The sequence below is a fragment of the Oncorhynchus clarkii genome, chromosome 13, assembly GCF_045791955.1.
Source record: "Oncorhynchus clarkii lewisi isolate Uvic-CL-2024 chromosome 13, UVic_Ocla_1.0, whole genome shotgun sequence".
NCBI lineage: Eukaryota > Metazoa > Chordata > Actinopteri > Salmoniformes > Salmonidae > Oncorhynchus > Oncorhynchus clarkii.
The window spans coordinates 49358321-49502499 of record NC_092159.1 but is presented as its reverse complement, the minus strand read 5'-3'; the positions used below and the strand labels follow the sequence as shown (position 1 = coordinate 49502499).

The window sequence follows — 144179 nt, the reverse complement described above, 5'->3', positions numbered from 1 at the left end:
TTGAACATCCCACAAAGAACCATTAAATACATTATAAAAAAAAAAGAATATGGCACCACAACATCCCACAAAGCACCATTAAATACATTATAAAAAAAAGAAAGAATATGGCACCACAACAAACCTGCCAAGAGAGGGCCGCCCACCAAAACTCATGGACCAGGTAAGGAGGGCATTAATCAGAGAGGCAACAAAGAGACCAAAGATTACCCTGAAGGAGCTCCACAGCGAAGATTGGAGTATCTGTCCATAGGACCACTTTAAGCCGTACCCTCCACAGAGCTGGGCTTTACGGAAGAGTGGCCAGAATTTTTTTTTTAAATAAGCCAAAACAATTGGTGTTCACCAAATGGCATGTTGGAGACTCCCCAAACATAGGGAAGAAGGTACTCTGGTCAGATGAGACTAAAATTTAGCTTTTTGGCCATCAAGGAAAATGCTATGTCTGGCACAAACTCAGCACCTCTCATCACCCCGAGAACAGCATCCCCACAGTGAAGCATGGTGGTGGCAGCATCATGCTTTGGGGATGTTTTTCATTGACAGGGACTGGGAAACTGGTCAGAATTGAAGGAATGATGGATGGTGCTAAATACAGGGAAATTCTTGAGGGAAACCTGTTTCAGTCTTCCAGACATTTGAGACTTGGACGGAGGTTCACCTTCCTGTAGGACAATGTGCCTAAGCATACTGCAAAAGCAACACTCAAGTGGTTTAAGGGGAAACATTTAAATGTCTTGGAATGGCCTAGTCAAAGCCCAGACCTCAATCCAATTGAGAATCTGTGGTATAATTTAAAGATTGCTGTACACCAGCGGAACCATCCAACTTGAAGAAGCTGGAGCAGTTTTGCCTTGAAGAATAGGCAACAATCCCAGTGGCTGGATGTGCCAAGCTTATAGAGACATACCCCAAGAGACCTGCAGCTTTAATTGCTGCAAAAGGTGTCTCTACAAAGTATTGACTTTGGGGGATGAATAGTTATGCACACTCAGTTTTCAGTTTTTTTGTCTTATTTCTTCTTTGTTTCACCCCAAAAATATTTTGCATCTTTAAAGTGTTAGACATGTTGTGTAAGTCAGATGATACAACCCCCCAAAAATCTATTTTAATTCCAGGTTGCAAGGCAACAAAATAGGAAAAATGCCAAGGGGGGTGAATACATTCGCAAGCCACTGTACTTTTACGAACTGTCTCTGTCCCTCTCGTCGTTGGGTTGTGTAGGCCTACATTCCTCTCTCATGTGGTCTATGCGGTCTGTATGTATCTAACCTAATGTGCAGGCATAAAAGTGTAGGCCTATCCGTCCGGTGATCTGTATACAATGATGAGATACTCATGTCTATGCTTTAACACTGTTAGTCGTTGCCCAAAAGGCGGGAAGGCAGGCTTTGTGCACAGAGACGCGTACAAAGCTCTACCTCGCCCTCCATTTGGTAAATCTGACCACAACTCTATCCTCCTGATTCCTGCTTACAAGCAAAAATTAAAGCAGGAAGTACCAGTGACTCGGTCTATAAAAAAATGGTCAGATGAAGCAGATGCTAAACTACAGGTCTGCTTTGCTATCACAGACTGGAACATGTTCCGGGATTCTTCCGATGACATTGAGGAATACACCACATCAGTGACTGGCTTCATCAATAAGTGCATTGAGGACGTCGTCCCCACAGTGACTGTACGTACATAACCCAACCAGAAGCCATGGATTACAGGCAACATTCGCACTAAGCTAAAGGGTAGAGCTGCCGTTTCAAGGTGCGGGAAGCTTACAAGAAATCCCGCTATGCCCTGCGACAAACCATCAAACAGGCAGTCAATACAGGGCTAAGATTGAATCATACTACACCAGCTCCAATGCTTGTCGGATGTGGCAGGGCTTGCAAACTATTACAGACTACAAAGGGAAGCTCAGCCGCAAGCTGCCCAGTGACACGAGCCTACCAGACGAGCTAAATCACTTCTATGCTCGCTTCGAGGCAAGCAACACTGAGGCATGCATGAGAGCATCAGCTGTTCCGGACGACTGTGACTGTGTGATCACTCTCTCCGTAGCCGACGTGAGTCGGGTCAACATACACAAGGCTGCGGGGCCAGACGGATTACAAGGATATGTGCTCCGAGCATGTGCTGACCAACTGGCAGGTGTCTTCACTGACATTTTCAACATGTCCCAGATTGAGTCTGTAATACCAACATGCTTCAAGCAGACCACCATAGTCCCTGTGCCCAATAACACAAAGGCAACCTGCCGAAATGACTACAGACCCGTAGCACTCATGTCCGTAGCCATAAAGTGCTTTGAAAGGCTGGTCATGGCTCATATCAACACCATTATCCCAGAAACCCTAGACCCACTCCAATTTGCATACTGCCCAAACAGATCCACAGATGATGCAATCTCTATTGCACTCCACACTGCCCTTTCCCAACTGGACAAAAGGAACACCTATGTGAGAAGGCTGTTCATTGACTAAAGCTCAGTGTTCAACACCATAGTACCCTCAAAGCTCATCACTAAGCTAAGGATCCTGGGACTGAACACCTCCCTCTGCAACTGGATCCTGGACTTCCTGACAGGCCGCCCCCATTTGGTAAGGGTAGGTAACAACACATCTGCCACGCTGATCCTCAACACTGGAGCCCCCCAGGGGTGCGTGCTCAGTCCCCTCCTGTACTCCTTGTTCACCTACGACTGCATGGCCAGGCACGACTCCAACACCATCATTAAGTTTGCTGACGACACAACAATGGTAGGCCTGATCACAGACAACGACGAGACAGCCTATGGGGAGGAGGTCAGAGACCTGGCCGGGTGGTACACACACACACACACACACACACACACACACACACACACACACACACACACACACACACACACACACACACACACACACCTTTTTTTTCTCGCACCATTGGTTAGAGCATTTCACTGTAAGGTCTACCTACACCTGTTGTATTCGGCGCACTTGACAAATAAACTTTGATTTGACATGATTAGGTCCAAAATAAGCCCATAGAAATGCATTGGGTTTATTTTGTACCGATTTTGGTAACAGTGAAACGTCTCGCTTCGCTTTATCGTCTCTGAGCTGGAAAAAAAATGGCACAATGGATTATGGTCATTGTAGTTAATTACCACGTTTCTGCACTGAACTAGGTTGAATATTCAGCCCAGTGTCCCACATAGTTCTTGACTTGATTTCTCTCATGAATTATTCAATTTCTCTCTATATAAACGGCATGTTGGGCGCACAAAAAAAAACTAAGTGGAATTCAAGTAATTGAAAGACCATCGAATTGAAATGTTGGTTCATCGCTCAGCAGTACCACATGAAAATAGCCTCCCAGCTAGCACATTTGGTTCCTTGGAAGTTGGGGGAACATACATTTCTGATTTCCCATTAGTTCCAGGAACGAAGCCATACGTTTCCTGACACGTAAAATTGAACGTTTTTTAATTTGCAGTGAGATTCTGAGAATGTTTTACTATGGTTCCCAAAAAAGTTTTCCTGGGAGGTTTAATTAACATTCTGAGAATGGACATTATAAGTCATTTGAAGGTAATAAAATAACATTCTGAGAACATGTTTCAGCAAGACTTTTAATAACACTACTAGCTTAGTTTGGGTTAACTGTTAAATGTTTTGAACTCCAAGCACAGATAGAACACATGCAAATGAATTTGCTTAGGCATTAATCATGCAAACACATTTCTTTTTTATTGTGGCACAGCGTCAGTGATATTGAAACCAATGATCTTCTGTTCTATTTCCATGGAATTAGTCCACTGTGCCACCAGGATGGCACTAGCATACCATGTTTTCTTAACTCACACAAAGCTGTTCATTTTAGTCTATTCAAACAGACCCTATTTCAAAGGAAACAATCACTCATTAAGATCTGGCCAGTTAGTGGGCACAGCCAACACACCTGAACATAGCAAGATAGAGGATAGAGAGTTTTGTTGATGCTGAGAACAGATTGTATATGATTTTAAATAACATTCTTAGAAGGTTCTCCACAGAAGCACGCTATTTCTTAACGTTCTCAGAACAATGTGAGAACATGATTTTAAATAGAACCATGAGGAAACCTGTAGGAAGTACTGGAATTCCCAAAGAAGAACATGGGGCTTAAAAAAAGAAGACAGAAGACATGTCAGATATAGAGTTGTAAATGTATTCATGTTTTGAGTTTGCATCCCAAAATTACACTTTATATATATCACAGAAGACTGAAATACCATTTGACATAGAAATGTCAGATTTTCAGTGGTTAAAAAAAAAATACTGTTTATTAATTATTCAATTATGATTGTTTTTTAATAACATTCCACCAATGAGGCCGCTAGGTCATTTGACTGTAGGAAAGGGCTACCTATTTGAGAACATTCCCAATGTCAAACCAGTTGGAGAATGTTCCTAGAACATTAACTAAGTTTAAATGAAATGTAACCATGTTTGAACTTTTAGGAAACGTTCTGCTCAAGTAATGAAATACCAAGAAAATAATGTTTTTTTGTCAAGCTCCTTAAATGTGCTGAGTATGTTCCAAAGCCAAGCAACTATCCTGCACCATTCCCACCAAGCTCTAAGAAACATAGGGTTCTCAGAACGTTATGTACTATCTGAGCTACCACCAACTGGCACTCTCCCAAGGTGCACTGAACAAGTGTGGACCCTGGACAGGACAGCAGCAGAGGACCCTGGGAGAGAGAATGCTGAGGCGGCCACTGTGGTGCCTGCAACTGATTAACTCCATTTCAGGAGTCATTAACATTCCTGCCGGATCATCACACGCACACTTGTTGATGAAAATCACTACTGACAAGTCTATAATTATGGGACACTTTGGAATTGGCCTGGCCGACCACCTCCTTTCAGACTCGGGCCGAGAAAGAGAAAACCAGTGGCTCAACAAAGAGAGAACAAAAATGACATTACAGACGTGGGCCAATTTGCATTGATTGCTTGTCAACACATAATCTCAATGTGATATTGGAAGAGGAAGGTCATACGTCTGTGAGGGCCCGCAGGGAAATCTCAGAAATGTAGGTAGCGTAGGCGACCACCACAGAAACGTAATGACGGAGGGAACACAGCCTTTTTCTCTCCTCTCTTCCTGGTCCTTACTCCAGTGCCCTTGTCTTCGCCTCTTTTCCCTCAGCCTTTCAGCATGGCCCACTTTCACAGTGGGCAAGATTTACCCGTTTTTAAATGAGGAGAGAGCACTCTCACTGAGATGAAGGCTATTTATTTCCCCCCTTCAGTGCGTGGCAGATTGAGAGCTTGATATACAGGTTATCAGTGGTGTATCTAGGTTTCCTCCGCTGAGGCTCACAGCCGCATACTGTACTTTAGCCCAGTTCTATCCGGGGGTTGCACTGCCTGGCTACACGCCACCATACACGTGACTTGTAAAGTTCTCTCTCTCTCTCTCTTTCTCTCTCTCATTTGTAGAGATAAAAAACACAAGTTGAGTGGCTGCATGTGAGGCAAGGGAAGAGTACAACACAATGTCAGTCTAGGAAATGTCCCACTGGGCACAGATGTTAATTCAACATCTGTTCAACGTAATTTCATTGAAATGATATGGACACAACGTTGATTCAACCAGTGTGTGCCCAGTGGGATTTGTCTGAGTATGACTGGAGTATGTGAAGAAGCTATTCCAGTCAGCTACATATAGTCTCATTGGAATTACCATTCATGTCAAGTGGGAAAGAGATACCTTTCATTTGGGAAACCTTGACTAACAGATGTCCACTCTGACTCCCTCCAACCTACAGCTAACAGCCACTGTTGGAGTCAACCATTGGATAAGGCTGTTTGAATTCGAATCTACATAACCCTGACGCAACTTGACAAAATATCAATCCTTTCTGCCCGTGAGAGATAATAGCAACTCTTAACTGAGATTTGGCTTGAGGTTTCTTTGTATTCAGAGCAGTGACTGTTTCTGCTTTAGCTCATCCAAGCTCTCCGTGAGTGAGCTGGCATCACCCAGAGAACACAAGGCCAGACACCAATCAGCAGAAAGCGCCATAACAATATCCACTACAGACACTTACAAAGCTCAAAGGAGGGGAAAAACACTTCATTTGGAGTGTGATCCAGGCAGTGTCATGAGAAAACCTAGCTGTGACTGAGAATTAAGATTCATTTTCAAACAAATGGATTACAGACATACCAGCGTTTCTGGATATATTCTTAGAGGCATTATAGATATAGGAAGACAGATATGTTCTAGTCTTCTGAATAGTGTGATTTGTAACTGATAATAAAGACTGTTGGGAGGTCTATAGTACCTGGCAACAGAGAGGACAGATTTATAAGAGGAAGTCAATCTTTGTGATGATGGAGAACTCAGTTGTGGGTGGCTGGAGTGGAAGCCTGTATTTTGCCTGGATCTACACAGTGTGGCAAGACAGAAATATGAATGGCATCAGTGGTTGTGTGGTGTATCGCATTAATGCAGCACCTTAATGCATCACTCTGTGGCCCTCTGGGCTGGACCGCTGCCCAGAACAAAGTGATTGAAAGTCATTTGGATCCAGGGTGCGAAGCAGAACTTATATGAAATGAATACTGGCAACTACACCATCCATGAATACTAATGAGGAAGGCCCAGACGTGCTGTTGAAGGTGGGGAGAAGATGCACAGAGTCGTTCTTTTGGAACTGCAGCTGTGATTGGGTGTCGATGCATTCTGTCTCTTTCTGTGATGTGTGTGTCCGGTACAGTGCACCTGTAATAACAATATAGAGACAGACTACTGTACTGTACTGTATGTGTCAGATTTGTTAACAGTGTGAAACGGACCAGAGACACTGCACACAGTGGGCTTTTATCTCTCTCTTACTCTTGGTGTGTTTGGCAAACTAACAAATGTTTCTGTGCTAATTGAATGTTGCCCTCTGATAGATGTCTAAAATAATGAGGCCTATTTTACTCTCATTTTCTCCCTGTGGAAGGATCCTCTCTTCCACTTTGGTCCACATCAAAGCACCTTATCGGCATGGAATCTGGGTCTGAGGCAATTATTGATCACACTGAGTGCCCAGGCCTCCATTTTTTCCAGCCCTGCACTGTGTGACATTATGATGATGTGGACAAAAGTGACTGGACCACAGAGATAGTCTCATCTAAGCTAATTCAAGGTACCATCGGGGATCTATTACATCACAAGAGTCATAATAGTCCGTGCAAAGAGTGTAAATAGACTCTGGTAGAGACTGGTAGTCTCTGTTTGTGACACTTGTTTTTTTAATCAACAGTGAAAGGAGCAGAAATTCAAAGTTAGTTTGAATAAGCTCTTGACAATAAGGCTAATAACAGTTGACCTTATGCTTGTAGCAGGCAGCCTGTCTTGAGAATGATCAGCACTCTACAATGACTTTGCTTTACGGCACATGGCTTTCTTCGAGATTTGCAATACTACTTTTTAAAGGTTACTATACGTCATTGCTTGATTCTGTTTAATATTTTAGCTAATTTGTTCATATTTACAGACTGCTGTTACCAAACATTGTTGCAAGGACAAATAGCTGGTGAGGGAGAGTAGAGAGCAGGTCACCACTCATGTTCCTGGTAGATCTGGAGCCTCAGCCTCATCTGTTGGTGTCTGTTAGCTCAGGCAGGGAGGGAGGGATGCCAAAGATTGCAAACTCTGGGGTAATGACCTATTTAGTGTGACTCACCTAAAACCCCATAATGAGACTGATGGATGATTTACTGGGGCCACAACTATGATCTTCTGATGTAATTTATGTGCATGGGGTATTACTCTCTGAAATAGATGTAAATAGTAATTGAGCAGGCCCTTGACATACGGAGTTATGGAAATGTAATTGTTTTTAGATGATGAGCTACCTGGAAGCAGATCTCTGGCTGGGTGATGCAGAAAGTAGTCAACTAAATGGGATGGGGATTCTCCAAATAGGTTTATATATGTTGATAGTGTTAGCACTACAGGATCAATAATGAGACACAATAACACATCGGGTAAAAGTGTCTGCTAGTAAATTCCCAACATGAAAAGCTAGTCAAAATTACGTCATTACAACCTGTTTACAATCTTGTCATTAGAAACGTTTTGCCGGTTGGGTTTTGGCTGGCTAAATAGCCATATCATCATCATAGTGAAGTCGAAGAACAAACAATAAAAAAGCCAAATGCTAGCAGACAGAGATCATGGTAGAGGGCACAGAGATTGACAAAATAGGACAACACAGGCTGGAAAGAGCAAGAGACTAATTACGGCCATGCAGAATAGGCCTATAAATAGCTCTGAAGTCAAAACCAGTATGACGCAGGTAGACATGAAGGAGGCACAATGGAATGCATTAATGAATGAGTAAGTGGAGGTTCTGAGCACCCAATCATACAGGCTTTGAGAAGGCTGTATCTCCATCTCCTATATTCCAACCCATTTCACCATAATCCAAGCCATCCCGAATGGCACAGCGGTCTAAGGCACTGCATCTCAGTGCTAGAGGAGTCACTACAGACCCTGGTTTGATTCCAGGCTGTATCACAACCGGCTGTGATTGGGAGTCCCATAGGGCGGCGCACAATTGGCCCAGCATTGTTTGGCCGGGGTAGTCCGTCATTGTAAATAAGAATTTGTTCTGAACTGACTTGCCAAGTTAAATAATTAAAAAATATATATTTTGGCCCAAATCCCTCACTGTGTTTGGCTATAGCTGGCTGTAGAGCCCCTTCATCCTGTGGACTATGTAGGGAAGGATATCCACATCGATGGAACAGTAGTGGAGAGGGTAGCAAGTTTTAAGTTCCTCGGCATACACATCACAGACAAACTGAATTGGTCCACTCACACAGACAGCATCGTGAAGAAGGCGCAGCAGCGCCTCTTCAACCTCAGGAGGCTGAAGAAATTCGGCTTGTCACCAAAAGCACTCACAAACTTCTACAGATGCACAATCGAGAGCATCCTGGCGGGCTGTATCACCGCCTGGTATGGCAACTGCACCGCCCTCAACCGTAAGGCTCTCCAGAGGGTAGTGAGGTCTGCACAACACATCACCGGGGGCAAACTACCTGCCCTCCAGGACACCTACACCACCCGATGTCACAGGAAGGCCATAAAGATCATCAAGGACATCAACCACCCGAGCCACTGCCTGTTCACCCCGCTATCATCCAGAAGGCGAGGTCAGTACAGGTGCATCAAAGCTGGGACCGAGAGACTGAAAAACAGCTTCTATCTCAAGGCCATCAGACTGTTAAACAGCCACCACTAACACTGAGTGGCTGCTGCCAACACACTGACACTGACTCAACTCCAGCCACTTTAATAATGGGAATTGATGGGAAATGATGTAAATATATCACTAGCCACTTTAAACAATGCTACCTTATATAATGTTACTTACCCTACATTATTCATCTCATATGCATACGTATATACTGTACTCTATATCATCGACTGTATCCTTATGTAATACATGTATCACTAGCCACTTTAAACTATGCCACTTTGTTTACATACTCATCTCATTTGTACATACTGTACTCGATACCATCTACTGTATCTTGCCTATGCTGCTCTGTACCATCACTCATTCATATATCCTTATGTACATATTCTTTATCCCCTTACACTGTGTACAAGACAGTAGTTTTGGAATTGTTAGTTAGATTACTTGTTATTACTGCATTGTCGGAACTAGAAGCACAAGCATTTCGCTACACTCGCATTAACATCTGCTAACCATGTGTATGTGACAAATAAAATTTGATTTGATTTGATTTGATTTGGATAAGGAGTGTTTTTTGGACGTCAGTAGAAAACCGCAGCTAATCAATGCGGTCCATTTGGAGCAGAATGTCAACCACTGCTCTGCCGTCTCCCAATACTCTGTCTAAGTGTATTGATGTACACTCAGGACACAAGAGACTTACACCATGACAAATAACCCTTGTGCATTTGCCTTAAAACTTGAGAAATGTACCTGTCAGAACCCAGGGCACTGAGTGGCTCACATCAAAGAGTACATTTACCAAAATGCACAATGAAATGTGTGACGTTTTAGAGCAGGAGTAAATATCTTAGTATGCTGATCCATTAGTTATATTTAGCTGTGTTCTGTTGTCTTACCCAATCCCAAAACATTTGCTTTGGTCAGCACCAACGCCTCGTCCTTTCAGTCTTATTCAGTCATACTCAGGGACAGCATCTTTCATGTGCTTTTGTGTGATTGTTGATTACCCTTTCCCTCTCACTGAGATAACTCTCGCACTGCAGAGAACAGAAGCTGTTATTGAAGGGAAATGGAAGTCAGCCACTAGAGAGAGAAAAGTATAGAAAATCAAGTACATGTCTGCAAACATGCCACTGAACTTTTTAAAAGTAATTCATTCAGCAGACAGGAGCTGAACAAGATTGATGTTCATATTTCACCCATCAATGGTTTTCATAATTCAGTACACTGGTGCATTGGGCACAGTCAGAACTTGTCATCAACTATACCAAGCAGTTTGAATAGCTGGCTTATTGACAACCAGATGATACAAATAAACATGCCTAGTGGCATCAGCTCAAGATCAAGATAAAACCTCTGGCCTGGTGGACATGGGGCCTTGGATCAGTGTCTAAAAAGGGAATGATGTGATATCCACGCTAGCTGACAATGCTAGACAATGCTTTCTCCACTATCATGTATAATGTACATCTCAACACTGCTTACATATAGTAATAACACAGTCGCCAAACCTCTCTAGACAGACTTCTTACTGCATTCAGGCCTTACTGCATACAGGCCTCTGCTATCCACAGATACAGGCCAGGGATACAGGCCTCTGCTACCCAAAGATACAGGCCTGGGATACAGGCCTCTGCTACCCACAGATACAGGCCAGGGATACAGGCCTCTGCTACCCACAGATACAGGCCAGGGATACAGGCCTCTGCTACCCACAGATACAGGCCTGGGATACAGGCCTCTGCTACCCACAGATACAGGCCATTGAGCTCCTTCTGTCAGTGGAGGTAGAGCATGAACTGCTATCCACTGATACAGGGTGATTCTCACGTCAAGAGGTAGAGCACCACCGTCATCCAAGCTTATCATCCAGCTTTTCACAATCTCTGCTTGCAGGTCAATTGTTCAGGTAATGATGAATTCCAAAACTATGGAAATGAGTTCTGCTTTTTGATATGCATTTATTTGAAATGTACTTATTGGCACACGGTAGACTGTTTGTACTAACCACCTACAGTGCATCTCCCAGAAATAAATATATAAATAATAATCATTAAAATGCAAGGGAGCTCTGGACAGTCAGTTAATATTTAATGAGCAATACGCAGCCTCGCACAGAAGAAAATTGAATTATTGATGGAATTATTTTCTCTCTCTTAATATTTTACGGAATGACAAAGAGGACATGGTGTGCAGGAGTCTCTCCTAAACAAAACCTTAATGTTTTAAATATGAGAACTTTCTCGGAAGTTGTACTTTCAAGAATGACTCAGAAATGTCAAAGGTCAGCAGCAAAGCGAGTCCTCAGTGTTTTGGCATTGTCCCAAAGCCTGTCTGGAGAATGTGTCACATGCTTTCCAGCCTGTTTTTGCAGTTGTCTCCTTTTGTAGAGACCAGCAGGGTTCTGTCTGACTGGGGGATTCTGGAATAACTTGTGTCATCTCTTTGTCTCTCTTTTCAAACATTATTTTCATCTTGTGGACAATTAATTGCCTAAACCAATGTCAGGTATTTTTTTATCATAAAAAGCCTTCACACATCAAATATGCAAATGAGGAGTTATGCCACAATGTTTGTTTTTTTCCAGTTATGTTCAGGCCTGTCAACTCCTCTCTATTCAACCCTGAGATGCCATTACCTGTGGATGGTTCAGGCGATTTATCACTTTCCACAAGTTCCAGTTGTTCAAACCTCTTAATGGTTTTGTTGAATGGATGTGCGTATAAGACAAATGATAACAAATTACTGGCACCAAAACTGAAGATCTATATTCTTGGCAACTACTTCCACTTCTGTGGAACTCATACCAATACATTTAGCTTAATTGTCTCTGACATAATTTCACCTCCTTTCGGAGATAAATGACAGTATACGTTCACGTCTTGCCAGTCATAGTATTCGGCAGTGACAAGACTTGGACCTGCTGTCTCTATTTAGATATATACTTCTGTTACACCCCAAATGGTCCACTGCTGATTTGCTTACCAGTAAATCTCTCCATGCCGTCAATCTTACTGCAAGTTTGTTTTTTATATATATTTTATCCTAGGCAACCATCGTCATTACGATACATATCTAATTCACTTCATCTTCTCAGTGCCTAGATAACAATCTGGAGAAAGTATCCTTAGGTAGACAACTTATGAGTATCCAAGATTGTAAAATTATACCAGACCGTGGAAAGAAACCAAACTCTTTCCTAATGAGGAGAAAAGGCCACTCAGGGCAGAGCTTCAGTGTGAAACCCAGGGAGGGAGGAGAGGAACTACTGGTGCATGCAGCAGCACGGTGGTCTAGTGTCTCCAGGGCCGTGCAGTCTGCGTGCCTCCTATCCCAGGATTACTGGATGCAGCTCTGTGGGGCCCATCTGTATCTGCTGTAAATAATTAGACGTTGCAGATCATGATATACTGTAGAGCCGCTTTCACATCTGTGAGACTGTCATGAACTTTAAAAGGGAGTAGTGTACATTTCCAACTGGCAAGGTATCACTACTATGTAACAGGATGTCAATACTGTCCTGTTATATCCCTTTCATACACAGACCAAAATCCCACAAATGTATCACGCCTGCTTTTTTATACCAGATTTTTTCATACAGTATATCATAAGGGGTAGGTAAAAAAGTTAATCAATTAAAACATGCCTTAGGGAGACTGTTGTGGTGGAGTACTGAGTAGGCAGACAAGATGCTGCTAGTGCAATGCCCAGGATGAGGGTGAAGGAGAAGCTGACTGTACACTATACATATCACAGGAGGTTGGTAACACCTTAATTGGAGAGGATGAGCTTGTGGTAATGATTGGAGCAGAATCAGTAGAATGGTATCAACTACATCAAACACATGGTTTCCATGTGTTTGATGCCATTCCATTTGCTCCAATTTTATGAGCCGTTCTCCCCTCAGCAGCCTCCTGTGGAACATACAGTCATGTCCATAAATATTTGGACATTGACCAAGTTGTTATTATTTTAGCTGTTTACAACAGCATATTGTAGTTGAAATTAAATAATGAATATGAGCTGAAAGACTTTGCAGACTTTCATCTTTAATTTGAGGGTATTGTGGCAAAGAAGGGGGTCGGGTGATAAATGGCAGATATGTGAGAGCAGAACTAATAAACGGGCTCTGCCCTATTACTAAAATGGCCACCCCTATCAGAACTACAGACCACAAAATGGCCGACCGCCAAAACTACAAGTCCCAGAAGCAAGGGGAACCCTCAGAAGGTGGAGCCGACCCACAGATAAAGGGTCAAGAAAAACCAGGAAGAGGGAGAGAGAGTGCTGGAAGGATCTATGAACAATAGAGAAAGAGACAAAAGAGATTGGCTGGATTTACCTGTTGGCGTTTGGACCTGGACCTACCGAGAACCCGATTTGTGTACCGAACACTGCTATCCTTGACCTTGCCTATGGCCTGGGTGGACCAGGAATGAGAAACAAACACACATGTTTGAAATAACTCTCATTCTTGGGTGATTTGGTGACAGTTTACCACTTAATTTGTGACAAACGCTCCTAACCTTGAAGAGGTTTGCCACAGTATTTACATCCAAATTGGATGAACGGTGTAGGAATTACAGCACTTTTTAAAATGTGATTTCCCCCCTTTTTAAGGGACCAAAAGTAATTGGACATTTGGCTGCTCAGCTGTTCCATGGCCAGGTGTGTGTTATTCCCTCATTAGTTCATTGACAAGTAAGCAGATAAAAGGTCTATAGTTGATTTCAAGTGTTGCATTTGGATTTTTTAAATTAGATTTATTTCACCTTTATTTAACCAGGTAAGCTAGTTGAGAACAAGTTGTTATTTGCAACTGCGACCTGGCCAAGATAAAGCATAGCAGTTCGACACACTACACAGTTACACATGGAATGAACAAAACATACAGTCATTAATACAGTAGAAAAAAAGTCTATATACAGTGAGTGCAAATAATGCAGTAAATAGGCCATGGTGGCGAAGTAATTACAATATGGCAATTAAACACTGGAATGGTAGATGTGCAAAAGATGGATGTGCAAGTAGAGATAATGGGGTGCAAAAGGAGCTAAATAAATAAATACAGTATGGGAATGAGGTAGATAGATGGGCTGTATACAGATGGGCTATGAACAGGTGCAGTGATCTGTGAGCTGCTCTGACAGCTGGTTCTTAAAGCTAGTGAAGGAGATGGGAATCTCCAGCTTCAGTGATTTTTGCAGTTTGTTCCAGTCAGTGGCAGCAGAGAACTGGAAGGAAAGGCGACCAAAGGAGGAATTGGCTTTGGGGGTGACCAGTGAGATGTACCTGCTGGAGCGTGTGCTACGAGTGGGTGCTGCTATGGTGACCAGCGAGCAGAGATAGGGCGGGGCTTTACCTAGCAGAGACTTGTAGATAACCTGGAGCCAGTGGGTTTGGCGACGAGTATGAAGCGAAGGCCAGCCAATGAGAGAGTACAGGTCGCAGTGGTGTGTTGTATATGGGGCTTTGGTGACAAAACGGATGGCACTGTGATACACTACATCCAGTTTGCTGAGTAGAGTGTTGGAGGCTATTTTATAGATGACATCGCCGAAGTCAAGGATCGGTAGGATGATCAGTTTTATGAGGGTATGTTTGGCAGCATGAGTGAAGGAAGCTTTGTTTTGCGAAATAGGAAGCCGATTCTAGATTTAATTTTTGATTGAGGATGCTTAATGTGAGTCTGGAAGGAGAGTTTACAGTCTAGCCAGACACCTAGGTATTTGTAGTTATCCTCGTATTCTAAGTCAGAGCCGTCCAGAGTAGTGATGCTGGATGGGCGGGCAGGTGCGGGCAATGATCGGTTGAATAGCATGCATTTAGTTGTATTTGCGTTTAAGAGCCGCTGGAGGCCACGGAAGGAGAGTTGTATGGCATTGAAGCTCGTCTGGAGGTTAGTTAAATCAAATCAAATCACATTTATTTATATAGCCCTTCGTACATCAGCTGATATCTCAAAGTGCTGTACAGAAGCTCAGCCTAAAACCCCAAATAGCAAGCAATGCACGTGTAGAAGCACGGTGGCTAGGAAAAACTCCCTAGAAAGGCCAAAACCTAGGAAGAAACCTAGAGAGGAACCAGGCTATGTGGGGTGGCCAGTCCTCTTCTGGCTGTGCCGGGTGGAGATTATAACAGAACATGGCCAAGATGTTCAAATGTTCATAAATGACCAGCATGGTCGAATAATAATAAGGCAGAACAGTTGAAACTGGAGCAGCAGCACGGCCAGGTGGACTGGGGACAGCAAGGAGTCATCATGTCAGGTAGTCCTAGGGCATGGTCCTAGGGCTCAGGTCCTCCGAGAGAGAGAAAGAAAGAGAGAAAGAGAGAATTAGAGAGAGCACACTTAAATTCACACAGGACACCGAATAGGACAGGAAAAGTACTCCAGATATAACAAACTGACCCTAGCCCCCCGACACATAAACTACTGCAGCATAAATACTGGAGGCTGAGACAGGAGGGGTCAGGAGACACTGTGGCCCCATCTGAGGACACCCCCGGACAGGGCCAAACAGGAAGGATATAACCCCACCCACTTTGCCAAAGCACAGCCCCCACACCACTAGAGGGATATCTTCAACCACCAACTTACCATCCAGAGACAAGGCTGAGTATAGCCCACAAAGATCTCCGCCACGGCACAACCCAAGGGGGGGCGCCAACCCAGACAGGATGACCACATCAGTGAATCAACCCACTCAGGTGAAGTCTATATACAGTGAGTGCAAATAATGCAGACGGTATGAGAGAGCCCCAGTAAGCCAGTGACTCAGCCCCTGTAATAGTGTTAGAGGCAGAGAATCCCAGTGGAAAGAGGGGAACCGGCCAGGCAGAGACAGCAAGGGCGGTTCGTTGCTCCAGAGCATTTCCGTTCACCTTCCCACTCCTGGGCTAGACTACACTCAATCATATGACCCACTGAAGAGATGAGTCTTCAGTAAAGACTTAAAGGTTGAGACCGAGTTTGCGTCTCTGACATGGGTAGGCAGACCGTTCCATAAAAATGTAGCTCTATAGGAGAAAGCCCTGCCTCCAGCTGTTTGCTTAGAAATTCTAGGGACAATTAGGAGGCCTGCGTCTTGTGACCGTAGCGTACGTGTAGGTATGTACGGCAGGACCAAATCAGAGAGATAGGTAGGAGCAAGCCCATGTAATGCTTTGTAGGTTAGCAGTAAAACCTTGAAATCAGCCCTTGCTTTGACAGGAAGCCAGTGTAGGGAGGCTAGCACTGGAGTAATATGATCAATTTTTTTGGTTCTAGTCAGGATTGTAGCAGCCGTATTTAGCACTAACTGAAGTTTATTTAGTGCTTTATCCGGGTAGCCGGAAAGTAGAGCATTGCAGTAGTCTAACCTAGAAGTGACAAAAGCATGGATTAATTTTTCTGCATCATTTTTGGACAGAAAGTTTCTGATTTTTGCAATGTTACGTAGATGGAAAAAAGCTGTCCTTGAAATGGTCTTTCTTCAAAAGAGAGATCAGGGCCCAGAGTAACACCGAGGTCCTTCACAGTTTTATTTGAGACGACTGTACAACCATTAAGATTAATTGTCAGATTCAACAGAAGATCTCTTTGTTTCTTGGGACCTAGAACAAGCATCTCTGTTTTGTCCGAGTCTTACTTCTACCCCCTCCTTTTTTGAAAATTCTGTTAAAAATCGCGCAACTTTTCAGCGTCCTGCTACTCATGCCAGGAATATAGTATATGCATATGATTAGTATGTGTGGATAGAAAACACTCTGAAGTTTATAAAACTGGTTAAATCACGGCTGTGACTATAACAGATCGTGTGTTTCATTGAAAAACGCAAGAAAAACTGCTCTCTGAAAGCAAAAAATAATTTCCATAAGTCACTTCCACCAGTTGTTAAAAGAGAACAGAATTTAATGGGAATCTGCCTGCAATTCATACAAATTCCGCACGATGGCGCCATTGTACTAATTTTCAATTGAATTAATTGTTGGAAAATACATCTATCTGACCTCCATTTTCCCAGTCTTCACCCGGATGCAGTTGAGGGAGAGATCAGATGGCATTGTTTTTGAAGTGAGGACCTATTGAAGAGACATCGCCCTGTAATCATTTTGATAGATTATAAACGTTTACTAATACCTAAAGTTGGATTACAAAAGGATTTCGAAGTGTTTTGTGAAAGTTTATCGTCAACTTTTTTAATTTTAAAAAATTACGCAGCGTTTAAAAACGTTGATTTTTTCTGAATGACACAGCTTCCATACAAAGCTATTTTGGGTATATATGGACCGATTTAAACGAAAAAAAGACCCAATAGTGATGTTTATGGGGCATATAGGAGTGCCAAGAAAGAAGCTCGTCTAAGGTAATGAATGTTTTATATTTTATTTCTGCGTTTTGGGTAGCGCCGGCTATCGCAAAATCTGTTGTTTACGTGTCGAGCTGGCATTTTGGGGGGTGCATGCTATCAGATAATAGCTTCTGATGCTTTCGCCGAAAAGCATTTTAAAAATCTGACTTGCTGGCTAGGTTCACAACGAGTGTAGCTTTAATTCAATACCCTGCTTGTGAATTTTGATCAAAGATTGAGTTGTAACGAGTACATTTAGCATTTAGCGTAGCGCATTTGCATTTCCAGGGGCATACTTGAGACGTCTGCGTCTCAAGTATGGTCAAGAAGTTAAAAGTAGAAAGTTTGCAGCCATCCACTTCCTTATGTCTGAAACACATGCTTCTAGCGAGGGTAATTTTGGGGCTTCACCATGTTTCAGTCAAATGTACAGCTGTGTGTCATCCGCATAGCAGTGAAAGTTAACATTATGTTTTTGAATGACATCCCCAAGAGGTAAAATATATAGTGAAAACAATAGTGGTCCTAAAACGGAACCTTGAGGAACACCGACATTTACAGTTGATTTGTCAGAGGACAAACCATTCACAGAGACAAACTGATATCTTTCCGACAGATAAGATCTAAACCAGGCCAGTTAACACAGTGCCCAAAGAAGGGCCAGAAGTATACAGAATGGTGTCGTCTGCGTAGAGGTGGATCAGAGAATCACCAGCAGCAAGAATCTGTTGCTGTTAACCCTCAGTATTAAGTCCAAAGAGCTGGCACTACCAGTGAAGCAAGCCATCCTTACAGGCTGACTACACCGCTTGCGTTGCGTGTGCGAGCGTTGCAAAATAAATTTAGAAATCTATGTTATTCAATTATTGCACCTACACTGCTCGGGCGTGCCAACGAGCGTCTGCTTTGCCAAGTGCTAAAATAGAAGTTAGTTCTATCTGCCTCTGCCATCTCTTCATTGGTTTATAGAAGCAGGTACCCACGTGCCATCTCCTTATTGGTTATAACCACGTGGGTGACTGAAAGACGAACAAAGTCAGTGGCGGTAATGCACCTAATTTATGAAAGTTGCCAATCGCAATATAAAGTCAAGAGAAGAAAAAGCCTGGAAGGAGGAGAGATGACTAGAAACGATTCGGTTGACCGTTTTATGTGTGGATTTATTGGCGGAGTAGAAGACCTTCTGCATTTCAGGTAAATAACAACTCAATGTTTATATCCCAGGACAAATTAGCTAGCAAGTGCAAGCTATCTAGCTAAATTTCCATAAATGTTTAAGGCTTTTCGACCTGTCCCCAAATTAATATAATGGCTCAGAGTTTGTTTTGATATTTTAACCAGCGTGTCGTGATCACGTTTGGTGTGGGGGACAAAATGCATTTATTCACGATGGCGCACGATGCAGCCATTTTGGGTTCCGTGTAAGGCTGAAAAATCTAAACAAACCCATCAGAGAGAAAGCAAAAACATTAGGTGTGGCCAAATCAACTATTTGGTACATTCTTAAAAAGAAAGAACACACTGGTCAGCTCAGGAACACCAAAATCCTCGGAAGACCATGGAAAACAACTGTGGTGGATGACAGAATAATTATTATAATCCCTGGTGAAGAAAAACCACCTCGCAACAGTTGTCCAGATCAAGAACAACCTCCAGGAGGTAGGCATATCTGTGTCAAAGTCAACTATCAAGAGAAGACTTCATGAGAGTAAGTACAGAGGGTTTACTACATGATGTAAACCATTGGCAAGCCTCAAAAACAGGAAGACCAGATTAGAGTTTGCCAAAAAAAACATCTTAAAAAGCCTGTACAGTTCTGGAACAAGATTATATGGACAGATGAGACAAACTTGTACCAGAACGATGGAAAGTGAAGAGTATGGAGAAGGGAAGGAACTGCTCATGATCCGAAGCATACCACCTCATCTGTGAAGCATGGATAGAGGTAGTGTTATGACGTGGGCATGTATGGATGCCAATGGAACTGGTTCCCTTGTATTTATTGATGGTGTGACTGCTGACAAAAGCAGCAGGATGAATTCTGAAGTGTTTAGGGCTATATTATCTGCTCAGATTCAGCCAAATGCTTCAAAACTCATTTGACGGCGCTTCACAGTGCAGATGGACAATGACCCGAAGCATACTGCGAAAGCAACCCAATACTTTTTTAATGCAAAGAAGTGGAATGTTCTGCAATGGCCAAGTCCATCACCTGAACTGAATCCAATTGAGCATGCATTTCACTTGCTGAAGGCATAACTGAAGGCAAAACGCACCAAGAACAAGCAGGAACTGAAGACAGCTGCAGTAAAGGCCTGGCAGAGCATCACCAGGGAAGAAACCCAGCATCTGGGGCTGTCTATGGGTTCCAGACTTCAGGCAGTAATTGACTGCAAAGGATTTGCAACCAAGGATTAAAACTCACAATTTAATGTATGATTATGTTAGTTTGTCCAATTACTAATGTGCCTCTAAAATTGGGGGGCTATATATAAAAATGGTTGTAATTCCTACACGGTTCATACAATAATTTTGACAAAACCCTTAAATTAAAGATGCAAGTCTACAATTAAAGTACATCTTGATTGTTTTATTTAAAATCCATTGTGGTCGCATACAGAGCCAAAATGATGCAAATTGTGTCACTGTCCAAATACTTATGGACCTGACTGTATTTACAAAACAAAAATAACAAACATTGCATAGATTAAGACAGGAACGAAACTGGAATAGAGAATAACTGAAAGTAGGCCTAAATCCAATAATAAGTTGGGCTCAAAATAGCCAGGTCTCAATCATGGCTGTAACTGGCAGCACGCCAACCTTACCCTGACTCCCCAAGGCCTCAATTTAAAAATACCAATATTAACCAATCATTAATTAACAAGCTCAAATAAGGCATGAAAGTACAAATAACATTCAGGCAATTATCAGAAATATTCACATTTTCAATAACAGTGCTAAACCCTGCTTTAAGCAGTAAGTCAACCAGGGAACACATTTATCTCCTTCTTCGGATTAAGCAACATTGCATTAACCACACAGGATAGTTGGTGTTCCTGAACACAGCTCTGTTCGACCCCCACCCCCCACCCCCCCACCCCCCTCACCCCACCCATTCATTCCTTTTGGCTTGTCAACACATACTGAACAGTTCAAGTTATAAACAGAAGCATGCTACATGGCAGGCCAATCCAAACTCATCTACTGACATGTCCAGCCCATACATTATCTCAGCCAATGGCTAGTGGGAAAGTTCCTGCCTTTTTCCATGGCTAAACCAACTAGGCTTGTAATTTAACAATTGTATTTGTATTTATGTATGGACTATATGTTTGTTATTAAGGCACATGAAGGTTCACATGTTCAAGAAGGAATTTCAGCCCAAAAACAAATGTTGATAAAAAAACAAATGTTTACATTCAAATGCTGCTCCTGTGAAATACTGTAGTGACATGTGACATACTGCATTCCTAGTTTCCTGAAACAAGTCACATTTGAGGTTTTTCAAGCATGAACTGCTCGTTTCAAGTCCTGCTGCAACATCTCAATTGAGTTTGGTCTGGACTGCTTTTAAACCATTTTCATGTAGACTTTATTGTGTGTTTTGGATCATTGTCTTGCTGCATGACTCTGCTGTGCTTCAGCTTCAGCTCCAGCTCACAGCTGGATGACCTGACATTCTCCTGTAGAATTCTCTGATACAGAGCAGAATTCATGATTCCTTCTATTAAGTCGTCCAGGTCCTGAGGCAACAAAGCATCCCAAAACCATCACACTACCACCACCATGCTTGACCGTTGGTATAAGATTCTTACTGTAGAATGCAGTGTTTGGTTTTCGCCAGGCATAATGGAACCAATGTCATGCATGAATACTATGCGAATGCACTGTATATACCATATATATAAAGTACCAGTCAAAAGTTTGGACACACCTACTCATTCCAGGGTTTTTCTTTATTTTGACTATTTTAAACATTGTAGAATAATAGTGAAGACTTAAAAACTATGAAATAACACATATGGAATCATGTAGTAACCCAAAAATTCTTAAACAAATCAAACTATATATTTTATAGTTGAGATTCTTCAAAGTAGCCACCCTTTGCCTTGATAACAGCTTAGCACACTCTTGGCATTCTCTCAACCAGCTTCATGAGGTAGTCACCCGGAATCCTTTTCCAACAGTCTTGAATTCCCATAAATGCTTAGCACTTCTTGGCTGCTTTTCCTTCACTCTGTGGTCCAACTCATCCCAAACCATCTCAATATAAAACATTAGGAACTGCTGCTCTTTCCATGACATAGACTGACCAGTTGAATCTAGGTGAAAGGTAAAATCCATTATTGATGTAATTTGTTAAATCCACTTCAATCAGTGTAGATGAAGGGGAGGAGAAAGGTTAATAAAGAATGACGTTTAAGCCTTGAGACAATTGAGACATGGATTGTGTATGTGTACCATTCAGAGGGTGAATGGGCAAGACAGAAGATTTAAGTGCCTTTGAATGGGGTATGGCAGTAGGTGCCAGGCACACCGGTTTGTGTCAAGAACTACAACACTGGCTTTTCACGCCAAACTGTTTCCCGTTTGTATTAAGAATGGTCCACCACCCAAAAGACATCCAGCCAATTTGACAGAGGTGTGGGAAGCATTGGAATCAACATGGGCCAGCATCCCCGTGGAATGCTTTCAGCACCTTGTAGAGTCCATTCCCTGAAGATTTGAGGCTGTTCTGAGGGGAAAAGGGGGTGTAACTCACCATTTATGTTTTGTACACTCAGTATATAAATATAAAGGATTGCAACAGTGTATGCACTTACTCTAGAGTGTAGGCCTACTGTATACCAAGCAACTGTAGGCAATGATGAAATAATTATTTGAAATAATTGCAATACATTTACACTGAATCAAATCAAATACAAGTTTATTGGTCGCGTACACACACTTTTGCAGATGTTATCTCAGGTGCAACGGAATGCTTATTTTTCTAAGTCCAACAATGCAGCAATATCTAGAAATACAATAACAAAACACACATAATCCAAAAAGTTTAAAAAATAATATATATAATTTTTGACAAAACAGAATGAGCAATAGCAGAAGGAGCAATTACAGAGTACGGAAACTAAATATACATGCATGTGAATGGTGTGTTTTGACAGAATGGACAGTATGTGAATAGAAAAGGTGTGTACAGCAGTAGTTATATAGGATGAGCCATGACTAGATTACAGTATATACATATTAAGTGCTATATAAACATTAAAGTTACCAGTGTTCAATGACTCTAAGTACAAGGTTCATGGTAGGGTACTGGGCGGAAGCCAGCTATTGCTGGCCTGGAGATGATCAGTCTCTCTGTCCCAGCACAGATGCACCTGTACTGTCTCCGTCTTGTAGATGGTAGCGGGGTGAACAGGCCGTGGCTCAGCTGACTGAGGTCCTTGATGAGCGTCTTGGCCTTTCTATGACACTCTGTGCTGTAGATGTTGTGAGAACAAAATTGCAAGATTAGGGTATTATAATGTTGTTATTGTATTAAATTGTTATTTTATGCAACAGAATAAGGGGTTGTTAGAACACTCATCTATGTGTGTTCTACTAAGAATGGGCCTCTGGAAGATTTACGATGTCTTTGGGTGATAGCGCATTCCAGAGCATGAGTTAATGTTTCTGTACTCGGGTACCAGGGGGAGATGACTCCAGTATAGAGTTGGGTGTCTCCACACAATGAGGACAGTTTTTACAGCAGATCCTTGTGACCCATTCCATACATCTGATGTTTGTCATGTAGACTGAAGGAGGATTGACTTTGCTATAAAATGCTGTGGCTCAAACCAGCTTGTTGAGTTCTCAGTGATCACCTACAGGGGTGATTACCGACCAGCTCCATTACTGCACTAATTAAATAATAAAGTTTGATTGTTTCGAAAAAATCTAAAAGTCTCTTCTTTTGATTATAATAATTACAGCACAATGTCCTGGAGGGCAGGTAGTGTGCTTCCGGTGATGCGTTGGGCTGACCGCACCACCCTCTGGAGAGCCCTACGGATGTGAGCCTTGCAGTTGTCGTACCAGACGCTGATACAGCCCGGTAGAATGCTCTCGATGGTCTCTAAAAGACACGTGTATGCAGTCACTCGATCTTTCAAGTAGTGACAGAAATCCTGTAATGCTTGTGGGACCTACTGCAGGTAATGCTTCATAGTTACAGTATAATGATTACGACTTCCTGTACAGGTTAGCCTGTAAAGAATAGACATTTTTTTAGCCCTGATTATTCAGCCCATGCTTTTCACGCTCCTAATTAAACTGCATATCTTTATAAGTTCCACTGCATTGTCTTCCACTACTTTTACATTCATGGTTTTTCTTTCTTTCTGATTCAATACTAGTTTAATTGACAGTTTCGTGAAGACAGCAGCAATTTAGGATTTATTTTTAACAAGAGAGAGAATGTGAAATAGAAAGGGTCAAAGCTAAATGAGTAATTCGCTATGAAGTGTTGCTCATCATGAAAGGATCAGTCTTCCTGTGTCCTCTGGATGTGTGGTGTCATGAAGTACTCAAAGGAAAACCCCATTGTTAATATAGTATTTGGCGCTGGAGGATTCCCCTTTATTTCTGTATACTTAAACATTTATCTCTCTGTCTTTGTGTCTGCTCCAAGCTGGATAGACTTTGCCCAGCATCGCAACTGGCGTGATAACAGTCTAGCTCTACACATGAATGTAAAACTGGAATAGAGGTAAATCCCAAGTTTCTGCTGCCTTCAAGAAACGGTCAATCAAACTAGTCTTAAATCAGAAAGGAAGAAAAACCATGATTTTAAAAGTAATGGAAGACAATGGGAAACAATGCAATGGAACTTATAGAGATATGCACTTTAATTAGGAGCATGAAAAGCATGGGCTGAATAAGCAGGGCTAATACAATGGCTATTCTTTGCAGGCTAACCTGTACAGGAAGAATTAATCATTATACTGTAACTATTAAGCATTAACTGAACAAGCAAGACAGCATTACTGTCATACTTGTTAGATCGAGTGGTTGTATAAATCAAATCAAAATGGTCACATACACATGGTATGGGGCGGCAGGGTAGCCTAGTGGCTAGAGCGTTGGACTAGCAACCGGAAGGTTGCAGGTTCAAATCTCCGAGCTGACAAGGTACAAATCTGTCGTTCTGCCCCTGAACAGGCAGTTAACCCACTGTTCCTAGGCCGCCATTGAAAAGAAGAATGTGTTCTTAACTGACTTGCCTAGTTAAATAAAGGTAAAATAAAAAAAATGGTTAGCAGATGTTAATGCGAGTGTAGCGAAATGCTTGTGCTTCTAGTTGTGACAGTAATATCTAACAAGTAATCTAACACATTCACAACAACTACGTTATACACACAAATGTAAAGGGATGGAATAAGAATATGTACATATAAATATATGGATGAGCGATGGCCGTGCGGCATAGGCAAGATGCAATAGATGGTATGAAATACAATATATTTACACATATGAGATGAGTAATGTAGGATATGTAAACATTATTAAAGTGGCATTATTTAAAGTGACTAGCGATACCTTTATTAAATCCATTCATTATGTATACATGTGTCCTTCAGTGTAAATGTACTGCAATTATTTTTTAGCCACTATTTCATCCTTGTCTACAGTTGGTTGATGTAGAGTATGTGCATACAGGGTTACATTCCTTATAGATTTATACAGTATCTCACATTTGTAAATGTATCGAATGCTCCCTTAGCTCTGTTCCACCATTTATGAGTTCAGTCTATGGGAAGTTGCCCTTCAAAGTTCTCCTGGGGTAAAGCTGAGAATGTGTATGCAGTTGATAAAGACAGTGGGCCTATTGCACTTGTCCTCCACACCATCACAGCCGTGCTTCTTGTTGCAGAGATAAGGAGGCGGTTGCCTTGTGGGATCAGACGCCGTCAAATCACAGATCAGGAAGAGGCTGTCGAGCAGGAAGAGGAAGACAGGGCAGGGAGTGTGTGTGTGTGTGTCTGTGTGTGTGTGAGTGTTCACTCTGGTAATCATGAAGAGACACACCTATTGATAAGCTGCTGTCCTTGTCCACTGACACTGAACATCTGGCCTGACCTAGTATCCCCCAGCTAAGTGAACAGGGCTGAATGATAATCATGTTTTACCAGCCTCCCCACCCACATTAACCTTTATGAACAGGTGTTTGTACAGACCTCTGTTTGTTTGTCTACCCTTCTGCATTGTCGCTAACATTGTTCTACGAGGTCTAACTGCTGCCTGGGGGCATTTTTTTGTACGTACTGTGACTATTAAACTCTCTTACTTAGTGAGGATGAATGGAATTGTAGTACTTAAATAGGATTATACAAGTAAAGAGGAAATAGCTGTAAAATATGATCTTGCCTGTTGTTTTTCATAGTGCAGCATGTTGACAGAATGGGCCAGAACAGGAGCACCTGTAACAGGAGCACCTGTAACTTGGCAGCCGTGGAGGAGAGGTTTAAAAGAGGATGGTCTGGATGTGCCTGTCCTGGTTCTGCCATCCTAACAGTGACGAACAGCTACATTAATCAACCCTGTCCAGCAGACAAGGGGTGAGTCCAAAATGAACACTTCACCAAATTTAGCCGCTACTGAAAGGTTGCTTCCGCCTCCCCAGGAATACCCTGACCCACTTCTCCCTCTCCCTCCATATGTTTCCCCCTGCAATCTCCCTCCATTCTCTACCCCTGTTTCTTTATTCAAGAGAATCTTCCCTTTGTTGATATTAAGGTTCACTTCCCTGAACAGTTACTATGGGAAAATATGAAGTTGGTTTTGGCAGACTGAAGCACTATATGGTATTGTTATGCTGATGACTTTGTGGTTGGATTGATTACACAATCTAGGCTACTTTCCATTGCTGCTTGTCATATCAAAATAATAGAGACTACATTGTCAGGGTCAAAATACTTAACCTGTAAACAAGTGTATAGAAGAAGAGGTTCTGATGCACCAATAGGATGCCATTTAGGGTGTAAACACATTGGGTAGGTTTGGTGCTGCAGAGCCTGGCTCCAGAGTGATGGGCCTGATTGTTCTGGGGAGATAAGACTCAGGCCTCTCTGATGTAGACAGCTTCCTTTCACACAAAGACACAAAGAAGTGGACTGCATTGATTTAGTATCGATTCAAGGACCCAGACTTTGGAGATCTCTCCAGTTAGTTCTCGTCTAGCTGGGAGTGTGTTGAAGGAAGCAGATAATATTGTGAGAGAGTGAGACAGCCAGATAACACAGTTAGAAAGCAATAGAGAAGATTAATATTATTGTGGAGCTATGATTTTCTCGCCCATCTAAAGGCTCCTGGTAGCGTCCCAATGGCCAATGAGATGTAATTTTGTCACGGTAGAATGAGCACCTGTCTTTTGAGCCTACAGGCTGCTGGTGGCCCGTTAGTTATGTTGAGAGAGAGTATGGCCATTTATCAGCTTGGGCGATTTCTTAAATGAGCACATATTGGGGCAGGTGACAGAGCAGCACGAGAGGAGATTAGGCCTGTAAATCGTCTGTAGCCAGAGAGCCGAAGTGACAGCAGGCATCTCCCCTGGATCTAATAGGAGCTAGGCTGTCTGTCTGTGGGCTCCTACTGCACAGGGTCTGTTCTACTATTCACAGTCAATTCCGGGGGCAATGGATAGCAAGGTGCTGGTATCACGTTTTGAGGTATGACCCAGGTGCAGACAGTGTTGAAGAAACAAAAGCTTATTCTTTAAACTGGGGCAGGCAAATGACAGGTCAAGGCAGGCAGGGGTCAATAATCCAGAAAGGGTGTAAGGCACCGGAACAGTAGGCAGGCTCAGGGTCAGGTCAGGCAGAGGTCAGTAATCCAGAGTAGTGGGGCAAAGGTACAGGACGACAGGCAGGCTCAGGGTCAGGGCAGGCTGAACCGAGAAAATAAAAAAACAGGAACAAGTACAGGTGGGAGCAGGGAAACAAATCCTGGTAGATTCTACAAACTAAAACGAATTGGCAACAGACAAACAGAGAACACACGTATAAATAAACAGGGGATAATGGGGAAGATGGGCGACATCTGGAGGGGGGGGAGACGAGCACAAAGACAGGTGAGACAGATCAGGGCGTGAGAGCTGGAGTACCTACGGTATCCACGATAGGGAAAACTGGGGACAGAAGGAAGGGAGTTGTCGCTGTTGTAATAATGGCATGCATGAAGGGGCCCTGGCAGAATTTTTGTCATGGTTTCTAATGCTAAATCAGAACAAGGGAAACAGACAGTCCATCATGACAATGACCCAAATGTAGAGACTTTAATTCTGCACAAATGTGAACTTGGAATTCAAAGAACTGTGTATCCCTAAAAACAAATGCAAAAACAGGAACCTCATTGTACAATGGATGTTTTCATATTGCCAGATTTGTGACTGTGTCTGTTTACAGATGATAAATCCCACACTTGTATTTTGAGTATGACTGCAGTCAGCCTGTTATTAATTGACGTAGGTTTTGCTAAATGGGGTTACTTGAAGAACAGCACAGCCTTGGCCATGCAGAGCATGAGAGATGTGACAAGGCCACTGATGAATTTAAAACAATAGAGTCGAGCAAGGAAAGAGGATCATATATTAAGTCATACAGACAAGATAAGTATGGGGGATCAATTATATTTGCCGCAGATACAAAGGTTGATGGATTATGGCTGTTCCCAAACAGTAAATTAAAATGCAGTATATTTACCTCTCCAAGTGCCTCTTCTGCAAAAACATGTGATTGGGGCAGTCAGCAGGATGGAATTATAAGTGTCTTTGGCGGTTGGTTAAGACTCATTAAAGAGTTCTATAGTTGGGATCCTACTGAGTCTGTGTGCTTCTGAATAGCCCAGAAAATAAATATTGTGTTTCACCCATAATTTTTTCTCTCCTAGGGATTTATATTAAAGAGAAAGTGGGAGTGCGGCAATCAGCTAATGGCTAGGCTGGTCGCAAGCTGAAGGCTATTAGCTGTGGTGTTGCACGGCAATTAGCTTGTGATTGCAAGAGACAGCTGAGACACGGCTGGTTTTCTCTGTGGACGATCTACTGTAGCGTTCCACTTAATGGGATGCTACTTAAAATGTTGTCCTTTATTTTTACGAGTAAAACTTTCCCAAACGTCATAACATGGACAAAATGTGTATTCCTTCACAGCTCAAAGGGACATTTGCAGATCTCTTTCACAAAACAGCTATGAATTGGCAGGAATCATTTAGAACTGAAAAAACATTCCCTGATAATAGTATGCTGTTGACCTCCACTGGATCATCATGACTCTGTCATCCATATGGGTCCTTCATGTTCACTACTCTCCATTCTCCCCCTGCTCTCTCCTTCTCTATGCCTCTGAACATAACATGTTCTCTGCCATCGAGCTGTCACCACTCAACTGTAACCATGAAACATTGCAATTTCTGCCTTTTAGAAACATGTGCAAGCTGTTAAAAATGTAAAAATGTATATGTATGTGTATATGTATGTATTTATATGTGTATGTATGTATATGTGTGTATGAATGTATGTGTGTCTTTTATACTGATAACAAGTTCAAACAGGTTCAAACAAGTTCAAACAGGTAGGAGCAAGAAGTTAATACAGGTAATGAGTGGAGGACAGAGGAACCTCTTAAAGAAGAAGTTACAGGTCTGTGAGAGCCAGAAATCTTGCTTGTTTGTAGGTGACCAAATACTTATTTTCCACCATAATTTGCAAATAAACTCATTCAAAATCCTACAATGTGATTTTCTGGATTTTATTTCTTTCTCATTTTGTCTGTCATAGTTGAAGTGTACCTATGATGAAAATTACAGGCCTCTCTCATCTTTTTAAGTGGGAGAACTTGCACAATTGATGGCTGACTAAATACTTTTTTGCCCCACTGTAATTGTATGCAATCTTCCGACTTCAACAGTACATACAGACACAAACATATATATACATACAGTACCAGTCAAAAGTTTGGACACACCTACTCATTCAAGTTTTTGTGTGTGTGTGTGTGTGTGTGTGTGTGTGTGTGTGTGTTTTTTAATATTTAAAAATAATAATTAAATGTCAGGAATTGTGAAAAACTGAGTTCAAATGTATTTGGCTAGGTTGTATGTCAACTTCTGACTTCAACTGTATATATATTTGCAAAAAAAGATATTGGGGATTGGAAGTGACGCAGACATTGATGGAAGCTACAATCTATCTGCAATATTAAAGCTGATCTACCCCCTTAAAAAAAAAAAAAAAAAACATGCAAGCTGTTAGACTCTTTCAGGGAACCATTTTTTCTATGCGCAACACCAGTGTGTGTGTGTGTGCTTGTGTGTCTTTGTGCGTGTGTGTCTGTGTGTGCGTTCGTGCGCATGTGTCTGTGTGTGCATGTGTGTGTTTGATTGCTTTATTTCTTCTTTCTCCTGTAACAGTTATACAATATGAAAGGCACAGCACAGATGTAGAGGAAGAGGGTGATAGTCGTGCTGATTTTTGTCTGGTGCATGTTGTCAGGAAGGAGGACAAGGGGGACAGCTCCAATGTACCAACATAACTGTAGTGGAGGGACCAGGGCTCTGATGTACCAACAGTACTGTAGTAGAGGGACCAGGGCTCTGATGTACCAACAGTACTGTAGTAGAGGGACCACGGCTCTGATGTACCAACAGTACTGTAGTGGAGGGACCAGGGCTCTGATGTACCAACAGTACTGTAGTAGAGGGACCAGGGCTCTGATGGACCAACATAACTGTAGTGGAGGGACCAGGGCTCTGATGGACCAACAGTACTGTAGTGGAGGGACCAGGGCTCTGATGTACCAACAGTACTGTAGTGGAGGGACCAGGGCTCTGATGTACCAACAGTACTGTAGTAGAGGGACCAGGGCTCTGATGTACCAACAGTACTGTAGTGGAGGGACCAGGGCTCTGATGTACCAACAGTACTGTAGTAGAGGGACCAGGGCTCTGATGGACCAACAGTACTGTAGTGGAGGGACCAGGGCTCTGAGGTACCAACAGTACTGTAGTGGAGGGACCAGGGCTCTGATGGACCAACAGTACTGTAGTGGAGGGACCAGGGCTCTGATGTACCAACAGTACTGTAGTAGAGGGACCAGGGCTCTGATGGACCAACAGTACTGTAGTGGAGGGACCAGGGCTCTGATGTACCAACAGTACTGTAGTGGAGGGACCAGGGCTCTGATGGACCAACAGTACTGTAGTGGAGGGACCAGGGCTCTGATGGACCAACAGTACCGTAGTGGAGGGACCAGGGCTCTGATGTACCAACAGTACTGTAGTGAAAGTACAAGGGCTCTGATGTACCAACAGTACTGTAGTGGAGGGACCAGGGCTCTGATGGACCAACATAACTGTAGTGAAGGGACCAGGGCTCTGATGGACCAACAGTACCGTAGTGGAGGGACCAGGGCTCTGATGTACCAACAGTACTGTAGTAGAGGGACCAGGGCTCTGATGGACCAACAGTACTGTAGTGGAGGGACCAGGGCTCTGATGTACCAACAGTACTGTAGTGGAGGGACCAGGGCTCTGATGGACCAACAGTACTGTAGTGGAGGGACCAGGGCTCTGATGGACCAACAGTACCGTAGTGGAGGGACCAGGGCTCTGATGTACCAACAGTACTGTAGTGAAAGTACAAGGGCTCTGATGTACCAACAGTACTGTAGTGGAGGGACCAGGGCTCTGATGGACCAACATAACTGTAGTGAAGGGACCAGGGCTCTGATGGACCAACAGTACCGTAGTGGAGGGACCAGGGCTCTGATGTACCAACAGTACTGTAGTGGAGGGACCAGGGCTCTGATGGACCAACATAACTGTAGTGAAGGGACCATGGCACTGATGTACCAACAGTACTGTAGTGGAGGGACCAGGGCTCTGATGGACCAACATAACATGAAGGGACCACTAATGTACCAACATAACTGTAGAAGGGACCAGGGCTCTGATGTACCAACAGTACTGTAGTGGAGGGACCAGGGCTCTGATGTACTAACAGTACTGTAGTGGAGGGACCAGGGCTCTGATGTACCAACAGTACTGTAGTGGAGGGACCAGGGCTCTGATGTACTAACAGTACTGTAGTGGAGGGACCAGGGCTCTGATGGACCAACAGTACTGTAGTGGAGGGACCATGGCACTGATGTACCAACAGTACTGTAGTGAAGGGACAAGGGCTCTAATGTACCAACATAACTGTAGTAGAGGGACCAGGGCTCTGATGGACCAACAGTACTGTAGTGAAGGGACCAGGGCTCTGATGGACCAACAGAACTGTAGTAGAGGGACCAGGGCTCTGATGTACCAACAGAACTGTAGTGGAGGGACCAGGGCTCTGATGTACCAACATAACTGTAGTGGAGGGACCAGGGCTCTGATGGACCAACAGTACTGTAGTGAAAGTACCAGGGCTCTGATGGACCAACAGTACTGTAGTGGAGGGACCAGGGCTCTGATGGACCAACAGTACTGTAGTGGAGGGACCAGGGCTCTGATGTACCAACAGTACTGTAGTGAAGGGACCAGGGCTCTGATGGACCAACAGTACTGTAGTGAAAGTACCAGGGCTCTGATGTACCAACAGTACTGTAGTGGAGGGACCAGGGCTCTGATGGACCAACAGTACTGTAGTGGAGGGACCAGGGCTCTGATGTACCAACATAACTGTAGTAGAGGGACCAGGGCTCTGATGTACCAACAGTACTGTAGTAGAGGGACCAGGGCTCTGATGGACCAACAGTACTGTAGTGAAGGGACCAGGGAATACAAGTCTTCCTGTTTTATCTCCAACAACTAACTTGGCTTCAAAGATAATCTTGAGCTGAATGCAAAGAGACCAAATTAATACTCTTCTTGAAGCTATTGTATAAAGCCCTCAAAGCATTACGTCATGGTTTGATTAAGTCATTTAGATATTAGAAGTACATGAGATTTTGTCTTGATGATAATCCGTGGTCTCTGTGTAAATGTATTTTTCTTGTTAAAAAAGTTCAACTCTTTCCAGTGACTAGAAAATGACCACCTCTACCTGAACTTTCTCTTAATCTATATTCCAATTTCACAGTGACTGGTGATACCTCAATACTGTATTATAAATCATGCTATGTAGGCTTAATCTTTTATGGGTACCAAACATTCACTAACTCAAGCACAAATATATAAGTGTGTGTACTGTAGCTCATTATTCATTTAACTGCCTAGTTACATCTTTCCCCTCACGGCTGCTCCATGCCATTCTGTTCTTAATGGAACCGAAAAGGTACACTTAAAGAAAAGGCTGTCCCCTTAGGAGAACCCTTTTTGGTTCCATGGAGAACCCTATATGGTTACACATAAACCCTTTGGGGCTCCATTTAGAACCCTCTGTGGAAAGGGTCCTACATGGAACCCAAAATGGTTCTTCAAAGGGTTCTCCTACAGGGACAGCCGCAGAATAATTTTAGGCTCTGGATAGCATATTTTTTTCCAAGAATGTACAAGCCCTTTGATGTTACATGGTCTGATTGATTGAGTCATGTAGGCTGCGTTTAGACAGGCAGCCCAATTTTGCTCTTTTTTTCACTAATTGGTCTTTTGACCAATCCGGTCAGCTCTGAAAAAGATGTTAAAATATTTGATGTGATTTATGAAAAGACCAGTTGGTGGAAACAAGATCAGAATTGGGCTGCCTGTCTAAACGCAGCCGTATAGACCGGTTTCTTTATCTGCATTGTCTTCTCAGTACATATTGTAGTTGTAGTAAGTAGAAGAAACCCACAGTGTCTTTACTCTAAATGCGAATCATCAGTGAGAGCCATCCATCTGGGGCTTCTCAGTGACAGAGGTAGGGGTGTGAGTGACTTTCTTCAATAGGATCCACAAGATTCCTGTCTCTGATGATTCCTGGGGATGTTCCTGGGGAACTTACCCACGATGCAGCCCTTATCCTTGGGCCAATTCCTAGAACAGCGGAGGAGCCTAGTGAAGAAACCCAGATATTGTGTTTATATATACTTTTTTTGTATACATTCTTTTTCGTCCCTCCCTCTTCTTCCAGTGTGCCATGTTGAGGTGCCTGGGAGAGCAGCTCCATTGCCATCAGCTTCATTGTGTACCTTGAAAAGAATGTACATGAAAAGAGAGTGAGATGCCTCCCCTGCGGTGGATTAATGATTTATTGCACAGCCTTCTTGCTCTTCTCATCTCACTTGTAAGGGGGGGAAGAGAGAGTTTAACAAGCACACTTGTTTTCACCCAGCCCTCAGATAGTTCCCATTTAGAGCAATGAGAAATGTGCCATGGTGCCACTCTGTGCAGCTGTGACCCAGTTCATAGACTCTCACCAGCACAGTGTCAGTGGGGAGGACACCAGATCCAGAGTGGGCACACACATTTGATTTGCTGGGGCATACACACCATCCCCCTACACTGGCACTGCCACAGCTTTCTATAGTGCCAACCTTCTAATGACAGACAAAGGCAAAAACGGCATTTGTTGACTTCAAATGTGGCCATCATATCTTATAAAAAAAATTGTGAACTTAGTTTGTTTTAATTTCTTAGCTTGTCAAGAGACTTGCTGTATTTAACAGCAGTTAATTCTGTATAAGACTAGTCATGGCATCCATTTTGGCAGAGGACCTACAACCTGGCAGAAGAACACTGCACTTTAGAGAAAGACTTTATTCATGGTATCTGTGCCCAGGTACTCCAAGTCGGAGAAAGGAAGCGACTGCACCTGATGAAACTGAAAACCCCATTGGGATTCTCATTAGCTGACAAGATTTAGCACTTAGAATACTGCATATTGATTTCATACAAAGTCTAAGGGATTAGGGCAACCCAATTTCACATTTTGAAAGGAACATCAAATAAAATGAGCTTATTAAATAGAAAAAATACTTTAAAAGAAAGTTTTAAATAGATTTTAACAGTAAGAGAGATGAACAGGGCAATATAGCACCTTGCTGCTATGTCTGTGAATGCATATCTACCTTGTTAAAATGTTAACAATTAAGTCCATATTTTCCCTTTGAAAGAGATCTTGAAGTTGAATACAGTCTTGACCATTCACTCTGTTTTATCTTGTCTCATTCTGTCCTCAACTTAAACTATTCTGAATAATAGTTGCTAGTGAAATATTGAAAATTATTTCCTTACCAGCATCTGATAACCATCCATTCTAATCCTTTAGTGTGATTAGACCCAAATTCAATCAGTTTCAAATGAACCCCCCCTCTCTTCCTTCTTACTTTTCTGGCTAATTATCTTTCATTCATTGTGGGAACATCATATATTTCATCAGTAGTTTAGAGAGTATCCATTATTAGAGCCTTAGAAACAGCTGGCCATGGGGTTGGTTTACTATGGGCCTTCTGCATTTAAACTGGGGGATAACTTTACTGACTCTGGCACAGGTTGATTCTGTGTCAATACACAATTACACTTGCGTGGATGTACTCAGTCACAACCGTGTTGGAGCCAAAACCTTCCAGCATTTTATAGTTTAACCAATGACGCAATACAGTGCTCTCTAAATGCCAAATTAATTCCTAGATCTATTTTTAGCTTCTTAAAAAAATCCTTTCCTACAGTAGCAATACAGTGATCTCCCTCATCTCTATATGAACTATGACCACACCATTCAACAAATTCAACAGTGCATTGGATATAGGAACAGCTTGTGTGTAGAGCTCAGTCATCCATGGGGATAGAGTTGTTGATGCACCTGTAAGTTCTGTGTCCTGTGCCTGGAGCTGTCTGAGTGGAGATACCTGCCCTTATTAAGACTCATGTACAATCACTGCGTCTGGCTGTTGGGCCTGTGTGTTTTGATGTCATTTCTCAATTCCATACAACACAGGACTCCCCCTTGATGATCTTTTTCATATGACATTGATTTATAAGGAGGTTATTACAACTGACAATGATGTATAATGCTCCTGTATTTATGATAATTATATTGAGATTGAACATGTTTCAGATATTTCAAAAGTCAAAAACGATTAAAAAGTAAAAGAAGTGAAAGAAAGACCTGTTGCTATGGTTCCTTGATCATTAATTTATTTGAAAGTAAACATTTGAAGAATGTGAGGTTTACTCTCAGGATATTTCCTCTTTATCCAGACACCATTTTCTTCTATTTTGTCTTGCCTGTAGGTGACAGCCTTCCAACAACTTCCATATAGCATAGACAGCAAAACCTATCCAACAACATATCGTTTGTAAACACATTGCAATTACATGAAAATGACTCCTTAGTTTGCCTTACCTGTCATGTGAAAACACAGTTTGTCACGCAGTTCAAGTTTCGCAATCAGAAAATATCTAGCTCTCGAAAGGTTTCAAACAGGCTGTGTGATTGAAGTCTGTCAGAGCTTCAATTACTAGTGCAGATAAATGTAGAAAGCAGTGACATGGGAGCAAAGAAAAGACTGAAGTGGACTAGCCAAGACAGGCTTCAGTGAGCCTGTCAATGAACCACATACTTCAAGAGAAAGCTTGAAAGTTTCCCGGGCTGAGAAACCTTCCCCTAGAATGGCATGGTCTTAGTGCCTAATTGGGCTGATTAAAGGAACTCCTAAGCCAGCACTTTTGATTAAGTGGAGTGATGGGGGTGATAAAGCCTGCCTGTCAGGTGGGCCAGGCCTATTAGATGGACAGAATGAAGGGGAGTTCACATTTTCCTCCATCACCACATCACAGGGAGAGAAAGAAATGAACACATCAATCGTTATGAAATCATTATGGGCTGTAGCCATCAAATATAAAGTTACATCTACAGTATCTCCACCTACAAATATAAAGTTACATCTACAGTATATACACCTACAAATATAAGTCACATCTACAGTATCTACACCTACAAATATAAAGTTACATCTACAGTATCTCCACCTACAAATATAAAGTTACATCTACAGTATATACACCTACAAATATAAGTCACATCTACAGTATCTACACCTACAAATATAAAGTTACATCTACAGTATATAAACCTACAAATATAAGTCACATCTACAGTATCTTCATCTACAAATATAAAGTTGCATCTACATCTACAAATATAAAGTCACATCTACAGTATCTACATCTACAAATATAAAGTCACATCACAGTATCTTCATCTACAAATATAAAGTCACTTCTACATTATCTACATCTACAAATATAAACTTACATCTACATCTACAAATATAAAGTCACATCTACAGTATCTACATCTACAAATATAAAGTTGCATCTACATCTACAAATATAAAATCACATCTACAGTATCTACACCTCCAAATATAAAGTCACTTCTACAGTATCTACATCTACAAATATAAAGTCACTTCTACATTATCTACATCTACAAATATAAACTTACATCTACATCTACAAATATAAAGTCACATCTACAGTATCTACATCTACAAATATAAAGTCACTTCTACATGATCTACATCTACAAATATAAAGTCACATCTACATCTACAAATATAAAGTCACATCTACAGTATCTACATCTACAAATATAAAGTCACTTCTACATGATCTACATCTACAAATATAAAGTCACATCTACATCTACAAATATAAAGTCACATCTACAGTATCTACATCTACAAATATAAAGTCACATCTACAGTATCTACATCTTCAAATATAAACTTACATATTCAGTATCTACATCTACAAATATAAAGTCACATCTACATCTGCAAATATTAAGTTACATCTACAGTATCTACATCTACAAATATAAAGTCACTTCTACAGTATCTACATCTAGAAATATAAAGTCACATCTACAAATATAGAGTCACATCTACATCTACAAATATAAAATCACATCTAAAGTATCTACATCTACAAATATAAAGTCACTTCTACATGATCTACATCTACAAATATAAAGTCACTTCTACATGATCTACATCTACAAATATAAAGTCACATCTACATCTACAAATATAAAATCACATCTACAGTATCTACATCTGCAAATATAAAGTTACATCTACAGTATATACACCTACAAATATAAGTCACATCTACAGTATCTACACCTACAAATATAAAGTTACATCTACAGTATCTCCACCTACAAATATAAGTCACATCTACAGTATATACACCTACAAATATAAGTCACATCTACAGTATCTACACCTACAAATATAAAGTTACATCTACAGTATATACACCTACAAATATAAGTCACATCTACAGTATCTTCATCTACAAATATAAAGTTGCATCTACATCTACAAATATAAAGTCACATCTACAGTATCTACATCTACAAATATAAAGTCACATCTACAGTATCTACATCTACAAATATAAAGTCACATCACAGTATCTACATCTCCAAATATAAAGTCACTTCTACAGTATCTACATCTACAAATATAAAGTCACTTCTACATTATCTACATCTACAAATATAAACTTACATCTACATCTACAAATATAAAGTCACATCTACAGTATCTACATCTACAAATATAAAGTCACTTCTACATGATCTACATCTACAAATATAAAGTCACATCTACATCTACAAATATAAAGTCACATCTACAGTATCTACATCTACAAATATAAAGTCACATCTACAGTATCTACATCTTCAAATATAAACTTACATATTCAGTATCTACATCTACAAATATAAAGTCACATCTACATCTGCAAATATTAAGTTACATCTACAGTATCTACATCTACAAATATAAAGTCACTTCTAAAGTATCTACATCTAGAAATATAAAGTCACATCTACAAATATAGAGTCACATCTACATCTACAAATATAAAATCACATCTAAAGTATCTACATCTACAAATATAAAGTCACTTCTACATGATCTACATCTACAAATATAAAGTCACTTCTACATGATCTACATCTACAAATATAAAGTCACATCTACATCTACAAATATAAAATCACATCTACAGTATCTACATCTGCAAATATAAAGTTACATCTACAGTATATACACCTACAAATATAAGTCACATCTACAGTATCTACACCTACAAATATAAAGTTACATCTACAGTATCTCCACCTACAAATATAAGTCACATCTACAGTATATACACCTACAAATATAAGTCACATCTACAGTATCTACACCTACAAATATAAAGTTACATCTACAGTATATACACCTACAAATATAAGTCACATCTACAGTATCTTCATCTACAAATATAAAGTTGCATCTACATCTACAAATATAAAGTCACATCTACAGTATCTACATCTACAAATATAAAGTCACATCTACAGTATCTACATCTACAAATATAAAGTCACATCACAGTATCTACATCTCCAAATATAAAGTCACTTCTACAGTATCTACATCTACAAATATAAAGTCACTTCTACATTATCTACATCTACAAATATAAACTTACATCTACATCTACAAATATAAAGTCACATCTACAGTATCTACATCTACAAATATAAAGTCACTTCTACATGATCTACATCTACAAATATAAAGTCACATCTACATCTACAAATATAAAGTCACATCTACAGTATCTACATCTACAAATATAAAGTCACATCTACAGTATCTACATCTTCAAATATAAACTTACATATTCAGTATCTACATCTACAAATATAAAGTCACATCTACATCTGCAAATATTAAGTTACATCTACAGTATCTACATCTACAAATATAAAGTCACTTCTACAGTATCTACATCTAGAAATATAAAGTCACATCTACAAATATAGAGTCACATCTACATCTACAAATATAAAATCACATCTAAAGTATCTACATCTACAAATATAAAGTCACTTCTACATGATCTACATCTACAAATATAAAGTCACTTCTACATGATCTACATCTACAAATATAAAGTCACATCTACATCTACAAATATAAAATCACATCTACAGTATCTACATCTGCAAATATAAAGTCACATCTACAGTATCTACATCTACAAATATGAAGTCACATCTACAGTATCTACATCTACAAATATAAAGTCACATCTACATCTACAAATATAAAATCACATCTACAGTATCTACATCTGCAAATATTAAGTTGCATCTACAGTACAGTATGTAGCCTGCTGTATCTGTTTCTCCAAGAGCTTCTAGGAACTGACAAACCACATTTAATTCCTGAGCTGATGCTAGAAGGTATCATTCATATAATATGCATAATCTAACAGCTCTCTAGTACATCTTGTTTTGGTCAACTCTTCACTATTCGCCATAGTTTTCTCAAGTCTTATGATTTGAGAATAATCTTCTTTAATCCAACGTTTTTCACGGCACAATACAGCACTTGTAGTTGGCAGATAGCATGCCATTTTCTTTGAAAGATATTGGAACAAAAATATGATTCAATTTAAGAAACAATAACAAGAAAATGAGAGGAGAGGCTTCTATGAGATCCTGAGGGCATGTGCCATAATTAAATTTGGATGCCACAAAAACAGTTTGTTACTTGGCTCTATTCCAATGACTTACTGTATGTGTGCTGTGTACTCTGCGACTTTGTCAGTGTGCCCCTGCACCCCTGCTGGGTCCGCCTGGTCCCTGTAGGCCAGAGCCTGCATGATCTTCTGGCCATCTTGATAGGACAGTCTACGTTGCCAACACACAGCAGGGCACACACAGACACACACACACTAAACACAAGGGGCAGGTTTCTCTTGAAGGGCCGGGATGAAACTGAGCCTCTCAGTATAATTTAGGAACAGCAGTCTCTGAAAGACATTGGGTAGTTGGAAACTTGGCATTGACAGGTTGGGGTGGGATGAAGATTTGACATGTGTGGAGAGAGTCACATTGAGGCTTTGGGTTTAAGGTATCTCTCACACCTGGTTTAATTGGTCATTTCAGATCAGATTTACCCTGAAAAATGTGCCTGCTAGTTTTTACACATTTTGTAGTGTGGAGCTAATGCAGGTAAGTTGGGTAAAAATATCTTGACCTCTGATCTGATCAGGACTTCAAATCAAATCAAATCAAACTCAGCAAACGGTATGTGTGAAAGCCACATTAGACCAGAGAGGATGTGCTCTCTCTCTCTCCTTCCCTACTATTCATCTCATCCACTGTCTGTCTTAAGTAGCACTTTGAAAACTCCGCCAGATGCATTTTGCAGGAGCTACTTAATAATGCCTTGTGATCTGAGGGAGAGGGAGAGAAAGAGTTAGAGGAAGAGAGAGAGAGACTGGGGTATAAGAATAGCTGGTAGTTCAGGATTAACAGATAACTACTCTTTCATATGAACCATGTCATGACAAGATGCCCATTACATGAATCATTGAAGTTTCAAAGATCTGTTTTGCTACTGCCGCAGACATTGAACAAACTAAGTTAAAAATTCAGTCCAAGAACAATCTTTTGAGAAGACATGAGAGGGTATGGCCACTATGGAAACAGGCCTATTCCTAGTCATACTACTGGAGCTGCTTGGTTAAAGCTGTACAACCCTCTAAACTATCCTACTTCAACACCTCCTTACAATAACCATTGGCATTTCCCTCAGTTAACTTCCTTTTCTTCAATTCATTGACAATCGCATATCTTATGAAATTCCTTTTGGCCCTATTTTTTTATAAAAACATTTATTTGAAGAAGAAAAAAGCTTTACATTCCTGGTTGCCTATAGCCTCACTCGTCACTTATCACTACACCATTAATTATTCATATATAAAGGCAGTGTCTTTTGTAAGGTTTTGATATGTACATAAAATCTAAGGAACTACCAGGGCTGGTCATGGTTACTGTCGCTCCAAGTGCCAAGGTCATTTGAGATGTATACAGTTTCATGCATGTTAAACTGTGTGCAAATTCCCCCAGAGACTCTCTTTCCACCAAGCATTGGTGTTTCCTCTCAGTCCTGGTCCAGCGACAGTTTGTGATGTAATTCCAAAGCTGTGACATTTACGTCCAAATGGTAATTGATTCAGTGGAAGCTGTTGGTATGCAGCTACAATTTAACAACCCGTCTCAGGGGGTGTCAAGCTGTGGGAAGGAGAAACAGGAAATGAGTTGTACTGAATGTTTACCGAATGCCAATTTGAGACTGCCCACGTTCCACACCACAGAGAGGGCAGCCAAGCCCGGGGAACTGTGTAAGAGGAGATTGGAACAGATTTCTTGTTCTCCACGTTCTGCTTAGCGGCTTACCTTACTCTACAAACATCCAGGCCCAGCACAACCCTGGTTGTGAGACAACCCTGGTAGTGAGGCGACTATTGATTGGGGCCTGCAGGAATAAAGGAACCTAGTGCATGCTATCCAAGCTCTGTGCTGTGTTTACTGGTGCGGCATAGTCTCCACCACTGCAAAGCCAAGCCGCCACAACAGGGACAGACAAGCAATAGTAATCCCCCAACTTCCACAGACGCTGTCAAGCTTTTCCCAAGGAAAGTCTGGCATCAACCTCAATACAAACCACCCAGGATTTTTTTTAAATGCTAAAAGAGTCCCTCACAATTACTTCTCAACAGTATTGACCATGGTCATTTATAAAGCTGACATCGTAAAGACGAATGCAGTAATGACGGGCATTAAACATGACCCTTGGCGATCATCAGCAGTGGTCATTTTGTGCTATTGTCCTCATTACACTTCTCTATAACAGCTGTGTATACCAATGTGCTTATAGCTACTCATTTATCATGAACCACATTAAGAGGCAATTAAGGAAACATAATGTTATCACGGCAGAAGAAAATTGTATATCAGTTCTCTTAATGTTGTTCAGAGTGATAAAAAGAGAACACTCATAATGGTCCTGTAGACATTTTCACTGTGTTCGTGTGTCTGTAGCCTACTTGTGCTGGAGATAATGAAATGTCAGTCTCAGTTAGTGAAGGACCAGGTTAGTGTACAATTGTTTTTCCCTACAGTGGGGGAGTTATTAAAACAGTGTTTTCCTCCATACAACAACCAATCTTAGCTGCCATGATGCCTTCCCAGAAATGCATGTTTGTTCATCCAAAAGCAACTGTGACACAGTGCTGACTGTCCTCTGTTCCCCCACCCTCATCTATTACTGTCTGGGGGGTTGTTTCTGTTTTACTAGTGCTTTTTACACTCACATATTTTGTTTCCTTTCAGTGTGTTTTGCTGCACTGAGATTCCACCATGTGTGAAGATAAACTTGTATAATGTCTTCTACCATTACAGAAATAAAATGAACCCCCAAGGTCGACAATATGTCCGCATCCAATATGTCCACCTCGATTGTGCAATGATGTTGTTATGTCTCCATTAACTGTGTCCTGGACTTATCATGATGTTCAATACCCAAATGGTGAACTACATCACACAGTGTCACGTCAAGTAAGTAACAAAGCGGTCCACATGGAAGTTTAACCGACCCTTCTACTATGCCCTTCCTCTGAATCACAGAGCACTGACGTGTTGGAGGGAGATAAGGTTTTGCTGGCGTTAACCGCTAACAGCACACCACACAGACAGCCACTCCTTTCATGGTCTGAGCGTGCCAGCAGCAGCAGCAGTTGCCTCAGTCAGTGCTGGCTGTGCAGCTTTGCTGGGGCTGATAAAGCGAAAGAGGGAGAGAGAGGCAGTGCTGCTACAGCTTTGCTCTAATTTTCCCCAGACTGGCTGCTGTTCCTCTTTACTCTGTCTCTCTCTGATAGCATGGTGTGGTGGAACAGACACAGGCCAGAACTGCCTCCTCCTCCTCTTTCTAACCATAACACTTTCCCTCCATCCCTCCATGCTCACTTTCTCTCCACATGCCACATGGGTCTTAACTTTCTTTGACACATCCCACTGGACCATGTTGTGGTTCTTTACTATGTGTCGGTGCATTTCCCGAAAAACGGCATGAAAGCAACCATATGGATACGGCAAAAGTGTTTGAAGTCAGTAACAACTATGCCGTTCTGGCTTTACTCTCAAATTGGAGATAAGGAGTAGGCCACACAGAAGCTGCCTAGTATGCCCCAAATGACTAACTTTGATAACATCAGCTTTGATAACATCGGCTAATTTCCCCATGCCTATCTGCTCTTGAGAGGAGTTCGCTTGGGCCTGTCAAAATGAGGGAGATAGGGTGCCATTACATATGTTCTCATTAAATTGAAAGGTGTATTGGTAGTTTGAAGTGGGTTTACTTCTACATCTCAGAGGACATTCATGTAGATTTACCATAACCCTTCCAGACTCAATGATTTTGTGACTTTGGAATACACGAATGTGGGCTGATGGTACTTCTAGGAATTCAAATCTTATAAAATCTTATACAAATGCCTTAAACAATTCATTTTTCAAAGAGTATTTGCTTTTTTGATAAACATTTGGACAGTTCCATTAACTCAAAAATACCCAAACATTTCAACATTATACACTAGTCTGTTTTGCATAAGAACTGGGGCAGAAATTTTGGTTATGCTCTGAGCTGAAGCCCAAAAAGACGTCCACATACAGTCCCTGATTGAAAGAGCAGGTTTTTAGACACACATCAAACAGATGTTGTACAGTAGGTGGGGCATATTCATGATGTCATAACAATGACACCTCATTATTGTCACTTAGTCTTCTGTTTGGAGAAAATATAACATTAGACAGTATTGTTTCCAATTAGTTGTTGTTTCAAGATGTTGCTCATTCCACTTAATTGGGAGAAAACAAGAGAGCAGAATTCCCAGGTTGGAACCCTAATGATTTCATTTTTCGGAGGAATAGTCTCATTATTCCTGAGCCAATGTCAACCCAGTCGTTACCTGTCAATGCTTTTTGCTGAGGCTAGCTTTCTCCGCACTAAGCTGTTAAACATTAATGGACAATCCTTCTTCCCTTTGTGCTCGATATGACATCTGATGTGTCATTTTGACTGACAGAGAGTCGGGGGGCTAATTTGCAAATGCTGCCATCCATAGCATCCAGTGAAGAAACACATTTATCAAAAGCCCTGTGCCCTTTTCTTGTCTCCTTGTCATATTAGCTTCTGAACACTGTCAGGGCAGCGTGGAGATTATGGATTTCATTTCAAAGGCCTCGCTGTTTTCAACATGCAACTCAACGTGGTGACAAGGTTAAAAAAGGCTACCTCATTCAACCATGGGCCACAAAGTAACTTAGTGTGCTTGGAGAGTAACAGTAGCCTTATACTCATACTGTAATATGGGGCAAACACAACTGAAAGTACACAAACCTGTCAAATGAAAAATGAGGTGGGAAAGTACATCAAATATGTAGAGTTCTCTGAAACGATAAGGATTGTTAGATTTAGATTGCACAAGGTCTCCCAGGAACCTCCACTGAACTAGGGGCTGAAGTCAATTATGTAGGCCATTGTTCTTTTTCAGTCTCCACTGCCTCATCCAAAATTACATGGAGGTTGAACATGATGCAGTGTCTTTCATTGAAAATTAGGCTACTGCGGTTTCTGGAGCCTCCTATAAGTAAGTGTGTTAGCTTTAATGCAGCTTTTTCACTGAATATTAACCAACTGCTTTCCGTTGTAATGTATGCTGTCTCTCTTTCCAGCGAGCCACATTCCAGATTAGATATCAATGTCTTAGGAAATATAGCCATTTTTCTGAACACCAGAATGGAACATTCCAATAGCGTGGAGACAAACTCTGCTATCATGGCATGTTAAACTGTGTATTAGCATCATATTGTGGCATGTTATTGTATTACCTAAAGCAGATCATTCCCAATCTCTCGCATAATAGGCCATAATAAAAGCCAACTATATAGAAGCACCAACAACTGCAACATGCTGCTGTTACATGGTATGAGTGAACGCAGCATTGTGCAGTAGAGCGAAGATTTACACCACCAACGTCGCACTCTGAAAGAGAAAGCTCTAATGCAGTTCTAGAATGATCCAGATTACTGAGTGCAGCCTGTAGGCATGACCGAGCACACTGCTGTCAGGGGCCGATTTCTAATTAACTGAGGTACCTGTATTGGTGACGTAGATGCGCTCATGTGGAGGGGGGAGTGAGGGATGGAGTCGGGTCGGAGCAGAGCGGGGTCTCACGCGGAGCTGAGGTACTTTGGTTCAGTCTGTGACAGAATCGAGATAACCAGTTGCCGGACATCATCAACGGGTAAGTGCTTATCTGTTTCGTTGCTGTGTGATTTTGGTTGTCTTGTTTGTACAAAAGTTTCGTTAGATTTGCCTTCTTCTCTCCATGAATAGAGCTGGAGGAAAGTAAACTTCGTACAAGAAAAGAGGGGGGAAACTACCAGCACTGAATATGTTTGGCTATTTCTCTGTAAAATGAGTTAAGACGTTTTATTTGTCTGCGTTATAACTTTGAAGTGGGCATTCAAAAATAGAAAGCATAGCACCAAGAACTACTCAAGGATATATCCGCATAGTGTCAGCGCTGGGTTGCGCTGTCCATGGTGCTGAAACAGTTCGCGCGTCTGCGAGGGAACGTTTGTTTGACTGAGCAGAATTGTTTTAGCGCGTTCATATGCGTCTGTTTAGTTGGCATTGATAAGCAATTCATAACATTAGATTTAATTTGGTGCAGATGGTTACGTTATTTTTCTTGTGCAAAATGTTTGTTCCTTTTTTTTCTTTTAACAAAGTACTTTTTTTTACAGTAGGAATTTACTGAATCCTCGGTCTTTCTTTCCTGCTTTCTCTACAGAAAACAATCAGCGTTCAACTGTGCAAGATTTAGAGCTTTGCTAATAAATATATACTTATGGTAGATGGCATTGTCGGAGACAGCCGGAGGGGATTCTTCAGCCCATTTCTCAAGCTGAATCCAAATGACACTTCCTCCACCCAAAAGTCCCCCGATGACCACAGAACTCCACCTATAGTCGGAGGATGCTGCACAGTGTGTGACACGGTCGTCCGACCGCAATTGATTGGTGCAAGAAGCGTCCTTCCCTCAACCAGAGCATGACACTCTCAGCAGTGGACAGTTGGAAAAGGGCTTCGGAAATGAACCCCTGTGGACAGCCGCAAGACTGGGTCAGTGGCAGGAGCACGGCTAGGTGAAGAAGCAGAGGTCTTCGTGTGAGGAGAGAAAGCATACAACTAAAAAAAGTGGGGGGCAAACGATCGCATCAGCAAAGACATACAACCTCAAATCATGGGGATACAGCATCTTCTGCTTCTTTTGATTTACTTGGACCCGCTGAATGTACTGTGCGCGGCTACAGCCAACAAGAAGAAAAACGCTCCAAAGCGGAATCAGAAGATGAAGGAGGTGAACGGCACGGAGGCGCCTACTGCGGTTCCGCGGCGAAACACTCAGGTCCAGGCACCGTCGATCGCTACCCATGACACCTGCCTGGGCTACTATGACGTGAGCGGAGCGTACGATAAAGTGTTCGAGTGCAACAATACCGAGCACCGCTACTGTTGTGGAAGTTGTTTCTTGCGCTATTGCTGTGCAGAAAAAGGGAAACGCATAGAACAGAAAACTTGCACAAATTATAACACCCCAGATTGGATCAAAACGCAGCCTCCCTCCCCGGCACCAACAGGTGACACTTACGACCCTGACTTGGATCAGACTAACACAACGGTATACATCACCTGCGGTGTCATAGCTTTTATCATCCTCATCGGAGTTTCTGCAAAAGTTGCCTACGACAAAGCAACCAAGCCCCCTCAGGAAATGAATGTCCATAGGTAAGTCACCCTGACATTCAGGTTAAGAAATAGTAATTTATTATGGGGGGCACTTTTTTTCCTCTGTGTGTGTGTGTGTGGGGGGGGGGGGGGGGGGGGGGTATGATTGTGTGTGCAATCACTGTTATGAAACACCAGCTTCAGCTTTCACAGACATGAAAAGTCCGCTGATGACAGTAAAAAATGTGCACAGTGGGTATAGAAAGCTAAATTAGATTTGTGAATTGACTAAATCATGAGCACTTCATCACAATGATGCATAGAAATCTGACCACATTTATTCTCAACTTTTGAATAGGGACGAAGCCATAATTCACAATGATGATCAATTTCATTCCTCTCTGGAAAATAGTGTTACATCACCTGCAAGCCATTACGCAAAGGACAACTGATGATTACAATCAACTCCTTTTCAAGTACCTCTCTTATGCAGATATACACAACCCCCAACTGACAGTCAACCCGATTCACCACTACCACCACCACTACTACTACCACAACCACCACCACTACTACTACCACAACCACCACCATACATTGGAACATTAAATGTCTCTTGTCAACTAAAGTATTGTTCCGTTTTCATCAGCAGCACAAACAGACCTCCATGAGGCAGGTGTGGAATTGAATGGCTCTGTCAAAGAAAAGGCATCACATTCATGGTCACGGTATAACATTCAGACTAGGAGCAAGGTTGGGTTGCTTCACTGCTAACAACCCAGAGGACATACTGTACAGATGTCACTCTCCCTTCTTTTGATTGACTTTGTATCTTACGGGATAATGGCCCATGGATGGACTGCTGTTGGGAAAGTATGAGATAAACGCATTATGGTGGAATACATCTAACTGCCGAGGAATCAATGTATCAATGTATTAATTATATTATGTCCCTATGAATGGAATGAATGCATACTGTTCCACTAATCCTTATAATCAGGCAGTCTGAAGTCCAACAACTTCTAAGTATTTGGATAGGTGCTGAAAATAGCGTATTGCCACCAAAATTATTGAAGCTGGTGATTTTTTCCATGACACATTAGAAGCCTTGACTATATTGTTAAGCACGTCCTAGAGCTAGGAGAGTAACTACTGTACCTTAGTCTGAATTGAAAGACAGTTAACCTTCTGAAGTGGAGGAGTATGTTAGGGATTTTGTGCTCTGACATCAACCCGCCATGATGAATTTAGCAGATTAAGCCAGCAGCTATCTCATTCACTCACAGTGTTATATGTGAGTAGTATACCTATACCTTGCAATAAAAACTATAACAAGACAGTACCCAAAGAGATGGTTTGGGTTGCGAAACCACATGTGGTTAGCCAATCATTGTGGTTGTCTAATGGTGGTCTGGTGTCTATTAGCCCATAGCAGAGGGGGTTATCTACCTGTTCAGCCAAAGCTAAGATCTTGATTAAAGCCCATGTGAGGCTAATTGTGCCTTGCTAGGACTGGCTTCTGTACCCTCGTTACCTGCTGGCTCCATAAAATCAAGGTAGTGATTGGAATTCAGATGGATTGTTCTCAGAGTCCATGCAGCGTTCATTTGTCCCCATTCTTAAGCAAGCCCCTCCAATGGCATCAACCCTAGATAGAAAATGTATGTTTCTCCACTAGAGATCATTTGTACCACAACCCTAATGGATATAGTGGCTGGTCTAGCAGACTGGAAGACCTTTGTCTGGAGTTAAATGCAGCTTGAACTGTAGCGGTGGCCAGATGTTCAGTATGGGGTAAGCTCCAAGGATGACACTGTCATCTTCTCATGACAGGGATCTACAACCATAGATCTGTCTCTCTTCCACAACATCCATTGACCTCGGCACCTGTTTTCTGCATTAATACTTCTGCTGTTAGATGAGTCCCACTCACACTGTTGTTAGAAGTCCATACTTCAGCCTGTCAAACGTCATTGACTCCTAGCTGAACAATGCATATCAAAGCATTAGAAAGGAAACCTTTTTGTTCCCCTCAGTTTATTAAATGTCTGGTGGACGGTTCTGTTGACAAAATATAGATACGAGAACAAGGCTTGGATAAGTGCCCCCCATTCATTTTCCTTTTGGAAATTCATGGTTATGTCTACAACCTCAATAGCTATTGATTTAATAGTCACACCAAAAGATGGTGTCAAGTACAGGTCTTTGGTTTAAGAGATAATGCTCTCAGACACATTTTTCTGCTCATAGAGTGACATTCAAATATACAATCCTTAAATGCAAGCCAAGCCATTACCTTGACAGTTTCAACGATGACAGTACAAGTAGAAATATGATACCAATATCTGTCTGTCTCTAGTGTATTCCTACAGTTCTAGTCAAAGCTATTTCATGCAACCTACCAAACGACTCACTTTGATCCCACTAAAGACTATTAGACTTCTGAGGCTGTGGCAGTACCTCCATCTCAGTACTCAGAACTGAGGAGACTGTGAGGATTTCTGGCCCCTTAATGCTCTCCTATCCTAGCCATGGGGCATACTTTCAAATGGATATGCTTACTGCCACCACCACATCAGTATGAGTGGTGGTGAGAGAGATGAGACAGATGCTGCCCAATTCTGATTTTTTTCTTTACTTTTTGGTCTTTTGACCAATCAGATCAGCTCAAAAAATATATAATGTAGGGCCTCCCGGGTGGTGCAGTGGTCTAGGGCACTGCATTGCAGTGCTAGCTGCGCCCAGGCTCTGTCGCAGCCGGACGCGACTGGGAGGTCCGTGGGGCAACGCACAATTGGCCTAGCGTCGTCCGGGTTATGGAGGGTTTGGCCGGTAGGGATATCCTTGTCTCATTGCGCCCAGCGACTCCTGTGGTGGGCCAGGCGCAGAGCACGCTATCCAGGTCACCAGGTGCACGGTGTTTCCTCCGACACTGGTGCGGCTGGCTTCCGGGTTGGATGCGCGCTGTGTTAAGAAGCAGTGCGGCTTGGTTGGGTTGTGTTTCGGAGGATGCATGGCTTTCGACCTTCGTCTCTCCCGAGCCCGTACGGGAGTTGTAGCGATGAGACAAGAGAGTAACTACTAACAATTGGATACCACAAAATTGGGGAGAAAAGGGGGTAAAATTCTATTTAAAAAATATATATATATATAATGTGAAAATATCTCATGTGACTGGTCAAAAGACCAATTTTCAAATAAAATCAGAATTGGGCTGCCTGTGTAAATGCAGCCAGAGTAGGGATGACTAAACGAGGAGACATTGCATAGTGGACATTCAATAGCTTTTTTTAATGATTTATTTCCAACAATCATTTGGCACATTTGGTAATAATGATCTCTGAAAAAATGACTTCTGTGGCTGGCTTGAGACATACATGCTGATAACCCTGTCGAGAGCTGTATTGGAACATGGGATTAACTATATACGAGGCAATGGTTTAAATGTATTTAGCCCTGTTAAGTGACTCAGAGTTTTATCTCAGTGACTGGGGATGGATTGTGAGGGGAATGCTAAGGCATTGGCAGACATTTGTTGTTTCTTCTGTGACCTTCACGGAGGCACAATAAATGTCGAGTGAAAGCCAAAGCCAGGGATTTGAGTGGTCTATATTGATCACTTTCTCGAAAGCAAACCTGGATGCAATTTAAGATGGATCTGTTGCAAAAAAGTATCTACTCTCAGATTGAGTACATATTAGGTTTTGTTATGCCGGTGAGAGTCAGTTCCAATACATTCAAAAGGGATTTCTAAATTGACCTGCATGCAGTGAGATTGAATATGTCATTTTTGAGCGATTTTACCATAATATTGGGCAGAGAAAGCAGATTGGGTGAGGTAGGTGAGATAGTATGACTTTGCAATGTCTCTTGTATAACTTTAATGCATGTAAAGCACACCTACATGGATGTATTTCTTCTCCAGTTTTTGCTTCTAGTGGTTGGCATGTCAGTTATATCCTTCTCTCTGCTCACATTGGGAATATTCATTTTTTTGGTGTTCCTGACAACCTATTCTCTCATGGACCGACTATGTTAACCTAATTGGTACTGGTACTGGTCCTCAAGCATCTGACCAAATTACAAAATATTTTATTTCTGCGTCAACCGAGATTACTGACAACCTGACAGGCAGGGTCAATGCTGCAATTCTTTTCTAACATATTCATTCAGCCATGAATCATGGCTTGACAAACATTTTGTGGAGTTCAGGATCCAAGGGGAGTAGAAATTCACTTTGGTTTCCATTTTTTTCTCCCCAATGCTTTTGAACCTATTTTAATTGGTAAATGGCCCGGTGCAGCAAAGAAAGGGCTAGCAAAGCTGCAGTTGGCTCAAAACAAAGCAGCACGCCTTGCCCTTGACTGTACACACAGAACTAACATCAACAGCATGCATTAGTCTGTCATGGTTAAGGGTTGAGGAGAAATGTGTTACTTCTCTTCTAGTCTTTTTAAGAAATGTGTGTGTGTTGAAAATGCCTAACCACTTGTATAATCTCTATGCATACACTTCAATGAGACATACTGTACATACTCCACCAGATACGCCACTATGGGTTTCTTCACAGGACCCAAACCAAAGACAGATTTAATGCATCGCTCAGTTACTGTATGTTTAGAGCCATGTCATTGTGGAATGCTCTGCCACAAGAGGTTACTCAGACAAAAAGTAAGTTTAGCTTTAAAAAACAGACAGAAAATGTATGTTGTATCACATCATTTCTCCTATTTCTTGTATATAAGAATATGAATATGTATATACTGTATGAATAGTGTGTAAATACTGTTGTCTCTTGGTCCCATTCAAATATATAACTCTTATTTTTACGTGCATTTTTCATTTGGATTGAATGTAATATCTTGTGTTTTTCTTGTCTATAATGGTTCTGTACTTTGTCATGAATTTGTACATTGTATGTGTACCCCAGGAAGAGTAGCTGCTGCATGTGCAGTAGCTAATGGGATCCTAATAAACTAAACTAATCCGTTTAGAATGCAGATGATAGACTTGTTGAACATCTACGCCACATGCTCATAATAATTCAATATCTGTCTCAGTCTGAAATAACAGACTGAAATAACATGTCGCCATTTCTGTAAACACATTCTAGGCTTCCTTATCTCTTTTGACAATGTAGAAATGTGTTAAAATAGAAAAAAAAAGAGAAGAAAAAAAATCTAATTTCACTGCGGAGGCAAGTCCCTCTGATAGCCAACAAGACTGAACTACATCCTCTGTCATGTGCTGCAAGTGCAGTGTAAATGGAATTTCAATTTATTTTCACTTCTCTTCTTTACAGTATTTACTTCACTCCCTCGATGGATGATGGGTGTATCGTTTGAAGATTATTTTATACGTTCCCATTTCTTTTCCCTTCCCATGCATAGGAATGTACTGGTGCCATTGAAACATGATTTACCTAAGAGATTTTGTAGGAGAGGAAACTGTGACAGGTCTAGACTTTGGGGTTTTCAAACACAATATTTTTTTAAAAGCACCTCTATTCCTCCACTGTGTGGGACTGGTTGAACGTGTTCCTGCCATACAAGACGCAAAGTAGTCAACTGGGGCGATGAAAACCAGGTCGCCTCAGTCTGTGAAAAGGATATGGTTAAAGTGTGCCCATCCTAGAAGGGAAAGGCTATTAATATATAGCTCCCAAAGTCACAGAGAGTTATGGAAAGAAGTTGACTCAGGTCGACTTTGACACAGTTACATTACCCTTTCAGCTCTTTGTAGAAACCAATATGTCCACCATCCTCACCACTATACTTCAATGGGGACCAATGTTGAAAATGGTGATAGCAAGATGCTTTGTGTAGAGCCCTTGAAAATTGGTAACTTGGTAGGAGTTAGATTCCCATTTGAACCTTAGTAGTGGGGGCGTATAGCTCTAGCAGAACATTCTTCAAGGAACATTGATGAATTGCTTTAGCTGTTTTCCCTTGGCCTGAAGGGAAAGGCCCATCTGTACTCAGTGTGGCTCAGTATTGAAACCTGGCCTATCGGCCACCTTGGGTGTAATTACACTTCACACTGTGCCTGGTTCTGGAGCTCCACCAACACAATTGGAGCTGTATGTAACTAAATAAATTAAGTAGACCTTCTGGGGATGTTGAGAATAATGGTTGTCGGTGATTGAAAACAGGAAAGTATTTCTGGTTCTGTTTGTATAGTCTGAAAACGATAAAATTACATCTGTGTTTTTACATTTATTTTGCAGAGCCCTTGCAGACATTTTGAGGCAACAAGGACTAAATAAGGAGAATGAAAATATTGCAGCATTGGAGGGTTCACCCAAAGACATGGACACACCTCTCCGAACGTCCAAGAACCATTACACCCCAGTTCACACCATGCTAGCAAACCACGGTGGGTACCTGCACTGTTTTTACTTCACATATCCAAGAATATCTTGCAAAAATGATTCAAACTGTACTTGTCCTAAGCATAGGTTCTGAAATGGTCTTTACCTGTAGTAAGCTGCATGGTGCACTATGAGTTGAATCAAAGTCCTTTCTCTGTATAAAATCGATACCCATGATGACAGAGTTACTATGGAAACAGCAGTTATGTTAAATAGTTAGATCAAATGAAACTAGGTTCAATGTAAATGTCATGAGATCATAATAGAGAAGGTGTTATTAAAGCCATATTCTTTGCCCTCAGTTACGTTCTCTGAGTGGTGGAGATCCAGTCTGAATTTCATATAGACAGTAGTGATTGGTAGGAATTGTGGAGGTAGATTATAGAAATCCCATTGAAACGAGACAAGCAGGGATGACTGAATCAGGAGACATTCTATTATGGACTTTCAATAGCTTTTTATGACTACACAGTAATCTCCATTGTACACGCTTCTATGTAACAGTATGTATAACTACTATCATTATACTTTGCTGACATGTGTACAACAATGTTATTTCTATGGTATGCAACCTTTGCATGGTAAAGTGGGACCTTATTGCTTTCATTAATGGTTAAAATGGTCTTTGACACACACACTGAAATAGATGATGGGCAGTGTTGGGGAAGCTACTCTGAAAATATAATATATAATATACACAATATACACACTATTGTAAGTTAAACTACACTAAAGCTAACCTTAAAGTTACTTTTAAAAAGTAGTTCACTACAACCAAACTACTTAGCGAAAAAGTATCATACCTGAATCTGAAATGTCACAGACTACAAATTGCAAGAACATATCACTCTGGAGTCAGATGTTAACAGAATGTGTATTCTGGCCTATTAAACTCAAACATGTGGAATTCGGCACACAAAAAGTGTTTCAAGTGAGAATTAGGCAGGTTTAATGCTGAAAAATTAAGGCAATTCTTGACTACTTCACCAATATTTTATTTTTGAAAAAAAAAGTGGTGTGTAGTTCCAGTAGTAAGCTACACCACTACATGGCAAAAAAGTGGTGTGTAGTTCCAGTAGTAAGCTACACCACTACATGGCAAAAAAGTAGTGTGTAGTTCCAGTAGTAAGCTACACCACTACATGGCAAAAAAGTGGTGTGTAGTTCCAGTAGTAAGCTACACCACTACATGGCAAAAAAGTTGCCTACAAAGTTGCCTACTACATGACAACACTACCAAGATTTGAATTTAGGTCAACTACCACAAAGCTGCTGCAAAAATGTATTTAAATTGCTAGTTTAACCACATGTAGTTAACTACTCCCCCAAACTGATGATGGGGGCCCTGCTACTTAAGTATATTTTTTAAAGACTGAAAACGATATAGCAGTTTAGACAAAGGGCCTCGGCTGAGTCTATTTTCATGCTGGGTTCCATAAGCCTACTCAGCATTGGCTCAAAATGGAGATGCAACTTAACATGTTCTTCGGGAGACACATGGCTTTTGTCCTGAGATAATTCTGTCTTGCATCGCTGTTCCTCCTTCTTTTATCCGGTCTCCAGATCCCTGCTCCGGGGATCGCTTGCTAAGTGCCCTAGTATGGTGTCCCAGATTCAGTGTTATGTTTCACTCTCGTGTCAAAGTAGACACTCCTCCTCATCCAGGGAATGTGTCCGAGGAGAACTGTTACGTGCTACGCCATGGGATGTGAGCCGCTTTTCTCAGACTTGACTCGAGCCACAAAAGCCAAAGCTGCTGGTATGTGCAGTTTATTAAATGAAACTACTGTAAGGGCTAGCCAACAGAGGTAGTTACAGTTATGTTTGCCTGAATTCCAGCACTTGACACTTCAATAATTCTCATTGGAATCAATAACCACTTTGACTGCCATACAGTTGCCCAAAACTAGGATTGTCTAACCCCTTATCGGCTTTCATCCCCTCAAACAGCTTTCACTGTGCTTCAATAATGTTAACCCTGAAGTGACCTCAAGACACCCTCATACCCCAGTGTTTTACGTTAAGATATTATGGGCAATGCTGGATACTTCCCTTGTGTTTTACATTAAGATATTGTGGACTATCCTGCTAACTTCCCCAGTGTTTAACATTAAGAGATTGTGGACTATCCTGCTAACTTCCCCAGTGTTTTACATTAAGAGATTGTGGACTATGCTGCATACTTCCCCAGTGTTTAACATTAAGAGATTGTGGACTATGCTGCATACTTTCCCAGTGTTTTACATTAAGAGATTGTGGACTATGCTGCATACTTCCCCAGTATTTAACATTAAGAGATTGTGGACTATGCTGCATACTTCCCCAGTGTTTTACATTAAGAGATTGTGGACTATGCTGCATACTTCCCCAGTGTTTTACATTAAGAGATGGTGGACTATGCTGCATACTTCCCCAGTATTTTACATTAAGAGATTGTGGACTATGCTGCATACTTCCCCAGTATAAGAGATGGTGGACTATGCTGCATACTTCCCCAGTGTTTTACATTAAGAGATGGTGGACTATGCTGCATACTTCCCCAGTATTTTACATTAAGAGATTGTGGACTATGCTGCATACTTCCCCAGTATTTTACATTAAGAGATTGTGGACTATGCTGCATACTTCCCCAGTATAAGATATTGTGGACTATGCTGCATACTTCCCCAGTATTTTACATTAAGAGATTGTGGACTGTGCTGGATACTTCCCCAGTGTTTTACATTAAGAGATTGTGGACTATGCTGCATACTTCCCCAGTATTTTACATTAAGAGATTATGGACTGTGCTGGATACTTCCCCAGTGTTTTACATTAAGAGATTGTGGACTATGCTGCATACTTCCCCAGTATTTTACATTAAGAGATTGTGGACTATGCTGCATACTTCCCCAGTATTTTACATTAAGAGATTATGGACTATGCTGCACACTTCCCCAGTATAAGAGATTGTGGACTATGCTGCATACTTCCCCAGTATTTTACATTAAGAGATTGTGGACTATGCTGCATACTTCCCCAGTGTTTAACATTAAGAGATTGTGGACTATGCTGCATACTTCCCCAGTATTTTACATTAAGAGATTGTGGACTATGCTGCATACTTCCCCAGTATTTTACATTAAGAGATTGTGGACTATGCTGCATACTTCCCCAGTATTTTACATTAAGAGATTGTGGACTATGCTGGATACTTCCCCAGTGTTTTACATTAAGAGATTGTGGACTATGCTGCACACTTCCCCAGTATAAGAGATTGTGGACTATGCTGCATAGTTCCCCAGTGTTTTACATTAAGAGATTATGGACTGTGCTGGATACTTCCCCAGTATTTTACATTAAGAGATTGTGGACTATGCTGCATACTTCCCCAGTATTTTACATTAAGAGATTGTGGACTATGCTGCATACTTCCCCAGTATAAGAGATTGTGGACTATGCTGCATACTTCCCCAGTGTTTTACATTAAGAGATTATGGACTGTGCTGGATACTTCCCCAGTATTTTACATTAAGAGATTGTGGACTATGCTGCATACTTCCCCAGTATTTAACATTAAGAGATTGTGGACTATGCTGCATACTTCCCCAGTGTTTTACATTAAGAGATTATGGACTATGCTGCATACTTCCCCAGTGTTTTACATTAAGAGATTATGGACTATGCTGCATACTTCCCCAGTATTTTACATTAAGAGATTGTGGACTATGCTGCATACTTCCCCAGTGTTTTACATTAAGAGATTGTGGACTATGCAGGATACTTCCCTAGAGGCTGACTATTTTGTTTGGGTTCATGTCAGTCCTGTAATTGGTCTTCATCCCTTGTGGCCTCCTTCTGACACGACTCATCTTTCTGTTGTGAAATACTGTACACGTCTCCCTCAAGTCTGGCATCAGCTGTACTATATTGGGTTAAACTGGCCTTGACTGAACTAGCCTCAACACATACAGTAATCCATTACATACTGTATTACAGTGCTAGTTGGTGTTTTTGGTGGCTCATGTAGATTATATGTGGATATACCTGGGAATCTGCAGTAATACATGAGATCCTCATATGAATATATCTGTTTTTCACAATTCAGATTGTATTCTATGTTGTTTTATTTTTACACTTGGAAATATATTATGTTCTAACATAATTTTCTCATTGATGTTGGTTGGTCTCTGCTTGGACCCTAAAGTCTTCTGCTAAAGGAAAACCAGTTAAATGACCCTTTCAAGATAATGTATCAGTGTATTTCAACATAAGAACATAGTCAACATCTCTTACAGTAGAACCTGAATTCAGCCCTTAGGCGCTGTCCTTAGAGTAGACCAAGGTTAGAAAGCTGATTATCCCCATCACAGCTTGTCAAACACTGGCAGGGATACAGTGCATTCGGAAAGTATTCAGACCCCTTCACTTTTTCCACATTTTGTTACGTTACAGCCTTATTCTAAAATTGATTCGTCCGCCTCTGGCTGGGCCACTAAAGGGTATTCAGAGACTTGTTCTGAAGCCAATCCTGCATTGTATTGGCTGTGTGCTTAGGGTCATTGTCCTGTTGGAAGGTGAACCTTCGCACCAGTCTGAGGTCCTGAGCACTGTGGACCAAGTTTTCATCAAGGATCTCTTTGTACATTGCTCTGTTCATCTTCCCCTCAATCCTGACGAGTCTCCCAGTCCCTGCCGCTGAAAAACATCCCCACTGCATGATGCTGCCACCACCATGCTTCACCATAGGGATGGTGCCAGGTTTCCTCCAGACGTGACGCTTGGCATTCAGGCCAAAGAGTTCCACCTTTGTTCTCATGGTCTGAGAGTCATTTAGGTGCCTTTTGGCAAACTCTAAGCGGGCTGTCATGTGCCTTTTACTGAGGAGTGGCTTCCGTCTGGCCACTCTACCATAAAGGCCTGATTGGTGCAGGGTTTCAGAGATGGTTGTCCTTCTGGATGGTTCTCCCATCTCCACAGAGGAACTCTATGCGCTTTCAGAGTGACCATCAGTTTCTTGGTCACCTCCCTAACCAAGGCCCTTCTCCCCCGATTGCTCAGTTTGGCTGGGCGGCCAGCTCTAGGAAGAGTCTTGGTGATTCCAAACTTCTTCCATTTAAGAATGATGGAGGTCACTGTGTTTTTGAGGACCTTCAATGATGCAGAAATGTTTTGGTACCCTTCCCCAGATCTGTACCTCGACACAATCCTATCTTGCAGCTCTATGAACAATTCCTTCGACCTCATGGCTTGGTTTTTTCTCTGACATGCACTGTCAACTGTGGGACCTTATATAGACAGGTGTGCCACGCCTTTCCAAGTCATGTCCAATCAATTGAATTTACCACAGGTGGACTCCAATCATGTTGTAGAAACAACTCAAGGATGATCAATGGAAACAGGATGCACCTGAGCTCAATTTCGAAGTCTAATAGAAAGGGTCTGAATAGTTATAAGGTATTATAAGGTATTTCTGTTTTTTTATGGGGTATTCTGTGTAGACTGTGTAAATTATTTAATCCATTTTAGAATAAGGCTGTAATGTGGAAAAAGGGAAGAGGTCTGAATACTTTCCGAATGCACTGTATGTGTTGTAGTTGATTTCCCTTTGGTATTATTCTAAGCCAAGAACACTTCATGAAGGCATACTTTGAACAGATTTAAAAAAACTTCCACATAAACGCCTCTTTCTATTCAGCATAAATTGGACTCTGTCAACTTCTTAAATCCTGAGAGTCATTAAGTATTTACTCGTTTCTTAGTATGAAAATCCCAAAGTAACAGTGATGGATAAAATGTTTCAGCAATCAGTTTACAGTATCCATTGGGCTTGAAAACAGAACCAAACAGGCTTTAGAGAGCTCGGGCCTGTGTCAAACGTCAGTGTAATGAAGACCAGGGCTAATGGTCCCAGGTGTTCCTTCTCATTATGATCATTTGAAATGTGGTTCGATCTCTGCCTCTATGGCCCAAAGGTCTGAGTGACACTATTGACTTTGAAGTTGCTCCATTGAGATGAGGCTGTTGAACTATTTGCCAGCTAATGCAGACTGGCACTAACAGGAAGGAAGAGAGCTAGGGGAGGGGAACTCAATAGGCCTTTGTAAGACAGACCGTCATGTTGTTTCTCCTCTATTTTCAGCTTAAGCTTTCACTGTCTGATACACACTCACTTTCTCAGCCTACCTGCATCTTTTTGTGCACAACATGTTGGTGTTCGATTGGCAGGACAAATGGAGGTTGTCAGACTGCTGGCCGGCACTTTGACGGTCCATTGTGGACCTCTGCACTCTCAATTACAGGACTTGTTCCAGCCAGACACACTATATCATCTTGGAACAAATGATGTTACATAGTGATCTTTAAGACCAAGGAAATTCAGGATGAAATGTTTTGTTGCAAGGCACATTTTTTATAAACTGACATTTCATAGATACAGTACTACAATGCAGCTGTCATGATTATGAAGATAGATCCAATTACACAGTTTATGAATCAATTATATAAGGTCCCTCCATAGTGTAGGTCTATGTGGGGTAAAAGTGTTGTACTGTATAAGTTGAGGATGGAATTAATCAGTTTTAAAACACAGGAGAGTGTCTCGGTTAGAAGGGTTCTTTAGAATCTCTCCACTGATCTTCAGGGTCAAGTGCCCAAGCCTGAAAGACATTTTGCCATCCAATTAAAGTTGGAATGTTTTACCTGCTTTGGCAAAAGGGCAGGGCTTTTGACCTTGAATGGGCATCTTTGTTTAATTTGTGAACGATATGAGAAGGGAAGGTCTTCACTAGCTCCCCCAGCTCGCAGCTTTGGGGAGACCTTTTGCGGTGGTGATGATCCTGAGTGTACATCAGACAGCATAAATTGTTAATGTGAAACCTTCCTTTCCCTCTGTGCCCCTGTTCCTTTTCCAGTTGGCTGAGCCAAAGAGGGAGTGAAATACAGAGGCCTCCTCACTATCTTTCAGAGTACTGGCGGAACTGAACTAAGACTCCATAAAAGACAAGCTGCCGTGAACACAGCTATTCAGCTAACTCAGGAATGAGGCTAATGCATCATATAATACGTTCATTAACTAGGGTGGTTGGGGGTATTAAGAGTTTCCCAAACTATGATATGTGTACACAGTTGTTTGTGATTTCGTGTGTGAGGGTTGAAACGAAAATCAGCAACGGATATGCTTAGTGAATTGTCTCAGTCAGATAAATGATATTGGTCATCTCATGCTATCTTAACTCTGCATTTCTCCCACAGGGCACTATGGGAAAGAGAACTTCCGCCAAGACCAACTTGATCATAACTTCATCTCCTCTGGATTCGTGACACTGGGACGACCGCACCTAAAAGGTATTATCTGTTGGTCTGATGACAATTACTATGTCTTCAAGAGTAAAGACAGCGTTGACGTACAAACTTCTAACACACATCTCACTCACATTTTGACCTTGCCTCTCACCTCCACACATTTCCTCCACTCTTTGTCCAAAATGTCTTCCTCCGTTTTTCGAACCACTGTTTGAGTAGATCAGGGGGAAACAGTGCAATAGCCCATCCAATTATTTTACTTGCTCACTTCTCATCTGGCAGTCACCTTGGGAAATGGGACTGAAGCTTTTGGCAGAACAATAACGGCATTTCTCAAAGCTAATTGAAAAGAGAAAAGCCTCAACGAGTTCCTGCTTTGTTCAGATGTGAAAAGTACTCTCTCCTTTTTGTTATGTTTTTCCCCTTGACTGACTCATAAAGGCATTTACACAATGGCCATGTGTGGATGAAATAACACTCAGCATTACCAGCACTGCATGCTGTACTTGTCACATCCTCCAACTCTTCTTCGTGCCAGATCACTGTGTACAGAACTGTCTACTGTACGAGAACAATGCAGTCAGTTGAGCTGACAGAGTCTCGTCCCCGCTCACTAAGGAGGCTTAAAATCATTGATGATAGTTGTACATAAGTGACTTCCTGTCAAATGCCAAGAAAACTACATTATGATATACACCTATTGAATTTACTGTATCAGTCGAAATATAAATAGACTGAATTGCAACATAGAAAACTAAATGTTCTTAATCTGAAAGTATAGGATGATAATAGCTAGAGTTGGTGCATAAAGCTAAGTAGTAAACAAGTGGCTGTTCTCTGTCTTTGCAGCGCAGCACTCTGTAGACGATTTAGGGCAGCTGTCCTGGCAGGGAGATCTGGACGTTCCTAATGTCTCCTACAGTATGTAACATATTCTCACTATGGAGACCCCTGCTTCCTGCCGGAGAACAGCCACACACCTGCTTTCTGCTCCCGCCAGATAAAACCACTCTCACACACTTCACACACCTTGACCCTGGGCCCATAGAGTGGGTTTGGTGGCTAATCGCACCAGCTCCTCATAATGCAGGGCATCAGAACAGACGCCCTGCCACTATCATTAACCAGCCCAGTACAGCTTTCAGAAAGCATGGCTGTCTGGTGTCCCTAATGCTGAACATAGAGAAACAACTCCACAAGGAGGAGTGGAAAACAGGCTTGAATGTCTGTGCTGGTCTGTTCTCCAAAGTATGAAGCAGTCATGGGTTCTGTAGATGATTAGGATAGACAAGGAGGGTGACAAGCATTAAAATGGTTGCTATGTCATGATTAACTGTGTGTGTGTGTGTGTGTGTGTGTGTGTGTGTGTGTGTGTGTGTGTGTGTGTGTGTGTGTGTGTGTGTGTGTGTGTGTGTGTGTGTGTGTGTGTGTGTGTGTGTGTGTGTGTGTGTGTGTGTGTGTGTGTGTGTGACGAGACACATTCTGATCCTGTTATTGTGTTTGCAATTCCATAACCACTTCTTGTACATTTTAGGTGTCTGCAAGGTAAGTGGTATTTTACCAAGTGACAAAAACAAATACTGTTTTACATTTGCTTCTAATTCAAATTCAAATATTTCCTTGCAAATCTATATAGTTGTTCAATATGTTCATGTCTTTATACAACAAATGTATGTGAAAATTAGGTAGGCTAACTGGGGTTTGAACCGCAATCCTCTGCCTTCCTGTTGGGCCGCATCACTGCTGCCTGGTGTTACAGTAACTGTCATTACAAAGCCGAGGGCTTTTCCACCTCAAACAGCTGGCTGTCAACAGGCTCTCTGTCTGCTCCCTGTACCTCCTGTTACTATCACCAGTTTGACATCCAGTATTGGCACTGACCCAGTATATAGCTTACTCTCTTATTTCTTATTTCTCCTGTTTTCTTTGTTATATTTAGATATATATTGTAGCGACCTGCACAGACAGCTGTGTGTTATGTGTTATGCTGTTCGTTGGTTGTGTTGTACTTACCTGTACCCAGTGTTCACGGGGTCCGACATGCCAGTCAACCTGCTATCTGCCAAGCTTATAAAGACATACCCCAAGAGACTTGCAGCTGTAATTGCTGCGAAAGGTGGCTCTACAAAGTATTGACTTTGGGGGGGGTGAATAGTTATGCATACTCAAGTTTTCAGCTTTTTGTCTTATTTCTTGTTTGTTTCACAATAAAACATATTTTGCATCTTCAAAGTGGTAGGCATGTTGTGTAAATCAAATGATACAACCTCCCCCAAAAAACAAATTTTAATTCCAGGTTGTAAGGAAACAAAATAGGAAAAATGCCAAGGGGGTGAATACTTTCGCAAGCCACTGTATATAATCGCTTTTTAAATTAGTTATACTATTTTGATATTGATTGCTGCACTGTTGGGTAGAGATGGCAAATTAAGCATTTCACTGTACTTGTGCATGTGACAATAAAACGTGCATTTGAACTTGACAGACATGTTACGTGTCTCCACCACATCATTATAACCCTGCTACAATACATCATACTATAACCCTGCTACAATACATCATACTGTAACCCTGCTAAAATACACCATACTGTAACCCTGTTACAATACACCATACTGTAACCCTGTTACAATACATCATAATGTAACCCTGCTACAATACATCATACTGTAACCCTGCTACAATACACCATACTGTAACCCTGTTACAATACATCATACTGTAACCCTGCTACAATACACCATACTGTAACCCTGTTACAATACACTATACTGTAACCCTGTTACAATACATCATACTGTAACCCTGCTACAATACACCATACTGTAACCCTGTTACAATACACCATACTGTAACCCTGTTACAATACATCATACTGTAACCCTGCTACAATACACCATACTGTAACCCTGTTACAATACACCATACTGTAACCCTGTTACAATACATCATACTGTAACCCTGCTACAATACACCATACTGTAACCCTGTTACAATACATCATACTGTAACCCTGCTACAATACACCATACTGTAACCCTGTTACAATACACCATACTGTAACCATGTTACAATACATCATACTGTAACCCTGCTACAATACATCATACTGTAACCCTGCTACAATACACCATACTGTAACCCTGTTACAATACACCATACTGTAACCCTGTTACAATACACCATACTGTAACCCTGTTACAATACATCATACTGTAACCCTGCTACAATACATCATACTGTAACCCTGCTACAATACACCATACTGTAACCCTGTTACAATACATCATACTGTAACCCTGCTACAATACACCATACTGTAACCCTGTTACAATACACTATACTGTAACCCTGTTACAATACACCATACTGTAACCCTGCTACAATACACCATACTGTAACCCTGTTACAATACACCATACTGTAACCCTGCTACAATACACCATACTGTAACCCTGCTACAATACACTATACTGTAACCCTGCTACAATACACCATACTGTAACCCTGCTACAATACACCATACTGTAACCCTGCTACAATACACCATACTGTAACCCTGCTACAGTACACCATACTGTAACCCTGCTACAATACACCATACTGTAACCCTGCGACAATACACCATACTGTAACCCTGCTACAATACACCATACTGTAACCCTGCTACAATACACCATACTGTAACCCTGCTACAATACACCATACTGTAACCATGCTACAATACACCATACTGTAACCCTGCTACAATACACCATACTGTAACCCTGCTACAATACACCATACTGTAACCCTGCTACATCATACTGTAACCCTGCTACAATACACCATACTGTAACCCTGCTACAATACACCATACTGTAACCCTGCTAAAATACACCATACTGTAACCCTGCTACAATACATCATATTGTAACCCTGCTACAATACACCATACTGTAACCCTGCTACATCATACTGTAACACTGCTACAATACGACATACTGTAACCCCGCTACGATACACCATACTGTAACCCTGCTACAATACACCATACTGTAACCCTGCGACAATACACCATACTGTAACCCTGCTACAATACACCATACTGGAATCCTGCTACAATACACCATACTGTAACCCTGCTACAATACACCATACTGTAACCCTGCTACAATACATCATACTGTAACCCTGCTACAATACACCATACTGTAACCCTGCTACAATACACCATACTGTAACCCTGCTACAATACACCATACTTTAACCCTGCTACAATACACCATACTGTAACCCTGCTACAATACACCATACTGTAACCCTGCTACAATACACCATACTGTAACCCTGCTACAATACATCATACTGTAACCCTGCTACAATACACCATACTGTAACCCTGCTACAATACACCATACTGTAACCCTGCTACAATACACCATACTGTAACCCTGCTACATCATACTGTAACACTGCTACAATACGACATATTGTAACCCTGCTACGATACACCATACTGTAACCCTGCTACAATACACCATATTGTAATCCTGCTACAATACGTCATACTGCAACACTGCTTCAATACGTCATACTGTAACCCTGCTACAATACATCATACTGTAACCCTGTTATAATACATCTTACTGTAACCCTGCTACAATACATCATACTGTAACCCTGTTACAATACACCATACTGTAACCCTGCTACAATACACCATACTGTAACCCTGCTACAATACACCATACTGTAACCCTGCTACAATACACCATACTGTAACCCTGCTACAATACACCATACTGTAACCCTGCTACAATACACCATACTGTAACCCTGCTACGATACACCATACTGTAACCCTGCTACAATACACCATACTTTAACCCTGCTACAATACATCATACTGTAACCCTGCTACAATACATCATACTGTAACCCTGCTACAATACATCATACTGTAACCCTGCTACAATACATCATACTGTAACCCTGCTACAATACACCATACCGTAATCCTGCTACAATACACCATACTTTAACCCTGCTACAATACACCATATTGTAACCCTGCTACAATACACCATACTGTAACCCTGCTACAATACACCGTACTCTAACCCTGCTACAATACATCATACTGTAACCCTGCTACAATACACCGTACTGTAACCCTGCTACAATACACCATACTGGAATCCTGCTACAATACACCATACTGTAACCCTGCTACAATACACCATATTGTAACCCTGCTACAATACACCATACTGTAACCCTGCTACAATACACCATACTGTAACCCTGCTACAATACATCATACTGTAACCCTGCTACAATACACCATACTGTAACCCTGCTACAATACACCATACTGTAACCCTGCTACAATACACCATACTGTAACCCTGCTACAATACATCATACTGTAACCCTGCTACAATACACCATACTGTAACCCTGCTACAATACACCATACTGTAACCCTGCTACAATACACCATACTGTAACCCTGCTACAATACACCATACTGTAACCATGCTACAATACACCATACTGTAACCCTGCTACATAATACTGTAACACTGCTACAATACACCATACTGTAACCCTGCTACAATACACCAAACTGTATCTCTAGCATCTCTCTTCAGTCCCTAAATTTCTTTCAAGTGTGTATTATGATATTCTGGATCTTTTCCCCATGCATTCACATGGAACTGTAAATATGTATTAATATCCCTATGCTAATAGGGAGATATAACGGAATCTACAATCAAGATAGTTACAAGAAAAACAACTGCTTAGCACAATAGGAATGACCTCAAATTTTATTGAGCAAAATCCTTTAGTTCTCTGTGGGGGCATACACTCTACTCATACAGAAACTATAGGGCTGCAGGCTAACGTACAGTAGCAAGCTCATATAGCTCACGGTAGATCGTTTATGTGGCTGGCTAGTGAAGTGTCTGTTGGAAGTGTGATTTATAAATGATATCAGTGAGTGGTTTGAATTGGCAATGTCTATCCATCTCCACTCTTCCATGATGGATTGGCCAGGCAGACGTGTCCCTTAAGCCACTGTGGACCACAACAGATTTATTAGACACAGCTAAAGGCCAAGCCGCTGCCACACAGGAAATGCTTCAGGAGATTCCACTTCATTCATCTAAATGACAAACATTGAATTGATAAAATGTGTTTTTGAAGTTGGTGAAGATATCTCTGCCAGCTGATATAAGAATCTCCATTTGGAGGAGTTTCTGAAGAGGGGTGAGGTTCTTCCTGCATTGTTTGGAGGTCATTGCGAGGTTGTTGGAGAATTTGAGAGAGAGAATCTTATTGTTACAATAAAACTATCCAATATGTTTGACAGATTAGAGGTATGTTGGAGTGGAACAGCCATAAATCAGAGTTAGAAATGATTTGTCCTCAAATGAGACATTAACCTTGCAAATTATTAATTGGTTGTGAAAATACAAATCTTGCCAAAGCTAAGTTGTGTTACGAATGTAATAAATGCTAATCTGTTTGTCCTAACTGATTTAAGACAAAAATGTGAGGTCATTGCCAGTGGGCGTAGACTAATGTGGGTCGACTATTTCATAATATTGTTTCAAATGTAATTTCGTCATTCTGAACCCCAGGCCTTTTTCCTTCAAAAGTACCTCCTTTCACAAAACCTAACTGTTTTTGAGGTAAAAAAAATTATCCTTTGTCCATCGTGACAATTTCAGATATCAAGTGAACAAACATTACCCTTGTCTTAAGGATTTTTTGTGTCCCCCCCCTCACCCTCACCCCTCTGGCTGTGACATCCACTGATGTGCATCCTGCGTAATTATTTTTTCACAAGTTGCTCCCTGATTTTGTCCCAGGGGGAATTGGTTTCTTCTCATCCCAATCCATTTAAGGTGACCTTGTCTCATAGGGACAGTGCTGCAGCCCTCCCACATCCCTCCCTTTTTCTCTAATCCCTGAGGCTCCACATTGGTAGGGGAGGTCAAGTACACCAAGCAGGTGTCACCTGCATGACAACCTCCATTATGGGGATCTCTCCAAGTCTCAGGTCTAAAGGCAGACATTTCAGCTAAGTGATATCCCAGAAAGGAGGGGTACTGAAGAGGAGACTGTATACAGTATATTTTTATTTAACTAGGCAAGTCATTTATGAACAAATTCTTATTTACAAAGACGGCCTGGGAACAGTGGGTTAACTGCCTTGTTCAGGGGCAGCTCAGGGATTCGATCTAGCAACCTTTCGGTTACTGGCCAAACTCTCTAACCGCTAGGCTATCTGCTACCCCACTATATCACTAAGAGGGACAGTCAAAGACCCAGTGTAGAGGAGTAAGACAAGTGGAAAAGGAAATTGCTGGGCAGAGTGTCTTAGCTGTGACCTCTACTGTTCACTCCAGACTGGGAGGGTGTTAATAGCTTGACCCCTGAGTAACCTCCCAGTAGGGTGAGCCCCCCAGCCGTCCATCGCCCCTCCTGACCAGTCTACTGTGACCACTTCACTGTGTCTTCTGCTGTGTGACAGCCAGGGGAGGAGGAGAGGCATGCCACGCATGGCCCTGCCAGCTAGATCCTAATGGACAGGCCTGAGCACCAAGACGGACTGTAATCCAATAATAGTGGGCCATTATGACGGAGGCACAGAACTCTCTACCTTCACACGCATACGACTCTCTCCCCACTATTGTGAGTTTTCTGTCTAAAAAAATACAGGAAGAAATTCTAAAGGATTTATTCATGGTGATATAGTTGATGGGAGAATATTCTCTTTGTTGCCTGTCTTTGGAAAGAGGCGCAATCCATTTTTATTTTAAGAACCAGGGCACTATTCAGAGTTGGGGCTCTTGCAAGACATCTAAAGTGCTTCTTGTTAAGGTCATGTCTGTTGTGACATAACAGTTTGTGTCATAGCATGCCAAATGTTGCGTTAGATATGGAAATGTGAACAAATTGTTTGCAACTGGTAGTTTAGATCATCTTGACATTATTTTCGATTGTAATCCAAAATCAATCAGTCAATCAATTCAGCATGGTGAAGGTAAATCATAGATTAATTCAGATGTATAAAAGATACTTGTGAATAGTTCACAAACCCATAAAGGCTATCGAGCGACACTGCTCTCACTGACCTCGTTCCTTTCTGTTCTCAGCAAGAGCCACATTGGCACAAGCTGTGTTTTCCTTCTCTCTCCTGATGAGCATGTCTCTGAGCAGAGTACAGCCTCTGCTCTATGCTGTAGGAATCTGGAACAGTCAAATGCACAATATGAATTGATTATAATCCTTATATCCTGCCTATTAAAGAAGCAGGCTAAAGGAAGTGATTAGGTTGGCTTCATGAGTCTCATGCTCCCTTAGTCCCACATGCCTTTAATAGTGGGCTGGGTGGCTGTGGGCTGGGGCTCAGCTCTCTATCCACTAGCCTTCTGATTTGTATTATTTATTTAATTAGTTTAATTTTACGTTTATTTAACTAGGCAAGTCAGTTAAGAACAAATTCATCTTTCTTTATCTTACTGATAAACACACTGATACCCTCACATCACCTCTAGTGATCCAGCATTATGCACTGCTGTTGTGTGTGTTTGTCCAGTGAAATCACATTTGAAGGGCCGGAGATGGATCAGCATGTACGGTGTGTGTGTGCGCGTGTGTGCGCGTGCAAGAGCAGTATGCAGTTTTGATGGTACTCTGCATTATGAATTGGCATGGAAACAGATAGATATGCATTAATTCATTGCTTACTTAGCCCAAAGTGTCTTTATGTAAAATTGGAAAAATAATTATCTTTCTCCCATCTCCATATTAGGAGTTGGTGCATTTATTCTTGAGAACGTACCACTTCAGAAAAGAATCGCAGAGCCTCCTTGAATTCCAATGCGCCTGTTGAGCTTGAGTTAGGATTCAGTGGGTACGACAGTGTTTACTATTCAGTTAAATGATTTTCACATTTGTATCATGTTGTGTGAATGTGCTTTGTGAAAATGATACACCAACTTGCACAGCAATACAAACATAACTGTATAGCCTTTTGTAGGGAATTTGTATTTGTGATCTCACACAGTAAAGCACATGTTAAGTGTGATGCAGGTAAAAGTCCTTGGGAGGCTAGTATGCCTTATTATAGTTCTCCTCAGGTTTAAGAGACTCCTATTCATTCTATCCTTTACATAGCATTCCATTCATAATGGAGACAGCAAGGAGGGGACAGCAAAGAGGACAGCAAGGAGAGAGAGTATATACTTAAATTCACACAGGACACCAGATAAGACAGGATAAATACTCCAGATATAACAGACTGACCCTAGCCCCCGACACAAACTGCTGCAGCATAAATACTGGAGGCTGAGACAGGAGGGGTCGGGAGACACTGCGTTTGGCCAGTAACTGAAAGGTCGCTGGGTCAAATCTCCGAGCCGAGTAGGTGAAAAATCTGTCGATGTGCCCTTGAGCAAGACACTTAACCCTAATTGCTCCTGTAAGTCACTCTGGATAAGAGCATCTGCTAAAATGTAAAGCATTCCTCCTGTCTTCCCAGCATAGCTTTTTATTTCATTAGTTTGCTCACACAGTTGGAAACATCACACCATATTAAAGGTAATGTCAGGAGGGTTATCTGAAGGATTAATTTACATCTATATATTGTATATAGATACACAGCCTTTTATTAGGGCAGGGATATATTGCTGTCTCTATCTGCATTAGGGTCATTAATAAGAGACATGCATTATTCATCAACTGTGCATTTTGATGGCAAGTTATAAAACAGCATTTTTGATGTTAACAGGGAAACAGTCGAACACTAGCGAGAGATGAGGGGACCACGCAGCCTTCAGCTTGGGGGTTGAAGTAAATATGAAGTATAAGACCACTGGCAGGGCTTATTACCTGCCGGGCTGGAGCACGAGGAACCAGAGAAGAGAGGAAGGGTGACAATTACACAGCCATTCAGCTACAGGGCACGGCGTATGCTAGCATGAAATGCTATTAGCGGACCGACAAAGTTGTGAATTGAATGCTATAATGATGAAAAATCCCTCTATGACATATCCAATCATGTTAGGATGGAGATTAGTGTTATCTGCACTCCACCTGTCAATATCTATTATGAGGAGAGAGCAGCACAGGGCAGTGGTGGACATGGAATTGCTTCTGTCAGCATGATGCCAACGAGCTAGCCAACACCAGAAGAGCAGCAGTGACCATACCACACCTGTCTGAATACTAATACCAGGGAGAGCAGATCTATCATGCATAGCAGGACAGCTACAGTACTGTGCTGTATGTGGCCCAGACACTCAGTGCTGCTATTGAAGAAAGGCTGTTGTTCTGTAAAGGGAGGTTCTGCCATTACGTTGAAGGGATAGCTCATTGAAACCTGGACCAAAGCTGACACAAATGGAGCAAATGGCTGAGAGATACAAACCATCTGACACCCAAATGCCAAAATGCTGCAACAAGCCCAGGCGAGGCTGTGTATTTGGGGGTTTGTTGGCTGTGATGTGTACAGGGAGGGACAATGTCTTAGCTAATGTGGAAAGCCGATGGAGTGTCTACATTTTTTCAGAATGTATTTACACATAAATGGAGACACAGGTGCACGCAAACACACACGCACATACACACACACACAGGAATATCCACAATCAGCTCATCAGAGAGAGAGAGAAAACTGCAGTGAGTGCAAATCAGTGCCCAGTAGGGTGGAGAACGAGCAATGAGATGTGTGTTTTGTTATGCACATCAAATCCTCTAGCTTTTCGGCATAATGGTGGTGGTGGAACATTGAGCTGCAAGTGACAAGCTCTCATTCCAGCCACAAATGGCTGGTAATTGCAGCTTGGTGGGAATGGCGTCCCAAAATCACAATTGCGGCTGCTGGCTGCTTCATTAGGCAACGCCTCAGAGTAGATTCCAATCAAATCAAATCAAATGTATTTGTCACATACACATGGTTAGCAGATGTTAATGCGAGTGTAGCGAAATGCTTGTGCTTCTAGTTCCGACAATGCAGTAATAACCAACGAGTAATCTAACTAACAATTCCAAAACTACAACCTTATACACACAAGTGTAAAGGGATAAAGAATATGTACATAAAGATATATGAATGAGTGATGGTACAGAGCGGCATAGGCAAGATGCAGTAGATGGTATCGAGTACAGTATATACATATGAGTTGAGTACGTAAACAACAAAGTGGCATAGTTTAAAGTGGCTAGTGATACATGTATTACATAAAGATGCAGTAGATGATAGAGTACAGTATATATGTATACATATGAGATGAATAATGTAGGGTATGTAAACATTATATTAAGTAGCATTGTTTAAAGTGGCTAGTGATATATTTTACATCAATTCCCATTATTAAAGTGGCTGGAGTTGAGTCAGTTGTGTTGGCAGCAGCCCCTCAATGTTAGTGGTGGCTGTTTAACAGTCTGATGGCCTTGAGATAGAAGCTGTTTTTCAGTCTCTCGGTCCCAGCTTTGATGCACCTGTACTGACCTCGCCTTCTGGATGATAGCGGGGTGAACAGGCAGTGGTTTGGGTGGTTGTTAGAGTGACGAGAAGAAGAAGGACAGGCCCATACACACATATATATATATATATATATATATATATATATATATATATATATATATGTGTATATATACAGTGCCTTGCGAAAGTATTCGGCCCGCTTGAACTTTGCGACCTTTTGCCACATTTCAGGCTTCAAACATAAAGATATAAAATTGTATTTTTTTGTGAAGAATCAACAACAAGTGGGACACAATCATGAAGTGGAACGACATTTATTGGATATTTCAAACTTTTTTAACAAATCAAAAACTGAAAAATTGGGCGTGCAAAATTATTCAGCCCCCTTAAGTTAATACTTTGTAGCGCCACCTTTTGCTGCGATTACAGCTGTAAGTCGCTTGGGGTATGTCTCTATCAGTTTTGCACATCGAGAGACTGACATTTTTTCCCATTCCTCCTTGCAAAACAGCTCGAGCTCAGTGAGGTTGGATGGAGAGCATTTGTGAACAGCAGTTTTCAGTTCTTTCCACAGATTCTCGATTGGATTCAGGTCTGGACTTTGACTTGGCCATTCTGGATATGTTTATTTTTGAACCATTCCATTGTAGATTTTGCTTTATGTTTTGGATCATTGTCTTGTTGGAAGACAAATCTCCGTCCCAGTCTCAGGTCTTTTGCAGACTCCATCAGGAGTCCTTCCAGAATGGTCCTGTATTTGGCTCCATCCATCTTCCCATCAATTTTAACCATCTTCCCTGTCCCTGCTGAAGAAAAGCAGGCCCAAACCATGATGCTGCCACCACCATGTTTGACAGTGGGGATGGTGTGTTCAGCTGTGTTGCTTTTACGCCAAACATAACGTTTTGCATTGTTGCCAAAAAGTTCAATTTTGGTTTCATCTGACCAGAGCACCTTCTTCCACATGTTTGGTGTGTCTCCCAGGTGGCTTGTGGCAAACTTTAAACAACACTTTTTATGGATATCTTTAAGAAATGGCTTTCTTCTTGCCACTCTTCCATAAAGGCCAGATTTGTGCAATATACGACTGATTGTTGTCCTATGGACAGAGTCTCCCACCTCAGCTGTAGAGCTCTGCAGTTCATCCAGAGTGATCATGGGCCTCTTGGCTGCATCTCTGATCAGTCTTCTCCTTGTATGAGCTGAAAGTTTAGAGGGACGGCCAGGTCTTGGTAGATTTGCAGTGGTCTGATACTCCTTCCATTTCAATATTATCGCTTGCACAGTGCTCCTTGGGATGTTTAAAGCTTGGGAAATCTTTTTGTATCCAAATCCGGCTATAAACTTCTTCACAACAGTATCTCGGACCTGCCTGGTGTGTTCCTTGTTCTTCATGATGCTCTCTGCGCTTTTAACGGACCTCTGAGACTATCACAGTGCAGATGCATTTATACGGAGACTTGATTACACACAGGTGGATTGTATTTATCATCATTAGTCATTTAGGTCAACATTGGATCATTCAGAGATCCTCACTGAACTTCTGGAGAGAGTTTACTGCACTGAAAGTAAAGGGGCTGAATAATTTTGCACGCCCAATTTTTCAGTTTTTGATTTGTTAAAAAAGTTTGAAATATCCAATAAATGTCGTTCCACTTCATGATTGTGTCCCACTTGTTGTTGATTATTCACAAAAAAATACAATTTTATATTTTTATGTTTGAAGCCTGAAATGTGGCAAAAGGTCGCAAAGTTCAAGGGGGCCGAATACTTTCGCAAGGCACTGTATATATATATATATATATATATATATACACACACACACACACACTGAGTGTTCAAAACATTAGGAACACCTTCCTAATATTGATTTGCAGCCCCTTTTGCTCTCAGAACAGACTCAATTCGTCAGGCATGGACTCTATAATGTGTCGAAAGCATACCACAGGGATGCAGGCCCATGTTGGCTCTAATACTTCCCACAGTTGTGTCAAGTTGGCTGGATGTCCTTTGGGTGGTGGACCATTCTTGATACACATGAGAAACTGTTGAGCGTGAAAAACCCAGCAGCGTTGCAGTTCTTGGCACACTCAAACCTGTGCGCTGGGCACCTACTACCATACCCCTTTCAAAGGCACTTCAATATTTTGTCTTACCCATTCACCCTCTGAATGACACACATACACATTTAATGTCTCAATTGTCTTGAGGCTTAAAATTCCTTATTTAACCTGTCTCCTCCCCTTCATCTACACTGATTGAATGAGATTTAAAAAGTGCCATCAATAAGGGATCATAGCTTTCACCTGGATTCATCTGGTCAGTCTATGTCATGGAAAGAGCAGGAGTTTTGTACACTCAGTGTATATCCTCTGTATCCTGTAGTGTTCACTCATTCAGGGAAGCACAGCGTGTTTACTCTCTCCCAGACCTGTAACACGAACATAGTATTGACATCCTAAACAAATCCATAACCCATTCAGAAACACAGCTCTGTGTTGTTCACATTGAAGACACCCTGATGAAGGGAGTTGTTGCTTAGGGAAATGAAAAATCTAATATTTGTGGCATGAAGGAAAACGCGGGTTGACTTCAGAACTGTGCTATTGAATAAAATAGAGGTGTGAGAGCCGAGAGTGGGCCGGTATGACAGGCCTGTTATCAGTAGACTGTCCCTTGGGTGTTGTCCTGGAAAAGAAGGAACCAGGCTTCAGCAGCAGGCAGAACTGACAGAGAGAATGAGAGAGAGGTAGAGAGAGATGGAGAGAGAAGGAGAGGGATGGAGATAGGGAGAGAGGGCAGGAGAACCAGGCAGAACACAAGGTTTTTGGAGTTCTGAGGGGTGCAATCCCCAATAATGTGAGACATCAATCAGGACCATTTCCTGGTGCTGTGTGGACACTTTCTATTAAAGCTCATTAAGAGAATGCAAGGAGTCTTTTATGCTAATTTCCCGTTCATCATGTTGCAGTGTGATATCGGCAAGAGGCTGGTCCCATTAATCTGGCAATGGAGAACAGTGGCTTTGAAGGCCATATCTTATAATAGCAGCTATTTGTCTTCAAACAAATCATTGTGGTGCACGTTCTCATGAACTGTCGACACCGCCCATCAGTAATGGCATTTTCTAACACCAAAATCTTGAGAATCTTTATTTTTTTATATAGCCAAGTTGATTACAACGGCAAACTATGATTTACTGGCAAAAACAAATACCTTTCAACTATAATTATAAGTCAAATTACAGTCTTATGCATCGGCTTGGGTTTAGATTATCACATATCAGAATATTTTTGGTGTGATAGGGTTCAATAATATAGAGTCAAATACAGAAACATGACTAAAAAACATCTAAGATGTTTGTATAGGAAAGGAAAATAAATAATTTGCCTTTAAGGAGCAGTAATGATGCATTTAGCACTCTCATCTCCTTTGTATCCTTATCATTTCAGGTGTCTGGACACTCTCATCTCCTCTTGTATCCTTATCATTTCAGGTGTCTGGACACTCTCATCTCCTCTTGTATCCTTATCATTTCAGGTGTCTGGACACTCTCATCTCCTCTTGTATCCTTATCATTTCAGGTGTCTGGACACTCTCATCTCCTCTTGTATCCTTATCATTTCAGGTGTCTGGACACTCTCATCTCCTCTTGTATCCTTATCATTTCAGGTGTCTGGACACTCTCATATCCTCTTGTATCCTTATCATTTCAGGTGTCTGGACACTCATCTCCTCTTGTATCCTTATCATTTCAGGTGCCTGGACACTCTCATCTCCTCTTGTATCCTTATAATTTCAGGTGTCTGGACACTCTCATATCCTCTTGTATCCTTATCATTTCAGGTGTCTGGACACTCTCATCTCCTCTTGTATCCTTATCATTTCAGGTGTCTGGACACTCTCATCTCCTTTGTATCCTTATCATTTCAGGTGTCTGGACACTCTCATCTCCTCTTGTATCCTTATCATTTCAGGTGTCTGGACACTCATCTCCTCTTGTATCCTTATCATTTCAGGTGTCTAGACACTCTCATCTCCTCTTGTATCCTTATCATTTCAGGTATCTGGACACTCTCATCTCCTTTGTATCCTTATCATTTCAGGTGTCTGGACAATCTCATATACTCTTGTATCCTTATCATTTCAGGTGTCTGGACACTCTCATCTCCTTTGTATCCTTATCATTTCAGGTGTCTGGACACTCTCATCTCCTCTTGTATCCTTATCATTTCAGGTGTCTGGACACTCTCATCTCCTCTTGTATCCTTATCATTTCAGGTGTCTGGACACTCTCATCTCCTCTTGTATCCTTATCATTTCAGGTGTCTGGACACTCTCATATCCTCTTGTATCCTTATCATTTCAGGTGTCTGGACACTCATCTCCTCTTGTATCCTTATCATTTCAGGTGCCTGGACACTCTCATCTCCTCTTGTATCCTTATCATTTCAGGTGTCTGGACACTCTCATATCCTCTTGTATCCTTATCATTTCAGGTGTCTGGACACTCTCATCTGCTCTTGTATCCTTATCATTTCAGGTGTCTGGACACTCTCATCTCCTTTGTATCCTTATCATTTCAGGTGTCTGGACACTCTCATCTCCTCTTGTATCCTTATCATTTCAGGTGTCTGGACACTCTCATCTCCTCTTGTATCCTTATCATTTCAGGTGTCTGGACACTCTTCTCCTCTTGTATCCTTATCATTTCAGGTGTCTGGACACTCATCTCCTCTTGTATCCTTATCATTTCAGGTGTCTGGACACTCATCTCCTTTGTATCCTTATCATTTCAGGTGTCTGGACACTCTCATCTCCTTTGTATCCTTATCATTTCAGGTATCTGGACACTCATCTCCTCTTGTATCCTTATCATTTCAGGTGTCTGGACACTCTCATCTCCTTTGTATCCTTATCATTTAAGGTGTCTGGACACTCATCTCCTCTTGTAATCCTTATCATTTCAGGTGTCTGGACACTCTCATCTCCTTTGTATCCTTATCATTTCAGGTGTCTGGACACTCATCTCCTCTTGTATCCTTATCATTTCAGGTGTCTGGACACTCTCATCTCCTTTGTATCCTTATCATTTCAGGTGTCTGGACACTCATCTCCTCTTGTATCCTTATCATTTCAGGTGTCTGGACACTCTCATCTCCTTTGTATACTTATCATTTCAGGTGTCTGGACACTCTCATCTCCTTTGTATCCTTATCATTTCAGGTGTCTGGACACTCTCATCTCCCCTTGTATCCGTATCATTTCAGGTGTCTGGACACTCATCTCCTCTTGTATCCTTATCATTTCAGGTGTCTGGACACTCTCATCTCCTCTTGTATCCTTATCATTTCAGGTGTCTGGACACTCTCATCTCCTCTTGTATCCTTATCATTTCAGGTGTCTGGACACTCATCTCCTCTTGTATCCTTATCATTTCAGGTGTCTGGACACTCATCTCCTCTTGTATCCTTATCATTTCAGGTGTCGGGACACTCTCATCTCCTCTTGTATCCTTATCATTTCAGGTGTCTGGACACTCTCATCTCCTCTTGTATCCTTATCATTTCAGGTGTCTGGACACTCTCATCTCCTCTTGTATCCGTATCATTTCAGGTGTCTGGACACTCTCATCAAATCTTGTATCCTTATCATTTCAGGTGTCTGGACACTCTCATCTCCTCTTGTATCCTTATCATTTCAGGTGTCTGGACATTTCTTCCCCCTGTTTCTGGACACTCTCATCTCCACTTGTATCCTTATCATTTCAGGTGTCTGGACATTTTTTCCCCCTGTTTCTGGACACTCTCATCTCCACTTGTATCCTTATCATTTCAGGCGTCTGGACACTCTCATCTCCTCTTGTATCCTTATCATTTCAGGTGTCTGGACATTTTTTTATCTGTGTCTGGACACTTGTAATATGTGGCAGACAGGCAAGCAGGAAGGCAGGCGAGTGCAGGTAGGCAGACGGGCGGGCGGGCGGGCGGGCGGGCGGGCGGGCGGGCGGGCGGGCAGGCAGGCAGGCAGGCAGGCAGGCAGGCAGGCAGGCAGGCAGGCAGGCAGGCAGGCAGGCAGGCAGGCAGGCAGGCAGGAAGGCTGGCAGGCAGGCAGGCAGGCAGGCAGGGAAGCAGGCTGGCAGCACAGCGGTTCTATCAGACCAGATCTGTCCCTGGGCGAGTTGAGTCTTCATGGGGGGAGAGACTGCAGCTCGAGGCACATCATATTCTTCCATCTCTCTCCAGCCCCAGACAACAGGCTGAGCAAAAGGACTGTGGGTGCTGCCAACTGTGAAATGAATTGAACTTGTGATCCGAGGGGTAGAGACTAGTATTCACCCTGAGGAGGCATGTGTGTGTCCACGCAAACATTAGCCCATGACAAAGGAACAACAGAGCCCAGAGGCAATGCATCCCAGGTCAGTTTCTTTCCACACCAAGATGTCTACGGACATGGCTGGATTACTGCTCCAGTTGACTTGGGTGACATTGCAGCTTTTTCATTTGGCTTTTGTGAGGGATAACATTTTTGGGAAAAAAGTAGTGTTAAAATCTGTAGTGTTAAACATGTCAGACATTTTTCAATCGTTAATATTCTCTCAATGATAATCTTTCAAATAGCCACATTATTGTTGTAGGAATAGACTTTCAACCAGTAAATCAATGATTACACAGGGGACCAGAAGGTTAAGAACACCGCCTGAACACACGCTCACCATTTTGGGGATATAATAGAATTTTATCAGTGGACTCAAGAATTCAATTACAGTACAGCCTGCTTCTGGACACACTGATAAATATTTGTAGGGGGCTGTTACATTTTAGTGGAAAATGTATTTTTATTGTCTGCCCACCTGACACAGAGGGGATGGATGGAGGCTTGAAACAGACTGCCGATGCATGCAATACGGAGAGTAGGCCATCACAAGTGCATTGCTTTAAGCAGTTTGTGTCCCTCCAAAGGTTCCCAGAAATGCAGTCTCTGGCAGGCCCCATGGATACAATGCAATCTCTGCTGCCCCACATTAGATACAGTGCCTTGCGAAAGTATTCGGCCCCCTTGAACTTTGCGACCTTTTGCCACATTTCAGGCTTCAAACATAAAGATATAAAACTGTATTTTTTTGTGAAGAATCAACAACAAGTGGGATACAATCATGAAGTGGAACGACATTTATTGGATATTTCAAACTTTTTTAACAAATCAAAAACTGAAAAATTGGGGTGGCAAAATTATTCAGCCCCCTTAAGTTAATACTTTGTAGCGCCACCTTTTGCTGCGATTACAGCTGTAAGTCGCTTGGGGTATGTCTCTATCAGTTTTGCACATCGAGAGACTGACATTTTTTCCCATTCCTCCTTGCAAAACAGCTCGAGCTCAGTGAGGTTGGATGGAGAGCATTTGTGAACAGCAGTTTTCAGTTATTTCCACAGATTCTCGATTGGATTCAGGTCTGGACTTTGACTTGGCCATTCTAACACCTGGATATGTTTATTTTTGAACCATTCCATTGTAGATTTTGCTTTATGTTTTGGATCATTGTCTTGTTGGAAGACAAATCTTCGTCCCAGTCTCAGGTCTTTTGCAGACTCCATCAGGTTTTCTTCCAGAATGGTCCTGTATTTGGCTCCATCCATCTTCTCATCAATTTGAACCATCTTCCCTCTCCCTGCTGAAGAAAAGCAGGCCCAAACCATGATGCTGCCACCACCATGTTTGACAGTGGGGATGGTGTGTTCAGCTGTGTTGCTTTTACGCCAAACATAACGTTTTGCATTGTTGCCAAAAAGTTCAATTTTGGTTTCATCTGACCAGAGCACCTTCTTCCACATGTTTGGTGTGTCTCCCAGGTGGCTTGTGGCAAACTTTAAACGACACTTTTTATGGATATCTTTAAGAAATGGCTTTCTTCTTGCCACTCTTCCATAAAGGCCAGATTTGTGCAATATACGACTGATTGTTGTCCTATGGACAGAGTCTCCCACCTCAGCTGTAGATCTCTGCAGTTCATCCAGAGTGATCATGGGCCTCTTGGCTGCATCTCTGATCAGTCTTCTCCTTGTATGAGCTGAAAGTTTAGAGGGACGTCCAGGTCTTGGTAGATTTGCAGTGGTCTGATACTCCTTCCATTTCAATATTATCGCTTGCACAGTGCTCCTTGGGATGTTTAAAGCTTGGGAAATCTTGTTGTATCCAAATCCGGCTTTAAACTTCTTCACAACAGTATCTCGGACCTGCCTGGTGTGTTCCTTGTTCTTCATGATGCTCTCTGCGCTTTTAACGGACCTCTGAGACTATCACAGTGCAGGTGCATTTATACGGAGACTTGATTACACACAGGTGGATTGTATTTATCATCATTAGTCATTTAGGTCAACATTGGATCATTCAGAGATCCTCACTGAACTTCTGGAGAGAGTTTGCTGCACTGAAAGTAAAGGGGCTGAATAATTTTGCACGCCCAATTTTTCAGTTTTTGATTTGTTAAAAAAGTTTGAAATATCCAATAAATGTCGTTCCACTTCATGATTGTGTCCCACTTGTTGTTGATTCTTCACAAAAAATACAGTTTTATATCTTTATGTTTGAAGCCTGAAATGTGGCAAAAGGTCGCAGAGTTCAAGGGGGCCGAATACTTTCGCAAGGCACTGTAACTACCCTGAAACCTACTTTGAGTTCAAATTGCACCAGTCACACAGCAGCAGCACTGAAATCCTTAAGGTGGATGGTTGTGGTTTAGAGTTTATAAGTGACAAAAGGGTCAAAAAAGTGTCTAAAATTGCAACCAATAGAGCATGATTTCACTAAGTATATATTTACATCCACTGAATCAGCTCAGTGTAAAGGACTTTAAAGCAAGGATACATGGTGAGAGGAGCAATAATATAACAGCTATCTAGAACCTGGAAGGTTTTTTTGGCTGTCCCCATAGGAAAGCCCTTTGAAGAACCCTTTTTGGTTCCAGGTAAAACTATTTTGGTCCCAGGTAAAAAAAACTATTGGGTTCCATGTAGAACCTGTCATGACTTTACCTTTATTAATCTGATGACTGTTATTTATTTAATCCACAAAATATGTTTAATTGTTGCCCGATTAAATTAATCATGTAACAATTAACTAATTAGGATTTGGGGCACCACGGAAGAAGTTGTTAAACAAGTTACCATCTCCTGAATTAAACTCTAGAAGATATATAAGTTATATATGGATAACAGTCATTTATTAATCATTACCTCATATCAGTCTCATAATTCTGAACGGTCGCAACCTTCTTGGATACCCAAAAACCCCAGCCTTGACTACTATACAAATTGGTTTAAATATTTATTTACTAGCTAACTAAATAATAACACAGAATACACATACACACTTCCATGAGACAAAGGTCCCTAGTGGACTGACAAGATATGACGGCTTGTTACATATATGGAGAGGGGGTGGGTAAAAGAGTGAGAAAAAGGGACATTTATCGTGGATACATTCTAGGATTAGCATTAATCATATACCTTGCACACGAACCACCGGCCATTTGGAATAAGAAGTAATGAACATATTTACATGTTGAATGCCGTTCGCCATTTCTCTGTCGGAACGAGCCCTCCTTCGGGAGAATGTTGGTTTGGTGAGCCTTTCCTGTGGGCCACTTGTGCATGTTCTGATTGTACACCAGAGGTCAACATGTCTTTCTTCTTAGTTGTCTGGTCTCCAATTAGCTGTTTCCTAAGAACAGCTACACAGCCGTACCAGTGATTGTCTGAGAGGGGAGTTTTCTTCTCCTCTTATTCAGGTAGATAGTCAAAGGTCCAAACCACTTTACATTCTCAGCTGCAGACTGGTGGCGTCTTGGTCTAGTCTAGTGAGTTTCTTCTTCACCTCATGTTGAGGTTAAATTCGAACCATTTAAAACGTGTGGACCACGGTCTCACGTCTTTCTGGTCTGATATGTTAGTTCTTGGCCAGTCATTTTAAGCACTCTGGTCGAAAAGGGTGGTTCCATTACATTGACATGCTTTTCTGACCTCACTCGGGGAGTGGCTAGTTACTGTGCAAAGGAAATTATTAGAAGTTATCCCTTATGACTCCTAAAATCCCATTCCTATCTTAACACAAATATCTTCATAATTTGTTATATCCTATGCATAACGTATTGGATGGAAACTTGACATATAAAGGGGGTATCCATTCAAAGTTACAGTATTTGGTCCATACAGTTTTTAATAACATCACAAAATGAAAAGCAATATTACATTAGTTTTCTACATCTCCCCACTGACCATTTCCCACATTCTTTATGATAGAATTATTGTTCCATTTTCCACTTTTTGGATGTCAGAGAGTAAAGTTTTGGCGAGTAAAAGTCTTCTGGAGACAAAGGACATCTCAATCCCAATACTAGAGAGACAGAATGAGAGTTCTCTCCTGCTTAAATTTTACGGCCAGGTGGAAGGTGTCAAAACCCCCACCGTTCCCCCCCCCCCCCCCCACCTTTTGCGGGTGGGAGAGGGTCTGGTGATTGTCAGTCTTTGCCAAGCTGATATGACCCATTGTGTTCCTCGCGTGTAGAAATGACCTTCACCTGGAACCGAAAATGGTATTCTTATGGGGAGAGAATAACTCTTTTGAAACCCTTGAAGGGTAACATTTTGTTGAAAACTGTCAAACCTTGCAAGTAAGAGCATCCTGATGAAAAAGGGTAATGCAAATATAATGAGACAAGCCTTTAACAACTCTAAGTATAGTGGAATTGCAACATAATTAAGACATACTAACAACAGTGTGTCACGTTCTGACCTTTATTTCCTTTGTTTTGTCTTTATTTAGTATGGTCAGGGCGTGAGTTGGGGTGGGCAGTCTATGTTTGTTTTTCTATGTTTGGTTTCTGTTTCGGCCTAGTATGGTTCTCAATTAGAGGCAGGTGTCGTTAGTTGTCTTTGATTGAGAATCATACTTAGGTAGCCTGGGTTTCACTGTTGGTTTGTGGGTGTTTGTTTCCTGTGTCAGTGTTTGTGCCACACGGGACTGTTTCGATTATATTCACTTTGTTATTTTGTATTCTGTCGTGTTCAGTTTATACTATTAAAACATGGACACTTACCACGCTGCGTTTTGGTCCGATCCCTGTTACCCCTCTTCAGACGAAGAGGAAATCTGTCGTTACACAGTGATAAAAAAAAGCTGTGACATTAGACTGGAGAATGAGTGGTAAAATACCCCTCTACCTCAATAGTCTGTACTCCAGGCTAGCCTACAAGTCAAGATTAACAACCTTACTGCTTCTCCCTGATCTGAACAGTATTTCAGTTCAAAACTGACCACAGATCATTTGTCAAGGAGAGATTTTTACCTCCAAAAATGGCTTGTGCATACATCAAATATTTATACCTCTCCAGAATACATTGTTATGGAACATTTTCAGGAAGGTAGTGAATGAGTTGCTTTACTAGGCATATGATGTTCATGTCTCAGGGCGATGCTGGTCGAATATCATCTTGGTGTTAAATTTCCAGGACTAAGGAAAGGCAGCATGACATTCATTTATATACAGTGCATTCGGACCCCTTGACTTTTTCCACATTTTTTTACGTTACAGCCTTATTCTAAAATGGATTTAAAAAATAAAATCAATCTACACACAATACCCCATAACGACAAAGCGAAAACAGAAACTCGAAATTTAGCTCAGGTACATCCTGTTTTCATTGATCATCCTTGAGATGTTTCTACAATTTGATTGGAGTCCACCAGTGGTAAATTCAATTGATTGGATATGATTTGGAAAGACATACACCTGTCTATATGAGGTCCCACAGTTGACAGTGCATGTCAGAGCTAAAACCAAAGGCATGATGTCGAAGGAATTGTCCGTATAGCTGAGAGACAGGATTGTGTCTGCAGCATTGAAGGTCCCCAAGAAAACAGTTACCTCCATAATTCTTGAATGGAAGAAGTTTGGAAACACCAAGACTCTTCCTAGAGCTGGCTGCCCAGCCAAACTGAGCAATCTGGGGAGAAAGGCCTTGGTCGGGGAGGTGACCAGGAACCCGATGGTCACTCTGACAGAGCTCCAGAGTTCCTCTGTGGAGATGTGAGAACTTCCATCTCTGCAGCTCCACCAATCAGTCCTTTACGGTAAAGTGGCCAGACGGAAGACGCTCCTAAGTAAAAGGCACATGACAGCCCGCATGGAGCTTTCCAAAAGGCAACTAAAAGTTACTTTCAGACCATGAGAAATAAGATTCTTTGGTCTGATGAAACCAAAATTGAACTCTTTGCCAAGCATCATGTCTGGAGAAAACCAGGCACCGCTCACCACCTGGTCAATACCCTCCCTACGGTGAAACATGGTGGTGGCAGCATCATGCTATGGGGATGTTTTTCAGCGGCAGGGACTGGGAGACTAGTTAGAATTGAGGGAAAGATGAACGAAGCAAAGTACAGAGGGATCCTTGATGAAAACCTGCTCCAAAGCACTTAGGACCTCAGACTGGGGCAAAAGTTAACCTTCTAACAGGACAATGATCCTAAACACACAGCCAAGACAGCGCAGGAGTGGCTTCGGGAGAAGTTTCTGAATGTCTTTGAGTGGCCCAGCCAGAGCCCGGACTTGAACCTGATTGAACATCTCTGGACAGACCTGAAAATAGGTGTGTCCTGCGACGCTCCCCATCCAATCTGACAGAACTTGAGAGGATCTGCAGAGAAGAATGGGAGAAATTCCCCAAATACAGGTGTGCCAAGCTTGTAGTGTCATACCCAAGAAGACTCGAGGCTGTAATCGATGCCAAAGGTGCTTCAACAAAGTACTGAGTAAAGGGTCTGAATACTTATGTGAATGTAAGATTTCATTTTATTTAAATTATTTTTTGAAAACATTTCTTAAAACCTGTTTTTGCTTGTCATTATGGGGTGTTGTGTGCAGATTGAGGAAGGGGGGAAAACAATTTAATCCATTTAAGAATAAGGCTGTAATGTAACAAAATGTGGAAATCAAATCAAATCAAAAAAAGTGAAGGGGTCTAAATACTTTCCGAATGCGCTGTATAGCATTCAGAATATTTAATTAGAAGGCTTGAATATGGCGTTCAAATATTATGACCTTCATGAACACAACCATCTGTGTTGGAAATGGAGGCTGCTTTACTTAATCAATTATAACGTCTAAGCTTTTAAGCCGCATTCCTCCAAATATCTGAGATATGCATAATAATGACCTCATTACAGAAGGCACGGCAGAGTGCTTGGGCATTGTGTTGGGGAGATTGGATGCAAAACCCACTTTTATCATTTGTAATCTATCCTTCAGAGGACCCCGAAGAAAATGAAGAAGAAAATGGAGGAAGGCAGATTGTAGGGGAACAAGAAAGCGTCAGGCTTTTCATTGAGAAACCAGCCAGTCAGTTCAAAATTGAAACCAGACTGATTCATTCTAGGCACGAATGCAGCTCCCGCCATCTACGGTGTTTGTGATGCAGTCTATTGCAAGGTTCATGAAAAGACACTTTATCAATGACATGGGCTACAGCATCTACAAATAAAATGTATCAACTGTTACCAATTTTGAAAAATAAGGAAAATATATCAGAAGAAAATAGTGGTGTTCACTGAGAATATCTTAGATATTTCCCCTTTCCCCCTAGACTTCTCCCAGATCTTTAATTTCTCTAACTTTAAATGTTTTGCAGCTGTGTTTTGGTCTTAAATATTTCAACCATTCATTGACATGTGCACATTTGATTTGACATCACACTTGTATTACTCAAACAACAATTGGTAGTTAGAGTCTTGTCCCATCATTGCAGCTCCTGTACGAACTCGGGAGAGACAAAGGTTGAGAGCCATGTGTCCTCTGAAACATGATCCTGCCAAGCTGCACTGCTTCTTGACACACTGCTTACTTAACCTGGAAGCCAGACGCACCAATGTGTCAGAGGAAACACCGTACAACCAAAGTCACAAGGAGTCACTAGAGCATGATGGGACAAGGAGATCGCGGCCGGCTAAACCATCCCCTAACCCGGACGACGCTGGGCCATTTGAGCGCCGCCTCATGGGTCTGCTGGTCGCGGCCAGCTGCAACACAGCCTGGAATCAAACCCAGGTCTGTAGTGATGCCTCAAGCACTGCAATGCAGTGCCTTAGACCGTTGCGCCACTCGGAAGTACTAACAACAACAAATATTATTGTACCACAGTAACTATAGCTTGTGGATAGACATGCTCTCTGACCTGAGATCAATCAGGTGACATTTAGACATTGATACATAGAAGAGTACTATAAAGGAGACTTAGTTCTTAGTTCTCATGTATTGCCCATCATGCCCGTCACCCTCAGTGGGAGGTTTTCTCATTAACACTCAGATTACTGCACTCCATCATCTGAGATAATATTTCAAATACAATGCATAAAGCGTAATGCTGTGTTATATTCGGGAGGAGATCATCCTCTCAACAGCTCTCTGGTCTTACGGCGCATGATGCCCGATTTCCACTTACAAGTCTGTGTGTTTGTCATATGTGCAGTGTGGTAATGCCATATATAAAAAAAAGATGTATCAAAAGTTCCTGTTTTCTGCTTTACTTCGAGGCTGAAGCATCTCCATGAGCCAAACTAACAAATTCTCTCTCCTCTTCTCCAATGCCCTCTGACTCCAATCATCTCTTCACCACATCTATCTCCATAACATTATTTCACCAAGTGTTCCACAGAATACCAGGTATGGTCCACTTACGTCAAAATCTTGTTATTTGTGGTGCGTAGCGTGTGGTGCTCAATGACCACTTTAAAGTCTTTCATACACAGCAGGAGATTGACAATTGCCAGACGTGCTAGACGAAAAGTGATCATCATAAGCCCTATTTTGCACCAGAGAATGATCAGATGATGGGAAGGGCTATTCATTGTGGTGGAGGGAAGTGAATAAGAGTATCTTTCTTCAGTCATCTCAACATCTCAGTACATAAGACAATCACCCCACTCCTACTCCACTTCTAAAGCTTAATCGTCATTTCATCTGATCCATTGGCTCCAGTCAGCAGATGAAAAGTCAACCTGAGGCCTGATCCAGTTGACCATGCCTTAACATGTCTCCTAATGGGATCTCAAACATGAATCACTTTCACATTCATTCCAAAAAATGACATTTACAGTATTATAGCTTAAATGCCCAATGCAGTCATTCTTATCTCAATATCAAATCATTTCTGGGTAGAAATTAAGTCCATTACTGTGATTGTTTTCAATCAAAAAGTCAAAAAGAAACAAAAATAACATCTTACCAAGAGTGGCCTGGGAGTGTTCTGAGTGGGGAGGGGAAACCTGTGAAAACTATTTAACTAATTTACCACCTGGTGATGTCACCAGGCAGGCCAAAACTCCATCCCACCAAAACAGGCTGACATTTCAGGTGGTCTTTTCAAACAGCTCTTACACTAAAATGGCATTATCATCGTTTTCTTTGTTTTTGACTGCACCAGGTTTTTGTGTGTATATATATACACACACACACACACACACACACACACACACACACACACACACACACACACACACACACACACACACACACACACACACACACACACACACACACACACACACACACACACACACACACAGTACGCAGCATTCCAAATGATTTACAGAACTTGTTCAGGAGTGTTGAACTTTTCATAGTAGTTCTCGCAATTAGCCGTAAATGGTTGGCAGGGATCCAAGATGAATGGAGTAGAGCATCTCATCCTATGATCATTTGTTCTGCATCCCACGGCGGTGATGACCTCGGTGACAACGTAAAGTTTGATCAGCAACATTGTTGTAATATCATAACCACTGACAAACAGCCAGGGTTGCTCATGAGAGAGTGTATTTTATTACAGAAAGACCTCCGACTGGCCTACGTAGAATAGTGTATCACAACACATCACATTCAACCCCATCTGACGAAACCAGTTATGCTCTGCTGGTTTTAACATGATTGTCTTCTCTTTGAAGACATCACCATTCTCTATTGGACTTGGTATCATAACCTTAAAAGGCCTCAGACTGTGGCCAAAGTTTGCTGTTAGCCCAAAAAGTCAGGCAGAGCGAACAGAATTTCATTAGCATCTGTCTGTTCACGTCTTCTGAAGTTGTATGCATTGAGGCACTGTGCTGTAGTCGTATAGCCGTGAGGGCATCTCTTCTCTGAGCGCGGCATTGCATGCACAGCTAATTAAATGTGTACACACCATGGTTTGATTAATCTGCCCACAGGAGTTTGTCAACGTTATTTATGATAACCAAAATAATGCAGTTCAGCTCTTCACATCCATGTTGGGATGTAAAGAAAGCAGAAAAAAACATTTGAATATTGCCTAGCATTTTAAATGCATAACATTTTATATATGAAACGAGTAGTAGACCAACAACAAGAAAGAAATCTCCCTCAAATTGTATAAACGTACTGATTACTGCATGTTACATCAAAGCGGTGTTGGTTTTTAGCAAATTAAAGCCATTTAGAATACCATTACCCACATTACGATTTAAAGGACTTCATCGGGATGCATAGGTGTCTGACATTTTGCCTTGGCAATGCCAGTACTCAGTGGAAGTGACTAGACAGACAATTAAAATGTCCTAGCCAAGGAAAAGGCTTAAAAACGCAGACTGACAATAAGACGCAATGAAGCCCAAGCCAGATAACGAGATCAGGGAGAGGAAATGAAATCTACAGTGAGTGCTGGCACTTGACCCCATTATTCAGAGTGAGCGGAAAGGTGTGTCTCGGCTTTATTGCCCTTTGCACTGACTGCGTTCATTTGAGAAAATGATATGATCTTTGTTGCTGCTCATGGCCTAGTTTCAACACTGAAACGAATTAAGTTATGATTAGACACCTCATTGGAGATTTTTTATTTGAAATTACCTCAGATTGGATTGTTTTAGACTGTTCAAAGTTGTTCTGTTTTACCACTCGAATCTACCAAACTTTCTGATTTATGTGTTTTTGAGGAAAGTTTTAAACCTAAATATTACCAACAATGACATAACTTGTTTATTTAGGTGTGTGCATAGAGATCATACAATTTATGACATGTTTTTATTTATTTCTGTGGGTGTGTGTTTTTCAGGGTGCAGACTATCACAGCAGCTGCCATTCTTATTTCAACACCTCTATCACAGGCTGTCACCATATATGAGGTTACCATAGAAACACGGCCCAGGAAATTGTGTTTTCATACTGTTTTGCAATAGATTGATGTTTGATATACCGTACTTGGGGTTGGGTGTGGACCTGAAGTTTACACTCAATATGCATGGTAATATCCCTCTGGTCCTGCCTGGGTTGTGTGCCGAGAGGCTCCAAGACATGTTCTCACAGCTGCAGCCAGCCTGTTGACATACTGTGTGGAATGGCTGGATTCTAATGAAACCAGGGGATCCACAGGCTTAATGAGGTGGAGAAATTATCGAGTTTTCCCACCACGCTGCCAGGGAAGACAGATGCTCAGTAGGCAGAGGTTTAGCTTTTCATGTCGGGAATGCAGAACACATTTCAATGCACACTACGTTGTCTGGAGTGGTTATTGCATGAAACATATTCTCATTGCCAGGTCTTAATGGAAGATAGAGTGATCTGATGATAATTGACATTCACGTTGGCTGTGTTGCATCGGCTGAACAGGGGTAAATTTTTGGCAAGGTTTGGTTACTGAGGGACCACAAATCCATTAAACTCTTCAATTGGTTGAGAGCAGTTCTTTTTATAGCCTGCCACAAGAGATAATTCAACCATCCTGTTTGTTTCAATAACGCTGAATATGAAAGATCTCCAGATTTTCTACATTTGAAGGTTCTTATTATTATGTGGCCAAATAATTATCCTAAAATAAGTCCCTCTGTAAATTCGATCTGATGTAAACAAATGTTTTTATTATATATTTACAAACGTATTATACAAGTAAACGCATTAAATTAATATTTATATTAAACTTTATCTTCTTAGTGTTACCAGCACCATGCTCCTACCAGCGGAATCATTTTGACCTATTTGATCTTTGAAAAGGACTGGTAAGAATTGGGTGGGTGTTTTTGTGAATCTTAGGTAATGTAGAAGAGGCCAGGACCAGCCCATGGCTGGCACTGTGTGGAAGACAAGTCAACAGAGTTTTGTGGAGTGTAATGCCAGGCCATTACCTGGAACTGGGGAAAGCATGACTCACATTAGATTAGAACAGTCCTCTTTCATTGTTCCCAAAGGAACACATTTGTCTTGTAGCAGTCACAAAATATTGGCTAATTGTGACAAATGCGTCCTGCACAGCACAACACTTTACAATTTATACTGTATTCTCCTGTACAGCGCTTGTTCATTACTAGAATTCATTATGCACTGTGGACAGGCCTGGCGGACAGGCCTGGCGAATTGAAAGGTACCAATTTACTTTAACAATATGCAGGGCATCCATAATCCCTTGCTAGACCTCATCAATGAAATGGATGGCTGTGAATGCGGAGCCCATGCATCTTTAAACACCCTACTATATCAGCTGGGTTTAGAGGCCTGATTACAGAACTTGCTTAGTTGGCAACCTAAACTTTAAAATGGAAGTGCCAGACTTTATCTTTGCCTCTACCTGGTCGCTTTGGGGGCAGCTCACTTGTATTTGGGTTCCAAAGTCATGACATCTGTGAGTGACTCGTGGCACTCACCCCTCCCCTTGCACCTTTCTATGGACCATAAGGTCCTGAGACGTGTTGTGTTTATGTAAGTGCTGTCCTGGGTCCAGACAAATCTCGAAATGAGCTCGTGAGATCAAGTTGCTGGGTCTGTGGACAGGTTGTTGGCACTGCGGGTCGATGCGGGTAGTGTTGGTGCAAATCGACCCCAAGCCTCCTCGCGCTGCACAGGCTGCCCTAGTTAAAGGGGTATTTTAAGACTTCCCAGACGTGTTTATTTGCCCTCTAACGGCGGTCTGTCTCTTTCTTAAGTTCAGCCTCTTCTTCCATCTGAATCATCCATCTCCTACAGATTGAAGGAATCAGCGTAAGAAAGTCAGCCTCGTTGTACATATTGTGGCACCATGTACCTGTCTTCTCTCAGTGAATTGTACGCTACAAATACTGCTACCAAAACAGAAGGTCTCCCACTGGGCACACACTGGTTGAATCAATGTTGTTTCCACATCTTTTGAATTAAATAACGTTGAACCAACGTGGACTAGACACTGTCTGTGCCCAGTGAGCTGTCACTGTCAGTGATTATCTGTTCTACTCAATAATATTGCTATCTGCTAAACAAAGAAATCAAAGGAAGTGCATATTACAAGAGTGAGATTGGGAAGGCGACATTGTCTTGCAATGTTGAAGTGCTTGTATGATTAATGGTATGAAAAGTAATTGAATGACTTGCAAAAACTGCATGATACATCAATAACTGAACCCGAATCAGAAGAAAAATGTTTGATGCTGTGAAACCCTTTTAGATGGTAGTTTCTATAATAAGTAGATAAACGTGCACATTTGTTGTTGAATAGTGAGTCATCTGGGTGAAAGCCCTTGCATTAAGTATCCTGATGAAAAAGAGGAAAAAGTGAATTGATGATCGTCATGACCCAACACAGCAGTGGCTTTCAGTTCAAGTATTTCACATAGCACCATTTTGTCTTCTGATGAGTTTCAGACAAATGTGATTTCAAAATCAAATCAAATCAAATTGTATTTGTCACGTGCGCCGAATACAACAGGTACAGTGAAATGCTTACTTATAATCCCCTAACCAACAATTCAGTTTAAAAAATACGAATAAGAAATAAAAGGAACAAGTCATTAAAGAGCAGCAGTAAAATAACAATAGCGAGACTATATACAGGGGGTACCAGTACAGAGTAAATGTGTGGGGGCACCGGTTCCATAACGCCACGGGTCCATATTGCATGGGTCCATATTGCACGGGTTCATATTGCACAGGTCCATATTGCACGGGTCCATATTGCACGGGTTCATATTGCACAGGTCCATATTGCACGGGTCCATATTGCTGTCATTTTGAATAGCCTTTATCAGACTTACATATGAGAACATTTCATTAGCAGGCCATTGTTTGAAATGGTCTCTCCCATTGAGCCCTGTTATTTGTGTCTGTTTCCATGCTCAACTCTCTCTCCTCTGACTCCTCTGTGAATGATGAGCCGCTCCCCGGTTTTTTTTCATAACATATCCCAAACGGGGATGTGAATGATGAATTGATGATGATTGTTTAATCTGACAGACTGATAATAGATGTTTAATGGAGTCAGCAGAGAGGGCGGTGTCAGCCAGTTCAGTTCTTAAAGACCCATTATCTCTAACACACTTATGATCAGCGTTTCCAGAATGTTTCTGAAGACCTTTTGTAATTGGATTCACATCGCCTTCTTTGACTATTTGGAAGTCCTGACAGGTGTGGAGTGTCAGATATGTCATTTCCAACACTGGTGTTTAGAGTGGTGTATTCTGTACCCTATGAGACATGCTGTGTGTAAGACTGACTCAACAGGCAGTTCTTTGTTTTCCCCCAAGTTCCCCTTAGTACATTGTGTTCTGAGTTCTAAGGCAGGAGCAGACAGCACAGCTATGAGATTGAATGATCAGATAGATCATAGTCCTTTTATGCCTGTTGACTATTCATCTCCGAGGAGTCAAAACCCACAAAACCAATGGATAGATGTGCCTTACACCACAAAATGTGCAAAAAGGAGTGTGGTGGAAATATGGGACTTTGAGGAGTACCTGTAAAATCATCCCACTCATAGTCATAGGGGCGCTTTCGCCTCCAAAACCCCATGCCCTCAAGCCATTTTAGCCCATACAGTCTGTGTTCAAAGTCATCTCAGCTCGATGAGGTGTCATTTCCTATTAACACAGATTTACAGCACCCTCTATCTCTCTCTCTGATCAAAACATATTAGCTACAGACCGATACTTTCTGTAAACAGTCTGAATACTACCTTGCTGAGCATGGTCTCTTTTCAGTGGAAATTGGTTTTTCAGGGACATCTTGCAACAAGCAGTCTTGAAAAGGCACAGCGAAATGATCTCTTCCTGTTGTCTAATTAAAGAGCTGAGGTGTCTGGCTGGAGGAAGAGAGAGAGGGAAAGAAAGATAGACATAAAAGAGAACATTTGACATTTGACCTGTGCAGGCATATTGACAGCAGAAGTCTTCAGACGGAAGACAACAAGAGCAGTGTAGAGATAGCAAGTACTTCAATTACCCTGCAGTTTGATGCCTTTTTAAACACATCACAGCTCAAAACAAACCGTTCCCTCAAATTGTTGTTTAATTTCTTCTATATGTGTGGTTAACCCTTTACACTCGTGGAAATTGGCCCATGTGGACATGGACTAATTAAAAAGTTTTTAATAGGAAAAACTACACAAAGCATATAAACGACCATGGTAGCAATTGAAAGAGAACACTTTGGAGATTATAGGGAAATGATCAAACCAAAAGTTAGGACACAACAGTTCACCTGACACAAGACTGAATTCAAACGTTACACTGTTGATTTCATGTGCGTTTTACATTAACTATACTTTTCACAGCATTTGTCAATAATGAAATCTGAAAATTCTCTGGATACATTCAGTAACATAATAAGACCATTTATTGACATTTTGGAGTAGGTGCAAGATCAGAAAAAAACAATTACAAGGGTTTGAGGGAGAGGTCTAACTGGTTGTCCAAATGCCCACACACCTCTCCAAACTCCACATTTCCTCAGTAATTCTAACTCACTTTTATGACAAGGGAAGAGCCTTCAACTATAAGGTACATTTCTGTCAAGCTTTCCCATTGAGGAACTGAAGCAAGCATCCTTGTAACTCCTAGCTTTCCCATTGAGGAACTGAAGCAAGCATCCTTGTAACTGCCCACACACACTGGTTGAATCAACTTTGTTTCATCGTCATTTCAATTAAATGTGTAGGGGTTGGTTGAAATAATTATGTCAAATTAGGATATATCTACAGTAGCTTTGATTGGACTGATACTTTCAAAATCTTACCTAGCAGTCATCATCATGAATCAAGTCGACAATCTACTGGCAAATCCTTTTTAATCCTTGTCATATGAAGATAAACAATTGAGAGAAATTATAGACAAAACGTATCGGTGCTCATCGGCCATTGAACATAAACATTACACAACAAGTTTGAAATCGCAAATTCAACGATGAGTGGTTTGGAAGGAATCAGTGGCTAATTGCAAGCCTTGCAAAGCAATCACTAGCCTGCTATTTAGTGTAGTGTTTGTGTGGGACCCAAGTCTGGTTTTAAGGGGTGTCTTTTCCAAGCTTAAAATGATAAACATTCAACATTGGTCATGCTGCCAATCCAGCATAACTTTTGAGACGCTCAAAACAACGGGAAACTGGGAACTGGGAAATCTGACTTCAGTGAGTTCAAGACAACTGGGAAATCTGAAGAAACGAGCTCTGACAGAGAAAATACGCTTTGAACGGCATCCAACTCGGAATTGTAAGTCGGGAACTTGGGCCTCTTTCTAGAGCTACGACCTGAAGATCACTGGCATAATCATGATTCAAGTTTTTTTTTCTGAGTTCCTAGTTGTCTTATAAGCACCATAAATCCAGAGAATGCTAGACTTTGATGACAAAGTTTGATTACAAAATTTGACCATGAAGGACCGCCGCTCCACCTTCCTGTTCAAGTGAGCACTGCACAACAAGGTGAGTCCAACAATGTATTGTATGCTGCTGCATAAATTATGTAATATGCCAGGGAGATATGTATACTGTAACTAAGAAAGTAATAATAAGTGTATGTTGTGTAGTAAGCTGTTAGTAGTCCATGTGCCTCACCCTAATAATTTTGCCTATTGTTCTGACTTGGTGGTGCACATGTAGCCTATAACCTGTTTTAGAGAAACGTAATCATTGAATATTGTAAGAGCTTTTATTCTCTGCTTATATGCCCCCTTTGTTTATCCTACAGTTCTGACTTGGTGTACAGGGAGAATACTGTAAGAACAGCCCATGTTCTGAATTCTGCCGCTGTACATTTCAAAATTGCTGAACAAATAGTTATTTTGACTACGTCCGTCCTAGCTTGCTCATTAATGTCAATCGAAATTACAGATTGCCTCTTATCTGCTCGTCATCCCCTTATGCCATAGTTTGTACATCTCAATTGTAAGTAGAAACCACATTTGTTTAAGCAAGTCAGCCATATCAGCAATATTTTTTTAAAGAATAAATTAGGCTGAATGATTTGTTTCGGTGCCAGACAAGGCTCAGCTGATAGGCAGGTGTAGCAGTGGTACGGTGTTGGGACTGCTGTTTGGGACTCTGCTGTTGGGACAGATTTATGTCGGCCCTAACAGTTTGTGGGAACTGTTTGTCACCGTTATAGTACAATTAATGTATTGTTTAGTGTTGTGTTGTGATGTGATGTGTGGAGGCTTTGCTGGCATGCAAAATAAAATGTTTGGGGGGTTTGCACCACCAAGATTTACACTCTAAAATCGCCACTGGCGGGAGGGATGGGGACATCACCTTGTCGTGCGCAGTGCTCAAGTTTATAACTTGGGACGGCAGGGAGCCTAGCGATTAGAGTGGTGGGATAGTAACCGGTTGCTTGTTCAAATCCCTGAGCCAACAATATGAAAAATGTGCCGTTCTGCCCTTGACCAAGGCAGTTAACCCCCACAACAGCTGATCCCCGGTTGCTGATGATGTCGATTAAGGCAGCCCCCTGCAACTCTCTGATGCCTAGGGGTTGGGTTAAATGCGGAAGTTGTGCAAATGACTAGGTATCCCCCTTCCCTTTCCCTAATGGCTGTCAGTCAAAACCAGATGAGCAGAGGACCTGAGCTCTGATGTTATGTACATCATTTTACTCTACAGCCACTGCGTTCCAATTAAAGTGCCTATTAATGACAAAATCTGCCATTTTCAACCCGTATAAAGGATGACAAGGGCTGTGAGTGGAAAGGGCTACTGAGCACTTTGGGGTCTCCCAGTGTAAGTAACGTGTACCTTTCAGGTAGAGACTGGGATGCAGATAATTATGTGCGATGAGTAAGCATGGTTTGTTGTAGCTCATAGGCATTGCTGAAAATGGTGTACCGCCACATTTCTTAGTTTAATTTAACGCCTAAACTTACGCTCATCATAGAGGTACCTTTATACGTATATTAAAGAACTTTATTTAAATAGCCGCAATCACACAGAACATCACACAGAGTTTTTTTTGTGATGGGATGTCTGGCTCAATCTGGAGGTGAAAAAAAGCCTCTCAGAAATGCTTTTAGGGCCACTTTGCTCTTTGATTTTCCCATTGAGTCGCCACATCAGGTATCTGACTCAGGCTCTCCTGAAGAAGAAAAGAAGGTTGCAGGGGGATGTGGTGATCAGAGAAATGCCATTACTAGAGGAGAACATAACAGAGAATGCTCGATTCACTGATACTCACAAAGAGATGTGGCTTCTCTGGGGTTTTCTTGTTAGAAATATTTATCCTTTTCAGACAATGTTTAAGTAATATGATCAAGAACAGAGCAAAGCAATAATGTAGACTGACTGCTAATCATTGACGTCAATCACATTAACTTCTGTTTGTGAACTGACATAAGCATAATATAGATCATGACTATAGCTAGAGGGTTGTGTAAATTACAAGGTTCCACAGTAAATTACAAGGTTCCACAGAATTTTTTTTTGTATGATTACTCCATTCAGAGACATGTAGACATGAGTATTTCTGCTTCTTTCACAATCAGATCACATTTCATCCTCTCCTCTCTTCACCCCCCTTAGCAGACAGCAAGCATATGCTCAATGTATTCACCTTCTGGCATCTCACCATAAATCGAAATTGTCTTTAGCTTCTCTATGAATGTCCCCTTATATTGCTGCCCTTATCCGCCCACAAATATTTCTGATTCTCTTCTGACTGCCCTCATCCCCTTCACCTCTCTCCTCTCTGATCCTGTCAAACTCTCCTCTGCTGCGATGCACAGCCGTCCACCCACATCAGTCTCTTTCATGCACTCCACCCTCCTCATCATTTCTCTAACCTCTCTCTCTCTCTCTCTCTCTCCTATCCTTCATCTCCCTAATTTCCTCTTGTCCCTTTTCCCATCTCAGCTTCTCTGATTGAACCTTTCACATTTCAGAATAAAAGTGTTCTCATGATACGCTCTCCCATATCATGAAAGCTAATATTTTTTACCCCCATCCCTCAACTCACCCTCAATCTGGCAGGACCTATCTTTTCCTGTTTCCCTCTGAAATATTGTCTGTCCATCAACATCTCGGCTTCAACATGCATACATTTAGATAAGCCTCAACCTAAGAACCTCACTTCTCTTCCCTGACCTCCATCACATGTTCAGTGTCTTCTAATACTTCACTTCCTTCTTGACGTACCATCTTCTCTGATGTTATGCTAGTTAGATTTTAGACTAATGCAGTCCTACTATGAAAACAAAAAGGACAATGTTACAGTGACAATGTTCTATGTGGATGGAATCAGTTCGTATCCTACCAGTCTGGTGTGACAGCCCCTAAAAACATCACTGCATTTATCTATGTTCGATCAATATCTCCCAGTGCCGTCTATCAATGTTTCTCCCTCGAATATAATCCACCACTGGTTCAATCACTTCCATCTCCATCTCATCAATACCATATCTTGAGAAACAGATTCTCCCTTTCTGTCTCTCTGCCTCCCCATTGGTAAGGAGCATGTGATTGATTATAAGAACTGTTATGAGGAGAGGAGTGGTTAGATATTTGAACAGTTACCAGGCCTGTGTTTCTCAGAGCTACTCCGCTGTTATTTAATTAGTTGTCACTCCTCAACACAGCATCAGAGAAGGGGTTACTGGGTAGAACACTGGACACCCAAACAAACACTCCTCCACCAAACAAGTCAATTAATGAGCCGCCTCTACGAGCCGACAGTAGCCAATAGTTATCACCTTGATGTATGCACATTAATAAGTGCCTCGTGATGCCAAGTTTCTGTGGTTGTACATTTAGAAAGCATGGGGATAGAAGGGTGACACAACCCTCACCATGGGATGTGGAATGCCAGACGAGCTGCGGCGCATTGTGCCACCACCCGCTACGGTAGCATGGGGGACAGGCATATGGCGTCAATTATTTCCCTAGTATGCTAATTAAAGGGAGACCCACCACTTTCCAAAGAAGCCTCTCCAATCCTGCCAGTGTGCAGGATCTGTAATTAATATGGGCAGAACTGTGCTGGAGTGCAGATTGCAGACACTGTTAATCTGAGATACGTAGAAGTGCACTCATCATTATGGGCGAAGGCACATGGAAAGGCGACTAATCAACGTGGTCCATATTTTCTCGAGCGGCGCTCAAGTGTGGCCTTCTCTCCATCACTTGATGTCTGGGGCTGCAGCTCTGGCTCTCACCCTATCAGAGGACAGCACACCATTAATCACAAGTGTCTTAATAAACGCTAGGAGACGAATGTCATCCAGTGCAACACGTCACACATAGCGCCTCACTGCGTCCAACGACTATTAATTAGCGTCATCAGCGTCCCCAAATGTTTGCGGGCCGTGAGCGATCATTTCATTAGCGAACTTTAGATGGGAGATACGAGGTAAATATTTTGAAGACGGGATAACAAGACGAACAGCAAACAATTCATGCAGATACTTGGCCACGATAAACAAGCTTAACTCTGTAGGACTAGTATCTATCACAGTCTTTATGTAAATAGATACAATCACCTCGTGTACTCATCTTGTGGATTGATTGTTGCAGGATTGGTTACTCGCAGGAGGGCTGGGTAAGAAATTGGGTTGGGTAGGAAAAGAGGCCAGCCATCATCTGGAAGGCTGGGATAAAAAAAAGCGAGATGAAGCGACTGATAAACAAAGGGATACTGAGCCAAGTCATCTTTCACTCCCTGAAAAAGTAGTACAATAACATGAAGCTTCCTGCTAAGAGTTTCTATAAGTTATTGTCAAACGGTTGGGCATTGATGGCATATCACCATCCTTTATCGTGGAGTGTCAAGGTGATTGAAGACTATTTTTACTAAGGGGGCTAAAACTTCCACATTGCTCTTAAAGTGCAGTTTAAAATCTATCCTGTCCCGTGCTCAGCGTTAGATGTGATTCCCTCCAGTCCCGTGCTCAGCGTTAGATGTGATTCCCTCCAGTCCAATGATCAACGTTAGATGTGATTCCCTCCAGTCCAGTGATCAGCGTTAGATGTGATTCCCTCCAGTCCAGTGATCAGCGTTAGATGTGATTCCCTCCAGTCCAGTGATCAGCGTTAGATGTGATTCCCTCCAGTCCAGGGCTCAGTGTTAGATGTGATTCCCTCCAGTCCAGGGCTCAGTGTTAGATGGGATTTCCTGTACAGGAGTCACAAGGTTAGGCTGAAGGGGAGAGGGTATGCCACCAGAACACCAGAACATGAATTCACCTCAGCCTAAGATAGTCGGGAGGCGATAGGGAAGGCGATACAAAATCGATGGAAATGGATCAAAGAGTCTCATTCCCGGGGGCCCATAATGGGATGACGTCATGTGGAACGCTAGACCAGCACTCTCAACCCGCTGTCATTGGCCTCTCTGAGGGAAGGGAGGATATACAGAGAGCTTCAGAGCCTCACAGAGTCAGACACACTGATCTGTCATTGTAATAGATGGACCTCACAGCGCAAAGCTGCAGTAGAGGTGCTCAGAAATCTCAATACTTTCGCTCAAGGTTGTTGACCGGTCTACCTTAGCTACACAACTGACTTTGTCTCTTCAAAATGTGGGTGAAAACAAATTAGCAGAGCTAAATGAAATCAAATTGAAATGAAATGTGTAAATGTTTACACTTTGCATTCCATACCTTTGCAGTCAACCCAAGCTCATAATTGCAAAGTCATTTCAGTTGTTATTTTTCCAGCTTGTTATGTCTTCACAAAGCCTGGCATTTCTCCCTCATTAAAATGTTTCCTCACCTCCCCCATTAACAATTGCCTTATGCTGACAATACAAATATAATTGCAGGAAAACATAGAAAGTAATTATTCAAACAAAAAAGTAAAGAAAGGGAAATTAAAAGGGAAATTAATTGATTGTATTCGGTGGGATTTTTACATCTCTTTCATGAAAAACCGTCTCCTTTTATTTTTAATTAGCGTCACTTATAATTAAATTAATTTGGTTGTTGAGCATTCTTGAATATGGCTTATTCAATGAATATGAGAGCTCTTTCGTATAGACATCTGTTAGTAATAGAAACAGCCATAGAGAGGGTGTGCAAAAGGCTGATATTAGTCTGTTATCCTCTAATCTTATCTGGGGAAGGTTATGGGAGAAATGTTCCTGTATGCAAAACAATTGGTCTGTTCTGGATTACCACTTAATACGTAGAACTCAATGGCAAATTCTGTGTCTTTGAGCTTCATGCATTTCTTTTCAGAGTTTGAAAATAACCTTTCCATTAGAACTGATCCAATCCCATCAATTGATATCATATGACTCTGTATAGCCATTATAATTGATATCATATGACTCTGTATAGCCATTATAATTGATATCATATGACTCTGTATAGCCATTATAATTGATATCATATGACTCTGTATAGCCATTATAATTGATATCATATGACTCTGTATAGCCATTATAATTGATATCATATGACTCTGTATAGCCATTATAATTGATATCATATGACTCTGTATAGCCATTATAATTGATATCATATGACTCTGTATAGCCATTATAATTGATATCATATGACTCTGTATAGCCATTATAATTTATATCATATGACTCTGTATAGCCATTATAATTGATATCATATGACTCTGTATAGCCATTATAATTGATATCATATGACTCTGTATAGCCATTATAATTGATATCATATGACTCTGTATAGCCATTATAATTGATATCATATGACTCTGTATAGCCATTATAATTGATATCATATGACTCTGTATAGCCATTATAATTGTAGTTTTTTAAAATGTTTGTTTTTGTTTTTTTAGTTACATATCCAATCTATAGAGTGCTGTTTTTGCAAGTGGATACTGTATGCTTCTCTCCTATGGCTCCTACATGATTCCAGGTGTTGCTGTTCCATTCAACTTGGATCCTTCAAGAAGATGACAAGATGCTAAGGCAGGGATAAAGGCAGCTTTGAATGATGTTACTTCTTTCCAATTGAAGGAGACATCAGATAAATCTGTGCTTATCCTTGTTAGCAAGTCACGAGATCAACAAACCTCAGGCCACCGGAGGAGGTTTGGTAAAGTTGCAACATGTTTTTGGTTTATGTCATGTAACTGTTGGTTTTTATGTCTCTCCCAATATGGTTGTTACTTCTTTACACTATGCAGTTGTTGTATCACTGGGATCTCTTTGCAGTATGCGATGCAGAAAACTAACAGACGTTGTGATGGCATTGGCAGATGAGCTGGATGAAGAATGGCCTGACCCCCTAAAGATTTGTCAATGTAGGGCAGATACAGTTATAGACCAGCATTAGTTCAAGCTCATGTGGCTCAGTGTTTCTTAAAGCAACAGTGATGTATCCAGACATGCCTTGGAACCTGTTCAAAGTGTCATCTTTCATTGTGCCACATGACGTGAGGTTTACTCTCACAATATTGTTTTGTCTTCTCTTCCGAGCTTTTTTTGTTTTGTCTGTAGAGTGACTAATATTCTTTCTTTGAAGCACAGGGATTCAGTTAGTCATCTTGAACTTAACAATTAGAAGTCCTGGATTTCTTCTGAATTTGTGAAGAGCTGGAATATTCACTTGTTCAGAATTGTAGCAACAACTACACTGCTGTACACTGAAACAAAGCAGCGCCTGCAAACCATAATCATACCCCAAAAACATCCTGCAAGCATTGTGCACAATAGAACCTTTGGTCACAGCGCATATTTTATTTATTTACTTATTTAACCAGGCAAGTCAGTTAAGATCAAATTCTTATTTTCAATGACGGCCTAGGAACAGTAGGTTCTGCCTGTTCAGGGGCAGAACGACAGACCTTGTCAGCATGGGGATTTGAACTTGCAACCTTTCGGTTACTAGTCCAACGCTCTAACCACTAGGCTACCCTGCCGCATATCGATATAAAGCCCACATCCATGCAGAACCTGTCTGCGTTGATGGTAGGTTCTTGCAGTGCATCTTCCCCAGCAGGCTCCTGTCCCTCCCTCTACCATCGCAGGGTGTAAGGGGGAGAGATGAGTTGAGGTGAGCCCCAGCCAGCCACCCTGCAGGACCCACATGGCACTTTACACACGGCCAGGGTAATGACACAGCGTGGGCTCTCATCGTTACAGGCAGTCCATCAGGTTTCACTGACAGAGGCAGAGTGAGGCTTTCAAAATGGATCTGGGTAACAGTGGGATCCCTCTGTCTTGTCCAGCCACTGGAACCTGGAAGGGTTTCACTCAGTGGTGCCCAAAATGCCTGCATTATGTTCAACCAAGCATGTTTGACATGTTGAGGTGATGTTAAACCATTCGATATGTAGTATGTATGTAGTTCCTATGTAATAACGTTTATTCATTATAATTGCCAGAGATATCGGTTTGAGGGTTATGACAAAGTACAATGTGGACTCATAATGAGTAAAATGCGAACAATTGTTGGTATCAAGTAAAGCATTGACCTGTCACGTCTGAATGAAGACTTTCACACACCAAAGCCATTCTAAATATGCTCTATTACAGAAGATATACATATCTGCACTTCAGGTGTAGTCTAACTCCAACAATACTGTTTTATGGCATTCATAATTTCAAATTCTCACAAAGCTCCTCCACTGACAGGCTCCAGAGCATAGAAATATGAATGAATAGAACGGGCTTTCCCATTCAAGCCAATGATGGCATTATAGGGTGGGCATGGCAGTCTTTGCGAGTGTAGCCAGGATTTTGCCAGTAAAATTGCCAGATTTAGAGGTTCCAAGCCTGTTCTATTCATTGTTATTTTTATGATCCAGAGGACTGCAGGCAGTACAGCTGTTCATCCAAACATTCCTGTACCTGTTTCTGGACACGTTACAGACTGGAATGAAATGACTGGACACCTCTGAATTTCTGAGAGTCGTGTGACTTTTCTACTGTACATCTGTTTCATGAGTTGATGCATTTACATAGTGGTGGGTGGATACGGGAGTCCTGGGGCATGACATCTTCCCACCTCCTTACACACACCAGACAGGATGTAGGTGTTCTTCAGCAAACAACATCATCTGCGGTTGTTCACATTTGCTTAACTTTTTAAGGCGTGCAACTGTAGGAGGTCCACTCTGAGAAGATAATCAATGGTGATGCAATACAAAATGGATGCTCATACTGTATAAGAAAAGCGGAATGTTACCAACGTTTATGAAAAGCCAAAGGAAAGCCAATACAACAGGAAGGCAGATATAGGAGCAGTCACTCCAATCAGTTTTTGAACAACCTTTAGAAACCTGAAGTATTCCAACATGTTTTTTGGGGACAGCCTGATTGTTAGACAGTTTGTAGATAGCAGGGAACCTCTTCTTTTCAGTGTAAAACTTTTTCCCTGGCAAGCTCAAAGCAGGTTAGTTTAGCTCAGCCATCTGAAGATTGTGTAATTGGTCCCTTGATCAAACAGGGTGATTGAACAGGGCAATACAGCTATAGTGTGAAGGGAGATTGGGCACAAATCTTGTTTTATGTTCGTAAAGGATATTGGGATTTGGAATACCGGTACATTGCCATTTAATTGGATGATGTTGTCTATTGGTTGTTGTTATACTCCGTTGTATTGTTTCTAAAAAGCTATTCCTTCAGAACTGTGGTAAAATCCAGTTTAACAAGGTACTTGACCCTACTGTGCTGATTGCTTTGACATAAATCTCTCCAACAGGAAGCAATTTTCCCTGCAAAATGTATGTTATGCGCAGTTCCAGCTACTTATCTGAAACCAGAAGATGAAATGAAGGCTTGTGTTGCCACACATCTTTTTTGTAACTGTCACAACTCTCCATTAGCAAGTCACAGTGACGGAAAGAAAGCAACTGTTTTTCTAACGCCACGGAGATGCTCTCCTGTCACTTCACGTTAAACATTCGAAAGAGTTCACATTTTATTTGAGTTTATTTTGTGTTTAGGGTTCTAATGGGATGATCAATGGGTTTGTTGAAATGCAAATAAGGTACAGTGTCCTGCATCTTCTGCTGTAGTAGAGGAGAAGCTGTGAACAACATTGACCAAATAGACCTCATTGAATAAAGGGAACATATTCACTCTGTCACATGACATTTAGTCCCACAGATGTCAGGAAGTTGACGATTCTGATGAAATCTGTTTTCCCTCACTCTCCGTTGCTCAAAAGGGAATAGCACAAAATGCCTGCCTTAAAATGTGACTGTCTAGTAGAGTAAAGATGCACAAAATCCACTTTAATCAAAGCACACCACTGCTATCTCTGGACAGATCTCTTACTTTGAATTTGGTATCGCAAAGACAATTTACTGAAATGTCTGTCAATGGGACATAGGTTTATGTGATCATTCACAGTGGAGTCCAGTCAGTCTGCATTAAAAGAGTCAATGATCACAAAAATGAGGGAAACGTTGATAATATTGTCATGTATTAACAGCCATTTATTTGACATGAAATGCACATAATGTGAATCTATGGTAATGTTTAATTTGATTTCCAAACCTAACCTTTTCACTGTTTTCCCAATAGGCAACCACCAACATGATTATCAACATAGTCACCTGGATCTTACCCAGGCCCACACACCTAAAATTGGTAAGGATATTTAAGGTTTGCATGTTCACATAAGTACAGTATATATAATATGACTGTGGTTGGTTGCTAATATTTCACTCTTTCCAATGAGTAATAAAAATGTTTAGATAGTAACTAACCGTCTGTAGAGATATATGGTAGATGGAAAGTACATTATGGATACTAACCATGCCAAGTGTGAGATTATACTGCCACACAACGCACAGTGGCTCTTGGGTATGCTACAAAGATGCCTTCGTTTACCCCAATAAAGTTGAGGGAGGATTAGGTCATATTGATTTCCTGAATGCATGGTTTTATCAGCTCCAGTACGACACATGAACTTTGACTAAATTCGAAATAAGTCAAAATATGCTCTTTTTTTTTAGAATTCAAGCGAGGACAAAAGCATTTTTCTTGACGGGAAATGAATAGCTTGGAACGGGGTCTTGTGGAAAATGAATTAAAATGGCATCTGTATGGCTTTCTCAAGTTATTGAAAAACTTCAATTACTTATATTGTGCCTTATCTATTTTCCTAAATGAGACTTTCTATGAAAAGAGAGGTGCTTTTTAGCATGAAATTATTGAGTGGTCACAGCTCTAACACTGCAGTGAAACACCATGAGTTCAGAGAGAAAAGCTATTTGTGCATTGTTGCTAGATGCCTCTCCATCTATCCTACATAATTGGCTAAGAACAAAGTTCATATTTTGATATTTTTACGCTAAGAGGTCTGCACTGAAACGCTACACCATGCTACACTGTCTGTTTCAACATCAGTGGAGCTGTGGACTCCAACCTCATGGCAGGACAGTTTTCCAATTGTATGTTTTGAGGCCAACATTTTCAAAGGCATAGGGACTTTTGAAAGTACCCATAAGTAGATAGATCTCTCCAACACAGACACCAAAGGATAGCTTTCAAGGTGGATCAAACCAGAGCTGATTATGAATAACTACTTTTGAGAATGGCCACAATACATAGGAATCTGATTACTTTATTTGACTAGTACGATCATTATAAATAGCATAGACTTTCAACAACTAATTTGAAACAGAAAATGTCAGACACATTGGTTTGGTTATTAATACATATTATGAATAATGTTTGTTATTGTACTGATCCATTTTCTCTTACTTGGATTTGTTATGTAGCCCACAGACAAATGAGACATGGTAAGTAATACGCATATACACCTGCTGTACATGTGTATTCCCTTTCTCTTTTACGTACTGTATATGTCGACCTCTTGTTCTGACAGTTGGTGACAGTGACGTCTTGTATATTGCTGGGGTCAAGGCGGGGGGTCACTCTTCCTTTTTGTTCAGACTGAATGAACCAGAGTTGACACACCAAACTCTCACTTACCTTCTCACTCTGCTCTGCTCTCTTTCTCTCTCTCTCCAGTATCTCTCTTTGTTGGGTTAGCTGCCACATAGTGTTTGCAATGGTAGAGTCTCATTAAGATCTGTGGTAACGCTTCAGAACCGGACCTTTGTTACACAAAATACACATTCTACTCCCTTCCATCTTTTCTTGCTCACACTCACACTCTCTTTCACTCTGTCTCTGTCTCTCACGGAATGCCTCACTTCTGTTCCACATGGTCCTTGGTGTTGTGTGTCCCTGTCCTCGCTATCACAGTAGTCACCCAGCCCTATTTTTAAACCTGCCACCGCTGACCAGCACCTCAGAGGACTGGCAACGCCCCACCCCACCCTAACGCTGCTAACGCTCCAGCTGTCTGAGCCACGACCACTTGTCCCACATAACCATGGCCACAGCAGGCAGGCAGGCAGCATAGCCACCCGCAATGGTGCCACGCATACTAGTGACAGCTAGCGTGGCGAGTGCACTTACAGTCGCAACCAATCCTAGCACACCAGAATTGCACTCTGAAATAACATTTAAAAAAAACCACAACAAATCATGTTAAATCCCGGTTAGACGAGTCGAACATAACAGTCCCCACTTCATCTATCCTCACCCACATATCCCCACCGCACCCACAAACCCTCCTCACACCCACACTCTGTATCCCCCTGTCTCCTCCAGTGAAGACCCCCTGTGTACGCGCCCCTCTTTGTGGCATCCTCCAGACTGTCGGCTGTCTGATTGTAGCCTAATTACACTGCGTCAATCTCTCCTGTCTCCACTGCAGAGAAGCCCCAGCGCATGAACAACATCCTAACCTCGCAGACAGAGCCATACGACCTGGACATGTCCTTCTCACGCTCCTTCCAGAACCTCACCCACCTGCCTTCCAACTACGAACTGGCGGCAATGAGCAAAGCTGACTTAAGTAAATACTCCTCTCTCCACAAATTAAGTAGGTGGTCTTTCATTACATACACCATCATGTTTGTTTGATCTCCTGCCTGGACCCCGCCAGTCCACAGGGGGGAGAAAAGGTTGATCTTAACACATTGTGTTGAAGACCACATTGCATTCAAGTATTGTGATGCAATAGTAACCCTGTATGGATGCCTATTACAGGGATGCAAACATAAGTCATGAGCACAAAGTCATTGGGGTTATGAGCTGAATCCAGAGGAAGACATCTCTGTGTGTGAGATGGGTTTCTTGAAATGCACAAGCACATGGTAAAGTCACTGGATTCAGCCCCATTGTCCCCATCTACCGACCCATTGACTGACATCTAATTGTCGTGTAATTTGGCTCCATCTGTGGCCCGTGTCATGTAGCTAATGTCTGGTAATGACATATTAACAGCCATTTCTCCATACCCACATGAGTCTAGACGCCAACAAGATGGGACTAATGTCTCTGAGATGAGATCTGGGTCAGCCCGATTATTATCATTATACTTCCTCTGCATGATGGCTTGACTTTCACCATTCTCCATATCCCCTATGACAGCTGCATGCTCTACAGTACGCTCCTCCTCTAGTATCCTGTGGTTGGTTGCGTTGCATGTGTCATGCAAAAGCATTAGTTCCTTCCTGCTCGAATGTTCAATAGTGCTGTATTAAAATAAGTAGGGTGTGGTATTCTACTGCAAGCTTGTATGTTATGCTCAGTGTGGACACAGAGAATCAATGTGACGAAACCTTTGACGTGGACAACATTGATCTGTATTGTCTATACTCAGCAATGTGTTGTACTGCTTCTTCATCTAGTACTGCTCAATAGAAACATTGCCCACTGGGCACACACTGGCTGGATCAACATTGATTCCTCCTCAATTCAATGTAATTACGTTGAACCAACGTGGAATAGATGTTGAATTGATGTCTGTGCCCAGTGGGTAGATAGAAGACCATAAAATAATCCAACACATTGAAATCACAGAGAGGAATCCAATTAAACAAAAAAACAGTTTGAGCTGGGACCCATAAACCCTAAAGTATTGGTCAAAAAAGGGAATATTTCAGTTCTCTACCTACCTAGAGTACAGTGACAGCTCTTCTGAGAGGAGAGTTCCCTCATACCTCTGATAGATGCTGTGGCTTTGTGCAAGGAGAGAGGCTTTGGAAAAGCGCCAAAAACGTATATAATGATTTGCTTTTTTAATGAAACCATCTGGAGAGATGACGAAGAAAATCAAATTAATATGGTTCATTTGTGATTCTAAATGCACATACTGTAGTCTGTGTGTGATCCCTCCTCCTCCTTCGTTCTCCCCTGTCCGTCCGACAGGACTGGAGGGAGCCGGGGATGGAGATGGAGGACACGACTCTAAAATAACCTGCTCAGACCCTCCAAGGAGCTAGCGGGTGGAGGGAATCTTATTTGGCTCGGTCTTCTCCTTGCCTCTGTAATCAACTTAAAAGGCATTAGAACACTCGTCAGAACAACAGAGCCCCTTTAATCCCCATGCCAAGCAAAAAGCTAAATGATATTATTGTGGGCCCCTTTCTCTTACCACGTCTTATCCTAATCCCCTCTAAAGATCCCTTTATAATTGATGTTTCACAAGTTTTTCTACAAGTGTATGTGCATTATGTGATTACTGCTCCGTCTGGGCCGGATGATGGCGTATTTGGATCAATAGCTGCCACAGATGAATATACTCACCATATTGAATTTAATCTGGGAGAGGGGAGACTTCAGTTTAATTAAGGGTAAGGAAAGGGAAAGGGGATGCCTAGTCAGTTAGCCACAGCTAGCAGGTTTGTGGTTTCACCTCACCTTTGAGACCCCGTGCCCTCTCAATATAGAATGCAAGTTAGTGCAACGTCTTATTCGAAGCAGCAAATAAATGAATCCAGCATATATCTCTTTAACATAAAAGTAAAAAGGAAGGAAATGCATTTGTTCTTTGTAACATCATGAGCATGGACACAAAACACACAAGGTTGACCTGCCTATGGATTGCCTAGTTTAGTGAGCTGTCACACTCCATGCTCGCCATGATAAGAGTTACAAAGTTGCAGCTTTCATACTAACAATGTGGCCTAATGCCCTATGTGAATTATTTACAAAAGGCCTAACATTTTTAACAGCAGTTAAAATGTCAAATTTAAATTGATTTTGAAATGTCAAAACTAAAGCATCTGAGGAGAGTTGGTGGAAATGTCTCTGAGTACAACATGAAATCAACCCCTATTTTCAATGCAATGATGTCAATTCTAAATCTTTGATCTATAGGCTTAGGATAAACTGAACCCTAATCCTTAAAACTCTTGGCAACAAAGAGGAATTTAAATGAAGCTAAGGGACATGTCCTGTCTATTGTGGGCAAGCTATAGCCTCTGGGTCAGTGTTGTTTACATTTCTTACCATAATGTCACACCTAAAGTGACCCCTGGAGAAAAATACAAAACGCTATTGCCAGAAGCCTAACCCAGGTCTTCTTCATTAGTGATGCATGCTGGGGGAAATAAATCCCTTATGGAGAGAAAGAAAGGTGATCTTCTCTATCCAGGCGTAGCATCTATCTAAGGAGGAGGGTTTAAATATCCATACCAAAACAAAATCCTTATCATCCAAATCTTAGTCAAGCACGGTCTTGTCCCGACATTTTTAGACCACCTCTGTGTGTTCCTGAGGCCTTGGGAAATTAGCTTCCGCTGAGGTATCTAACCCCCAGAGATGACAGTTAGTCACAGTAGTTTCAGGGTGCCATCAATCTGATGTTGCCAGGCCCAGCCGGTCTAAAAGCCTGTTTAAAAGTCATTTGAGAGGAGCCCGCCGCTTTCCTCATGCAGATGTAATGACTTTAACATCAGGAGAGTGTTGGCACTCGCTGTAGAGCCCCTCTGCTTTTGGCAGAGTCAAACCACTGGCTACCCTGCAGTGCAACACTCGCACCACTGACAGTTTGATTGTTTTGCCTCACGGCAGGCGTGTCGTCCTTTCCACGCCAGAACAGGAGTGGAATTATTGTGATGCGAGAGAGCCCCTGCCTTCTCCCATGAAAGCAGGACAGAAAATGCAATCATAATCAAAGGGGAATTGTAGGAGTTGTCACAGTAGAACTGCTGAGCTGATCCACCCAGGAGGAGGTATAGAATAATTATTTATATAGAGTGTAATGTTTATCCTGTCCTTCTCCCTCTCTCCTCCCCCTCCCTCCTTTCCCACTCAGGTGATAAGGACATAGATGAGTACTACATGCGGAAGCGACACCAAGACTTGGCAGGTCGGCAGATTCTGCAGCCGCCCCACATGGTGAAGCTGAACACAGAACCCCACCAGCAGCACCGTCAGCGGCCTCACCGTGTCCAGAGGGCCATGTCCCAGGACCATGTGCTGTCCCCAGAGAGGACCCCACGCCATGGCTACGGCCTCTCAGCCTACAACATGGGCGTCTCTTCCTACGGCAGCCGCATTCTCTCAGAAGAGCAGCTGCTCTCCGCAGACCGCCTCCAGTCCCAGGACCCCCTGCTCTCGCCGGACAAGATGCTGTCGCTGCGGCGCTCCAACTTCCGGGAGAAGGCCATGTCGCGGGCCATGTCCCACGTAGACATCAACTTTGTGCCCACCACACCTGTCATGGACCGCAGTGAGCGCTACGCTAAGATGCAAAAGATGCACTCCCATCCCACTACTATCAACGACTCATACAACACGCTCACCGTCAACCACCCGACCACCAACAAGAGGCAGCAGTTTGCCTCGCGACGGACACACACGGTGGACCATCTACAGTACATCCCAGGCCACCAGCACAACAACCAGTACCGCACAGCCAGTAAGAACGAGGTAACTGTTTAACGAGAGGGTGGCTGGCCAAGGATTCCTGTGTCAACAGACTGTCAACAGATGAAAACAGCAGATACTTCCAGAGGTGTGCAACCTCACCTTAGGTCTTCTTTTCAAAGTAGCCAACAACTAACCCTTCTTGCTTTCAGCTCAAGCTCTCTGCTTCATTCAGATTTGGATTATCACAACTAGAATCAACCACAAAGACATCTGTACTTTCTCTATAGGGCAACATAAGGGCTTTGCACGTTGACACATAAGGAATGCTTTATGTGAGGTTATCCGTAAGAAGACAATATTTTTTAAAAAGGGGAATTGGAAAGGAACTGGATCAACTTTATAAATATATACATATATTTACTATTTGTATTTTCAGTCCTTGTTATAGCTTTAGAGATTCTTATTGAACTTATCTGGTGTTAGAACTTCAAGAGGTGCCTCTCGAAATTGTTCCCATTTCAACGATGAAGTGGATTTGTTGGTTAAAAAGCACAATTAATGGGTTTCTTTCTCTGTTGATTTATTCTTGTTTTTTGGTAACGGCCAGCACATATCAGCTTATTAGTGGCTATAGTGGCAATTTCCATTGCATAAATGATTGTAAATAGGCTATATTAGCAGAATTATACACTAAATGAGAAGAGCTGGACAAGTGGAATTGTTGAGTTTCTACCCAAGAGTCTACAGTCTTTTCACAATTAAAGATCACAATTTCAGATTAGTCCAAACCCCTCAACAAATACTTGATACCAACAAACATGTTCAATAATGTGTGTGCGTATGTGTGTATATTTTTGTAACTGTGCTTGTTGGATGATTGTGTATGGGTAGGGTTGAATCAACCTCACGCCACTGTTAATTGGCAGCTTTAGACTGTAGGCACACTACTCCACAGGTGACCATGTTAACTAATGCTTCTTTCAAATGGCTTCATTTTCTGCACTCATTCCCTCGCTATATAATCCAAGTGGATGACATCCATTTTGTTTTGAGTTAGGAAAAGCTGCTTTCATTTTGATTTACAGTATTGTTGTATATTTGACTCCATTCATCAGAGTTGAAGAATAATAGTTGGTGTTATGTGTTTACAATTGTTACATTGTTGCAGGTGTGTTGACGTACCTGAAACAGTCGACAAAGAGGATATCATTATAATCACTAGCTAAGCAAGGATTAAAACTGTGATTTTTATGTCCAGATGTTTTCATTAAAGCAATGCCTTATTGTGTGGAAGCCCATACTCATGTTCTTAATTGTACAATCACGCTTGTGTTTTTATGTCTTGTGTCTAACATGTTGATGCGTAACCAGCTTTTTATGTCATTTTTTTATCATGGATGATTTACCAGCACTATAGAAGCAAAGGACAGAATCAGTTTCGGTGATATACCTCAGAATCTATAGGGCACACATTTTACAAGGATGAAATTCTTAAATTAACAAAATGTTATTTGAAAAGAAGCAAAGGAAGTGATTATTTTAAGCAAAAAACTTAAGAAACTAGAATTGAACAAAATATTTCACATGATAAAAAAAAATGTCTTCCACATTTTCAAATTCATCCAGACTTCCTTGTGGACTCCCACTGTGTCCTCTTATACTTATAGAGTAACAGACCCATCAAGTACATGATTTGTCATTGTTTTTACTTTTCAACTTTCTCTTCAGTTAACAAGAAAGTCCAAATATTATCGTAAAATCCTGGGTCATGGAAATGGGTATATAGACATTTACTGTAGAGATGTTGTTATATACATTTGCTGGTCATTGACAATTTCAAACATTGTCACTGGTGTACTACCTTAAATATTAGGAGCTTGCATAACGTTGTTACAACTTGTGCAGTGTGTCCATATTTAAGACTTGATTTTGCTTAGAATTTGTCATTACAACAGAGGCTAACATTGCAATTTTTCTTAGCAAATTATATGCTTATATCATTATATGACTAGCTATACTGTATGTTCACATGCAATGTATACACAGTAGAAATTGATGCACTTGAAATATTAAGAGCAATTATTACACTAGTTTCAAACCCCAGTATCAGCTAAGATATTGAGAGGATGGCAACTAAAATGTCATTTATTTTGAGGTTCAATTTAAGGCCAGAGTACCAAAAGAAACCGTGCTAGTTCAATATGGAGTTTCATAGTCCTTGTCAAGCTCCAATGATAGCTACAACAACAAAAAATGGCTATAAAACTATGTCAGAGCAACAAAAAAATTGAGCAACGAAAAAATGACATTTGATGGCCCTGACTCTGACATGGTGGGAGCTGCAACACTGTGTTCTACTGATGTTGCACCACCGGAATCTTACAGACATGTCTCTAAGCAACCATCTATCTGGCTCAAATACATCCACCCCATCGCAGAGCTCCGGTTTTACTTTCCAGTCAGTCAATGATAGTGTCCACAAGAAGCTTTTCCCACACACATGAGGCTAGAGCTCAGTTTTTGCCGTAGGTTCTGGGACTAACGTGCTGCTAAGTTGTTGCGTCCCATGATCTATCTGCTGTAAAAGCACTGTTTACTTTTGTTGCAAATATTCCTTGCCGTTTATTAAGCTTGTATTTTTATGTGTCAATGTGGTATGAATGAAAATTCCTTTGTGTCTTTGTTGCACAAACAATGGAGGACTCATTTAAAAAGCTTCAAAGCAAGCAGTATACGACTGTTCCTGTGCAAATGTTTTTGTTTACAAATGAATTATTAAAGCACATCCCATGTGTATTGTACAAAACAGTAATCAGTTTAGTAAATATGGAGTCTGGGGGAATTTTTTTCACATGTTCATTTAAACAATATTCACGAATTAGAGTGAATTGGTAATATTGGTATTATGTTTTTTCATGGCTGAGTTATAAACATATTAACTGTTTGTAAAGAATGACAGAGACAAATAACCCACATCTACTGTATATATGGAATTATACAACTTGTTTGACAGTCTAATAAATGTATAAACCTAAACATTTCAACATCAAATTAGCATATACCCCATAGATATAATACTATGGACCCCCAGGTTAAGTTACAAATCATTGTTATCCTGTCACCTATATTTAACTAGACTAAATGCTACTCTGAGATTTTTGCAAGAAGTTGCCCAAATTGTAACCTCCCCCACAAGGTCTTACACGCCACACATTTGGAATACACATGAAACAAGATAAAGAAACGACATCTTTATCCAATGCAGTGCATTGATGACAAGACATGCTATAGTATATCCCATTGTCATTAAATAAAGCTTCCAGTCAATTTGCCGGTTTTCTCTTCCACTGCCACAGTTTGTATAATTCTATTGGTAGGTAAAGTTGTTAACTACACATTAATGATTCAAATCAATAGGGGAGCATTATCAACTCTTTTTTTCCCGTCCTCTTCTTCCGAGAGCTTGAATCTACTGTACTGTACTATCGACAGAGGTCATTGACCTAATGGCACTCACCGTAACAACAGATACATTATGACTGCCATTACTCTGATGACACACATATTAATACCCACTGTTTCCAGAAGAGCCAGTACAATATCAAAACCTCTTTAAATTCATAGAGTCAGAAGAAAACATTTCCTCGCAACATGAAAACAAAAACCTTGTGGTTACAATTGTGTACAGATAAATGGGAAACAGCTATGTTTTTCACTTTGTGTAGGACCCTCCCATTTGCATTTAGATGGGAAAAGGTCATGGCTATTGGAACATGTGAGGTAAGAAGGAAACAGCAGTGGTCAGACACATTAACAGACAGAAAGGAAAATTAATAAGCGCAAATTGGTCCATGGCAGAGTACATTAACCAACTGAACTTGTTTTTCCACTAATAGTTTTTCAAATGAAAAAACAAACTTAGGATCAATTTGATCAATCTTTTGATGCTGAGAATTTTCCTGCGCCGCTTTAGGATTGACATATATTCACTGAAAACCCACACTAACAGTATTGCATTTTCATGTAGTCTACTTTTGACCAGCTAATAGCCTAACCACCAATCAAGCAACATTATAGAATAAATGTTCAACTCTTGTTGCTGCAGGATTATTTTGCTCTGACAATATAGGTCAAACATCTGTATATTCTAAGCCATACAACTCAAGGGAGTTCTCTGATATCAGAGAAGTTGTGGCTTTACCTCAGGGTAAACAGTTCAAAGGAAATGCTACAGCCAACAGGAAAACGGCCATGTTGTTTCTGCCATGGCACTTGTCATTCACTGCACATTTCTCCAGACTACTGCTTTGAGGCCAGGTTTTTTATGGAGTGACCTTTCTATCCTTCTGGGAAGAATTTGAGCAACATGACAACTTAAGAGTATGACAGACTTCTCGCTGTATTTCATTCCTCTGTATTACAGTTGGACCCGTTGGTTAAGCTGACTTGTGAGGTGAAGGAATTCAGAGAACTGGGGTTGACCTTCTGTCTCAGCACCTACGTAGCTGATCAGATCAGAATCCACAACACCATGGAGACTAGGTTGACTAGGATTGATAGCACAGTACAGGGAAGGAATACTATGAGGAATGGAGACGGGGGTACCACACTGCCCTGTCACTTACAGTAAAAACTCAAATGACAGGTGTTGACCAACCAGAACGGAAATAGTAGCCATTTCCTCTACAGCAATTACACTTTAATAACCTATTCAGAAACATAGCAAAGATTGGACAACTTTTATTGGATGTGTGTAATGTATAGGTCACCACTGCAGCTCCATGGCTCATGGGTACAATGTAGGCTATGGATGTGGGCAACATGTAAATGCAGAGAGTAAGTGTTGGTGCTAAGGGAGACCTGTGTGTGAGAAGTGTTAACAGCATGACATTCAGCGCTGACCAGCCCACCATGTGTGTCAGATGATGAATGCACCTAACGGGGCCCGGCACTGCTCCCAGCACAAAATCCCCAAAGCTCACACACAGCCCCACACAGCCCCACACAGACCCACACAGCCCCACACAGCCCCACACAGACCCACACAGACCCACACAGCCCCACACAGCCACACACAGCCCCACACAGCCCCACACACAGCCCCACACAGCCCCACACATAGCCCCACACAGCCCCACACAGCCCCACACAGCCCCACACAGCCCCACACATAGCCCCACACAGCCCCACACATAGCCCCACACAGCCCCACACATAGCCCCACACAGCCCCACACAGCCCCACACATAGCCCCACACAGCCCCACACAGCCCCACACATAGCCCCACACAGCCCCACACAGCCCCACACATAGCCCCACACAGCCCCACACAGCCCCACATAGCCCCACACAGCCCCACACAGCCCCACACATAGCCCCACACAGCCCCACACATAGCCCCACACAGCCCCACACATAGCCCCACACAGCCCCACACATAGCCCCACACAGCCCCACACAGCCCCACACAGCCCCACACATAGCCCCACACAGCCCCACACATAGCCCCACACAGCCCCACACATAGCCCCACACAGCCCCACACAGCCCCACACATAGCCACACACAGCCCCACACAGCCCCACACAGCCCCACATAGCCCCACACAGCCCCACACAGCCCCACACATAGCCCCACACAGCCCCACACAGCCCCACACAGCCCCACACAGCCCCACACAGGCTGAAAGTATTGATCCCCCCCAACACTGCCTCGCCACCACTTAAATGAGAGCAGTCAATTGGATACCGTGCAGGCTCGTAGGCGGCCAAGGTATTCTCTCTTGGGAATGGTGTGGTTGGGTGGAGGAAGGAGAGGGGAGAGGGTAGAACGAGTGTAACTACAGTTGGTAAGGTTTGGTGTTGTAAAAGCCTGTAGGCATCTATGATGATGTTCGACTTTCAGTTAAACCAATAATGAACCTTCAGTCAACTCAAGTCAACGGCCACTCAGCTGCTTAGCCAGCCAGAACTTCCCCTCATCGAGTGGTAAATTAATGGACGATCATGAGAAGTGGCTGTATGCAGGTAATGATACATAATGGATATACTATTAGAGTCATTTCATGATGAGGCTTGACGAAGCGCCACCAGACCACGGGCGGCCAACCATGTTCTCTCATATCGTTGATCTGGGACCTCATCACCTTGGCTGCTTTCAGGTTAAGAGCCCACTGTGAGAGAGGACTAAGTGGGAAAGGGCATCTGCCCAGCAAATGATGATGATGATTACTGTAATAACCCTAATTACAACAATCAGGGGAGTAATTATGGAAAACCTTTCTACTGTACAGCTCATGAGAATAGCTGTTCAATGGAGCACTGCAGTAAGATAGAGGGGTTTAGGAGAAACCACATTACATAGACCATAATAATAAATAAAGCGTCATCACATAAACATTACAGACGTGGGTTTCATCCTTGTAGCTATGTTGGTTAATATATTAAAACGTTTACCTTGGGGTAAGTTGAGCCAATGGCCATAGGGTGTAAGGTGAACCAATGTTTGAGCCAATGGCAAGTTGAGCAAATTGAAGTGTTTTCTTCCCAGGGGTAATGTAAGGCATTATCGCTGGGATATGAGGTAACAACTGGGCCTGGCCTATGTTAAAAGTGTTTTTAAAAAGTACAATGTCTTTGTTAGGTGTTAATCCTGTGTTAAAAGATGCTTAAAATGATTAAAAGACCAAAAAGTGATTGTGGTCGTGTTGAATTGTGTCTGGGAAATAAAGACAGACGTGGTTTTAAAAAGGTTGATTTAAAATTGAATTCAGCACAGAAATTTGTACGTGACTCAACCCACCCTGTCCTAGGCTCAATTTACCCCGTACCCAGAGTAAGTTGTGCCAATAGATCACTTTTTGGGGATATGCTATGTTTTCAAAACTGTAATGTTTCCATGAAATCTGATTATTTCCAGCGATACACAACATCCTGCAATATATATAGATATCGCTTTTAGAAAAAATATAATACTTCCCTTGACGGAGTGATGCTGAATGTAAAGAAGGGTTAAACTTACCCCACTCTCCCCTACCTACTTCTTTGGCGTTGCACACAACAGACTGCTATTGCCTAGTTATCATATTAAATAGGCTATATTACATAGTTATCATATTAAATAGGCTATATTACATAGTTATCATATTAAATAAGCTATATTACATAGTTATCATATTAAATAGGCTCTATTACATAGTTATCATATTAAATAGGCTATATTACATAGACGTGTACACCTAAATGTAGGCCTACAACGTTTTGTCTGCATTTTAAGAAACATCTGCTTTGTCACATATGCTTTATTTGGCACGAGGAGGATGAGCATTACAAAGTGTACGTATAGTAGGATGATAGTTTGCACTATAGTTATCGTCCTACAGATGGCAGTATTGCAGTTATTTTAAAGAAGTTTATCGCAAATCCATAGGACTTGAATCGACAGTCTTAATGTAGGAAAACACTTCCTATTAGTAGCAAGTAGCCAAGTCAAAGACGCGTCAATGCAATGTTGGCCCACAACATTTTGTTACAGACCAATTGAACAAAAGTAAACCTTGAATTTGTAGATTTTAAATGTTCCTCTAGTGGCCAGGGTTGACCTATTTTAAGAAATTCCATTGGTTGGTCAACATAAAACCTCAGATCTTTGATAGGCTGATGAAGAATTTGTATAGTGTTAACATACAGTATGTCATGTCATCTGATGGGACCAGCTACAATTTAGCGTTCTGTCACATGCAAGTAAATCAAGTCTGCAATGCATTTTGTACAGGAGAAAATGTTTAAATGTAAATGTTTTCTTATGTTCGCAAGTAGGCCTATGGACCTCATGCATTTGGGTCAGAACACTCATAGACATATATTACATCATATGGTGTTACATTATATTAGCACCTTTCTGACACATGAAATGACTATATCAAATACAGTGGAGGGGGAGGTTTTTGTCAATTTGCCCTTGGGCGGGGCGCTTGACCCTGGTTGCTCCTGTGGGTCGCTCCGGATGAGTGTCTGCTAGATGACTGAATGTAATGTAAATGTTGAGTGGCTTCACTGCAGGTAGATTGTATATTTTAAAATTCCCCCCACCCCCAAAATAAAATAAAAAAGAAATGCATCTAAATATATGCATGTTCGTCTCTGTTTCAGCACCAACTGGTAGATTAAAAATACTCTGATTTTGTAGATTATTGAGGCACATTTTGGGGTGAGGAAAGTATGTATAATCATTAAAAAAACAGGTTTGGTGAGCCTTTAAACACAAAATATACTGATTAATCAGAAATACAGTGTTTGGCTCATCCTGAAAGTTGTCATATTCAAGTTCAATCCATTAAATATTGGAAGTTGGATAAAAGTGTACAATAAGGATGAACAATAGTTTTATAAATCTACCTTAATCCTCACTAATCATGGAATTGTGATGTCAACGGTCCAGTAGTTGTGAACCATGCACCAGGCTCCAGGTTTAAACTGCTACATGTGGTCTGAGTTCCATAAGGATTCAAATAGGCTATGTGTCCCCATTTATCGCACAACGTTAGCTTAATATGATCCAGTATTGCTAGCAATTGTCACGGTCTTCCTCCTCTTCATCTGAAGAGGAGAGGCGAGAAGGATCAGAGGACCAAAATGCGGCGTGGTATGTGTTCATGTTGAATGTTTAATTAAAGAAAGAACTGAACACTGGATACAAAACAATAAACAAATAACGACCGTGAAGCTATCATAAGGACTGTGTTGACACACACAACTAACATAGACAATCACCCACAAACAAACAGTGCAACCCAGGCTACCTAAGTATGATTCTCAATCAGAGACAACTAATGACACCTGCCTCTGATTGAGAACCATACTAGGCCAAAACATAGAAATACCCAAATCATAGAAAAACAAACATAGACTGCCCACCCAACTCACGCCCTGACCATACTAAATAAATACACAACAAAGGAAATAAAGGTCAGAACGTGACAGCAATCCTCAGGAACATGCACAGGTTGACAGAGGAAAGAAAGGTAAATGGAATGGAATGATGCCAAATGTAAGCTACGAATTGAAGAAAACGAACACTAAAGTCACAGTTATAAATGTATGTGGGTATTACTGACGGTGGCTCCTGATAGTGGCTAACATTTAATATGATATAAATTGTCAAATGGATTAAAGTCCGGGCATATAATTTTAACATTCTAAAGTGCATTCATCAACTCGGAAGGTTCAGCCCTACAGAAGCCTCTAGCTTGGGTCTCCGAAATTTCATCCACGCAAATTATGAGGGCATACAATACAAATTCTGAATAATGGCACATCTATTTATAGCCTACTTCACTTTGGAAATGGGGCCGCCACACATGTCATGTTAATATGATTTTCAGTTAGCTTCCATATGACTGGTTTCACATTCGTCTCCAGGGATCATAGGGAAGAATCATCTAAAACAATTGCTATGTGTATTTACAATCCCCTTCTCCAAACAGATTACTTATTTACCTAGCTCTTATCAATAGCTCTTATCATTTTATCATTGCTGTTATTTCTATCAGAAAAAATAAAGTAGATGCTTTTTCCACTGCTTTTTCTACAAAGGGGAGGGAATTAATTCAAGGTCAGAATACGACATATCCTAAGACACACCTCCACCACACCTTCATTTCTTAGATCTCCACCCTGACCGAATAGTGTGTGAATAGCATGCTATTCTTATGCTTAAATTCAATGTCAGAATAGGCATAGAGAGAAAAGTGCAGTGGCGACCCGTCATTCAGGGCAGGTGGGGCAGAGCCGTCATTCGGGGCAGGTGGGGCAGAGCCGTCATTCGGGGCAGGTGGGGCAGAGCCGTCATTCGGGGAAGGTGGGGCAGAGCCGTCATTCGGGGCAGAGCCGTCATTCGGGGCAGGTGGGGCAGAGTCGTCATTCGGGGCAGGTGGGGCAGAGCCGTCATTCAGGGCAGGTGGGGCAGAGCCGTCATTCAGGGCAGGTGGGGCAGAGCCGTCATTCAGGGCAGGTGGGGCAGAGCCGTCATTCAGGGCAGGTGGGGCAGAGCCGTCATTCAGGGCAGGTGGGGCAGAGCCGTCATTCAGGGCAGGTGGGGCAGAGCCGTCATTCAGGGCAGGTGGGGCAGAGCCGTCATTCAGGGCAGGTGGGGCAGAGCCGTCATTCTGGGCAGGTGGGGCAGAGCCGTCATTCAGGGCAGGTGGGGCAGAGCCGTCATTCAGGGCAGGTGGGGCAGAGCCGTCATTCAGGGCAGGTGGAGCAGAGCCGTCATTCAGGGCAGGTGGGGCAGAGCCGTCATTCTGGGCAGGTGGGGCAGAGCCGTCATTCGGGGCAGGTGGGGCAGAGCTGTCATTCGGGGCAGGTGGGGCTGAGGCGTCATTCAGGGCAGGTGGGGCAGAGCTGTCATTCTGGGCAGGTGGGGCAGAGTCAGGGCAGGTGGGGCAGAGCCGTCATTCTGGGCAGGTGGGGCAGAGCCGTCATTCGGGACAGGTGGGGCAGAGCCGTCAGGGCAGGTGGGGCAGAGCCGTCATTCAGGGCAGGTGGGGCAGAGCCGTCATTCGGGGCAGGTGGGGCAGCCGTCATTCGGGGCAGGTGGGGCATAGACCCGTCATTCTGGGCAGGTGGGGCAGAGCCGTCATTCGGGGCAGGTGGGGCAGAGCCGTCATTCAGGGCAGGTGGGGCAGAGCCGTCATTCAGGGCAGGTGGGGCAGAGCCGTCATTCGGGGCAGGTGGGGCAGAGCCGTCATTCAGGGCAGGTGGGGCAGAGCCGCAGAGCCGTCATTCAGGGCAGGTGGGGCAGAGCCGTCATTCAGGGCAGGTGGGGCAGAGCCGTCATTCAGGGCAGGTGGAGCAGAGCCGTCATTCAGGGCAGGTGGGGCAGAGCCGTCATTGGGCAGGTGGGGCAGAGCCGTCATTCAGGGCAGGTGGGGCAGAGCCGTCATTCAGGGCAGGTGGGGCAGAGCCGTCATTGGGGCAGAGCCGAGCAGGTGGGGCAGAGCCGTCATTTCTAGGTGGGGCAGAGCCGTCATTCGGGGCTGAGAGCGTCATTCAGGGCAGGGCAGGTGGGGCAGAGCTGTCATTCTGGGCAGGTGGGGCAGAGCCTTCATTCAGGGCAGGTGGGGCAGAGCCGTCATTCTGGGCAGGTGGGGCAGAGCCGTCATTCGGGACAGGTGGGGCAGAGCCGTCATTCGGGACAGGTGGGGCAGAGCCGTCATTCGGGACAGGTGGAGCAGAGCAGTCATTCGGGGCAGGTGGGGCAGAGCCGTCATTCGGGGCAGGTGGGGCAGAGCCGTCATTCGGGGCAGGTGGGGCAGAGCCGTCATTCTGGGCAGGTGGGGCAGAGCCGTCATTCGGGGCAGGTGGGGCAGAGCCCCACATGTTTTGAGCACCACATTTTTGGGTTACCTGTTTTGTCACATATCAGTTTGCAAACAATGTAAAAATATATATATAAAAAAATCATTGAGTTAATAAAACCGCATACAAAGATGGTCTATTTTATGCCTTCTTTAGTAAGGCAGCTCAAAATGCAGGTGTTTCAGCCTAGCTCAGTGCATTATGTGGTGGTGGGGCAGCCAGTGGAAAATATGGAGCATAGGGGTTGGTAATGTTCTCTAGTTGCATCGTGATTGGCTCAGTGTTCTGTTACTCATGGAGACACTATGTCACAGCCAAATCTAAGGGTAGGGCAAAAAAATTCAAGCCCTTTGGGTGCTGCTATAGAGTTACATTAGAAGTGCTCAAGGTCATTGGCCGCAGAAAAAAAATATGTCAAATCACGTTATATCTACAGTAGCTTTTATTGGACTGATCATGTCAACATCATACTTTCAAAATCTTAGCTAGCAGTCATCATCATGAATCAAGTCGACAATCTACTGGCAAATCATTTTTAATCCTTGTCATATGAAGATAAATTATAGATAAAACGTATCAGTGGTCATTGGCCATTGGACATTACACAACACGTTTGAAATCGCAAATTCAACAATGAGTGGTTTGGATGGAATCAGTGGCTAACTGCAAGCATTGCACAAAAATCACTAGCCTGCTATTCAGTGGAGTGTGTGGTCCTAAGTCTGGGTTTAGGGATCTCTTTTCCAAGCTTAAAATGATAAACATCCAACATTGGCCATGCTGTCAATCCAGCATGAATTCTGCCGCGCTCAAAACAACCGTTAACTCTGAACTGGGAAATCTGACTTTAGTGAGTTCAAGACAACTGGGAACTCAGGAAAAAAACGAACTCTGACTGGGAAAACAAGTTTTGAACAGTGAACCAACTCGGAGGAATTGTAAGTCGGGAACTCTGGCCTCTTTTTAGAGCCACAACCTGAAGATCACTGGCGTCATCATGATTCTACCTTTTTTTTTTTTTTCAAATTCCCAGTTGTCTTGAAAGCCCGATAAATTCAGAGAATGCAGACTTTGATGGCAAATTTGCCCACAAAGGATGGTCGCACCATCTTCCTGTTCAAGTGAGCACAGCACAACAGGTCCAAAAATGTATTGTATGCTGCTGCATAAATGATGTAATATGCCAGGGAGATATGTATACTGTAGCTAAGAAAGTAATACTAAGTGCATGTTGTGTAGTAAGCTGTTAGTAGCCCATATGGCTTACCCTAATCATTCGGTATTTTTTCCCCTCTTAATTTCACCTGCTGTTCTGACTTGGTGGAGAACATGTAGCCTACAACCTGTTTTAGATAAATGTAATCATCAAATATTATAAGAGCTTTCATTGTCTGCTTCTATGCCTCCTTTGTTAATCCTACGGCTCTGACTTGGTGTACAGGGAACTCTGTAAGAACGGCCCATGTTCTGAACTCTGCTGCTGTACATTTCAAAAGTGCTGTCTTAGCTCGCTCATGAATGTCTTAATCGAAATTACAGATTGTCTCTTATCCGCTTGTCATCCCCTTATGCCATAGTTTGTATATCTCAATTGTCAGTAAAAACCACATTTGTTTAAGCAAGTCAGCCATATCAGCAATGTTTTTTTAAAGCAGTAAATGAGGCTGAATGAACTGTTTCACTGCCAGATAGGCTCCGCTGATAGGCAGGTGTAGCAGTGGTAAGGGACTGCTGTTGGGACTCTGCTGTTGGGACAGCTTTATGTAGGCCCTAACAGTTTGTGCGCACAGTTTGTCACCGTTATAGTACAATTAATGTATTGTTTAGTGTTGTGTTGTGTAGTGGCTTTGCTGGCATGCATTCCCCCTCCCCCCAAAAATGGTTTGCCCCACCAAGATTTACATGCTAAAATCACTACTGGAAAAGTGCATAAAAAGGGAATTACGTTCCATTTACATGCACTTAACTCAGGTCGGAATTCCCCCTTAAGGGTTAACTCATGTTTAACAAAGTCAGTCATGAATTCTGTAATGTTGTGACTCAGAACCTGTCAAAACAACTGCAGTCATATGGATTAATTATGCATGTACTGCTGAAGTCAAAAGTCTCGCAACTGCTTACATTTCTCTACTCTCGACTTCTCCTCTACTCAGGAAGTGTTTTTAATTATTGTCAGTGGTTTCTGCCACCTTAATGAATACGCTGTCTGCTTTGTCTTATTGACAACCGCTTCCATTAATCACCACACATACATACACAGTCCACAATTCACTCTCCATCTGGTCCTCCTCCTCTCCCTCTCTCTCTCGCTCTCTCTATTTTCCTTTCTTTCCTTTCATCTTTTGTTTTATCACAGCAAAGTCACTTTGAATTTCCGTGCTAAACTTCAAGTCAGGAGCTTCACCTCCCATCCAGACTTCACATGGCCAGGGTCAAGCAACAGATCAATGCACGTCAGACTGGAGATGAGGCAATCCCTCAAGTCATTGGTGTGCGATTGGCAGATATTTCCATTTGATTAAATGGCAGCAAAAATCATTAAACGAGAAGGCCCCACTCACCTTATGATGCAGGAACATCACCAGGAATGTGTTCAACCACTAGCATGCTATTTTGTTAACAACAAACTGATAGGTGTCATTCCCTGGTGGGTAATTTTTTTTACAGTTTCTTATGTAATCCCAGGCAGGTAAATACATAAAAACCCATTTTGTATACTATAAAGTGAGCTCCAAAGGTATTGGGCCAGTGACACAATTTTTGTTGTTTTGGCTCTGTACTCCAGCACTTCGGATTTGAAATGATATAATCACTATGAGGTTAAAGTGCAGACTGTCAGCTTTAATCTGAGGGTATAGCCTAGTAAGGCATTTCTCGTTTCATTATTACTTAACTCTGAGTAATTATTTATAGGCATGTTGTTGAAGTGCTGTTGTTGATGTGTTGTTGAAATGTTGAGTGCTCCTGCCAGCCTGTAGCGCGTCACAAACGCTTCACAATTGATTTCTTAAATGGCAGGCTGTAGCCTTGAAATAATAATATTATAAACAAAATGATTTATTTCCGTTCCTTCTTAGGCTACCTGGCTTGCTCCTGACTGATGTAGAGTCAGTATGTTGTTATATAGCCTGTTAAAATGTCAAACATCAATTGATAGTGACAGAATCACACATTCCTTCCAAGCAAAGTACATTTTTTATTTCCTATCAAAGGTTGTAGTGCAGCCTCTGTATATCATAGAGACAAATCCTAGATATCTTATGTGCATCTGTCACGTCTTTCGGCACATTTTACAGCTTGTTTCTTACTTAAAACATTGCGGACTAAAGTGTTGTTCCAGATCGCGTTATATAATCAGCCATTTTCTCACATACCCCCTCAATTCAGCCCTGGTTTTAACTCAACACACCAAGCTCTTCACTGACACTGGGATATTTAAGGAATGCATGGAGACAAGGGTTGAATAGCAGGAACTGGGTTACCGAGATTTACCACCCAAACCCACCCCCTTTTCCAGGAATAAATAACTGGTAAATTATAATAAATTATTTATATGAACAGCATGATGTAAAATGGAACTGTTAAATCATTAGCAATGTAATAATCTGGCTTCTCTATGGCCTTCTCTCTGCTATCTGCATGATCAGTCATCAACGCCCAGGGTGGGGACAGAAAGCACATCTCAGTCTGGAACGCAGTTCACATTGCATTTAACCTACCATCTCATCATGGTAACTTTTTTTCTTGTGACTGGTAGGCCTGCATTTTCTGCAGCATGGTCTATGCTACAGTAATACAATATAATATAATATTGTAAACATACATTTTTTGATTGCAGCTGCAGAGTTTTAAAACAGCCTATCACACGTCGGCTTCCACCGGGTTACGTAACCCTGCACCTTAGAGGCTACTGCCCTATATACATAGACATGGAATCACTGGCCACTTTAATAATGGAACACTAGTCACTTTAATAATGTTTAAATAATTTTTACATACTGTTTTATTCATCTCATATGTATATACTGTATTATATTCTACTGTATTTTAGTCAAATCCACTCCAACATTGGTTGATTTAATATTTATATATTTCTTAATTCCATTCTTTTACATTTAGATTAGTGCGTATTGTTGTAAACTGTTAGATACTACTGCACTGTTGGACCTAGAAACACAAGCATTTCGCTACACCCACAATAACAGCTGCTAAATGTTTGCATGTGACCAATAAAATATGATATGATTTTAGTATTTCTCTCTCCATCAATTCCATTCAAATTGCATCCAATATATATATATATATATATATATATATATATATATATATATATATATATATATATATATATATATATATATGTCCTAGATGACCTCTTTCAGGTAATACATTCAATGCAGTATTATCATAATATTTAGCTAATAAATGATAGGTTATGCATATTAAGCTTCTAACTTCTCTCTTTCTCTTGGAGGACCTGAGCCCTAGGACCATGCCTCAGGACTACCTGGCCTGATGACTCCTTGCTGTCCCCAGTCCACCTGGTCGTGCTGCTGCTCCAGTTTCAAATGTTCCGACCCTGCTGACCCTGCTGGTAATCTATGAACATTTGAACATCTTGGCCATGTTCTGTTATAATCTCCACCCTGCACAGCCAGAAGAGGACTGGCCACCCCTCATAGTCTGGTTCCCCTCTAGGTTTCTTCCTAGGTTCCGGCCTTTCTAGAGAGTTTTTACAAGCCTCCGTGCTTCTACAAATACATTGCTTGCTGTTTGGGGTTTTAGGCTTGATTTCTGGACAGAACTTTGTGACATCAGCTGATGTAAGAAGGGCTTTATAAATAAATTTGATTTATTTATTGATCTAACATTCTCAGCCTTTCGGCATAGTTAGGATTTGCATCTCTGCTGAGGTCAGCGATCAATCTTTCAGTGGGTGAGGGTTCACTTATTAGTGAGGGAATGGGTGGCAACACATCTGACAGCTTGCTCATTATTATGATTACTAGCAATTTAAATGTGTGTAAAGTTTGGTTTGTTGGAAGCAGTACAAACCATTTTTATCTGTTTATAGACGTCAATGAATCATCAATGCTGGATCAGTAATGTGGGAGTAGTGCTATTAATGAACTTGCAAAAGCAATTTTAATTGACTAATCAATGTTATTGATTAATCATACCTGTATAGGCCATTTGGGAATTCAACTTTAATTAACCTGAAAACGTCGCTGTATCTAGGTTAATGTGGGAACGTTTAAATTGTCTCATTGGTTGGAACAAACTAATTTGGTCCTTATCCAAATGATCAACCTGGAAGAAGGTTTGTTTGGCAATTTAACTTCCTTGTTAAATTGAATGAGACAACATATCCAGTCAGTTGAGATTGGTTGGATATTATACAATGCAACTCGTTGTAACAGAGGTGAGAAGGCGTGAACTCACATGAAATGTTTTCTTTCAAAATTGACTGGTGAACCTTCACCGCCAGTGGTCACTTATCCCTGAAAGCTGAAATCAACGGGATTTCCACACGGTGCGGGATTTCAGTGTGAACAAAGGAAATATGGCTGTTCTCCCTGTTTTAGCTTCGCTACTAGTGCAAAGCTAGCCTTTCTTGTACAGGAATCTCATTTTCAAGCACAACAGGGTTCCCTTCATCAGACTCAGGTAGCATCAGGCTGGAATTTTCCTGCCAATCAAAGCTCTAATCAAATCCAAATATACAGTAGTTATATGCTTTTGAATGACACTTCTGGTTTTCTGGTCGGGAAATACCGGGAGAAAAGTGATTTATTTTCAGGGTGGAACATTTGTAAAATACCGGGAAGATATTCAACCCTAATGGTGACTGAAGGAGTTGGCGGACAAAATCTATGGATAGTAGACTATAACTGTCTGTGAAATATCTTCCTGAATAGGAAGAAATAGACTCCATCACAAAGCCCTCATGTTGTTGGTAGCCTAAAGTCAAATTAAAATGAAGACTGTTTAAATGAATTCGGCCTCCTCGAATTAGCGTACTTTCAGCACCCATGTGCTGTCATCTCAGCGACTACCGCTTCATAGTAATGTAAGTTATGTAAAATACTAGAATATGGCTTATTGTCAATAACTCTGATAAATAGCTTCATTGTGGGCAACGAAACATATAGTTTTTTATTTTAATTCATTATAGGTGTAGCATGCTTACCTCTGGTCCGCATGCTTACCTTCTTCTCATCTTCACACTCTCCCTCTCAAACTGAACAGGACATCAGTCGGCCTAGTCAGCGTGCACAGATATTGTTTCTTTTTTTGTTGTGGCAAATTGCCTTGCCTCCTGAAGTGCCACCATACACAGCACAATCATTGGTTTGGAAGCACAAAGCAAGAGAAGGGCAGGCCGAGGCTCATGATTGGGAATTGCAGTGTGTAACGTAGTGTAGCCTATTTTATATACACGATCCCAGCAGCTCAAAAACTCGGGAAGGAAGTACAATTTCTTAGGAAATGTCTTCTCCGAGCATGCTCTTCGTATAACCTAGGCCTATAGCCTATAGAATAGGCTATGGATCATTTAATTGAGACCACACTAGGCGCAGTTGATATGGCGCGCCCAGTCGAGAATCAGGGATGAGGGGCATCATCGGGCAATAACCAACTCATTCTCAAACCCTGAGCATTTAAGTGGGCTCCTGAGTGGCACAGCAGTCTAAGGCACTGCATCTCAGTGCAAGAGACTTCACTGCAGTCCCTGGTTCAACTCCAGGCTGCATCACATCCGGTTAAGTCCCTTAGGGCAGGGCACAATTGGTGCACAGTGTCATCTGGGTTTGGCTGGGGTAGGCCGTCATTGCATTATAAATAAGAATTTGTTCTGACTGACTTGCCTAGTTAGATTTATAATGTTTAATCAACTACATAATCCTCCCCCGGACTAAATTGTAAAAATATCATCTTCCTCCAGGTAACTGCTGTGTAAATTTCCATCTCTCCTTAACTGAGCAGGATTGTTTAAATCAACTACACTGTTTATGATGGTAACAGAGGAGCAGGGGAGCTGGGACCTGTTTCCTCTGTCTAAAGAGACAACTAAAGTCCAGGTGTTGGCCTCCATGTAGTTTAATATGCTGTAAATGGAGCGTCCACAGCACCTTCCTCTGTCAACAAGATGCGGACTAACCACCAACAGAGGTGTTTTTCATTGTGTGTGTGCGTGTGCGTGTGTGTGTGCGCGTGAAGAGAGAAAGAGAGATAAATCCTCTCATGACTCACTGTATTACATAACTTCTTGTGGTTCCACTTGTGTGCACAGCATGCAACAAACACATTCTCATCAAGGGCCATGAAGGTCTTAAGAAGTGTGTTAACTCTATATTTTTTAATATTTGCAAAGGGGGCAATTTACTTTTGCAAGAGCTCTCTGCTAGTTTAACAGATCCCCTCTACGGCAGAACAATTTCATCTAGGGAACTAGGCTGAGATCCCTCAGAGGAATTCACTGCGGGAGCACACAAAAGGAAACATACTCTTGTTCCCTTTTAAGTTTCTCTAAAGCAAACAACGCTGAAATGCCTCCAGCAGATCGGTAGTTTAAAAGTTCAAATCCAATCCATTAATCAACAATGCTGGAGTGGAGAGAGCAACATGAGGCCTAAGACCCATTCACCAAGCACTAGCTATATTTAACACACACACACACACACAATTGCACACACAGGTTTATGAAATTCAGCCAGAATGATTGGCATATATGCACAAAATTCCACTTCAATCTACCAAAACTCCTATCAAAGTCCCCATGTCCCATTTCACTATTCCCTGTGCAACAAATATCCGACTAACATTTGAGCAGATTGCATAGTAAACTTTGAGGCGGTCTAACCATTTTGCCTACACAATGAACATCCTGTTATCTCCCTAATTGTAACTGACATAGCTGTATTGTGGTACACACGGTCTACACCGTTCTGCCACCACACCATGATAATAGGTGTGAGATGAACGGCAGGTCTCACAGGGCGAGGCGTCCTAGATTCTGAAGACACTCCGTGACCTTGATTTCTGCAGGAGTGAAATCCATGGAGTGCAGATTATTAAACAGTCTAAACACCACCGCTAAAAGACTCAACCTTCCTTTGTCACTCTTTCACCATTATGAGTCCACACTGGAGAACACACCTTTCATCTTCTCTTAATTATCGAATGTGAAGAATCCCTTTAGTATTGAGTCAAAGTACACTGAAGCTGCTCCGTCAACTCTGGAGGGAAAAGGAGAGGGTAAAACTTAAGATCTTCTGAGAATAAATTGTATACTGACCTTTAAACTAGGTTTGAAGCTATGACTAATATGTTATTTGATAAACACCACAACACCACACAGAAGTAATGAATGTGCGTTTCCCATTGTGAAAAGATAACAGTGTTAAGGTCAAATTATGTTTTTTTATTATGGCTGAGCTGTCCCTGAAGTCTGAAGAGGCTTAACAATGATTCAAATACAGGAAGACAGTTTGTAGAAGGCAAAAAACTGATACAAAGGAAGAAAAACACTCATGAATTATTCAGTATCTTAGTCCCTCAGTAAACACCACTTTATAATGAACTGTGAGAGGAGAAAAATTAAGGCTTCCTAGAATATGTTAATACTGACAATGTTCCACCAAAAAACTGTTTCTCATAAAACAAATCCCCAGAGTACATTGACAAGGCTATAAATCGAAACGCTGTGACTATCATATTTTAACCCAATATGAAATGTGTTACAGTATGATACTTAGATTGATTGCATGATATACGTCAGTTATATTCAGATTAAGAAACATATATATTATGTAATAACATGAGGAGATTTGACTTGAGGGGTCACTGTGATGACATTTTCATTCTCTTTTTTGGTGAGGATATAAAGAAATCTATCTTCTCTCAAAAAAAGGATGAAAATAAGAGACAAAATCCATATTATCGACATAATCCTGGGGCATGAGTGTTCCTTTGTCTGGACAGATCAGAATTGGAGCCTGAACAGAACAACAAAGTCTTTAAATTAAAATGTGAGTCTTCCACAGCCAAAGGAATTGATCAATGTGAAATATTACCCAAAAGGTTCAATGAGTGGATCAAACATTGGACCATTCTTGATACACAAGGGACACTGTCGAGCGTGAAAAAACAACAACAGAGTTGCAGTTCTTGACACCCCATTCAAAGGCACTTAAATCTTTTGTCTTTCCCATTTACCCTCTAATGGAACATACTGTATACACAACGCATGTCTCAACTGTCTCAGGGCTTAAATCCTTCTTTAACCTGTCTTCTCCCCTTCATCTACACTGATTGAAGTGGATTTAACAAGTTACATCAATAAGGGATCATAGCTTTCACCTGGATTCACCTGGTCATTCTATGTCATGGAAAGAGTAGGTGTTCTTAATGTTTTGTATTCTCAGAGTATACATTTCATGGTGTTGTCCAATAACCGACTTGCCTGACAACATCCACCATTAGGCTATACAGTATATCTTGGAAGAGGTTGATAGTTACCTGTTTTGACATGAACAACATTCACTTGTCTTCTTAGAACCATTTGTTGCTATTTGTAGGGTTTTTAATCATTGAGGCTATTGGTGCGATCTAAACACTTTGTAAATGGTTGTGAAAACAGTCTGTGAAAAACTGTGAATGTCAGCCACCTACACATTTCAAGGATGAATAGATGCTGACAGCAATAGTTAGACTTTGCTGAATGGGAAGACCAGCATAATCTAACAAGATGTGAAACAATGTAATGAATTCACCTCATGAGGACACACATCGGTTTGTGGGGACAGAGAGCCACATCACCTAGCCACCTCTTATTGTTATTGAAAGCTAGTCTCCAGGGTTTCTGTCTGGGCAGTGTAATATCCAACTGCCATGTTGCCTCTCACTTCAAAATGGAGGAAGTTGCACTTGGACACAAGGATGAACCTTCCCCTCAGACTGACATTCAAAAGCATTTGAAAATAAAAATACATCCACTTACAAATCTATTTCGAGAAGCCATTGTGACAGAGGCCATGTGTTCAATATGTACCAAAATGTTGATAATTTCCCTTTAAAAGCAATACTTTAGAGTGAAAACTTTATATTACTTTCTACATACTAACATAGGTATTTTTCTAACAGTTCCCTGTTAATGTAAATTCTGCAAGGCTAAATACCCCACAGAGAATACTAACAGGTAACAGTCTAGCTGCCATATTGGATTTTAAGCATGAGGCAAAATAGGCCTCCTTTGTCTTTATTAGGCTTCAACATCTGCACTGCCTTAGCCACCAAGCTGCCATTGAAGGTTAGCCCTGACTAAACTCTGAGCACCCCGTGCCCCTTTTGGTACATACAAGTCATCGAGGCCTGTAAGAATGAGGAGGGATGATAGAGCACTTTCCCATGAGAACGAGGGACCTTCTCCACAATGCTGATGGGCATGTTGGATCAATACCATCGACTGGACCCACCGCTCACAGGGGGATTAGCATTTCAAAAGCTTCTATAGTTACGGCTGGGTGGGAGGGGGGGGCTGTCCAAGGTAGACACATCCCTCGCCACAGTTTGGCAGTGTCGAGACAAACAACCCCTCCTCCCCACACGGTTGGTAATATACTGTACCCTTTGACCTCTAGTGTCACAGGCAGACCTTTCCTCACTTCATGGGAATCCTTCAAGAGTATACATCTACTGCACTGGGATGATAAAGTGTTGTTGGTCAGAGAACAGAGATATTTACAGGCAGAGATACGTACTTCTGGGTTGCCTGCACCTTGTTTATCTCTTTGACCCCTTATCGATTGCTCTTATTTCCCATGGCTCAGGATGGTCTGACCCTTTGATACCATTAGCCTTTCTCTTAATACCTGGAATTAGAGGTCAGATTCTCATGAAGCACAATCATAACTTGCAGTATATTGCTTTACCCGACGTGGACAGCTTGCAACCTCTGAATTAAACTCTCTCAACCCCATACCGGCTTTATTGCTTTTAAGGGGATTATATAGAGCAGAAAGTATGGCAGACAATAAAAGTTTGTTAACCACCAAAGGCCATTCAATCTTTTTGTTTGGGACTCAGAGTGGACTGAGGTCTGTGTGAACGGGAGTTGGATGTACGGCAGTCCTCTAAAATCGTATTGTCTTTGCTAAATTCATTTTCAAGTGTAAGGCTGCAGAGAACATCGGCATCGGCACTCTTGAAAGCGTCTTGACCTCAAATGACATCTAAGGGATGCTGACAGTAGTGTAGGTTGAGCTGACTAGAGCTTCTCAGCCTCTTGCTCCACATGTCCACCAACACTGGGGCCAAGTGGTCCAACTGACAGTAGGAGTATATTCATGGCCCATCTCAACCCCTATGGAAGATGTCGAGTCACCACCGACTAATTAAATGAAAATATTTTGAATCTTCTAACTTTAGAATCTTCCGGAGTGAGTTCATCTAGGACTCTGATGGTGCCATACGGGCATAGCCTCTGCCATAAAGAAAGTATTCTGTTCTGCCTGAATGGTTGTGTTTCTCATTGAAAGAACTGCACTCATGCAGAACAGCAGTGACAGAGTTTAAACTGAGATGACACCTACAGGGCACGTCCCAAAAAGTTACCTAAGAAACTCACTTTCAAAAAGGCTATTTAGAATCCCTGGAACTCAAAACTGACTATGACCTGGAATCAAACCTTTTTCATAACTCTGTTTGCATAATGATTCTTGTCTTCTCTGTCAAAGATCCATTCAGAAAATGTAATCCGAGAGACATAACCTGAAGGGTTTGGTTTTACCCATGATAGTAACCACTCAGCTAGAGAGAGAAAAAAATGCACTGACAAAGATGTAGAGATGGGTCTGATCCTTCACCGATACTAATAGATAAGGCCAGGCTCGTAAGAGATTTAAAGATTCAAAGAGGATATAATGAAAGACAGCTTTCTTAAACTTAATCCTCAGTGAGCCCCAATACTTGAATATAGAGCCAAACCATGTGGCCAGTCTCAGTTCAATCGGAAGCCATCAACAACCTTCAATGAACAATCCAAGGCAGACATCAGCAAAGAAGGCAAACAGAGCACCTTGAGATCAACCAGGGAGTGTGGCGGGCTCCATCCCTGCCAATTACCAGACTGGGAAAACAAATCTGTCAGAAATAAGACCTGCCTGAGCTATTGATCTGTTTATACAATTCACACCTTCCCAACTGCATGCATTAGTGCTCTCTCTCCCTCTCTGTTTCTCTCTCTGTTACTCCCTCTGTCTCTCTTTCTTTCTCTCTCTTTGTCTATCTATCTCCCTGACACACTTTAGCTGGGGTGGCACAGTGCAAGACATTGACTTCACAATAGCATGGGAGCCAGGAACAAGAAGCATCAGGAAACTACATATGCCCTCCTTTGAGTGCAACCTGGTCTTAAAGCATTTCGCATTATTCCTTACGTAAACCCATGATAATCCATTTAGTATATGTTACATTTCGTATGGTATGTATTAATTTGTGGATGCCCATCACCCATTTCGTATGATATGCTATGAATTACAATTTGTATTATATGTTACGAATTTGCTAAACTTATGATATGTTATGAATTCTAGCTAGGTCGATAACGTTAGCTAGGGTTAGGGGTTAGGGCTAGGGTTCGGGTTAAGTTTAGGAGTTAGGTTGAAGGGTTAGGGTTAGGGGAAGGGTTAGCTAAAAGGGTTAAGGTTAGGAGAAGGGTTAACTAACATGCTAAGTAGTTTCAAAGTAGCAAAAAAGTAGTAAGTAGTTGAAAAGTTGCTAATTAGCTCAAATGCTAAAGTTGTCCATGATGAGATTTCAACATGCAACCTTTGGGTTGCTAGATGTTTGTGTTATACACTTACCCATCCATCCCGACAAACCACCCACCTTAAGGTTTTGCCTTAAGTAACCCTCTGTCTTGTGTAACCATACCAAACGTAACCTATCATACTAAATGAAGTGTCCCAGATTTACATACACAATAATACGAGACTGTTGAGTGGTGTGCTACGTGTTTCTCTTCAGTAGCGATGAATAAATACGAAGGCCTTGTCAAAGGATATGGGAGAGAATTAGAGTATAAGTAAATCCAGCCTACCAAATAAATGTAATATGATCTATTTCCTTTGAGGAGAAGGTGAGACAGAGGGGAAACGCAGAGTTTGGATCAAACAAGTATAGGTGTACTTGGTGAATAAGAGACAAATGAATCTTCAAAACCTGAAGGGTCTCCTCCCATGCAGCTTCTCTCAGCAGTCGAGTGGACAAGTTGAATTAATGCTGCGGCTGTTGTTTGCCAGCAACCAGGGAGCATGGCTCCTCCTGTGGGCCTTTCTAGCAAATGATGCAAACCTGCCATAGAGAATAATTAGTCACCTGGGTGACCTGGGTCTGCAGTGATAGTGAGACAAATCAATGTATTCTTCTGAATGCTATTTATGTCTGAGGCTGAGTGGATGTAGCTGACTCTGGAGGGTTCATTGATATTTAATGATGAGCTGTTTAGGATCAAGAGTCAGTGTGACTTTATTCGTCCAAATGTATTTTTCTCTTTCATCCTCCCTCCCCAAAAAACAGGGAGTCTTACCATGTATCTTTGATGCACATGTCTGCAAATAGTATACACACTACAATTGACCAGTCAACAGTCATGTCTTTTCTCTCTTCATCCATTTATTAACTAAGTTTATTGAGAGAATATGAGGTAATAATAAATTAATGTCAGTGTGTGACTACTCTAGGTGTCTACGACCAAAGTAAATGGACCATTTAAGATAGATTTAACACATCATAAGCAGAAGCTGGCACATTAGAGGCTAATACATGTCTCACATATAGAGGTGCACAAAACTGTTACATTCTGAGTAGTAATTCTGCTAGGTAGAGGACGCGAGTATGAATCCTGGTGCACAATCTCTAATGCCGAGATAGCAAAACCTAGTAAAGACCAGCATTGTCCTCTAGTGGGAAATATTGCCTACTGCACCACAAATACATTATTGACGACACAATATGGTATTTTTGCTTAACATTGTAAGAACACACCCAGTCAGGGAGCACGAGTCATTCACATGGTGCAGTCACGACTCACGACAGAGAAACATGAGAATAATTCAATAGAGAGCACTTGTGCAAATTTAGCTTTTCTATAGCAAATTCTAGCCAATTCGAATGAGCCATTTCCCCTGCCAAAGAGCTCTTTGTGAATCCTGATTGAATTAAACAAAGGGATTATGTTGCAAAGATCAATCGTCAACAACTGTCACCAAGTTTTTTCCCAAGTCAACATTCAATGTGTCAAGCTAAACTAACTGTAAGCCATGAGATCATAACAGGGCACTTCAATGGAACACCAATGAGGAAAGAATGTATATGACTCAACAACCTGACTAAAGTCAATTGTTAGCTATATATGGGTGCATTACAAAGAGTTTAGACAATGATCAAGTATTGAAAATAACATTACCTACACTCTAACAGAAAACTGGCATTTATACCGTAATTTATATATACCGTAAAAAAAACTGAAACAATTTACTGCATCATACTCTAAATGATGGTGCATTGTGAGAGGCAAAAAACTTTTGACCACTAGTGGGTGCACGGTATTGTTGTTTCTGGCTCATTAACACATTATGAGGCAGGTCTTGTTTGAGGCTATATTTGTTGCACCCACGACTGAGAATGCTGTACCAATATAACTCGTATGTGGTTATAATGCCCTATGAACTTAAAATGTTTAGGGGACAGATTGGAGTCTTAAACCTTAAATGCCATGTCATTTTGGTCTGTTTGGCACTGTAGTCGTAACCAGTTTGGAAGCTTTTCTTAAGGCTCCTAGAAGTGCAAGTTATATAAAACACCAAATATGAATTGATATGCTGTAATGTGTAAACACTTTACCTAGCAGCGAACCAAAATACTCTGAAATACAAACCCCTCCCCTCAATGAATTCCAGTTATCCATTCATTCATTCTGATTACGCCAGCATTGACTTTTCTACATTATAATACAGTCACTTTACAGTATTGTACAGTGTCATTACACAGTACTTCGATACCGTATTTATATTACAGCAGGTAATATGAAATACAGAATTTTACTTGCCACGAACTGCCTGTAGGTTACTGTCAAATTCATGGAAACCATTTTACAGTGTACCTTTAATTAAAACAACACAGAAATTAGTACAGTTAACAGATATTTTTGCACCTATTGATGCATCTGCTGAGTCTTAGGGCACTTTCTCCAGTCTGATAATATATTTAATTGATCCGTTTTTCCCTGAACAATATTTGCATCCTCCAATATATGGATATTATTTACATGCAAGCCTCATCCAGCACCCTTAAGATACTGGACACTGTGTATCATGGGGCGCTTAGATTTATAACAAATGCATGACCCCTCACCCATCACTGTGATCTATACGACATGGGGAAGTGGCCCTCCCATCCTATGAAAAGTCTGAAGCACTGGTGCATCTTTGTGTAAAAAGCAGTGCTTGGACTATTGCCTACTTACAGTATCTGTGCTCCTAACTAATTTATAGTCTCCAACCTGTTCTCAGCTGATACTATCTTTCAGTTTCTAAGGCCAGGACTGAAAGTGGAACATTTTCATTTTCCTACAATGCTCCTTGGTCTTGGAACGAGCTGCAAAATACCTTAAAATTGCAGGAGAGGGTATTTCTTGCTGCGTTGACTCTGCGTGCAATGAACGCAAGAGAAGTGACACAATTTCACCTGGTTAATATTGCCTGCTAACCTGGATTTCTTTTAGCTACAGTGCCTTGCGAAAGTATTCGGCCCGCTTGAACTTTGCGACCTTTTGCCACATTTCAGGCTTCAAACATAAAGATATAAAACTGTATTTTTTTGTGAAGAATCAACAACAAGTGGGACACAATCATGAAGTGGAACGACATTTATTGGATATTTCAAACTTTTTTAACAAATCAAAAACTGAAAAATTGGGCGTGCAAAATTATTCAGCCCCCTTAAGTTAATACTTTGTAGCGCCACCTTTTGCTGCGATTACAGCTGTAAGTCGCTTGGGGTATGTCTCTATCAGTTTTGCACATCGAGAGACTGACATTTTTTCCCATTCCTCCTTGCAAAACAGCTCGAGCTCAGTGAGGTTGGATGGAGAGCATTTGTGAACAGCAGTTTTCAGTTCTTTCCACAGATTCTCGATTGGATTCAGGTCTGGACTTTGACTTGGCCATTCTAACACCTGGATATGTTTATTTTTAAACCATTCCATTGTAGATTTTGCTTTATGTTTTGAATCATTGTCTTGTTGGAAGACAAATCTCCGTCCCAGTCTCAGGTTTTCTTCCAGAATGGTCCTGTATTTGGCTTCATCCATCTTCCCATCAATTTTAACCATCTTCCTTGTCCCTGCTGAAGAAAAGCAGGCCCAAACCATGATGCTGCCACCACCATGTTTGACAGTGGGGATGGTGTGTTCATGGTGATGAGCTGTGTTGCTTTTACGCCAAACATAACGTTTTGCATTGTTGCCAAAAAGTTCAATTTTGGTTTCATCTGACCAGAGCACCTTCTTCCACATGTTTGGTGTGTCTCCCAGGTGGCTTGTGGCAAACCTTAAACAACACTTTTTATGGATATCTTTAAGAAATGGCTTTCTTCTTGCCACTCTTCCATAAAGGCCAGATTTGTGCAATATACGACTGATTGTTGTCCTATGGACAGAGTCTCCCACCTCAGCTGTAGATCTCTGCAGTTCATCCAGAGTGATCATGGGCCTCTTGGCTGCATCTCTGATCAGTCTTCTCCTTGTATGAGCTGAAAGTTTAGAGGAACTGTGTTACGGATACCATTATCCTGTGTGTGTGTGTATCCTGTGTGTGTTTCTTTTCTCTCTGTCTCCCCTCACAGGTGAACATCATCACTCCCCAATCAGTCAACAATCAATCATCAATCAGACACACCTCCTCCTGTTTCCTACCCTATCACAGTTCCTTCCCCATGGTTTAAAAACCCCATCATTTGTTTGTTCAAGAGCTCAATCTCTTTGTAATGCCATGTTGGTAGATCTCTGTTCTTTATAGATTTCAGTAGCTCAATCTCTTTGTAAATCCCATGTTGGTAGATCTCTGTTCTTTGTAGATTTCAGGCTCTCAACATCTTTGTAATTGCCATGTTTGTAGATCTCTGTGTTTCACTCGCTCTCTGTGTATTAATTAACCTCTCTTTTGTTTGAGCACCTCCATAGCACTTTGTCATCACCTGTGAGTATTGTTTTGGTTATGGTGTTTGTTGCTGGTGGGAAAAGGGGAAAACCAAGACAAGTCGCCCATGGGCATACACTACCCGTAGGTAAACTTTGTTAAAAACACTAGTTAGAACTGGGCGGACCACCCATTGTATTTTTGGTTAGTTAGTTAGCTGTTGTTAAAGTAGGCTAGTCTAGCTTAGGGGTGTTTTTGCATATTTGTTTCTTTCCTTGGGTCCAGCTCAGCCCCTTTTCCTGCTCCCCCCATTACCGTGTGTTTATAAATAAACCCTGAGTTTGACGGTATTATTTCAGTTGTCGTGGTTATTTCGTTCACTTTTACTTTGTCACTATTATAATTTACATGAGTTATGTTACGGGTCTCATTACCATCCCCCCTAGACTGTCGGGCCAAAAGGGATTCGTAACAAACGGCCAGGTCTTGGTAGATTTGCAGGGGGCCGAATACTTTCGCAAGGCACTGTATGAGATGAGTAATGTAGGGTATGTAAACATATAAAAGTGGCATTGTTTAAAGTGGCTAGTGATACATGTATTACATAAAGATGGCAAGATGCAGTCGATGGTATCCTTTGATGTTTCACTGTTGTTTTTGGTGATAGTGTGATAGTGATGGCGTTAGGCTACCATAGGTTGTGTAAGCAGTGTGTTAGTTGTGGCTGGTAACGTTAGTGTGGGTGCTGTCTCTGTGTTTTTCTTTATTTTTTTGTTTGGTACAATGTTTTGGAAGATTTTTTTTCCCCCACTGAAGGCCCAATAGCCACAGTTTACCGCTGGTATTATGCTCTTGTGTTGAGTGTACACGCTGACTACTTCCTAGTGACCTCTTGCCAGGTCCCCCCTGCCAATGAGGTTTCTAACCTCAAGGGTATTTTCCTGGTTAAATATAATAAAATAAGAACTACTAGCTGATTTCCATACAGAAGCATTGAGAAGTCACAGTGGTGGGTGATGTCAGCCATTTCCAGTGCCCTGCCCTGCTTTCCCCTCATCTCTAATAGTCTTCCTGTACATTGATTTCTTCGCTCTCTCTCTCTTCTGGTCAGTTATAAAGGCTTTCAGACATTCAGATCAACAAACACTACCCTGTGGATCTGGGGAAGAGGTTTCTCTAACCACGACATGCATCTTCACATGAATTCTGAAGGTTCAACTCAATACTTGGGAGACTGGAGGAAATATCTCTAGGGACAGCAAGGCAAGCCCCTAGCCCAGGCAGGAAGCATCATCAGTACTAATTTAATACCAGCCATGGCAGATGCTGTGAGGGCTAGCATGAATAGGAGTCAGAAGGGTCTGTTGAGGAGGTGGAGAAACCATAGGGGGGGGTTGTTTTCTGGAGTTTATCTGCAGTGCATTCAGCTGGCCACACTGGGCTTGCGGTCCACAAACATCCACACCCAAAGCTTTTTATACATGTTTTTTCTCTCTTTTGGAATGGTCTCTAAGATCACTGAGATACTGTTACCACCGCAGGGATAACATCAAAGCTGCAAGTTCCTCAGCATCTCAAAGGTAGGTCTTTATCTGATCTCTTTAGATTTTGGCCTTGAGTTGTATTTTCTCAAGACTTGCCAAGAGCAAATACATTCTAAAAGTTGGTAATATGCTCTGTGCTCGATTTATGGCTTGGAAAGCAAGACGCAAACTTGAATTTGCAATCTGTTGTATAGAATTATATCGCCCCTTTATCATGACATTGAAGTATTAAATGAAAGTGATATGATACACTGATGCGTATCACTGAGGTGATACGATATTGGCTTCATGTTGAACTCACAGAGGAGAGATCCAAGATAAAATAGGGTGCGTCCAAGAAGCACAAGAGGCAATTTCCTCTTAATGGATGTATTCTAATGCACTAGTGCCGTTCACATTTTTATTAGATTTTTTTTTACATTCCTTTTATTTGAAACAACAAGGAATTTAACGTGAAATGCAGACTTCGAAAATATGACACCAGTATACATATTATTGTTAAGAGTAGAAGCTATTCCAACCTGGATCCCTTATCCTTTAGGTAATAATTATTTCCACTCTAAATTCCAGCATCAGGTGAAAATAGACAGAAAGAGATAGGGATGTATGGGTCATTGTTGAACCTTCACCTTCTTCCACTGACTCCCAGGTGAGGAAGGGTAAGGCTAAAGGCTATGCCTGGACTACCAGAGAACATCCCCCTTGGGGAGTGCACCCTACACTCCCAGTCCCAGGAGCAGCTCACTCCCCAGACAGAAAGCACCGTGTTCAGCCTGTCCCGCAGCGAGTCCCTCTGGACCAACGAGTCGGCCCGCAGCACATGTGAGATCTACTGGTTCCCATTCCACCTCATGTCCACCGGGGGCAGCATCTTTGCCTGCGGCTTCATCCTGAGTGGCCTGTATTTTGCTGGCTACTGCAGGAAGGCCACCAACATCCTGGGCCCGGCCTTGGTATCCATTGGCCTGATGGTGCTGGTGGTGGGCGTGGTGCTGATCCCCATCACCAAGGAGAACAGGAAGCAGCCCACCATGAAGAAGCCCTTCAGCTACTACAGGCAACCAGTCTTTAAATTATGAAGTGGGCCGGGCGGGGTATCCCTGTCTTGTATGCTGTGATCCTGGAGAGTCCTCAGGCTCAAAGTCTGGTTATCAGACCATTTAGTTTCCCAAAAGCACAATGGAGGATTTGATACTTCCCTGCTGAGCATGGCTACACGTTCACATGATGAATGTTTGCTCTAAAGACAATTAACTTGTAGGGGAACATGAACCCTTCTACTTTCTTCCACCACTACGGATGTATACAGTATTTTAATATCTGCATGACAAAGTATACATTATAACCAAGTTACAGGTGGTTCTTTGGCATTTGTTCTTAAGCATTTGAAAGTACTAGAAAATGACCATGCTGCCAAATAACACAATTATCAATGTAGTCCACTGCTTATATGCATAATTATTAGAATGAGTGACAAGCAAATTGAGAAGAAAGGTGTGTGCGTGCATGTACATTGATGAGAGCAGAATTGAGTATTGACAGCATGCCTTTGTGGTAGGCTACTGATTCATGAATAATTCAATAAACAACACGTGCTTATTTTGGTTGGCCTAGTGGTTAGAGTGTTGGACTAGTAACCGAAAGGTTGTAAGATCGAATCCCTGAGCTGACAAGGTCAAAATCTGTCGTTCTGCCCCTGAACAAGGCAGTTAACCCACTGTTCCTAGGCTGTCATTGAAAATAAGAATTTGTTCTTAACTGACTTGCCGAGTTAAATAAAGGTAAAATAACATTTGGTGATGGATGCATTTTCTTTTCAGCTGCAGGCTATACTCATCACATCCACAGCCATTACAGACTTCCAGTGATGTGTGTGTGTTAGATGTCATCTCTGTGATGGCAGTGTGACACTTGACTGGCCCAACAAATGTAATGTTTTTAGTGCCAAGGGGAAGTGAAGACATCACACTTTTCATAGCATTTGAATGTCCTTCTCGTGACTGGACTGAAACTTTGATTTTACACAACCTCAATTTTAGAGTGACTATTAAAATACTCTTAGAATAATGATGTTTCTGTTTCTGTTCAGAATGCCGTATGTGACTGACTAGGTTTGTCTAAATGTTGTAAATTATATCAACGTGGTCGATTTTGTTTATGTATAGGGTAGGCAGATTATTATTTCCACGACATTCCCTTATGTATTTTCACTTGTAGGTGAATACTCATTTGACTGTAAAATTACATTACGTCGAAAGAACTGAGTTTGCCTGCACACAAGCTGCATCATTTGCATCAAGCAACAACACCATATGCAAGACAACCACTTCTGGTGAATAGGCTACTGTAAAATACGTGCGCCATAAGAAATTATAGCTCTTTTCGTTTGTCTATTTTATGTGTTTGCTGCTCAATTAAATTATAGTCTGTTGTCGTGACAAAATAACTTGTTTTTTTAAAGAAGAAGAAAATAAATGGTGTTCTGCCTACCTTCCGCTCTGAACACGTCACGTCGGGCGGCTCTCAAAGCAGGTGTGCTCTCTGGGTGCGAGAAGAATAGAAGGAACAGAATAGACGCACCTTCCGTTATTTTCAGGGTGTATCGACACAATGATGGACCTTAGACGCATAGGCGGGTGTGTGCCGTTATTTTTTCTGGCCATTGGTTTTGATGTTATTGGTTTTATTATCCTGTTCATTGGAATTTTTGCCAATTTGCGTATCGATGGCAGGTTTTATGGCGATTTCTTGATTTACAGTGGTTCAATTATAATTTTCATAAGTTTGGCTTGGTGGATTATGTGGTACGTGGGAAATATACAGGTCTCAGAAGACAGCTTTGGAACAAGCTTAATGAAAAATAAACGGAGTTTTGTACAGTTGGCCA

General features: G+C 41.7%; 2 protein-coding genes across 3 annotated transcripts; both read left to right on the top strand.

Annotated features, from left to right (window-relative positions):
* Positions 1-46668: 46668 nt before the first annotated feature.
* On the top strand, positions 46669-113929 carry LOC139424014 (protein shisa-6-like). Of its 2 annotated transcripts, none has more exons than XM_071175695.1 (8): positions 46669-47234; positions 53401-53549; positions 60778-60870; positions 61678-61749; positions 105034-105099; positions 106236-106256; positions 107243-107383; positions 110633-113929. In XM_071175695.1, exons 1-8 carry the CDS (start codon positions 46690-46692, stop codon positions 111259-111261), a joined length of 1716 nt encoding a protein of 571 aa, XP_071031796.1. In that variant the 5' UTR covers positions 46669-46689; the 3' UTR covers positions 111262-113929. The 2 variants fall into 2 exon arrangements, with proteins under 2 accessions (XP_071031796.1, XP_071031795.1); XM_071175694.1 differs by having other exon boundaries at positions 107243-107410.
* Positions 113930-141298: 27369 nt separating this feature from the next.
* Positions 141299-142387, top strand: LOC139424013 (phosphoinositide-interacting protein-like). Its single transcript, XM_071175693.1, has 2 exons — positions 141299-141328; positions 141942-142387. Exon 2 carries the CDS (start codon positions 141967-141969, stop codon positions 142369-142371), a length of 405 nt encoding a protein of 134 aa, XP_071031794.1. The 5' UTR covers positions 141299-141328; positions 141942-141966; the 3' UTR covers positions 142372-142387.
* Positions 142388-144179: the final 1792 nt, after the last annotated feature.

Coding starts and splice junctions, on each gene's coding strand:
- LOC139424014 (XM_071175694.1), top strand. CDS start 46,690: ATGGGGATACAGCATCTTCTGCTTCTTTTGATTTACTTGGACCCGCTG. Junction 61,750..105,033: donor CGTTCCTAATGTCTCCTACA/GTATGTAACATA, acceptor TTTTCCCAATAG/GCAACCACCAACATGATTAT. Junction 105,100..106,235: donor GGCCCACACACCTAAAATTG/GTAAGGATATTT, acceptor TTTGTTATGTAG/CCCACAGACAAATGAGACAT.
- LOC139424013 (XM_071175693.1), top strand. CDS start 141,967: ATGCCTGGACTACCAGAGAACATCCCCCTTGGGGAGTGCACCCTACAC.